Genomic DNA, 144,179 nt, shown 5'->3' with positions numbered 1-144,179 from the left:
ATGCTGTCTACTGAAGATAGTACACGCAAAATTTTAAAACTATTTTAATGATGACGAAATAGCGTGAAGTTTAAGTATTAGACCTAATAATAATAATAGCAAGGATCAGAAGAGGAAAATTATAATCATAGAAAAGTCATCAGAGGGATTCGAACCCCTGATCTCACTGATCTATAGATTTCAAGGCGGCGACTTAACCGCTGAGCCAAGAAGAAGTCGTTGAATTCGTGAGCATTTCTAATGTATTAATGTTAATTTAAAATTATGCAATGCGTATATGTACAGTAAAGCAGGTGATTTAATTCTCATTCACCTACAATTTCAATTGTTATGCCGTTCTGGTTGGTTTAACCTAATACAGAGATGTTATAACCTCATAGTAGAATTAACATGTCATACAAATGCATTTAAGATCAGTAACCCATTGCACATATGGAGATGAGGTTGATGATTTAACGGTCGACGGTCGACACAAACAAATTAAAAGAAATTTAGATTATTTTCTTTTATTTAAGATTTGTCCATCGTGGAGAAAGGTGGTGAATCGAAATTCCAACTTTATTTTTATAACCCTAAATACATTGCCAACATATACAATCGTTGTAAATCGATGAAATTATGTGTATTGGAGACGTTTCAGGTCAATTTGATACCATATGCATTGCATAATTTTAAACTAACATTAATATATTAGATATGGCTTGGAATTCATTCACTTCTCCGTGGCTCGGCGGTAAAGGCGCCGACTTCTAAACTACAGGCCACGGGTTCGAACCCCGCTGTTAGTTTTGTTAAAATTAATATTTTTCCTCTCTTAATCCTTCGTATTATTGTTGGTCTAATAGTTAAACTTCGCGCTATTTCATCATCATTCAAAAATGATGAAATTTTCGGTGTACTATATTCAGTAGACAGCATGTAATGGCAAATGAGAAGGTTTTTTTTTTTTTTTTGCATTATTTTGGCATCTTAATAATTAATAATATACATAGGCCGGTCCGCGTGAAAATGATATGAAAAAGTTATTTACGCTTAATTGTAACATGGATAAAACGGACAGTATCCACTAAAACCTGTGTGTAGCAGCAACTTGATACGATTTTCCGTTACTGATATTTAACAGAAAATCATGCAGTTTACAGCCCTAATTACGAAAAGTGTGTAATTTAGCATAAATGGTGATTTGAGGACCACTCCCTAAATAAACCAAGTACTTTGTCAAAATTTTATTATGATTCAAAAGAATATTATCTACTCCCAAATCGTGTGCAATATGAAGATCATACGACATTCCGTTTTTGAGTTATGAGACAAAAACGAAATTTAGATGAAATATTTTGCATTCGGCAGAGACAACCTTGGCGAAAAAGGTTGCCACACCTGAGCGTTAATTGGCCAACATCCTTCCCCGCTCCCCTATTGCAATGTTGATTTGGACAAAATCGTCATCATTTCTACATTACAGTCTCCCAACATTGGAAAATGGGGGGTGGGGAAGGGCAAGTGTAATCTGAATGTGCATTTGCAACTATTATACAAAATAATACGGAACTATCACATATTTAGCTTCGATTGCGTGCTTTTAACACCAGAACGTGCTGGTGTGGCAACGAATTTCCGCCAGAGTTGTCTCTAATAACATATAAAAAATCATCTGAAATTACGTTTTCGTTCATATCTTTAGAACGGAATGCCGGATTCACGTGCAATTTTCACAAAGTCTTAGCCTGTTTATGTACTCTGTACTAAATATAATTATTTTCATGTAATTTATACATGGCTTGGTCTATGTGTCCTATTATTTATAAAGATGCCAAAATAATGCAAAATATGTGAAAAACATCAATCGCCATTACATGCTGTCTACTGAAGATAGTACACGCAAAATTTTAAAACTATTTTAATGATGACGAAATAGCGTGAAGTTTAAGTATTAGACCTAATAATAATAATAGCAAGGATCAGAAGAGGAAAATTATAATCATAGAAAAGTCATCAGAGGGATTCGAACCCCTGATCTCACTGATCTATAGATTTCAAGGCGGCGACTTAACCGCTGAGCCAAGAAGAAGTCGTTGAATTCGTGAGCATTTCTAATGTATTAATGTTAATTTAAAATTATGCAATGCGTATATGTACAGTAAAGCAGGTGATTTAATTCTCATTCACCTACAATTTCAATTGTTATGCCGTTCTGGTTGGTTTAACCTAATACAGAGATGTTATAACCTCATAGTAGAATTAACATGTCATACAAATGCATTTAAGATCAGTAACCCATTGCACATATGGAGATGAGGTTGATGATTTAACGGTCGACGGTCGACACAAACAAATTAAAAGAAATTTAGATTATTTTCTTTTATTTAAGATTTGTCCATCGTGGAGAAAGGTGGTGAATCGAAATTCCAACTTTATTTTTATAACCCTAAATACATTGCCAACATATACAATCGTTGTAAATCGATGAAATTATGTGTATTGGAGACGTTTCAGGTCAATTTGATACCATATGCATTGCATAATTTTAAACTAACATTAATATATTAGATATGGCTTGGAATTCATTCACTTCTCCGTGGCTCGGCGGTAAAGGCGCCGACTTCTAAACTACAGGCCACGGGTTCGAACCCCGCTGTTAGTTTTGTTAAAATTAATATTTTTCCTCTCTTAATCCTTCGTATTATTGTTGGTCTAATAGTTAAACTTCGCGCTATTTCATCATCATTCAAAAATGATGAAATTTTCGGTGTACTATATTCAGTAGACAGCATGTAATGGCAAATGAGAAGGTTTTTGACACATTTTGCATTATTTTGGCATCTTAATAATTAATAATATACATAGGCCGGTCCGCGTGAAAATGATATGAAAAAAGTTATTTACGCTTAATTGTAACATGGATAAAACGGACAGTATCCACTAAAACCTGTGTGTAGCAGCAACTTGATACGATTTTCCGTTACTGATATTTAACAGAAAATCATGCAGTTTAGAGCCCTAATTACGAAATGTGTGTAATTTAGCATAAATGGTGATTTGAGGACCACTCCCTAAATAAACCAAGTACTTTGTCAAAAATTTTATTATGATTCAAAAGAATATTATCTACTCCCAAATCGTGTGCAATATGAAGATCATACGACATTCCGTTTTTGAGTTATGAGACAAAAACGAAATTTAGATGAAATATTTTGCATTCGGCAGAGACAACCTTGGCGAAAAAGGTTGCCACACCTGAGCGTTAATTGGCCAACATCCTTCCCTGCTCCCCTATTGCAATGTTGATTTGGACAAAATCGTCATCATTTCTACATTACAGTCTCCCAACATTGGAAAATGGGGGGGTGGGGAAGGGGCAAGTGTAATCTGAATGTGCATTTGCAACTATTATACAAAATAATACGGAACTATCACATATTTAGCTTCGATTGCGTGCTTTTAACACCAGAACGTGCTGGTGTGGCAACGAATTTCCGCCAGAGTTGTCTCTAATAACATATAAAAAAATCATCTGAAATTACGTTTTCGTTCATATCTTTAGAACGGAATGCCGGATTCACGTGCAATTTTCACAAAGTCTTAGCCTGTTTATGTACTCTGTACTAAATATAATTATTTTCATGTAATTTATACATGGCTTGGTCTATGTGTCCTATTATTTATAAAGATGCCAAAATAATGCAAAATATGTGAAAAACATCAATCGCCATTACATGCTGTCTACTGAAGATAGTACACGCAAAATTTTAAAACTATTTTAATGATGACGAAATAGCGTGAAGTTTAAGTATTAGACCTAATAATAATAATAGCAAGGATCAGAAGAGGAAAATTATAATCATAGAAAAGTCATCAGAGGGATTCGAACCCCTGATCTCACTGATCTATAGATTTCAAGGCGGCGACTTAACCGCTGAGCCAAGAAGAAGTCGTTGAATTCGTGAGCATTTCTAATGTATTAATGTTAATTTAAAATTATGCAATGCGTATATGTACAGTAAAGCAGGTGATTTAATTCTCATTCACCTACAATTTCAATTGTTATGCCGTTCTGGTTGGTTTAACCTAATACAGAGATGTTATAACCTCATAGTAGAATTAACATGTCATACAAATGCATTTAAGATCAGTAACCCATTGCACATATGGAGATGAGGTTGATGATTTAACGGTCGACGGTCGACACAAACAAATTAAAAGAAATTTAGATTATTTTCTTTTATTTAAGATTTGTCCATCGTGGAGAAAGGTGGTGAATCGAAATTCCAACTTTATTTTTATAACCCTAAATACATTGCCAACATATACAATCGTTGTAAATCGATGAAATTATGTGTATTGGAGACGTTTCAGGTCAATTTGATACCATATGCATTGCATAATTTTAAACTAACATTAATATATTAGATATGGCTTGGAATTCATTCACTTCTCCGTGGCTCGGCGGTAAAGGCGCCGACTTCTAAACTACAGGCCACGGGTTCGAACCCCGCTGTTAGTTTTGTTAAAATTAATATTTTTCCTCTCTTAATCCTTCGTATTATTGTTGGTCTAATAGTTAAACTTCGCGCTATTTCATCATCATTCAAAAAATGATGAAATTTTCGGTGTACTATATTCAGTAGACAGCATGTAATGGCAAATGAGAAGGTTTTTTGACACATTTTGCATTATTTTGGCATCTTAATAATTAATAATATACATAGGCCGGTCCGCGTGAAAATGATATGAAAAAAGTTATTTACGCTTAATTGTAACATGGATAAAACGGACAGTATCCACTAAAACCTGTGTGTAGCAGCAACTTGATACGATTTTCCGTTACTGATATTTAACAGAAAATCATGCAGTTTAGAGCCCTAATTACGAAATGTGTGTAATTTAGCATAAATGGTGATTTGAGGGACCACTCCCTAAATAAACCAAGTACTTTGTCAAAAATTTTATTATGATTCAAAAGAATATTATCTACTCCCAAATCGTGTGCAATATGAAGATCATACGACATTCCGTTTTTGAGTTATGAGACAAAAACGAAATTTAGATGAAATATTTTGCATTCGGCAGAGACAACCTTGGCGAAAAAGGTTGCCACACCTGAGCGTTAATTGGCCAACATCCTTCCCCGCTCCCCTATTGCAATGTTGATTTGGACAAAATCGTCATCATTTCTACATTACAGTCTCCCAACATTGGAAAATGGGGGGTGGGGAAGGGTCATGTGTAATCTGAATGTGCATTTGCAACTATTATACAAAATAATACGGAACTATCACATATTTAGCTTCGATTGCGTGCTTTTAACACCAGAACGTGCTGGTGTGGCAACGAATTTCCGCCAGAGTTGTCTCTAATAACATATAAAAAAATCATCTGAAATTACGTTTTCGTTCATATCTTTAGAACGGAATGCCGGATTCACGTGCAATTTTCACAAAGTCTTAGCCTGTTTATGTACTCTGTACTAAATATAATTATTTTCATGTAATTTATACATGGCTTGGTCTATGTGTCCTATTATTTATAAAGATGCCAAAATAATGCAAAATATGTGAAAAACATCAATCGCCATTACATGCTGTCTACTGAAGATAGTACACGCAAAATTTTAAAACTATTTTAATGATGACGAAATAGCGTGAAGTTTAAGTATTAGACCTAATAATAATAATAGCAAGGATCAGAAGAGGAAAATTATAATCATAGAAAAGTCATCAGAGGGATTCGAACCCCTGATCTCACTGATCTATAGATTTCAAGGCGGCGACTTAACCGCTGAGCCAAGAAGAAGTCGTTGAATTCGTGAGCATTTCTAATGTATTAATGTTAATTTAAAATTATGCAATGCGTATATGTACAGTAAAGCAGGTGATTTAATTCTCATTCACCTACAATTTCAATTGTTATGCCGTTCTGGTTGGTTTAACCTAATACAGAGATGTTATAACCTCATAGTAGAATTAACATGTCATACAAATGCATTTAAGATCAGTAACCCATTGCACATATGGAGATGAGGTTGATGATTTAACGGTCGACGGTCGACACAAACAAATTAAAAGAAATTTAGATTATTTTCTTTTATTTAAGATTTGTCCATCGTGGAGAAAGGTGGTGAATCGAAATTCCAACTTTATTTTTATAACCCTAAATACATTGCCAACATATACAATCGTTGTAAATCGATGAAATTATGTGTATTGGAGACGTTTCAGGTCAATTTGATACCATATGCATTGCATAATTTTAAACTAACATTAATATATTAGATATGGCTTGGAATTCATTCACTTCTCCGTGGCTCGGCGGTAAAGGCGCCGACTTCTAAACTACAGGCCACGGGTTCGAACCCCGCTGTTAGTTTTGTTAAAATTAATATTTTTCCTCTCTTAATCCTTCGTATTATTGTTGGTCTAATAGTTAAACTTCGCGCTATTTCATCATCATTCAAAAATGATGAAATTTTCGGTGTACTATATTCAGTAGACAGCATGTAATGGCAAATGAGAAGGTTTTTGACACATTTTGCATTATTTTGGCATCTTAATAATTAATAATATACATAGGCCGGTCCGCGTGAAAATGATATGAAAAAAGTTATTTACGCTTAATTGTAACATGGATAAAACGGACAGTATCCACTAAAAACCTGTGTGTAGCAGCAACTTGATACGATTTTCCGTTACTGATATTTAACAGAAAATCATGCAGTTTAGAGCCCTAATTACGAAATGTGTGTAATTTAGCATAAATGGTGATTTGAGGGACCACTCCCTAAATAAACCAAGTACTTTGTCAAAATTTTATTATGATTCAAAAGAATATTATCTACTCCCAAATCGTGTGCAATATGAAGATCATACGACATTCCGTTTTTGAGTTATGAGACAAAAACGAAATTTAGATGAAATATTTTGCATTCGGCAGAGACAACCTTGGCGAAAAAGGTTGCCACACCTGAGCGTTAATTGGCCAACATCCTTCCCCGCTCCCCTATTGCAATGTTGATTTGGACAAAATCGTCATCATTTCTACATTACAGTCTCCCAACATTGGAAAATGGGGGGTGGGGAAGGGCAAGTGTAATCTGAATGTGCATTTGCAACTATTATACAAAATAATACGGAACTATCACATATTTAGCTTCGATTGCGTGCTTTTAACACCAGAACGTGCTGGTGTGGCAACGAATTTCCGCCAGAGTTGTAGCTACATAATGTTTGTGTACAAAATATTTCTTGCAGATTAATTCATTCCGCAAAATTATCGTCAAATTTGAATTTCGTGCTGGTATGCTGACATTTTGGGAATAAGCTTTTTTCGTGGATATCTACTGAAAAATGTCATAAAAAGAGGATGCTAGGATAACGAAATACTCCTTTAAGTGTCAATGCAGCAATTAATTACGTATTGTTTTATTAAATTCTGGTGCACTCATTCGGATTCATGCGTTCGGCATTTTCCCATTAATTTATTATATAGTAAGATAAGATACTAAGATGGCCTTCATCCGTGATATTGCCTTTTTAAAAACAGTTCTTGTCTATTTATTCAATTGAACTAGTAAATCAGCTGAGTTTCCGACTGTCAGTGATCAGGCAACTTGATCCAATCACAGGCCTTCAAACACAGCCTATTGAGATGCTTATTACCTGACTTGGTAAATTCAGCCAATAGGTGGACACAATTTTCGACTGGGGTGGTTAATCAAAGTTTGGAACCAATAAAAAACAACATGAACAAAGCAATGCCGGAATTTATGTCATGGGCCTAGAACTGGAATGCATAACAAATGAGCTAAAATATGTTATATATACCAGATACCGTATCCAAGAACTATCATTGGGTCCTTGCCTCAGCATAGCAGTAGTAGGTTCGGCTACTTGGTCTCCGACTCAAATACTTTGCATCTGACTCAAGTTTGACTGCCGTTAGGCCTGCAGGTGCATCGCTGTAATCAATTTTCTGTCCAGGTAAGTAGGCCTATTTCGGCCTATTTATTGTTTAATTAACCGGCCCCAGTTCGCTTTCAGGTCCTGCATGTTAGCAAATAATGCACGAATAGTTTGTACGGTGAGTTTTATAGAGGTATCATACACTTACCCAGGCCCGTACGCAGGATTTTGTTTGGGGGGGGGTGCTGATTTTGAAAAAGTGGACCTTTTTTCCAAGGGGGGGTGTGAATTTGTAAAAAGTGGACTTTTCCGCAAAAATTTGGACCTTTTTTGGCCCAAAAAGCGTAAAAACCCTGATTTTTTTTGCTCGCTACGCTCCCAAATTGTCATATTATGGGACTTTTTGTATACTTTTGCACATTTGGGGGTGACCGCACCCCCGCACCCCCTCCCCCTGCGTACGGGCCTGCTGACTTACCCCGGGCACTTGTGAACATTTGTACCTAAGTATTCCTCATCAGTAGGGTTCCAGTGATTAACTGATGGAGCTGAATGTCCTACTCTCGACCTTTGACAGTCAGAACGGCGGTCACCAGTTCTTTTGATATGCATAGTCGCGCTAAAAGTCGATCGATACATGTTAAAATCAGCACAGTTCAGAGATACAGATATTTTCTCGGTCAAATATTACGGTGTACCATCTCCGCCAATTTCCTTTTTAATTTCCCTTTTTTTTTAATTTCCTTTTTTTTTTTTAATTTCCCCCCTTTTTTTTTTTTTAATTTCACTTTTTTTTTAATTCCCCTTTTTTTTAATTTCCCTTTTTTTTTTTTTTCCCCTTTTTTTTTAATTTCCTTTTTTTTTGAATTTTCCTTTTTTTTTAATTTCCTTTTTTTTTTTTGAATTTCCCTTTTTTTTTGAATTTCACCTTTTTTTTTTTTTGAATTTCACCTTTTTTTTTTTAATTTCCCCAAGTAAAATAAAGTTTGGCAGAGGCGGGGTTCGAACTCACGGCGCAGGGCTTTGGATACTCTGTGGGCCTAGCGCCTTAGACCAGTCGGCCACTTGTCATATTGTTATGCTTTTGAAAATTATTTGAACATATGGTCGCAACTTCAACATAGGCCTACCACGTGACAAGCAAAGGCAGAAAATGCGGGAGAAAATGTACCATATTTTGGAATTTTATTTGTTAAAAACATTAATGTGTATTAATAGCGCTCAATTGTTGAGAAATCCGACAATAATAAACATGATAAATGGGCAATTATTATACATGCATTATCGATTTGAACTCGCTAGGCCGTATGGCCGCACCGGCTGCACGTGCTATAATACTCCTATAATAATCTACCGGGCCCGGGATACCGGGTATATACATGTGGTTCACATTATAGAACCTGCCATTTTTCGTGCATACACGGTCTGGATTTTCGCAATTTATAGGATAATTACACGTAGGTCCCCCAAAGTTTCTTCCAGTTATTGAAGTGCTTATATAATGACATGATGTTGCATTCAATAATATAAGCCTACGTATACTTTTATACTTTACCTTTACTGTCACTATTATAATTATATAAACTTTTTCATAACCATTTTATTCTAGTATTTTGATGTAATAAATATCAGTATAATTTCGAGTTCAACTGAATGCTTTCATCATGATTAATAACATGTTTTATTTATCAAAAATCGACTATGGCATAGTCTAGGACCTACGTAAAATTTTCATAAAATTTTTACCATCAATAGAGTGTTAATTTTGACTAAATTCAGAAAATATTTTGGCGTATATAATTATAAAATTGAAATAAAATTCTCTGCCTTGATTTATTTGTTTGTTTATGTATTTATTTAACAATTACCGGTAATTGATTATTTGCTTATTTATGTGTTTATTTATCAATCAATGAATTCTTTTATTTAGGCTATTAATTTATTGATCAATTAATGATTTATTTTATTTATATTTATTTCTTTATTTAATCGTTTTCATTTAATAAATTAATTGATAACAACCGTATTCATTCCAATAAGCGCCCATGCCCCAATATAAAGCGCCCACCCAGGGAAGCTTAGGGATTAAGTTTAAAATGTAGCTCCTGGATGACCTTTGACCTCGGATGACCTCGATTTTAAGTTTTACGTGTTCCCCTCATATCAAGGATTCCACCCACCAAGTTTGAGCCCGATCGGACAAAGTTTGAAATTTGACCCCTCCATAATGACCTTTGACCTCGCTTGACCTCAATTTTATTTCGGGAATATATTTCCCTCGTATCAAGGATTCCACCCACCAAATTTGAGCCCGATCGGACAAAGTTTGAAATTTGACCCCTCCGTAATGACCTTTGACCTTGGTTGACCTCGATTTTATTTCGCGCATTATATTCCCCTTGTATCAAGTTCAAGTTATTTTATTGACATCACCAAACAAATAGGTACAGTCAAGTTATACAAAAGATACACATATAGAAAATATAAAAGAGAATAAGTAAATTATAAAACTAAACTATTAAACATCTAGGTTACTACGTGCTTCAAAAGCAGAGTTTACAAAAAGTAAGAACAGGTTTTATACTATCAAAATCTGTGACACTCATTATTTTTATAAATTTAACATCGTCAGTCAGATTATCAAAGTTATCATACATATCAGTTAAAATTTTCAACATATCTCTACGCAAAGTATCATAAAATGGGCATTTAATAATAACATGAAATTCATCCTCAATCATATTTAAAGTACATAGATGACAAATTCTCTTATGAGGATCTAGTTTAGGTATTAAATGACGCCCTTTTCAATCATCAAAGAGTGAGCACTGAGTCTTAATCTACTGAAATTTGATCTAAATGCGCGATGAAACATAAGAACATAATTCTCACAATGAAAATTTGTTTTGAACAAACAATAAGAACGAAGTTTAGGCTGATGTTGACACATAAAATCTAAACATTGAACTTCATAATTGGATTGAAGATTGGAAAGAATATTAACATGAAAATTGTGCTTAGTTAATATGTTTGGTTTATCCCAAATATCTAATCTATCTATACTAGCAAGAATTTTCTTAATACCAGAAGACCAAGAGAATAAACCAGTATCACATAATATTCTATTGTCCAAAAGAGCATCAATGGCTAGGGAATTATTCCCATGTAAACAATGATTATTTAAAGACCACCAATATTTAACAGATAAATTCATCATAAAAAGTAACATTGGAAAGCAACCTAATTCACTTCTTACTGCATTGTTAGTGGTTCTTTTATTAACACCAAGAATTAATTTACCAACCTTCACATGTAAAGATTCACCAGGCAATTTATCACAAATAGATGTAATATTAGAATCATTTAAATTCTTAAGCAAATAGGGCATCCAAACCTCAGAACAATAATTCAAAATGGGCTGAATAAGAGTAGTGAACAATTTTAGGCTACAAGCAACAGATGAACTATACAAATTATCTCTTATTTTGAAATACGCCTTATTGGCCTTATCTTTCAACTGGTTCATAGCTTTAGTGAAAGAGCCAGATGGAACAAAAATGATACCTAGATAACAATATTCATTCGTTAAGTCTAATGTAACATCACCATATTTAAAAGTATAATTCTTCAGCATGCGACCACTCTTATTAAAGATCATAACATTTGATTTACGAATATTGACTATCAACTTCCACTTATTACAATAATCATACAATTTATCAATAGCACATTGTAATCCTTTAGCACTTTCAGAAATAAGAATTAAATCATCAGCATACATAAGACAGCTCAAGAAAGAATTATTTAAAGTAACTGGATCACAGCTTGTATCAAAAATATGCGGAAGATCATGAAGAAATATATTAAAAAATACCGGGCTAAGAACACAACCTTGTTTTACACCAACACTAGTTTGAAATGAATCTGTAATCTTATCATCACACTTAATGGCAAAAGATACTGAATTATACATATCTTTAATGATATTTAAGAATTTGCCACCAATTCCAACATGGACTAATTTATATAAAAGTGCATTTCTCCATACTGTATCAAACGCTTTAGAAAAGTCAATGAAGCAAACATAAAGATAAGACTTACCAGCACGATTAATATATTTATCAATCAGAGACTTAAGAACTAAAATATGATCACTTGTACGTGAGCCTCTTTGAAAACCAATTTGCTGTTTTGGAATAACAGAGTTGTTAGTAACAAAGGTATATAAACGATTATAAAGTACAATACAAAATAATTTACACAGATTACTAGAAACAGCAATACCACGATAATTACTAGGAGTATTTTTATCTCCCTTTTTATGAATAACAGTGAGCGAACTAGTTCTCCATTGGGAAGGAAAGTTCCTTCCTGGAAGATTAAATTAAACAAATTTGCTAAAGCAGGAGCAAATATATCAATTCCTTCTTTGATCATATCAGGTCTAATGCCATCGATACCAGCAGCCTTACCACTTTTTAAGTGTTTAGCCGCCTGAATGATCTCAGATGGAGAGATTACAAAATCAAGTGAATTAATTTCATTAACATTTAAATTGGACACAAAATCATCAATGTGCTTCTCAAAATTAACATCATTATGCGAAATATTCCTATTCATTAGAGTAAGAAAATGGTCCCACCATTTTTAGGTGAAATAGGATTGGACATGTTTTTCTTAGAGACGCATAGATCATTATAAATGTTCCAGAAAGCTTGAGGATTGTTGCTTTGAAGATCATCCAACTTCTGAAAAATCTTTCTCCGAAAAGCAGATTTCTTGCTAGATAACAACTTAAAGTAAGTCTTGCGAATCTTGCGATAACTATGAATTAGAGTTAAATTAGTAGGCTGTTGTTTAATACTACGAGAAAGAGATTTAAGTTTCCGGTAAATCAACTTACAATCATGATCATACCAAGATTGTTTCTTATTGGTTTTAACACGTTTACCTCTAGAATTAATCCGTCGTAAGCCAGCTTTACAACTGATCGTACGTAACAACTCATAGTACTTATCAAGACAAGTATTAACAGAAATATCAGCATTAACAAATTCTGACAAAAACAAATCAATATCACGTTTTATATCATCACGATTTAAAGCAAGTTTCCATAAAGAAGCAACTTTGGAGGACCAATTAAATTGGGTGGGTAAATCATGAAGTTGCATGGAATCCTGTGTGGAAGGAATCTCATAATTCTTCCAACCCGCTCGTAACTTACAAGTAATCAAACAATGAATGGAAACTGGATTTAAATCATGAACTTGAAAAAATTCAACATCATCAAAGATGTCAGTATCACATAACATATAATCAATCAAACTAGGATTACCTCGGTGGCTAAAACAAGTAAAATTGCCACATATATCACCCAATTTACGTCCATTGACAATGCGAAGACCACTGCCTTTACATAAATCCAAAAGTTTCTTACCATGAGAATCAGGTTCTTTTCTGTCTAAATTACGTCTGATAAGAGGAATATCATTTACATAATTAGGATGTACAGTAATATGCTTATCGTTATCATTAACAATGAAATCAGGTTCAGTACATGTTCTGGCATTAAAATCACCCATCAACACACAATTACCAACTGAGGTGAATTTTGCAATGTCAGTTTCAATGAGGGAGAATATATCATCTCTACGTTGACTATAGCTAGAAGTAGAAGGACTAATGTAAACATTACACAGATAAATATCATTGGTAAGTCCAAAAAAGTTCTTACACAATTTAATCCACATAAACTCTGAATTAGAATGAGGTAGAACCTTGATACCTTTCATTAAATTCAATTTAATCCCAATTGCTAGTCCACCAAATGCATGTGGAGCTTTATGTGAACGTGGTCTATGATTCTGAAAAATACTATACCCATCAAGTTCAACAATATCATTTACCTCACAGTGAGTTTCTGATAAACAGAAAATATCATAATTATTGAGAATGTTTTGAATGGGAGCAAGATCTAGTTTAGAGGTACGAGTATTGCCAATTCGTGAGAAAAGACCATCGATGTTCCAAGCTCCAAGAGAAATAGATTTATTTGGAAAAGTGAATTTTAAGTTATTTTCTGAAATAACCTCTTCTATTCAGAGATAACACCTGTTGTACCTTACACCTGATGTTGCTATACAATAAGCAGCTACCCTCCTCTGACAAATGATACCAATCAGAGGCGCTAAGCAGATGACGCAACGGAGTACCATTCTTAACAAAGTTACTATTATCACAGAAACTCATATTGTTGTTGCTAGATTTAAGCACAGAGCATTTGATGAAGGCATTGGTAACATCCGTCATGGTGTTATAGAACAAATTATCAAGACGAGGCACACCTAAGGATATGACAAATTTAGTATGTGAAAATCTTGTACCGTGATAGTCAACGATGGACTGTAAATAAGATGCACACTTATCAGGTGGGCATGCCGTAATGTCATTTGTTATTTCGTGGATAACCACACAATCCGGAACAAAATTCAGTTGATTCAACTGGTTATTCGCCTCATCGATTGTATATGCACGAATAGAGGTAACCTCAGCGCCTGGAATGAAACGGCTGGTGTCTAAGGAGGACATATGCGAGTTCCCAATTACCACAACGGATGGTTTGGGACGCCTGCGATTACCTGCGCGGGGACTAGATTGATGATCTTGACGTCTGTGATTACCTGAGCGGGGACTAGATTGTTGACCATGTCGAGCAGAGTTAGTAGGAGAAGAGTGAGAGCTATCATGAGCTTTAGTACCGGTAGCAGATGCATACGATTTGGAACGATGATTATCATGGTTAACTGGAAGCGATGAGGAACAAGTAGGCGTGTCCATCACAGGTGGAGAAGGTTGGAGGACCACACTTTGCGCAGATACAATTTGCTGAGGTGAGTCCATCCTAGGTGGAAGAGGTTGGGGGTTCACATGCGCAGATGTACTAGGCAGATCCGATGGTGGGACATGCTTAGGTGTCTGTGTTACTGCTTGAAACTCCTCAGGAGTGTACATAATGGGGGCACGCTTGGTCTCGTAAAGGTCATCCTTAGCCTGCGCTAACTTTGCTGTGGTATGTTTTAAATCAGCGTGAAGACTTGCAATCTGTTCATCTTTGGCCAAAAGCATTTGATCATTACGTTTAACCATAGCGTCAAAGGCCTTCAGCTTATCATGTAAAGAGTCAAAGGACTTCTGCCATTGTTGATGCCTGTTCTTAAGCTGCTGGTCAATGTCTTGCTTCATCTTGTGTAATTGGGTCGGGACAGAAGAACAAGAATCATTACCCGTATCGCGCTTCTTTCTTAGCGATTCGCATTCAGTCTTAAGTGAATCACATTGTGATTTTAGCGATGCGTTTTCCTTCTTCAATACTTCCATCTCTGAAGCAATTTTGTCAACCTTGAGATTATAACAGGTCTTTTCGGATTCCAACAGTTTTTGTACCAGAGTAGTTTCTAAATCTCTAATCGCAGTTAGGCACGATGAGGAACACAACGAATCCGGATTACCAGGTACAGATGATTGAACACCAAAGTCCACCATGGGAACAGATATGGACGCTTGTGTAGCACAGTTTACTGTAGGGATAATTTCAGTTTGACAGCTTATATGAGAGGAGCATGACGAATCCGGATCGCCAGGTACAGATGATTGAACACCAAAGTCCACCATGGGAACAGATGTGGAAGCTTGTGTTGCACAGTTTACCGTATGGATAATATCAGTTGTAGACCGTTGATCTAAATATGCAACTATGTTACTGTCAGCTATATAGCATTTAGCACAAGAATACCTCCTGGTGGTGTTGGAGTACATGGTAAGACTATATGCTGGGAGTTGAGTGCACTCATAATGAATCCAAGAATCGCAATTTGAACAACGGATCATGAACTCATCAGAATAAAGTTGTTGGCATATAGGGCATGATTTTGGCACATCCTTATCAGAAATATCAGATCTAGCAACAAGATTCACGTCCATGGCAACACAATGATCACCTGTAGCACAATTAACAGAGTCAGTACATGTAGTCGCAGGTAAATCTGTAGCACACGTATCAGTAATATCGGTATTCAAAGTAGAGTCGGGCTTATCTGTAGCACACGAATCAGTAGTATCAGTAATCAAAGTAGAGTCGGGCTTATCTGTAGCACACGAATCAGTAGTATCAGTAGTCAAAGTAGAGTCGGGCTTATCTGTAGCACACGAATCAGGAGTATCGGTAGATACGGTGGTCAAAGTAGAGTCAGGATTATCAGGCTGCATCATGATTGTAGCACACATGGACTTAGATTCAGTATCTATCGTGACAACAGGATCAGTTATGGTTAACGACGAAGAATCAAAATCAAGGAGAGCAGCTTTAATATCAAAGTCACATAAGTCTATTACATGAGTCTCATCATCATCAAGGTAAACCTTGATATCGTCACGCGCGATACCGAAACTTGCAAGGAAATCGATAGCCTCTGAGCAGGTATCAAAACGTTTGTGGCGATTTCCGGGGAACTTGTCCGTACTCTTCAAAGCCAGCGGCCACTGCAGGAAAATTTGAATTAGATTAGAATAATAATTGTTAATAATATATTAAATATTTAGACCCTTCCACTGTATAAGTCTTTATTCGGCCTATAGCTAAAGCCACAATTTCTCCGTGTTCATGGTGTTCCAAAATCTAAAATCCGTCTTGCAAATTGGACGATTCCGTGATTTTCCGTGTCCACTGTAAAGCACTAGGCCTATGGCCAGAATCTTGGATAGTAGGCCTAAAATTAATGCTAGAATTGATTGTTTAATGGTTGATTACTGCTAAATAATCACTTTTCTTTGTTTTATTTTACAAATCAACACAAAAGTTAGACATTTTATACAGTTTTTCACTATTTGGTGGCATTTTCAAATTTCCCTGAGCAAACCCCGACATAAGATGAGTTTTTAACATCTTTTAAACATAGTTACATTTTTAGCAGTTCTAAAATATATAGGCAATTCATTCCATGACGTGGAGCTGCAATTTCAAATGACTCATGTGCTCTTATTTTGTTTCTTGAAGAAGTTGCATGTTTCCAGATCGAAGAGTAGGCCTACGAGTGGGAACATAATTTGAAAGAAGTTCAGATAAATATGACGGAGCATAGGCCTATCATTATTACATTTATATACAATCAACATAAGTTAAACAACAATTCATTGGAACACAGGAAGCCAATGCAGTTCCTTACCAGTGTCTTATTAGTTTGTGAGAAAAATGCAAAAATAGTCACATAGGCCTAATAGTCATAAAATAGCTCTATTAAATAGTACGAATATGCCGTCCCTTTACATGGCAATTTTAATGGCAATTTTAAAACATTTGGCATGTGCAAAGGAGGGGGGGGGGCGAAGATTTTTTTGGTAGGTCGAGAAGGGAAGCAAGCAATTTTTTTGGCACGCCTTGGGAAAATTACACCCCCCCCTCACGGGCCGGGATAAAACCACTGCGATTTATATACTAGTATTCTTATGGTTTTCCCGTGACTTGAAATAAGTCTACGGCCCTAGCACACAGGCTCCGGCACAGGCTATATCAGTGGTGTAAATAATACACACACATGGTCTGACCACTGACTTCTACACAGTGGGTCTGTCCATATACTATATCCATGGTCTGTCACACGAGCAAATTCTTGGACCACTATTGAGTATGTGTCTCGGCCAAGATTCTGCTTTGTGAGAAAATAAAAGGGGGAATTAAAAAAAAAGAGGGAAATTAAAAAAAGAGAAATTAAAAAAAAAAGGGAAATAAAAGAAAAGGGGAAATTAAAAAAAAAGAGGAAATTAAAAAAAAAGTGGAAATTAAAAAAAAGTGGAAATTAAAAAAAAGGGAAATTAAAAAAGGGAAATTAAAAAAAGGGAAATTAAAAAAGGGGAAATTAAAAAAAGAGGAAATTAAAAAAAAGGGGAAATTAAAAAAAGGGGAATTAAAAAAAAAGTGAAATTAAAAAAAAAAGGGGAATTAAAAAGGAAATTGGCGGAGATGGTACACCGTAAAATATAAAGCAATATTTTTTTCCTTCAGAAATGTCAGTTAAAACATAGTGCTTGGATATACATTTTTTTAAATCAAAACTTTGCTCATTTCAGTTGTAGGCCTATCCTTCGTGTAAGAGAATACCAAACAAATCCCAACTCTAATCCTAATCCTAACCCTAACCATAACCTTTACCTTTACCCTAACACTCACCCTTACCCTAACCCTGAATCCTAACCGTAACCGTAACCCTAACTCTAATCCTATTAGTATTTCGTGCTCTCTTACACCATAACCCTGAATCCTAACCGTAACCCTAACCCTAACTCTAATCCTATTAGTATTTCGTGCTCTCTTACACCATGTACACTAAGGATAAACCTCATTTGAACACCAAATTCGATTGTCTGTATTGCCTTATTAAATGACTGAGTCAGTCTTTCCAAAAATAGATATCGGTTGACACGTCTTCTTCGTTTGGTTGTCACAAATCAAAGACACTAGGATCTACCCTAATTGCTCTGACCTGGGTGTGGCAGGCTATCTACTGATCAACTTTCCACCAATCACGGCGGGGTTAAGATCCCAGGGCCTAATTGCGCCCACCAACGTTAACTCCATGTGTTGTACACATCGAAATATTGAAGTAAATATCTCAATATGTGTTGAATAACATTTTAAGGGCTCGGATAGCGAGGTGTGAGACGTGTAAACACATCAGACATATAATTGCATTCTGAAACGAGAAATGTCCTTCTGATTTTTTTGAAATTCGCGATATTTTATGGCAAATGATTAAAAATCGATATCTTTGAAATTTAACCGACCTCGAAGTAAATTGAATAAATCTAATGATATGTACTTAAAGTGTATGTAGCTGGGATGAAAAGCCGTCCATCATATGAAAATTTTGACCTTTCGTATTGAAGATATAGATTTTCCCCCAAAACACCCAAAAAAATTAAGGTGTTTTGGGGAAAACAATGTATATCTTCAATATGAAAGGTCTAAATTTTCAATTGATGGTCGGCTTTTCAATCTACTCTTGATATAGCCTACCGTAAAACCCCGTTTACAAGCATATAGAGTACTTCTGATGAAAGCTACATCTATCCAGGCGCCATTATGGAGTTTGAGCAAATAAAATTACGGATCCAAGCATATACAAACAAGTATTATTTTAAGACCAATCTATTGTATTGGTATATTTACGCTTGCTTCGAATTAATTTAGCTTTCATAAAAAACACTACATGCTTGTAGACGGGGTTTTACGGTATGCTTGTTGATTGATATATCAATATAGGTAACTCATATATAACTCGTAACTATGCGTCAAACAACCCTAGCCCTAACCCTAACCCACTAATCCTAAGCGTAAGGTAACATTGGGGGACGGGGGTGCAGATTTCCAGGAGAATTAAGCCTACGAGTTATTATTGAGACAAAAAACAAATTAATGAAAATTAACACAAAATGTCCCAAACTCCCTTGCCCCCGGTACGTCCTTATGTAGTAATGGAACTGAGGTTAAATATATTTTATCCAAAGAAAATGCAACTCTGGTCCAATATACAGTAGCTTAAGGCCGCGAACAAAGTAGGGAACATAATGGGCTCTGATAATGGGCTATTCCAGTTGACATAGGCCTACACCTGTGGAGATGGGCGCGGATATCCCCTGGTATTATTGGTTAGCGCCCTCTCGCGATTGAGAGCCGCCGGGTTGAAGGTCAAAACATGGAGAAAATGAAGATTTGGATTTGGATGACCGAGTGATAAATTGGAAATAAATAAAGAATAAGGAACTATGAAATAATTAGTCAAGTCTCTACCTTTGAGCGAGTTCCCCCCAGCGAACCCTAAAAGGGCCCCCCAACCCACCCCCTAAGGGGGGGGGGGTAAAATTTTCCGCCAAAATCGCTTGCCCTCCCCCTCCTCGGCCTGACAAAAATCGCTTGCCCCACCCCCTCTTTGCCCCCCCCCCTTTTACATGCCAAATTTTTGGGATCCAAATTTACAAACCTTAAATGGTCTTGATATATATTGCGAGCCCAGCGCGCAGGAAAATGTGCATATTAAAACGTTTCCGTACTGTTTTCCTAAGCCTTTTAGAACATTTTATTCAAAACGCGACCCTTGGGTGCCAAAAATTGCTTGCCCCCTCCCCCCCCTCGGCTGGCCAAAAAAATTGCCCCCTCCAATTTTACCCTCCCCCACGGCTCATAATTATTGCACAACCCCTTAAGATAACCTTCCACACAGGGAATGGGAATGTCAGATGACGTTTTTTGTCGACGATAGGGGGTTTTGGATTTCAATTACAATATCCCAATTACAATTTTCACTCATCCAATTATTTTGATGTATTTAATCTTATTCTTCGTTTCAGATTTATTATTATCTGCTTTATTTACATTAAACACTTGTGCGACATCATCGTCCTGACAGTGTTAGGTAAGTTGATCAATATTAAATAAAGTGATCACAAAAAGTACCCGAACACTTAAAAATGAAAGAAATATCTTGACGACACTTAAGTACCACATCTTTGGAAGGATCTGGGTATTTTGATTGGCACGATGCGACTCATTTCCTCAGTGCAGGCTCCCCGCTTAGTAAAGCTGAGTTTATACTCCATCACTGAGCGACGAGCGATTTGTATTTGACCAATGAGGTGACGCGCTCTTTCCAACGCAGCAAAAAGCGCTCTACCTCATTGTTAAAAACCTAATCGTTATCGCATAGCGATGTAGTATAAATTCAGCTTAAACGGGCGATCACTAAAACGGGAGACTATCCCTGACCCATAGGATCACTCACGAGCCATGGCCGGTTCCATAGGTTCGTGGTCCTTTTTAGCGTGCATGTGGATTGATACACTTGATGACTTGAGTTCATTCTTCACCATGTTCACTGCATGGTTGTTCCTATTATTAACTTACGCCCCTCTGGAATCAAGCTGTGAAAAATCCATTGTATAACCTTAACGCATTGCATGACCTAAGTATCCACTCCTCTCTACGAAATCGCCCAGTCCAATTTCCCTTGAAATTAAAAAAAAATGGAATTTCAGTTCGGCAGAGGCGGGGCCTCTGCCCACGCCGTTGCTACATACAGAATACCCAAGTCCAGCGCGCTAATCCACTGGACCACATGACATTTAGGCGAGTTGAATTTTAACATATGAAGAGCTTAGTTTCAAAACCTCGTAACATCCACTTAAGCAATTTTGAGAACACATCAAAAATCATCAAAACAATCACTGATATAAGGGGGTTTTCAACAAAAGCAGTTTTTGGCGGGATGCTTGTGTAGGATGAGCATCTCGCTAAAAACTGCTTTTGTTGAAAACCCCTTATATCAATAATTTTTTGATGTGTTCTCAAAATTGCTCAAGTGGATGTAAGGGGTTTTGAAACTAAGTTCTTCATATAAGCTATAGGCAACTCCAACATTGATCGGGTATAGAATAGAAATACCACTATACATACACAATACATAATCGACTTTGATTATGTGTTGCTCTGTGTTCTCATCGCGTTGGTTTGCAAGGTAAAGGTAGTCGGCCTACTATTATTCTTGTAAGACGGTCTTGATTTTTGCAATTTATAGTGAAAGTCCACACATATAGGTCCCCAAAGTTTCTTTCAGATATTAAAAGATTATATACATTCCCATAAAGACGAAACAGTCATCTTTAGTGGGGACCTATGTAATTTTACATAGATTTTTCATGATCTTTTCGGCATTTATTGTTGCTAAATTCAGAAAATATTTTGGCGTATATGAAATTGAAATAAAATTCTCTGCCTTCTAAATGACACCAAATTCCTGTACCACAATTGGGTATCACGAATCGTTATATAGGGCTATGTTGTGCAGTTAATATTCATATAATGTTATTCCTTTATACATAGGATGCTTCAGTGCAGTTTTTACACACAAAATATTTCATCGAAAACCCTCCCACTCGGCTATTTCAAAATGATAATCAGACTTCCTCAGAATGTGCAATAATTAGCATTAAAATCAAGTTGTTTTTACGCATTTTAAAAACGCTTGGCCCGATGACGAATGCCGCCGTGAGATGTATCATATAGAAGTCCCTGATATTTAAATGAGGTTATACAGAGAGTAGACATCCTTGAGAGGGCACTCTATTCACGTGGTTTCTTTTATTAAACCTCAGGCCCATTCCATGTCAACTCCAGGGATGTGCACCGCAGCACCTCTTCAATTTTTTTCTTTTTCTGTGTGGTGGTAGATATTGATGAGAAAGTAAAATCCCGAAAATTTGAGCTTCATACTCCATTTCGTTTTCCCGTGGCATCAATTTGAAATTTAGAGGGGTCAGCGTAAAAAATGTGTCGCAACGCGAAAGACGATGTTTGGAGGTCCATAAATGTATAAAGGGAACCATTTACAACTTTGAAAAGTATGTATCCTGGGGTACCTATTTGTGTAGAATTCAAATCTGGCATCAGAAAACTTGTAACTCCTTTACTTTAAAAGATATAGGGCTCTCAAAATGCAACTTTGTCCATCCGGGACCAACTTTGGGGGTCAAAACTCCAAAAGTAAAAATAATTTTATTGTCCATTTTTTTGCTAGTCAGAGCCCTTTGGTAGGACATTACTCTTAACCAATATTGAGCCTATTAGAATATTTTTAGCTGAGATATTACCCATGCAAAACCCCAATTGTACATTTTTGTACATTTTGACCCCCCTGAAAACCAATGTCAGGCATTTTGATCCACCATCAACTTCAGGTATGTTGAAAATATGTCCTTGGACAACATTTCTGAGAGATATTGGCTTTGGGACTCGATGGCTTCAACACATCAGTAAGGTTTGCATTCTCCATAGAGTTGTACATAAGTCATTATACATGCGAAATCAAAAATGTGTAGAACTCTATGGAGAATGCAAACCTTACTGATGTGTTGAAGCCATCCCAACAATTGGGGTTTTGCATGGGTAATATCTCAGCTAAAAATATTCTAATAGGCTCAATATTGGTTAAGAGTAATGTCCTACCAAAGGGCTCTGACTAGCAAAAAAATGGACAATAAAATTATTTTTACTTTTGGAGTTTTGACCCCCCAAAGTTGGTCCCGGATGGACAAAGTTGCATTTTGAGGGCCCTATATCTTTTAAAGTAAAGGAGTTACAAGTTTTCTGATGCAGATTTGAATTCTACACAAATAGGTACCCCAGGATACATACTTTTCAAAGTTGTAAATGGTTCCCTTTATACATTCATGGACCTCCAAACATCGTCTTCGCGTTGCGACACATTTTTACGCTGACCCTCTAAATTTCAAATTGATGCCACGGGAAAACGAAATGGAGTATGAAGCTCAAATTTTCGGGATTTTACTTTCTCATCAATATCTACCACCACACAGAAAAAGAATAAAATTGAAGAGGTGCTGCGGTGCACATCCCTGGAGTTGACATGGAATGGGCCCTCATTTAAATACTTGGGCCAGCCGTAGCCAGCTTTTTTGGGGCCATAGACGAAACAAATTAAAGTTGCATCATAAAATACATAGAGACTGTATGTCTTCGAGCATACATCTAGCAATTATTCCGCTGCCATTAATATATGAGAATCATTTCCGCTTCACCAAGTCCGCAACTGCATTGCAGGTACTATCAGCTGACTTAGATTGTGATTACCCTTAACAGCTCCCCATTTAACACCTGGGTTGAGTGAAGCAATTGGGAACTATGCCATCTGGCTGAAGGACGCAACACACTGGCGGCGGGTGGCTCGAACACTCAACCTTTCATTTATGAAACTCGCGCTTTAACTCTCTTCACGCGGGTGTCGACTGCAGACGAAAAGTTTAAAAAAAAATTTTAAAAGTCAAAAATTTCAGAAATGTGAATTTGCATGACCATAGTTGGAATCAGCATGACAAATGCATTAAAATGAGTACAAACAAGCCTAGTATTGGTTCAGTGGTTCTTAAGATAGCTCTTGATATTTTGAGAAAATATTTCAAAACTTGAACGTTTTCCATGGAGGCGCATGGCTAGCACGCAGAGCATTAACCATTAGGCCACTGTGCTTTCATTTTAATCAGCATTTTAATAAAGTATTAAAATTCAATAGGAGTATTGAAAAATAAAATAAAATAATTATTATCTGATTCTAGATAGCGATTTTAGAAAGGAGGCAGACTTAAAACAAGAAACTGTTAACTTCAGTCAAAGATCAAGGGAACTTCAAATATTTAAATGTCAAGTAGCTAACTGGGTGGTTTTGTTTTGTTTTGTATAAACAGATAATGGCCGCGCCAGACAAGACCTGTTTTGTTTTTCTCATTTTGGTGTTTTCACCGTTGCTAACCATGGCCCTACCAGCTGAGGGTGACGAACTGAAGGGACGGGAAGATGAGGCTACTTTGATTTTACGCGAACTTCTCAGGCCAGAGGTCCGCCAAATGACCCCAGCGTCGGTGTCTTACCAATATCGTAAAATGACTACAAGAAATGGTAAAACGTGTAAATCGGGCAGTGGTTATGGGAAAGGAGGGTGTTATTACCACGGGGAGTCGTATATTTGGTGTTACACTACAGATGGAAGCTGGCAATCGTGCTGTAAATATCAATGTCATGAAGTTGCTAATATGCTCAAACGTATGTATGGATGTGCCAACGACGACGACGCTAACTATGAGGCATGCTATCAAAAGCAGAGTAAAACGCCATACGATTATGTAAACATGATGGGAAAATAAAACCAGAAAATGTAAGAAAAGGGTTTCTTTGCACAATAAATCACAGTGTCTAATAATGTAGCATGATACAATGGGCTTTTCTAGAAAATATATAAAAACCGCCTATTGAGGAGTTTGGATTTCCGGATTTTTTGTCCAGTCGTAATTGTTGGAAATCCAGACTTTTAGGGTGTTCAAAGGTTAAAAAAAGTCCAGAAGAATATATATATTTCTAGTAACTTTGGCGACTGACACTCCAGTCATTTGAATAAGGTAAACTTGGAAATACAGACATTTCTTTTATTGAAAAGTTACTCCTCTATAGATGAGTTGACCTATGATGTCACATGATTACATTCAGACCGCCCTCTGTTGTTTCAAGCCAGGCAAAATAACACAGGAGTGTCTATGACAGACCACATAAATCTCTTCAAAACCCAACTTTTAAAAACCTTTGAAGTTTTGTGTGATACTATGTATACAGCTTGATGCATTTGTAAACAAGTTTGATAACATTTTAATGGTATTTGCTTTGAAACCAAAGTTAATGAAGAAAAATCAACTTCTTCCATGTAAACTATAGTGTTTTTTGCCTGACAGTTTTGATCTCATACCAACAGAGGGCGTATCAAATGTAAACACATGTCAACTCATCTATAGGGGGTGTGACCTATTTTCTGGAATAGACCAATATTACAATCTGATCTTTGGAATTTTCCTATTTGTTATGAAGAGTTATTTGTTGTGAAGAGTTATTTCTTATGAAGGGTTATTTGTTATGAAGGGTTATTTGTTATGAAGGGTTATTTGTTATGAAGGGTTATTTGTAATGAAGAGTTATTTGTTGTGAAGGGTTATTTGTTATGAAGGGTTATTTGTTGTGAAGGGTTATTTGTTATGAAGGGTTATTTGTTGTGAAGGGTTATTTGTTATGAAGGGTTATTTGTTGTGAAGGGTTATTTGTTGTGAAGGGTTATTTGTTATGAAGGGTTATTTGTTATGAAGGGTTATTTGTTATGAAGGGTTATTTGTTATGAAGGGTTATTTCTTATGAAGGGTTATTTCTTATGAAGGGTTATTTGTTATGAAGGGTTATTTGTTATGAAGGGTTATTTCTTATGATGGGTTATTTCTTATGAAGGGTTATTTCTTATGAAGGGTTATTTGTTATGAAGGGTTATTTGTTGTGAAGAGTTATTTGTTGTGAAGGGTTATTTGTTATGAAGGGTTATTTCTTATGAAGGGTTATTTGTTATGAAGGGTTATTTGTTATGAAGGGTTATTTGTTATGAAGGGTTATTTGTTATGAATTTCTTATGAAGGGTTATTTGTTATGAAGGGTTATTTCTTATGAAGGGTTATTTGTTATGAAGGGTTATTTGTTATGAAGGGTTATTTGTTATGGAGGGTTATTTGTTATGAAGGGTTATTTGTTATGAAGGGTTATTTGTTATGAAGGGTTATTTGTTATGAAGGGTTATTTGTTGTGAAGTGTTATTTGTTAAGGGTTATTTGTTATGAAGGGTTATTTGTTATGAAGGGTTATTTGTTATGAAGGGTTATTTGTTATGAAGGGTTATATGTTATGAAGGGTTATTTGTTATGAAGGGTTATTTGTTGTGAAGGGTTATTTGTTATGAAGGGTTATTTGTTGTGAAGGGTTATTTGTTATGAAGGGTTATTTGTTATGAAGGGTTATTTGTTTTGAAGGGTTATTTGTTATGAAGGGTTATATGTTATGAAGGGTTATTTATTATTAAGGGTTATTTGTTATGAAGTGTTTTAGTATCAAAATGTTATTGATTTACTTTCAATTTTAGATAATGCCAAAAGTTGCTTAGAATAGGAAATTGCATTTTTAACATGTGTCTTAATTTTTGACTTCATCATTAATGTAAGTAACTTTACTGAATAAAACACTGAATAAAAATTTCTTCGTCTATTTGACAACTTTCAAATGACGGATTCAATTCATACACATGAAGACAGATTAGACTTCCATCACCCCCAAATGAATTATGTAACTCCTTGTACGTTAGTATAATTTGGTATTTGTTCAATAGAGGCCCTGAATCATTTTATCGATTGGCTCCAAACAAAGGATTTGAACCGGTGTCCTTCACCGTAGTTATGGCAGAGTGCAGTCCATTCAATCAAATGTTGTCATCAACCTATTTGATCGTAGTGCAGGGTTATGTGTGTAAGACGAACTGTCACGGTAGATTGCAATCATGCTTTTGTTGAATGCATTTAAGTAGTCCGCCATATTTACGCGATGATACGTCACATGCAAGGCCTCTATTGTAATATTTCAAAGTAGCTTTTGTTTTGCTGACACTCTAATTTCTTCTTTTTTTTTGAATATAATCCCTACTCATTTATTTGATCCTGTAACTATTCATTGTGATGAGATACTGTACCATTTTTATTAGGAATATCATCACTTCGAAAAAATAATTTCTGTTTTATTTAAACAAGCAACTATTCATATTCAAGAATATATTAATACTAGAGACTATCCGTGTACCCAAGCGAAGCTGACTAGAATAGTGTTTGTAACATGTTCACATTTACCATAATGTTGCATTCAATTGAGTTTAATCATTGATCGATACGAAGGGATAAGCATCCTAGACTGCTGCCCTCTTGTGAAATATGTATCCTAGGTCTAGACAATAGGCGGATTAGCGGCCATTTTGTCTTTTAGTCACGTGCCCTTATACTTTAGTACACAAATATATAAGTTAACAGGTTTACAATATTAAAATTATATTTTGAATAATCAATTATATTCTGTAGTAAATCGATCAAATGACGGTGATTGTTCAGGTATTATATGCTTGATAAAATTAAACTGTCTGACCAGCTAGTATTCTCCTCCGCCGTCAGTGTGATTCCAGACATTCCACGTACCGTGTTGAGAAGGTGGAGGAGACTAAAGCTGTATTAACGAACACGCATGCGTTAAAAATGATGTAGCCTAGGTCGAACAATAGAGTGACGTAGTTTCCGGCATTGTTCTTATGCACTTTCACCCTCCTGGTTTAATCTGGTGAATGACCTGGGTGAATGACCTCGACATGTCATTTTGATGAGTCATTTTGAAGTAAAATCCAATATGTGAAATTTGACAAGTTTCGATTAAAAATTAAGTAGATCGTTAAGAGTGATCTTTATTTCATATTATCGTTATTATTTTGTGTAATATGCATAATTTAATCAATATTATATTTCAAAAAGACACAATAAATGGCAACTTAAACAAAACCATGCACTGACATATTTGAGTTCTGTGGTGCTTTATTAATTAGTTTAATCTACCAGTGGTTTAATTGATCGCATTTCACAGTATGACTGAATCAATGCAATGCTCTCATTTGGATTTCGCCTATCGGAGTTAAACTTAAGTTTACTTTGGAATTAAAATTGTTTGTTATAGAAAATATTCTTGAATGTTGGTATTTGTATACAAAATAAAAAATGAACCACAGTTTAAGCCGGCAGAGTCATAAGTAAGAAACTGGTAAACTGTTAGGGTCAGTTTCTCGAAACATGAATATAGAGGTCAGCCATCAGTCTTAAGCCCAAATAGTCCCACACTGTAATCATAAGTTAGTTAAAAAGGTCTAATTCGACTAATATTCGACTAACTAAAATAAGTCATACAATATATAATGTTTTTATTCAAGGAAAATGACGCTGAAATTATGCATTTATAATGCTAAAAGAACAGTAATATCATTCTTGCATCATTTCAACATATTTTTCATGACTTATAATATTCAATTCAAAATAAGAAATTTTCTTGACTAACTTAGGGACTGTTGCGTTATTGACCCGAAAGACCTGCCCCCAGCAAACATTATACAATCGGCCCGATACTGGCTCTATAAAAGCTGCTATAATGGACCAAGAATGGCAGCCTGTATTGGTCCGGTACGGTCGTGCACACGGGCATTCGACTGGCCCAATAGATATTGCCAGCACTGGGCCAAAATGGGTTGAAATTGGCCCAGTACATGTCCAATTTATTCAATACTGTACTGGGCCAATATAATATTGCCAATATATTCCCATTATGAAACCGTAAGTAAACGGTAATGGTCCAATTTTTGTCCTTTTTTTTTTTATATTTTTTTTTGGTCCACGTCTAGCTGCGCAGTGTTCTTCTATTCCTCTTTTACCTGGTTCAGGCATTATTGGTCAGTTTCACCTGTTCAACCAGATATTTCCTTTGAAAATGAAACTTACTTGCACTCAGCATAATTGAATTTGTATTACCTGATGTGCAAAGTATTTAAGTTCGATAACAAACTAAGCTCACAAAACTGAGCCATTGATAAATGAAATATATATTCTATGGTGTCATCAGATAACAATTATGCCTTGCTCGCGTAGATTCTTTACAAGGCAGTAAATGAAATATTCGGAACAAGCGTAAACTCGCTGCCTTTTCTTTATAATAATAATAACATGTGGCCCTTCAGCTGTATAAACGTACTTTTATTTCATTGAAAAAGCTTTAATTTTGTTCCAAAATATGTGTATCCTTCATTTGCTTATTTATCTTAATTCATTAATTAACTTATCTTTGCCCCCCAACTTACCCATTTATTGATCTATCCGATTTATTTGCATGAATATCCATCTCAATATCTGACCATTTATATATTTATTTGCTTGTTTAACTCTTTATAATTATTTATTTGTTTATTTATTTATTAATTTAATATTCATCTATCATATCCATTTTTCATTTCAATATTTAAGCAGTTTCTTGTTTTTTTATTCATTAATTCATTTTTATTTTGACATATTTATTTATTTATCTTTAGGGTCATATTGAATTTTAATTTTGCTTTCGTTTAGGTCTAGTTTATCAGATAATAGACTCAGATGTATATGATATTTTAAACTTTAATTTATTGCATCGTTGAGCCCCGGGGTTGAGCCATGAGGAAAAATAATTTTATTTAAAAGTAGTATGCACTTTAACATGTTTAAGAAAATCGTGTTTTTATATTACTTGGTTGTGATTCGAGAGCCTGATTTGCAACAGTGTAGCCAGCCTTTTAGAGTGAAGTAGAACAACCAAATATTCGTCCCATTTGTCATTTTTCTCGTCCCGTTTTTAGTAACTTTAACGACATTTTCCTCTTTGCTTTTCCCATTTTATCCCTGACAAATTTCTTGGGGGGGGGGTATATATACCTCCGGCTCCCCCTGGCTACACCACTGCGGATTTGGCCCAGATCCAAAATATAGTGCGTGCTGCCAGTATACATTTTGAGTTATTAATTTGCGTGTAGGCCTACTAGTTTTTTAGCCAAAATTATAAATATATAGGCCTACTATTTTCCAAACAGATCGAATAGTTCTTAAGAAAAGTATGTCAATACTGCTGAAGGTTTTTTTTCTCTTCTTTTGACTTTTTGACTATAGAATTAATATTTTTTTTTTTTAGATTATGTAAAATTTAAAATAAATAACTTTCAAAAGCAAATTAATAATCCTTATTATTATTTTAAAAAAATATAATGCCATTATTCGCCATAATTATTATTTTATTATAATTTAATAGTCATAGACCCTGCAGCCTATTCAGCAATCATCGATCAGAATCAAACATTTGACAGCGAAATGCTATTACATGCGGTCAGCTTCCTTTTGTGTTGTGATAAGTGGTTTTGAGAAGTTATTACCAATTAATATACAATTATAACAATATCATCGAGTACCGGCAATTTACAAGATCGAATCTCACAACGGGCGGTCGTGACGCTCATCTCAATTATCAGGTTTATCAATGACCTTTTCATTCTTCAGTGATTCCAGGGGACGATGATGTAAAGACCACGGCCCGATTATGTATTCGCCTACCTTGATCGTACGACCCAGAAAATTCTGCGGGTCAATAACGCAACAGTCCCTTAAATTTAACAGTGTGTATACAAGTGGTTATTTGACGTCGTACATGACCTAGAAAGATAACTCAATAAAATGAATCAACTTGGTATGGCTAGCCTACCTGACCACTATATACAATGGACTATTCCATTTAAAATACATACTACCCCTGTGGAAGATTTTGAAACTATCTGCCACAGGGGGGAGTATGAATTGCAGATGCAATTAGCACATTTGGCAGCTCCATTTGAATTACATACACCCTCTGAGAAAGATTCCATCTGAATTTTCCACAGAGGAAAGGTGAGTTACAAATGGAGCTGCTAATGTGTTAATTGAAATTCATACTCCCCCTGTGGAAGATATTTCCAAAATCTTCCACATGGGAGTGTGCATTTTATATAGAATAGCGCAATTTAGGTAAAATTTTACATTTGTTATTCTTTACCAAATATATGAAATATATGGCACCTTTTAAACTCTTGAGACGGCCACTAAGGGACCAGTCACTATTTACGCTGGGGAATGGGGATACGCTGGGGAATGGACAAAAAATGTCACGTCTCATCTTCGCTTCCAAATTCCGCATCCTCCCTGTTTGAAGAAATTTCTCCATCTCCCCTTTTCCTGGCAAAGAAATTACATTCACCCATTTATATTCCTCATTCACGCGATGTAAATAATGACCGCTCCCTATTGAGGAGTAGGTGCCAGAATAGACTGCTGCCCTCATTCGTCAACATTCTACGAAGCATAACACATAGTACAGTGCATGCGCAGTGTAGACGACTGATTGGAATTGGTCTAGTGCGCATGTCAACTATCAAAGATAAGGCCTTCAAACACTAACCCTAAAATTCTAACCCTAACCAATCTAAAGTGACAAATTTACCACAGGCACCGAATATTGTTAAGTCATAAAACTTATTCCTGAATAAAAAAATGGGCTATTCCAGTTTAAATTCACACCCCCACTATGGAAGACATCCTAATTAATCTGCCACACCGGGAGTGTAGATTTTAAATGGAGTCACCCATTCAGGCAACCCTGTTTGAAATTCACATAGAGTAAACCTGCCCACATCAAGCAAATGAGCTATTCCAGTTTTTTTACCCCACTCAGAAATTTTACCCCCAAAGATATTGCTGCAATACACTGTGCCCCATACGAATGCTCGCACACCCCCACATACACACCCCCACACACCCCACCGCACACACACATACATACATACCCGCAAGAGTTACATTGTTGGGATGCCCCCATAGGGTTCGTGTATATTGTATGTTTATTGGTACAACATAACTTTGTGGGGGGTATAAATAGGTATGAACATACATTGTGGGGTATGAAATGTGTGTTGATACTCCCATAGTGGCTGATGGTGACTTGTACAGTGTGTTACTCTGGTGGTATATTAGGACTTACCCCTACCCCCTCCAGAGGCCATAAAATGTCATTTGCAGATGTCTTCATTGTGGGGGTACCCCCACAATGTCGAAATACGCCTACGCCTACGACCACCTATCCACCTCCCCAGGATGACACACCAGCAACGCCAAGTTTCATGTCTTGAACATGTAGACTGATACGCCCCGGTACGCTTGAGTTTATTCTCTGCATGCCTGTTTCTGTAATAAACTTACGCCCCTCTGGAATCAAGGCATGAAAAACCCATATGGTAACCTTAAAGCAGCATATCTATTGCAATAACAAGTTTAACTCCATTCGAAGAGAATTTTTACACTGCAAGTTGACACTCGTTGTCATTTTTTTTATTTATTTCTCCTGAAAAAAGACAAGTTGTGTTGATAAAATGCTGGCTCGTACGGCCCTTTCCGAAGCGAAATTGATTTCCAATACAGCAGACTGATGACGTACATTATATGAACAGTAGTCTCTTTCGCAGCCAGTTTGGTTACGCGTGACCAAACTGGCTGTGTAAGGCACTATAAGGCACAACAAAACGTTAGTTCCCGAGCCATGGAAATTGGTTATTTGCCAATATATATGTCATATGATATGTCATGCTCAAATTTGGCTCGTTCAGTGAAATTGATCTATTATATAGTATATATGTATTTCTCATCAAGTTGGTAACCATATGAATTGTAATATCACAATTTACAAATATATGATAAAGAAGCGGCCTGATTTTATCCATATGTGTAAAAACCATTAACTTTATAATACTTGATTCAGAGGGTTTTTTTTTTATATTAACATTATAAGTTTTTGTAAATTGCTCTTAAATCTGGCAATATTCATATCATGACATCATGGTAGTTTTTAGGTCAATCCTGTCTCGTTCGAAGGAACTCACCACTTACAGTCGATTTTTGCGGAATATCAATTTTAAACAACTTATTTTCTCAAAAAAGAAGTCATTTTCATTGTCCTCATACTATTAACATGATATGATGTTGTCCGAGCAATATAAACGTCCTTTAAAAGATGCCACCCTCACGATAGTAAGCTGTTTATTGCAAGTAATACGTGGAGCATCGTGGCAGAATACCATTGATGTAAACCTATGACGTGATGAGCGCTACCACTACCACACCCTACTACATACTAACGACATATTGAGCGCTATACCACTACCACACCCTACTACATACTAACGACGTGATGAGCGCTACACCAAACCAGGGGGATGACACTCACCTCATTTGCATGGCAAAATTACCCGTCTCCTCTGCAGCCAATTTGTTTTCGCTCCATCGAAATCAAGCTGGTCACGGAGGAGACTACCTTCCTTTGTGTTTGTTCATTTGTGTATGGAGAGCCTTTCTTGGAGTCCATGACTTAGGCTACTACGCTCTCAGCTAGAGTCCGACGCTGCATTGTACTAGAAATACCTTTTCTGTGAAATCGCTATAGAGCCAATCGGGAACACGTATTCAATTTATAAATATAGCATTAAATTAGTATCACATAGTGGCCTCCGTGCAGTGGAAAACCTTAATTCTTTCATCAAAAAGAAATGAAAATGACCAAAAAACCGGATCCACCTGTACGCCTATAAAATGGGCACAGAAATTTGTCTCAAATATGAATGAATTTTAAGAAACATACGGGATATGATGAACCAATGACCTGACGCCATGATAGCAGGATCTATTAGTTGTTTTATATACAATGCATATACCGTGTTGTCATAATACCAATATTTGGCATAATATATAACGACTAATATTTAGTATTGTAAATATGCAGTTCATATGCACAAACGAACACTGATCTTTATGATATTCAGGTTGTTGTACATCTCATATAACATGTCATATAGGAGGTCATTATGTGTTGACCTTCTCCTATTGTATTTGTTCATCTGTGTATGGAGAGGATTAGCGCCATTAAACGCCATTAAAACTCCATCAGTATTAGGGCGTAGTTCAGTGAACTCACCAGATTGCTATTCCAAGTACTTTGATAAATACAGATAATATGTATTGATGGGTCGAGGCGATTGCATTGAAAACCTAATACATTATTCATAACAGTTACGTAATCAATCGATAGTGCGGACACTTTTCATTTGCAAACCACCAAAATTCGTGATCTTTTAGCGTTGGAAAAGAAACCACGTGAATAGAGTGCCCTCTCAAGAATATCAACTCTCTGACCAAACCCTTACTAAACGACGTGATCGTGATGAGCGCTATACCACTAACACACCCTACTACATACTAACGACATATTGAGCGCTATACCACACCCTTACTAATAGGGATGCCCACTCTTAATACAGTTTCCACTAGAACGATTTTTCATTTACTGTGTGCGTGCACTCACACACGTATTGTCTATGGAGAAACTGATCGATACAAGAAATCCCAGGCATGTTAAATGGCGTACATACTTGTTTTGATCCAAATGTAGGCCTATATCAGGGTGTTTCAAGAAATTCCTGATTCCACCAGAAAACATTCACCAAACTTTTTCCTGTTTGGTCAGTAAATAGAGAGGACCTTCCTGCATGAAGAGATCAACTTTTTTTAATGAAAAATTTAATGAGATGAGAACTACAACAGGTTGAAGTGACACCATTCCGTGCATCAGGTCTTCAAACGCAATTATTTCCGAATTTGGAGTGAATCAGACAAGCAAACTTACATACTCATAAAATTTAACTATTTATGAAGACAAAATGTGTAGGATGTTAAGAAATTTAAGAATGTTTAAGCCTACTGCGGCCCATCTCAAATCATGCACTTCCCCGTGCACTTCTCACTACCATGTCCATTTCATAGGGAGTATAAAACCGGGGACCATCATGGCTTCCATGCACACAGTGTATTGCTCAATGTAGTAAAGATAACCTTTGAGTTGGAGCAAATTACTCAAAATTGGTAGTGATTAATGTTACCAAACTTATGCCATGATGAAATATAATAATTTTTGAAGATAAAATGTGCTGACCTTAAAAGATTGAACAATGTTTAAGACTACCGCTTTTCATTTGAAATAATGCACTTATTGTTCATCTCCTCTATGGAGATATTTTCCATGGCGGCCATCTATGATCATGCTTGAGGTTTCAACAAACAAACCATGGGTTTTGAGGTCTTATAGTTTTTGTTGTATGTCAACAAAATCGATTAAATTTTCAGGATGATCTTATGTTCATGTTGTTATAAGCAAATATAATGTTCCAGATAAGATAGTTAATAAATACATTAAGAAAAAGTACCTTAAAGTTGCACTTTCTGTTAGTATTCCTTTTTGGACTTTAACTTTTTAACATGTTCTAGCAGCCCTATATAAAACCGTGACACTCGAAAGGCCATATCTCTGGAATGAAACGTCCGATTAAGATTATTTAAACGCCAAAATGTTTCTTTCATCAATTCCCATCCAATAAGTTAGGTCTGAATCAATTTAAAAGTACTTCAATTTTTAGTGGACATGCCTATTACTAAACGACGTGATCGTCATGAGCGCTATACCACTACCACGCCCTACTACATACTAACGACATATTGAGCGCTATACCACTACCACGCCCTACTACATACTAACGACGTATTGAGCGCTATACCACACCCTTACTAAACGACGTGATCGTGATGAGCGCTTTACCACTACCACGCCCTACTACATACTAACGACGTATTGAGCGCTATACCACACCCTTACTAAACGACGTGATCGTGATAAGCGCTTTACCACTACCGCACCCTACTACTGCAATATTAACGTTTGTAGTCGTGTGATTTAGTAGCATCGTGTCAGCTTACTTTCAAACATCGCTGCTATCAGGCATCATCTCGGGAGGTAAACATTACAAAGTACAAATCTTGCGACATATTCAGCACTACTTCCTAATTCATTAGTGACCGTTATTTGGAGGATCGATACAGGACAAGTGGCATCAAAATATACCATGAACCTAACAATATTAGAACTTTATGGGACATCTTAGTTTAACAGAGATTCTTCTTCGGGAGATCCGAAAAGTTTGTCCACTATTACAAGCTTTAAGCTTGGTTTTAAACTCCTCACCCTTTCATCATTTGCTTTGAGTCCATATCCGTTTCTGTCGGCGGATCCAAACGACATGCAGTAATCTGCAGAAAAACGTTAAGAGTCCCACGTTACATCGCATGGTAAAAATTGTAAAGAAACTGAACAAAAGGTGTTGTTCAACGATGTATTTAATATAAAATAATTCACTGACGTTTCGTACAAAAGTACTTTATCAAAGTGATGAAATAGAGAATGTCTGCGAGCGCGGAAAACAAAAATGAGAAACGCTTACGCTCGCGCTGCTTTAATTTGCGTGTTGCGCCATTTCTAGTACGCACCTTTTAACATCGCGTTTCTCATAATTGTTTTCCGCGCTCGCAGACATTCTCTATTTCATCACTTTGATAAAGTACTTTTGTACGAAACGTCAGTGAATTATTTTATATTAAATACATCGTTGAACAACACCTTTTTGTTCAGTTTCTTTACAATGCAGTAATCTGGCTCTGCATCGAAGCCGGTAAGTACCCTTTCATTATTTTCATATCAAGATATGAATTCAACGAAAACAACGTTTTGCGTTATTTGTGTTGGTTTTTATTTTGAAAATCAGACGTTGGCTCTGTGATCGGAGCCTTGAAAGTATATTAAAACTAAACCATTAAGTTTTTGCGGACAAAATGCAAGCTGAATTTATATTACATTGCTGAGCGACAAGCGATTAATATTTAGCCAATGTCTTTCCGCGATGGCGTGTAAAGCCAACTTTAGAAGGACTGGTGCTTTAAGGGTAGACGAGGTATTGTTGGTCGAAGCAACCTATATATATTATTGAAAAATAACACCTTGATGTTTTGCAAAAGTTCATTCTACAAATCGTATACTTTGCAAACTTGCTTAATTTATTGTTGTTAATGAGTTATGTACGTTTTACAAAAGTGTTGTTGTTTCAGCCCTCTTTACAACGTAACTCAAGAACCGCAACACCTATAAAAGTATATCTGTGATATTTTAATTCTTCTACACACTCGCTATGAATTGAGCAATGCAGTTTTTGCCAAAGCTCACTACCATTCGTAAGATGCTGTGAACTACCAAATCACAACAGTTTAAAATAATTAATAACCTTAAGGTGTAGATTATATAACTTGGCCTTTGCTCTGGCCCGTCGCATTTTCCCCAGTTTTGCCCTGGTGCCACCAGTGGTGCCGACAGTGGTGCCGCCACTAGAAAAATTGAGTGTCCTTCCTTGAGCTAATAATCAGTCTGTAGCACAACGGCACGCCGTTGATCAACTGAGGGCAATATTTTTAGCAACGCCAGACCGTTGCAGTCAATAGATGGCATCATTTCTAGCAACGACAGACCGTTGCTAGCTTTTCAAGTATAGAGGGCTTATTTTTGTCAACGCTCGTCCGTTGCCCACTGACAACGTTTGCCCGTTGCCCGCTGAAAACGACTGCCTGTGCTGTGTGCACAGCGAGTCGCTATTGCGTGGTCGAGACAACAAAAATGGAGGGTAAATTTTCCCTCTCAAATATCAAAAAATAATTTGTTTTGATGCGAAATATTACTTATATATACTCCAAATAAATGATTGATTGTAAAAGTATGGCCTAACATATATTTTGGAAGATCGAACTAAAGGCTCGAAAAAAACTTTGATTCGCCGCAAATTTCGGTCAAGAAATTTCGTTATTTTCCACATATTGGGTCGTGGTCCAGAAAAAACACAATATTTTCAGAAGTTTGATATGTTTTCTACTTAAAACAAATATTCAATTTGCAAGAAATATTTCCGACCGGATAATAACAAGTAAAACATCTCTCAACTGTCGAAGTAAAAATATCCGGGAAAAATATCCATGTTTGAGAATACACGAGGAGACATGTTTATTAGGTCAGCAAAGGTCAACTTTTGCCAATACGCCATGTCAATAACCGATTGTGATTGGTCTGTTGATGTACCTAGCTCATGAATATTCACAAATAAACAAACAACGAAGTAAAAAGTAAACAACTTATTTCCCTACATACGAACTCTGAGCGAAATAAAAATTAATGTAGCCTACTGGTATGAATGGATTTATTAGATATTATGCAATTGGGGAACTTTTTGCGCCGTAAAACTAGCAGTTATGGTGCACGGCTACTTGCTAGCGTGCCCGGCTGGCTCAATTTATCTCGGACCAATTTAAGCTTACCATGTGAATTGGTAGCCAGTTGTACTATCGAACTGCCGACCAAACTATCACAATATTTTCTAAAAGACATCCGAAATAATCATTTATTTATTTCCTCAATTGTTCAGAATTCCCAACATTGCTTTAGTCAATATTAATGGCTCGTGCTTTATATGGAAGTAATTATTTAAACTAAATTGTAGCCCCTAGTTTAAATCATAATTGCACAGAAACAAATAAAAAAGATAGATGTTCATTCAGATTGAATACTACTTTTGCAGGGGCATTTCTTTGGACCGACACGTCGCTGGTTCGACATGATGCTAGTCCAACTCGTCACTATTCCGAACATGAAATAAACATCTTTGGTCCGACACGTCCTAGACCGAATATGTAATGCAGTAAACTTCATTGTTTTGATACCTTCAACATGTAGTAGGCCTACATAATGAAAAACTCTGCCCTAGTCGTTTCGCACATTTGGACTTGCGAAGTGATGTTCAGATTTTATTTTTGGACTTAAGGGATTACTTGTTTCAATGTTTTCGGATTGGTGAAGTGTTGGTCAATTTCACAGTTTTCCATTGTCGGACTAGCTCACCTAATTCAGTTTTCGAACCTTTCATGTATTGGGAATTTTACCGTTCCGACAAACGCCTGGATTATGGACCCCAATAATTCCCTTTTTGGCCGATTCCAAATCAAATTATTAATGTATTAATGATGCAACTACTTTGGTAATTATTATCATGAAACAGTCATACCATTTCTTGGGAGTGATTCAGTAGCCAGACATATTAAAGCGTGTCGGTAACTGTACAATGCAAGACTTGCTTGTGTCGATGGATAACATAGAGTTTGTCACTACTTGAAATAAAAATGAAGTAACATTAGTTATCAAAAGAGGACGCAGTGGGTAATCGAACCCGTGACGTCGGTATCACAAGTGCCGATCACTTCATAACCAAGACCATGGAGGCCGCAAGTGGACTGCCATTCTATCTATCAAACAAAGAGTTACGGAATTAAGGCGACGAAAAAAAGAAAACCTGTTCTACGGGCGGACGGACCTTTCAAGTAGGGTCGGTCGGGCTTTTTTTTTTTTTTAAATGACCCATAAAATCACCAAAATCTGTAAATATTTGCAATTTGAGAAAATACAAACAAAAAAATTGTTCCTGAAATTGTCGAAATTTGAGTCGGTATTCATTTGTACAAGAAATTTTTTTTCCCAATTTGTTCAAAATCTTGGTCGGTCGGGCCCGTAGAACAGGCTTTTCTTTTTTTCGTCACCAAAGCGTGATATTATCATTATCGTTAAATTCTCAACTTGGTCTGGGCTCATAAAACTCCCGGGCTGAATAGCCATACACGGTTACTTAATATTACTTAATAAATAGCCGTATAAGGCTACGGAAACATTTTATTAAAAAACAAGCACATCACAATTAATTTATTGTTGTTGCAAAAACAGTTCTCACTTCTGAAAGTTTTATTTCTTTTATGTTCTAGCAATACATTTGAAGAATCAAATACTATTTTGAAGAGACAATTTATACAGTAGTTTCTTGAAACTCCGGGCTTGAAACCATTTACAAAAACTATAATGCATGCACTGGCAGATCCAGGAATTCAAGAAAAACATGCCAATTTATCAGAAGATTACTGGGCTAAGAGCTTGGATAAAATAATGTTTTTAAATAGCTGATCCTGGATCCACCAATACAATGATAACAATTATGGCAAAATGTCATTTATAATTTTTCATATCACCATGATCACTAGGAGTAGGAATCTAAAACCAATTTTAATTGTAATTCAATAATGGGTGCACCAAGACAAAATTGGACACCAATGTTTTTGCTTGCTCGTGACTCTAAACCACCTGCTTGAACAACAAACATATATGCAAAAAGGTCAAAAAGAGAAGAGGGGGGATTCTAATTTGCATAAAACAAAAATGGTTAAATGGCCACAAATGCAGGGCTCAAATTTCAAAATTGAAATATGGATTAAAAAAACCCCATCTAATTGTATTCTTCTCATTATTGGGATTCAGAAATCAGAAAAAGTATATGAATCATAATACATGCAGTTTGATCCATCTCCGATACAGTTCTTGAGTTGCAGGCATATGGTGAAATGTTAAATTTTGGTCCCAAATGCTCCTATTGTGATCAGGTGGTCTCAAATTATTCCGCTGGGCGCTGGGAAAAATATTTTAATTAAAGAATAGTTTGCCATATCTCATCAGGTGTTTTGTTATCGGTAACAGGGCAAATAAATCAAAACCCATTGACCTATTTTGTAATGTTACAAGTTACAGGTATAGGAAGCAAAACACCTGAGATGTGGCAAACTATTCTTTGTTTAAGGGGGTACTACACCCCTGCCCAATTTTGTGCCTATTTTTGCATTTTTCTCAAAAATTATAGAGCATTGGTGACAAGTAAGATATGTATATTATAGGGGCAAGGACTACAACTGCTACACTGGAAATTTTATTTCAGCACAGACAACAGTTGTGGAGTTACAGTCAAAAATGAGGGAAAACCAATATTTGATCAATAAATCAATAACTACTTGCCTTGAGTTGCTGAATTTTCAGTGCAGTAGTTGTAGTCCTTACCCCTATAATATAAATATCTTAATTGTCACCAATGCGCTATAATTTTTGAGAAAAACGCAAAAATAAGCAAACAATTGGCTAGGGGTGTAGTACCCCCTTAAAATGTTCCAAGGGGATAATTTGACACCACTGTGATTAAAATCAAACATTTTTGATATTTTTACCCCTGTGGACAATGGTTGACATTTAAAACAATATGCCTCTAGTAAACCTTAAGGAGGCACACAGGATCACTAATTATCCATTATTATTCACCTCATAACTCGAAAACTATTTATGTAAAGTATATAAAAGTATACATTTTTTGAACGGAAATGAGCTCATAAATCCATTTAAAATGTCAGTTTTGGGTCAAAAAGTACAATTTTCGAGAAAATCCCAAAAAACGGCTTTTTTGACCAAAAATTTTTGGTCCGCCATAAAAAAATTATTTGAAAAGCAAAAACTGTGAAACATGAATTTTATTAATTTAGACAAATAAATCTAGAAAGTGTTTTTTTATTTTTTCGAAATTTTGCTTAGTTTTTAAAATATAGGCAAAAAATCAGTAAAAACGTGTGACCCGTGTTCAAATTTTTGAATCATGGGTGATAAAAAAAGTTCTAGGCCCTAATTTAAAAAAATAAAAAAACACTATCTAGATTTTGGCCATATCTAAACGTTTGACTTAAAAACTTACCTCAGTGATGCTTCATTTAGACGCTATGGCGGACCAAAAATGGTTAAAAGGGGTCAAAAGTGAACTTGCCGAAAATCGCGATTTAGAAAAATACAGCGGATTTTAGGTCCATTTTTGAAGATTATTCAATAAATATATAATCCGGTGACTTGTGACGTTTGGTCAAGTTAGAAAATGAGAAGGGGCGTCCTACTGCAGCAGATTGGCATTTTTTTGGTGATTTAGAAGGTAAAATATACAATATGACAAAATTATCCGTGCACATTCGGCAGATGTTTTATCCACATGGTGTAGCCAGTTTATTTACTGCAGTCTTGTTTCCATGGTGCAGCAGAGCTTCCGGCAAGGACGCGGCGTCGCGTCGGCGTTTGAGGAGCGACAGGGCGAGCGGACAGACAGACAGGTTACGCGAATAAGTTGCACAGTGCATGGTCGTGTTGCCGCGAACGAAACCATGATTATTTAAGCACAATTTTGTCCTGTTCCGTATAAAAAAAGATCATGCTCTGTATTAAAATTTGCGGACATCAGAACATTAAAATTAGCATAGAATAACTGACAAGCAATTATTTTAGCAGATAATCAGGAAGTTTTATGAAATGAAGAATAAATTGAGACATAATCATAATTGCGATTTCTGTTTTGTACTAATTTTCATAATTTTGCTTTAAAAATGCAATGTTTTTAATTTATCGTTTTGGGCTTCTTTTTTTTTTTTTTTTGGTGTTGACAAATATTGCATTTTATGTTCACTGTCCTTTTCTGAACCGCAAACATGATGTTGTTACTACTCGTTGCTTTTTCTTTTTAGTTGAGAGGCACCACAGCGGCCCGTCCGCGCCAAAGATAGGCATTTTAAAGCCCGTTATAGCTAGGCCTACACCACAGGAATCCCAAGTAAAATTTTAAAAGATTCTGATGTGTCGCATTACTCAATATTCCGTTTTTGTTATTGTAATTGTTTGTTGTTATCATATTTTATTTTTAACTTTTTACGGAATATCAAACACGTACAAAAGTCATAGGCCTATTATAGGCCTAAAGCCACAATAAAGTTGTAAAATATTTTGTACCGCATAAAAAGTGAATAAAATACAACAACAAAAATTTAAAAAAGTGTGTCTGTTGTTGTTTTCAATCAAATAAACGTGTAAAAAGTGGGGTAAAAGTTGTAATATGTCTTGAATAAACTTCTTGTAAAACGGACAAAAAGTAGGCCTAGGCTATATATATGTTAAACGGGCAAAACACGGAGAGGTCACAAGAAAACTGAAAAACACGGGAAATTTACATAGCCTAACAAAACCGAATTTGTAGAAAACGGAACACTTCTGGCTTTAAATTAGATTGTGGTTTATGCAGTAGGCCTACCGTATATAGGCATCATGCATGCTATATAAAGAGCGTTTTAAAACACTGCATGAAAACATTCACGAAAAATGCTTTAAAGCAGTTTACCTTTTAAAGTATGCAGAAAACATTATAAACGTGAAAGTTGAAAGCCAGACAAACATTGCAAATAAAAAGACATTCGGCCAAAACATTCGCAAAAGCTTTTATCGCAATCATGGTATATGGTAGACCTAATAGGCCTACTAATGGAAATGTAGTTAAAATTGGTTATGAAAAAAGCACGAATTTGCGTTTTCGATTATATTTCTCGTTTGAAATTATTATTTAGCATTAAAACATTCATGAAAATGCTTTCATAAACGCGTGCTCGCTATGCCGATTTCAAATATCGACATTTTTGACATAGAGTTGTAGGCCTATGCCTAGATGGTCGATATGATGTATTGAAATGTCAACGTCAATCAGGAGAACGTTTGAAAACGAATCTTAAATCCGTGTTTTAATAACACTTTGAAACATTATTCAGCGCCTTAGGTATCTAATATAGGCCTACCGGTAGTAACTGCTTGCCTATTTTTTATGGTCTTCAAAATGAAGAAGAGACTGAACGACCGCAGAGGCTCCCGAACCAAGGCTGCATGGACTGCATAAAATATAAGCTAATATAATAGGCCTATATTCTTGTCCAACTATACCAACTTGGTAAATCAAATAACAACAATGAAATGAATGAATGAATGAATGAATGAATGAATGAATGAATGAAATAAAACAAATTTTTAAACATAAATTAATAAGCCCAATGATGTACTATACGGGCTAAGTCTTGCCTACTAGCAAAATATTTAGGGCCTACGTTTTCTATCGTATCTACCAGATTGCGTCATCATTACAGGGCTTCTTACGGGTAACTACTTCTTACAGATAAATTTCATCTTTTCAAGTTCAGAATGAAACTTGAAAAACAAAACAAAAACAAACAAAAAATTCACTATTATGTTCATATAAAAAAACCTATAATTTATACCACTATATCAGCACTTTTTTGGCGAAATTTATCGAGTAGGCCTACTGATTCTGGGACGGGGACGGTGGTGGTCTGTCGGCCCGCAGTTTCGCAATGCAATGGTGCAAGCTTTACCTACCTTGGAAGAGATCAATACGATAAAATACGGTAGTGATCGCGATTGGCGACTCCATCAGCGTCTCAATCAGTAATCACATCGCCCATCCAATTTACCATGTGTGCGTGTCTTTGCTAGCTGTACGCCGCAGTACGCGTTACGAGAACGCGATCTATTGCGGGAAAACAATAATTTATTTGCTTTTGCATTTTGACGAATTTTTAATGAAAAAGGGTCTTTAAAATAGCTTTTCTTATGGTTCAAATTTTAAGATTTCTTTAAAATCTATTAATGACAAGATAACATACGGTTTGAAGATGACATTAGTGATGAAAACTCAATTTTGGCCATGTAACACTTCAGTGATCCTGTGTGCATCCTTAAAACGTGTACATTAGAGATATGTCAAACTATACTTTTTCTGAATCCCAATATTAATGAGAGGAATACATATATACATTGGTATATGTTCTAACCATGCTAACCAGAATCAAATAATTTTGAAATTTGAGCCCTGCATTTATTTATAGCAGCCACTGTTGTTTTATGCAAATTGGCATTATCCCCATATTCCCATTTTTGGATATATTGTTGGGGATGTCTTTTAGAGATCATTACTGTAACAAAAAACATTGATTTCCAATTTTGTCTAGCTCCAAACGTAAATTGACTCAAAAAGTGGAGCAGAAGTAAAAATTGTTCAATCATTATGCAAACAATTGATTTAAATAACAATACAATTTAATAATTACAACAAAAAAATTGAACAAATTTTAATCTTCACCCAGAGCAGCCAGCGCACATCAATGTAAAAAAACGTTGAAAAAAATGCATCGGGGGGGGACTGGCCTGATTAGAACTGGTGACCTTCGTATTACTAGCACGACGCTCTAGCCAATTAAGCCACAGATGCACACTGGAGAAGGGCGGAAGATTTAAATCTATATAAGTATTATGTTCAAATGATGTTCGTCGCATTCCTAGTGGAAGGAATCGGAACTGCAAAATTTAATATAAAATATGCAGTTCTGATGCATTAATATAAAATATGCAGTTCTAATGCCTTCCGCTAGGAATGCGACGAACATCATTCAACCTAATACCTTAGATTTAAATCTTCTGCAAGTTCCGCTCTTCTCCAGTGTGCCTCTGTGGCTCAATTAGCTAGGAGCCTAGAGCGTCATGCTAGTAATATGAAGGTCGCCGGTTCGAATCCAGCCACATGCACTGTTGGTTTGTTTTTTCAACATTTAGGTGCATTGGCTGCCCTGGGTAATGATTAAAATTTGTTCATCCAATCAACTCAGAGAACTAAGTATATAATTTTCATTTTAAAGATTGTCTTGGCATTTTCAAAACTTGTGTTAGGGGACGAAAAAAATCCCACAGACTTTTCAAGTAGGATCTTTTGGTCGTGATTTTGTCCTTTTTTTTTTTTTGGCAGCATTTTGATAATTGTTTGCAAAATTGTTTAGAAAAATTGTAAAAAATTTTCACGTCAAAATTTTTGTTAAAAAACGGCTGAATTTTACATGATTTATTTTTTTTAATCTCCCAAAATGCTAAATCTGGATTGCTCGAGTCGGTCCTATACAGGTTTTTTTTGCCTTCTCCTCAGAAAGTAACAGAAGTAGATTTTAAGAAAATGCTTAGTGATTTCAAGCTCGGTACCTGGCATTTTAAATCAAGCCACGGTGAAATAATTACAATCCATTGTATTCCTTATCAAATCAAGATCGTGTAAATATGCAAATTTCGTTCCATTCACTCTGCAGGCTTCGGTTCAAGGAATGATATCCACAATCCAACAAGAAGACGATGCATCTTTTGTCCGAGATTTACATTGTACTTCTCTAGAATTACTTTTACCCACAGTTACCAGTGACAGTCCAATGATCATGATGATGATCCCAATTGCAATTCAGAGTTCTTTAATAATTTGTAGTTCCTCATTAACCGCCGAAGTTCAGTCTTCATCTCGATCTCCGTCGTTTGCCTCTTCATCGTACAGTTTTTTGTGTCTTTGTCAAATAGCGTCCGAGGTGTACATTGTACTTCTATGGGCGGCCACATGGGTCAAAAAGGGTCTAAAACTAAGAAAGGGGTGTAAAATCCAAAAAGGGGTCTAAGACTCAGAAAGTGGTCTAAACGCAGAAAGGGGTGTAAAATCCAAAAAGTGGTCTAAAACGCAGAAAGGGGTATATACACATCAGAAAGGGGTCTAAAACTCAGAAAGGGGTGTGAATTCAAAAAGGGGTCTAAAACTCAGAAAGGGTTGTAAACACAGAAAGGGATGTAAACTAAGAAAAGGGGTCTATAACTCGGAGAGGGGGCTAAAAACAGAAAGGGATCTAAACACAGAAAGGGGTGTAATAAGAAAAGGGGTCTAAAACACAGAAAGGGGTCTAAACACAGAAAGGGATGTAAACTAAGAAAAGGGGTCTATAACTCAGAAAGGGGTCTAAACACAGAAAGGATGTAAAATAAGAAAAGGGGTCTATAACTCAGAAAGGGGTCTAAACACAGAAAGGGATGTAAAATAAGAAAAGGGGTCTATAACTCAGAAAGGGGTCTAAACACAGAAAGGGATGTAAAATAAGAAAAGGGGTCTATAACTCAGAAAGGGGTCTAAACACAGAAAGGGATGTAAACTAAGAAAAGGGGTCTATAACTCGGAGAGGGGGCTAAAAACAGAAAGGGATCTAAACACAGAAAGGGGTGTAAAATAAGAAAATGTGTCTAAAAACTCAGAAAGGGGTCTAAACACAGAAAGGGATGTAAACTAAGAAAAGGGGTCTATAACTCAGAAAGGGGTCTAAACACAGAAAGGATGTAAAATAAGAAAAGGGGTTTATAACTCAGAAAGGGGTCTAAACACAGAAAGGGATGTAAAATAAGAAAAGGGGTCTATAATTCAGAAAGGGGTCTAAACACAGAAAGGATGTAAAATAAGAAAAGGGGTCTAAAACTTAGAAAGGGGTCTAAACACAGAAAGGGATGTAAAATAAGAAAAGGGGTCTATAACTCGGAGAGGGGGCTAAAAACAGAATGGGATCTAAACACAGAAAGGGGTGTACAATAAGAAAAGGGGTCTAAAATTCAGAAAGGGGTCTAAACACAGAAAGGGATGTAAACTAAGAAAAGGGGTCTATAACTCAGAAAGGGGTCTAAACACAGAAAGGATGTAAAATAAGAAAAGGGGTCTATAACTCAGAAAGGGGTCTAAACACAGAAAGGGATGTAAAATAAGAAAAGGGGTCTATAACTCAGAAAGGGGTCTAAACACAGAAAGGATGTAAAATAAGAAAAGGGGTCTAAAACTTAGAAAGGGGTCTAAACACAGAAAGGGATGTAAAATAAGAAAAGGGGTCTATAACTCAGAAAGGGACTAAAAACAGAAAGGGGTGTAAAATAAGAAAAATGGTCTAAAACTTAGAAAGGGGTCTAAATACAGAAAGGGATTTAAACTAAGAAAAGGGGTCTAAAACTCAGTAAGGGGTCTAAACACAGAAAGGGATGTAAACTAAGAAAAGGGGTCTATAACTCAGAAAGGGGCTAAAAACAGAAAGGGATGTAAAAGAAGAAAAGGGGTCTAAAACTTAGAAAGGGGTCTAAACACAGAAAGGAAAAAAAACTCGGAACGGTGAAACTTGTAAACAAGGTATCTAATCGGAGTATAGTATTATAAAAACGGAAAGGTTAAAAATGAAAACAGGGTGTCTAATCAGAGTATTAAAAACTCGGAACGGTGAAAAATGAAAACAGGGTGTCTAATCGAGTATTAAAACTCGGAACGGTGAAAAATGAAAACAGGTGTATCTAATCGGAGTATTAAAACTCAGAACGGTGAAAAATGAAAACAGGGGTATCTCTTCGGAGTAAAGAAACTTGAATCTGTGAAAAAGCTAAACAGTGGTTTACTCTTCGGAGTATTAAAATTCGGGAACTGTGAAAAATGGAAACATGGGCATTTCAATACTGTATAAAAATATTATTAAGGGAGTGTTCATAAATACTTTGGTATACTTTTGTATTATATTTCACCAGTTTAGCTTCAATATGGCAATTTTTTTGCTCGCTTCGCGCGCATTTGTACCACAAACTTATGTTGGCGGCAAAAGGTGCTGGATTCAGTGGACTTCAAGAAATTTTCTCTAACCCCAATGTCAAAAAGAAATCTATGCCACTGTTAATGATGTATAATATATTTTTGGTTTCTTTTTAGGCATGAAGGGGGAATCAAAAACTATTTTAGACCATAATTAATGTTGAATATATCAAATATTTAATTAAGGGAACTGGAATGAGCGTTTTGAGCGTTTCGACAGCATTTTTGTGGGACATGAGAGCACATCAGACCTATCGAATTGCATTCCGAATACGAAGAATGTCTTTCTGATATCAAATTTTCATTTTATGAAATTCACGATATAATACAAATTTTATGACAAATTATTAAAATTTGATATTTTTCACATTTTGGAGATATAACAGTTCTCGAAGTAAATTTGATAAATTTAATGATATAGTCTTAAAGTGTATGTAGCTGGGAGAAAAAAGCCGACGATCAATTGAAAATTTTGACCTTTCATATTGAAGATATGGATTTTTTCCCCAAAAGACATAATTTTTTTTGGTGTTTTGGGAAAAAATCTTCAATACGAAAGGTCAAAATTTTCAATTGATCGTCGGCTTTTCATCCCACCTACATACACTTTAGGTAGAAATCATCAGATTTATAAAGTTTCCTTCGAGTACTGCTAAATATCAAAAATATCAATTTTTAATGAGTTGCCATAAAATGTGTACTAGGCCTACATTGCGAATTTCAAAAATCAAAATTATTTGATATCAGAAGGCCATTCTTCGTATTCAGAATGCAATTCGATATGTCTGATGTGCTCTAATGTCCCACAATAAATACTGTCCAAACGTTCATACCCCTTCCCTTAATATAAGCTTTTAATTAATATATATCCCAATTTAAAATGTAGTTTGCCCTATCTGTGCCGGACCTTTAGTTACGACGCTATGCATGCGCAGAAATGTAGCAAAGGTCAACGCACTTTCGGCTTGGTGCAATTTTACTAATAGGCCTACGCTTAGTTGTTGGTCTACCCTTCATACTCGTTCAAACCGTTGTTCCGGGGGAGGGGGGGACTCCTATAATATTGGTACGTGTCATGTGCCTGTCAATAGACCCCATTTTTCCAGTGAGGCAAATCTGCCACCCGATGACCCCCCCCTTTTTAAATCAGCTTAGGGGCTGTGCAATGAGCCCTGGGTAGGGTAAAATGGGGGGGGGGGGGGAGACTTTTTGGCAAGCCGAGAGGAGGGGGGGGGGCAAGCAATTTTGGGTACACATTCAAGGGGGCGCCTTTAAAGTAAAAGGAAAACAATACGGAAACGTTTATTCAAATTTTCCTACTCGCTGCACCCGCAACATGTATCATTTTTAGACCATTAAGGTTTGTAAATTGAGATCCCAAAAATTTGGCATGAGCAAGGTGAGAGGGGGGAAAGAATTTTTGGCAGGCTGAGAGTGGCATATAGTCTCCTCCTCCGCCGGTAATAATGGAGTGAGTAGGATCAAACCGGCCGCGGTGGAGACTATGAATTATTTTGCTGTCTACTGTAGATAGCCGATAACTTCGAGCGAAATAAACACTGAATAAAAAATAACACACAAAAAAAGAAACTTACCCGTATCGTGAGATAGGCCTATAATACTATGCTCTCGAAATAAATGCTCTTGAGATCAATATAGGCCCTGCACCTTTTTCTAAATGGTAAACGATCCTTTATGAGAAATTTAGCTAAAATAGAAACAAAATTTACAGGGTCGTCGTGAATCATGATCCATCCTTGCAGTAGAGGGGTGACCGTATTTGCCGGAATGTCAAATTTGACACCCATTGTTAGTGCAAGGGGTGAATGTGAAATATTTTAATAAAGCATCACAAAAGGAACCCATTAATTTTTGGAGGCAACTTATTAATTCAATTGTTTTAGCTCAAAAACATCGACATTTTTTGCTTAAAATTGTTTCCCCATAAATTTTTACAAACGTGTATATTTTTTTTTCATGTTCGATCACCCGTTCCATTAAAAAAAACTCACCCATTAATTTAGTCCAATATTGATCAGTCCTTACACCAGTTACCATGAATTGAAAACAAACACATATATTACATTTTAATTTGGTAATCGTCACTTAATTTTTCTAGTCACCAGTCACCACGAAAACAAACACATATTATGTAAATTTGTATTCTTATTCACTGTATTTTTATTTTTCTAACACATGATTGACATGGTGCCAAAACACACACAAAGTATTCCAACATGTGGTCAGCAATCAGCATATGATTCAAAAATACACCAAAGTTGAATGTAACAGTATAACACCTAAAACAAGTGAACATTTATTTGTTACCAATTTTACTGGCAGTGTATTATTCTGAAGATCAGGGACGTAGCCCATGGACTTCGTCCACCCGCTTGCTGCGCCCCAGTTGAATATGCATGCTTAACATTAAAAGGTGTTTTTGTCTTTCAATGTTTTTTGTTGATTTAGGACAGTTGAATATGCATGCTTAACATTAAAAGGTGTTTTTGTCTTTCAATGTTTTTGTTGATTTAGGACAGGGGTGTCTATTCTTCCAGAAAATATTCCTACACCCTACCGCGGTGTGTCACAGCCTCACAGGAATCAAAATGGACCCAAAATGGAAAATGTTATGCTGATTGCTATCTATCAGGGGTGTGAGAGGCCACAGACCAAAAACGTGGAAAAAGGAAAATCACTAAAAACAGCGTAAAATCAGGGTAAAAACGCCAAATATGGGCTGAAAATAAAAGAAAATTTTGGCAACGAAAAAAGAGGAAATCAGCTGAAAAGAGGAACTCTCACATCCCTGATCTATGTGTAGTTTTCTGTATTTTACTTGTTCCCTCCCTTCCCTGACTGAATATGTGAGTATTATTTTGTCAGCCCCAGAAACTCTTTATCAGTGGCGTAGATGGGGTTGGAAAATAAAATACGTTGGTGCACTTTTTTCGTTTAAAGCACAAATTCGTGCCGCAGTAGGGGGTATCAACATGGGGGATGATTGTATGGACCATCCCCTGGCAAAATATTTATCCCCCCCACCCGGATCTACGCCCATCAACTGTTAGGTGTTGTACGTTAATTGTTCTGATTCTGTTTTCCTTCCTTAGATGGTACAGTCTGGACACTGAATACAGTAATTGCATCTAAGGAGTAACGGTTTAAAGGGGAGACAGACTCAGACTGTCAAACACCTCCAGGCTCTTATTTTCAGAACTGTGATTTATTATTTTCAGGATGTGTGAAAGTTCAGTTTTTTTGGTTTTGATTTTCAACTTTTTTGTACCTGGTACACTAACTTGCTCATACAAAAGTATAGGATCTTCCCAAATTACAGATTTTTGCTGGCTGATTTCAGCTTTTTGCTAGCTGTTTTCAGCTTTTTTTTAGCTCTTTAGAATTAAAATTCTTCTGTAGCAGAGTTTCGAGATTGCCACTCATCTAGGGAAGGATAATCAATGGTTTGGATCTGAAGCTTAAAGGGAAGACAAACTTGGACAAGTTAATATTCATCATGTTCATAGAGCTGTTAAGAAATATAACACCCTGCCCAATTTTGTGCCCATTTTTGCATTTTTTTTTAAAATGATAGCGCATTGGGGACAAGTAAGATAATATTATAGGGGCAAGGACTACAACTACTGCACTGGACATTTTATTTCTGCACAGACAACAGTTGTGGAGTTACAATAAAAAATGAGGGAAAACAAATCAATAACTACTTGCTTTGAAATGCTGAATTTTCAGTACAGTAGTTGTATTCCTGGCCCCTATAATATAAATATCTTACTTGTCACCAATGGGTATAATTTTTGAGAAAAATGCAAAAATAGGCACAAAATTGGACAGGGTGTAGTACCCCTTAAGGCCAGAGTAATGGGAGAGAACATGGACCTTTTCGAGCATCATTATTTCTGAATTGTATGTCCAAAGTATATAAAACTATACATTTTTAGAAAGGAAATGAGTCAAGGAATCCATGGTGACGTCAGATTTGTTCAAAAATCTCGAGTTTTTGAAAAAATCACAAAAATTCACTTTTTTACCCCAATTATTTTGTGACAATTTAGAAAAAAATCCGTTCGCTTTTTATGAAGAGACATGAACTAAGGGAAGGTTTTTGTTATATATTTTTGAAATTTGTCTCTTTTTTCGAAAAATTGAAAAAAGCAATTTTGTTACTCTATTAAGCTAAAAATTGCACATAATGGTGTATATTTTGTTTAAAACAAATATTTTGAAAAATGAGAAAACCTTCCCTAGACTTTGATGTACTCTAAACGATAGTGCAAAAGTTTACCTTTTGCTTGTATATTTTTTGAGTTATCTTGTCACAAAATTGTGCAATATTGTCAAAAGTGAACTCTGAGAAATCGACGTTTTAGTAAAAAATGTCACAATTATGCACAAAACGTCCTTATATTTTTAAACGGTAAGACTTTCACGCTTGTAAAAGCTGTATCTGGTGCACGGTCTAAATATGCATCTTTTTGCACCAATGAATCTATAATGTCTGCTTTCAAAATTCAAAATAATTAAAAAATCTAAACAGCATTTTGACTGAAAATTTTTGGTTTTGTTTACACACATTTGCTGGCATTAACGCGTCACGCAACGCGATTCGCGCGCGTAATCACAATATTTTGCATTCGCGCATTTCTGACTCATTATTTCCCGCCAATTTACTAAGCTGCCTTGAGCCATGTGACTTTTTAGAGTTGAAAAGAGTGAAATAAATCAAGCAAAAATACGAGTAAATATTAGCAAGTTGTATTTGAACAGATCAAGTGAAAGAATATATCTTAGTATTGATAAATATTACAAATCGATGAATTCGGGCGTGGACGAATATGTCTTCCATTACTCTGGCCCAGTTCTATCTTCACTTAGAATCCCAAATGCTTCCCTAGAAAGTTAGGTGTCCAAACTGAAAAGAAAATATGCGAAGCAGGAATCAGCTCCCTTTAATCTTTGTGTGCATTATTACCTTTCCTATAGTATGACCGCAAGTCACTATATTGCCCAGGCAGGGAAGAATTACTCGTCCATTTTTATGCTAAAGCATCCCTGGTTTCCCTCAAAATAATTATTTTTGGGATGGGGATGGGTAAAAGCCAAGAGACCACTCTGCTACATGTATAATGCTATTGAACCCATTATAATTCTTCCCTAAATGACACTTGATTCAGGTACCTTGTAGAGCAGTTACTGCCAGACAGTGACTATCTATTTCACCAAATTAGTTCATTTTATTTGAATCTTCTTTGAATCCTGTTGATTTTTTTCTTCTCTTTTTTACAATCAATAACACAACATTCCCCCAGCCCCCCCAAAGAGGTAAAATTATTCCTCCCTTTGGGGGTGAATAATGGAAGAAAACTCCCTGTTTAAGGGAAGGGGTATGAACGTTTGGACAGTATTTATTGTGGGACATTAGAGCACATTAGACATATCGAATTGCATTCTGAATACGAAGAATGTCCTTCTGATATCAAATAATTTTGATTTTTTGAAATTCGCAATGTAATACACATTTTATGGCAAATCATTAAAATTGATATTTTGATATCGTATTGAAGATATGGATTTTTTTTTTCCAAAACACAAAAAAATTAGGGCTTTTTGGGAAAAAAGTCCATATCTTCAATATAAAAGGTCAAAATTTTCAATTGATCGTCGGTTTTTCCTCCCAGCTACATACACTTTAAGAATATATCATTAGATTTATAAAATTTACTTCGAGGACAGTTATATATCAAAAATTTGAAAAGACCTATTTTTTGTGTTTTGGGGAAAAAAATCCATATCTTCAATACAAATTTACGAACGGTCAAAATTTTCAATGGATCGTCGGCTTTTCATCCCAGCTACATATACTTTAAGTACATATCATTAGATTTAGAAAGTTTACTTCGAGGACTGTTGTATATCAATTTTTAATCATTTGCCATAAAATGTGTATTATATTGCAAATTTTAAAAGCACCTAATTTAGGCAAATTTTGGTGTGTTTTTTTAAATGTCAGCATTCATTAGTCTGTGTGGCAGTGGCACATCATTGCACAAAATGTTTTGAAGAACCCTGTCGGTCAAATTCATCAGGTGATGTCTACTAGTGCCTAATTGATAGGTAGGCCTACATTTAGGCCCTACCTGCAATGTTGTTGACAAGTTGTCTTTTTCTGTCAATTGTTTTTCCCTCAAATTTAAATTTGATTTACACCACAGATCCTGGAAGTTTACACATATCATCATCTCGATCTTTCTCTTGCTTTAGCTTGCTGCTGTGTTGCTGCAGGTGGTTCCTTCCAGTTCCAGTACAAATATTATCTGTAAAATAAACCAAAATATCAATTAAAAATGTTTAAATTTAATACATGTTTCTCACCAATATTAAATTGAACAACCTACTGAGTCCACAAAGTAGTTTTGGCCTCAAATTAGTAGTTTGGGCCCAGACTTAGTAACTTAGGGCCCGACTTAGTAACTAGGGGCCCTGAGTTACTAAGTTGGGGCCCTTTGTCACTAAGTTTGGGCCTTGAGTTACTAAGTCAGTGACCCAAATTACTAAGTCGGGCCCAAGTTACTAAGTTACTATCACAGGGCCCTAACTTTCTATCTCCAGGCCCCAAATTGCTAAGTTAGAAAAAGAATGATTCTATGAAATTTGAATGCTTTTATGATACTCAATTTATTATCCAGTAAAGTTGAAATAATATGACTACTGTATGTTGAATTTCGCACATTTGATTTGTGCATATTTATACAGAGCTAAGTACAATTCAGCTGCAAGTAGGTAGCTGCAACAGGGGCTATTTTAGGCGAAAAAAGTCACTGCACGTTGGTAAGCAGTGGTGGCGGAAGTATTAGAATTTAGAGATGCAAGCATATTTTGTGCCGGTTTGATTTTAGCCCCCATTGAAGGTGTGAAGTTTGGCATTGTGGGGCCAATGCGTGCGAATACTGTGTTTTGATCCAAAACACAGTATTTTTCGGACTAGAAGGGAAGATTCACAGGGCAAATATTGCTTTAATTTTTCTTTTATTAGAATGTTTAGGTGGAAGTCCCCTCCCCCCGCTTCCGCTGCCTGTGCTCGAGATTTTTTAAAAATCACGCGTTAAAGTCTCTCATCTTGACCAGCCAGGTGGGGAGCGGCAACATTTTGAAATTGACCCGCTAATACGCCACTACCATTAGTTTACCGGGACTAATGCGAGCGAAGCGCGAAAATTTGCAATTTTAATGTTAAAATGAGCCAAATGTGGATAATTATTGTGGCATAAAACCTGGCCAAAAAAAGATGCACATTACAGCTTTTGGTTAATTTTGTCCTGGTATTAGGAGCCCCGGGGATGTCTACAATCCATCAACACATGTGGTGGAGGCTCATACCCTACAATTTATGACGCGATTAGCGCTCGAAACTTCCCTCCCTCATTATAATACTAAATTTTAATATGGCAATAATGAGGGTAAATTTTGCGCATTGACAAAATCTTTCAATTTTTTAATTATTATATATGGTCTTAAAAGGGGATTCCTCGAGCATAGGTTTAGAAAAGGCGCATTTGCCATTGTTACATGTGTAAGCCTGTTTTTCACACCAAGTTTTCCATAATTATGGTGAATATTTAAAAGAAGAGGTCCAGATCCACTGTACTGTATGTTTGATCGATTTTGTCCCGATATTGAGCCGGAGGGGTTATCAATTTGCCTCATTATCGCCTACATGCCATTCCAGGCTACCTCCTTGCTATTGGGCCAAGGGGAGCACAATAATATTTCCAAGTCGACCCAATGGCCTACTTCATGGCCTACAATTACTTTACCGGAACAAATGCACGCAAAGCACGACGCGAAAGTGGCCAATTTTGATACTAGGTAGCGCACTATAATAAATAATTAATCACCCCATTGAAATACACGTAAAATGTCAATTTTCACTCGTTTGGAGGCCTTTTGGGCAATATCTCAGATATTTGATAATATGAACCAGTCAATTACAAATCGATGAATGTTTTACATTATCGTTTTCCCGGTACAAGCCCGTAAACGAATTCAAAAATAGCATTATAAGGTATTTAAAATCTAATTAATACCTCTCATAATCTCATAATTTCTTGTTTTTGCCGACTCTGTACACAATTCACCATAATGTATTATCAAACACTGCTAAATTATTTGTTGCTTTAATTTGCATTTTTATAACTTAAGATGGGTTCTTAGTATGTTTTTATGTTTTTGTGTATAATTAATGTTTTGATTATTTAATGTACAATTACAATTATATGTTATAAGGTGGTACATCGTTTTCAGGCCTCTTGGCCTTGTGATGTACCTGCCTTCATCAATACTTGTTAATGTGCAATAATTTAATTTACCTCTGTTGTTACATTATTTGCTTTATGAGATTGATGAAAAATAAAAGATTGATTGATTGATTGATTGTAACCAACACCCTCACTGTTTTTGGCTTGAACTCGAGGCTGGAAACCTGTTTCTGCCCACTTTTTAATTCGCGGACCGATTTTCTCGATAATTGTACAAATGCGACTTTGGCAATGGCGATTCAAATTCATGCATAGGCTTTACACTTTTATTTAAGCAATAACACGCCACTCCCTCTTTGGTTATCTTAGTCCAAAGAGCAGCCCAAAATACCTCAAAAGTTTTTGTATTTTTAATCACTAGGGTTACACGAATGACGCGTTGATTTAGCGGTGTGCTCTTTAAAATGGGTTTAAAAGTTTGAACAATTGTCATGATTTTGGCCTCAAACCGGAACATAAGATGTTGAAGCATTAACGAGGACAAGCATAATTTGTGCCGATGCTACTGGGACATTTTCGCGCGAAGCACACGAAAAATGTTCAATTTTATACTATTTTTGCTCAAAATGAAGGTGACGACTGGTATTTGATGGACCAGCAGTGTGCGCAAAGCGTGCAAAAGTTAGCAAGTAATATTTTGGCCCAAAACACAGTGTTGAATCTTAATGGCGTATATATATTTTTAATCTCACTGCACGAAAGTGCCAGGAGGCACGTTAAAATAGCCCCTGAGCTGCAAGTGCAACTTGTGAAAACCTAGACAGGGATCAATGACTAAGTATTCTGGACCTTCAATAGACCATTTAAAGTGAGGTATACATTCATTTACATTAGACCTTTGTGGCCTAATCCTTTTATTAGCCAATAAAAAGATTACTAAACTCATTGTACATACCAGATTTTTGATGTTTCAGTCAGGTTCACAGTTAATAAGTTGAGTTCTCTATACACCATGATTTGAAGTCACAATGAACATCTCCTGAAAGTGGTAACTGTACAGTTCACTTCAAGTTGACATCACTGAAACCTAGTTGTGAAAAAAAAAAAAATAAGATCTTAAAATGTGGCAACATTTTACAAGAACAAACATGTTTTTTAGGTTTCTGAAATTGGGCTGCACTTACCATAATCATGATAATATGTAAGAATCCTACCCCAATATTACATGGGAGGCCTAGCCTAAAGTACTATAAACATGATAAATGATTAGTATACAAGCATTGAATGTTTACAAGTTCAAAGGTATGAATATCTTCATGAAGTGAAATATGGAATGTTCCATTCAACAAGGCTTTTACCGAGTTGAATAAAACAGTTCACATTTCACAGAATGCAAATATTTTTCCATTGAACAAATAAAACATTCAAAATTTGTTTTAACTCATTATCTTAAGTTCTTGCTTCCACTTAATTTTATAAATCACCAGGAACACAAAATAAATCAAAAGATATCTAAATGCGATATTTATTTTAGAAGCAACACCCGCACCTATAATTAGCAAGTCGAAGTGGAAACTTCACGCTATACGCTCTAACGTCTGACAGCGTTGCTATGGCAACTCAGCGTCTGTGCAATGGAAAAATGACTATTGCACAGATGCGGAGTGCAAGAGCTGGCCGTTAAAAATAGCAGAAATTTCATTAGTAGTTGGCCAATCAAATGACAAGAAACTTTGTATTCATGAGTTATATAATACAAAATACAAAATGTCTTTGAACAAATTTGGCTATTTAGCTTCTAGAGAGGTACAGCACTCCCACTGGGAGGGGGGGTCTTTGATAAAATGTGTACTTTTTATAGCTGTTTTACCACCCACCAATATTAAATAATAATAATGTGAATTTCTAATGCGCACATCTCCACCAAATCAATGGCGCTCAAGGCGCGATACAGAGATTAACTTAAACTACATAATAAAAATTAATTTACATTATGAACAACAATCAATAGTTGAACAAAATATGGTGATGCACATCAGTAAAATGCTTCTTTCATTAAATGAGCTTTTAAAGAACTTTTAAACTGTGCTAAAGATGTACTTAGTTTAATGTGGGTTGGCAGAGTATTCCAGATCATTTTAGGGGCAGTTTTGACCATATGCACCCAATTGGGCGCATTGGTCAGTTGGTCTCCACTCATTGATATACCAAAATCGCTGAAAAGGTACCCCCAAACCATGGCACATCCCTGTATACTAGATTACTAGTACCTTCAACCAGGAAGAATCTCCCTGCACTCCCTTGCTTTGGTTGATGCACACGCCCTTTACAAGGCCAAAAAAAAAAGTTGTTTGTTTGTCCTCCACCGCCCGCTCCTCAGATTAAGGCCTGACCAATTTTTTTTTTTTTTAAAAATAAGTAAAATTCAATTTTTTTTTTCAGATTTGGAGTATCTCTGGACCTAGCTAGAGCTAAATGCTAAGATCTTTCATGGTTGAAAATAAAAGCCCCTAAAACATTTTGTGTCTTCATTATGCAAAGTTATAACTTGTGTTCATGTCATAGTCTATTATTTTAGTGACTTCAAAATACATTGGATTTGAAATCATTAAAAGACTATGACATGAACATAAATTATAACTGCATATTAAAAAAACAAAATGTTGTTTAAAAAAAAAAAAGTCAACATGAATGATTGTAGCATTAATAGCTCTAAAGCTAGGTCCAGGAATACGCCAAATACACCAAATAGCATTTCTTCAAAGAAGAGGTAATTCTTTGCAAGTACTGAAAAAATTAGCTTGGGATCTCTTGATCTTCATATTTTTCTGAGTTTTTGAAAATGGACTTAGCCTCACACACCGACATCGCCTGGCTAATAATTATTTGGTGCAGCAGAGACATTAAAATGAATACACGGGATCCATACACGTGAATTGCTATGCACGATTTTGATATCAGACGAAAATCTTCGGATACTGGGTTACAAAATGATGAATATCTCCCGTATAAATGAATTTTTCTCAAGAAACCAGATGTGGTCTCATACACTTGAAAATACGTGTTGAACAGATATTATAGTCGTTAGCGTGCGCTTTGAAAATTGGCCGTGCGCTTTGAAGTCAAAATTTGACCAAAACTCTCAATTTTATATTGCGTTGGTCCTATATGGACTACAGCTATAGCGGCACTCACTCAAGTGGAGAGAGTATAACCATTGACCGCAATGTCGTATACAAGCTTGCTCACAGAGCGAGAAATCAATTACCCCGTCTATACAGTAGCCTTAGTCAAGTCACTTCGCTAATAATATGCATCTCATAAGGTCCGAATAAAATGGTCATAGGTGGCTGTGGATTCAACCTACCATGGCGATTTCTACTATGAAGATATCGGGGCGATGTCACTGTGCCTCATTGTAGAGGTCAATAACTGCCCTTTTTTCCCCTCATTAATGACGCGTAGCACAATGTGGGCTTTTTACTGCATCAATAAAAGATGTGCCAACAAGATCCCAATTTTATTTTTCATTGTCTAGCTTCTTTGGCAACTGGTAGACAAAAAAAAAAAGTAACAGGTATTTGGGATCAAGTGGGCGCACTAATATAAAAGAGGTCAAAGGTCAAGCTTTGTGCTAAAGTGATGCATATTTGCCTATGTGCAGCATAAAAGCCCGGCATAAAAGTGGAACTTTGACCCATAATAAAAATGTGCACCAACATGATTCCATCTTATATTTTGGATGATGGCTAAAGGGGCTTATGTATAACTGATTGCAAGTAAAAAAAAAGTGGGATCATGTGGGCGCACTTATTCTATAGGGCCTGTTTAAAAATGGGTCATCAACTTGCTCAATTTTGAAACTTCCTTCTAAATGAAGTTACAGTACATTTTATGTAAGATTCATATCTATCCTTTCATAAAATAATATTTTTCTTGTGAAAACTACAAAATTTAGTCTTAATTATTTTGATGTTTATACAAAAACGCAAGCATGTCGGACGGAATTTTTGGAAACAAATAACAGGGGCTCCTTGAGCACTTATAATTCAATTGTTTTATTTCTTTGTACTTGCACAATAAATATACACCTTACTAAGTTGATAAATATAAAAATTAAAACCATATGTCATCAACTTGCAATTTTAGAAATGTAAACACTAAATTTTCCGTCCGACATGCATGCATTTTCCTAGAAGTTTTTCCTGTAAAAAACTACTCAAAATTGTATTTATTTATTCCTGTGAAGTATCCATGAATTTAATGTAGCAAAATGAATCAATAGTTGTTTTAGTCAATTACCTTTTGGACAAATTAAGGGCAACATTTTTTTCCGTCCGACATGAAAACCAGTATGTCGGACGGAATTGTTTACAAGGGCACATTTTGCATTGCCCCCATGCAGGATAATGGCATATTTCCCACTTAAAAATGACCAGTTTCATCACATATACTTTCCTGCAGTCTGATTTTCGCTCAGGTACACCTGAGTGAATATATACATCCAGTTTAGACCTTGGAATAAAATTCGACCTTTGAACCTAAGTAGCTCCAAGTCGAGCTTCTTTTGCAAATGCTTTTGCTTTGTAATCACTAAAAATATCTTGTAGAATAATGCAAGGTATCTCAGTAATTAGACTGCGCTGCATTCCTTTCTTTCTTTTTTTTTGATAAACAATTCATACGTTTCCATGCATGAAACCATTTATCTATGACGAAACACATCGGGAGTATATAAAACGGGGACCCCGAAAACGGGGACCCCAAAAACGGGGACCCCGAAAACGGGGACCCCCTAAAATCACCCCATAAAGCTACTGACGGGGTGGTCGTGGGACTCCGAAATACAACTTTGGGGTCCCCGTTTTACAGATTGACCCAGGGTAATCTGTAAAACGGGGACCCCAAAACGGGGACCCCTATTTTTCACTCTATTTTAGGACTGATGAGTCTCCAAATCTCGACAAAATATTCACCATAGATATACTAATATTACAAATGTAATTTATGAAAGTAGTAAGCACTTCTTATATAATTGTCCAATATACACAATTTTGGGGTCCCCGTTTTAGGGTCCCCGTTTTACAGATTGACCTAGGGTAATCTGTAAAACGGGGACCCCAAAAACGGGGACCCCTTAAAATCACCCCATAAAGCTTCTGACAAATTTTTAGGGGGTCCCCGTTTTTTGGGGTCCCCGTTTTACAGATTGACCCAGGGTAATCTGTAAAACGGGGACCCCAAAAACGGGGACCCCTATTTTTTCACTCTATTTTAGGACTGATGAGTCTCCAAATCTCGACAAAATATTCACCATGGATATACTAATATTACAAATGTAATTTATGAAAGTAGTAAGCACTTCTTATATAATTGTCCAATATACACAATTTTGGGGTCCCCGTTTTTAGGGTCCCCGTTTTACAGATTGACCTAGGGTAATCTGTAAAACGGGGACCCCAAAACGGGGACCCCTTAAAATCACCCCATAAAGCTTCTGACAAATTTTTAGGGGTCCCCGTTTTTGGGGTCCCCGTTTTACAGATTGACCCAGGGTAATCTGTAAAACGGGGACCCCAAAACGGGGACCCCTATTTTTCACTCTATTTTAGGACTGATGAGTCTCCAAATCTCGACAAAATATTCACCATGGATATACTAATATTACAAATGTAATTTATGAAAGTAGTAAGCACTTCTTATATAATTGTCCAATATACACAATTTTGGGGTCCCCGTTTTTAGGGTCCCCGTTTTACAGATTGACCTAGGGTAATCTGTAAAACGGGGACCCCAAAAACGGGGACCCCTTAAAATCACCCCATTAAGCTTCTGACAAATTTTTAGGGGTCCCCGTTTTGGGGTCCCCGTTTTACAGATTGACCCAGGGTAATCTGTAAAACGGGGACCCCAAAAACGGGGACCCCTATTTTCACTCTATTTTAGGACTGATGAGTCTCCAAATCTCGACAAAATATTCACCATGGATATACTAATATTACAAATGTAATTTATGAAAGTAGTAAGCACTTCTTATATAATTGTCCAATATACACAATTTTAGGGGTCCCCGTTTTTAGGGACCCCGATTTACACATCGACATAGAATAATCTGTAAAACGAGGACCCCAAAAACGGGGACCCCTTAAAATCACCCCATAAAGCTTCTGACAAATTTTTGAGGGGTCCCCGTTTTTGGGGTCCCCGTTTTACAGATTGACCCAGGGTAATCTGTAAAACGGGGACCCCAAAACGGGGACCCCATTTTTCACTCTATTTTAGGATTGATGAGTCTCCAAATCTCGACAAAATATTCACCATGGATATACTAATATTACAAATGTAATTTATGAAAGTAGGCTCAGTCCATGTCAAAACAGACTGAGTGTACACCCACCCTCTTGGATTATGCTCTCCTTTGGCTCAGGGGTACCTTTCATGGACCCCTAGGTGAGGTCACAAGAAAAAATTCAAATTCAATTTCGTTTCCGAATGGCGGGCCATCAAAGTTTGGCGACCTTGACCAAAATTGGGAATTTAAGGTGTCCAAATGACAAAGCGCTTTCTTTGAGAGGCATTTTCTTCTTAATTAAATCAGTTGTGACCCTCTTTTTGAATGTGGTCACTCACTGGCTGTGTCTGAAATGCCTAATGCCAAAAAGATTGATTTCGGAATTTCGTTGGGATTTCAGAGGGGTCAAAATCAGCACTTCATACTGTTCAATCAAATTATCTTTGATTTTGAAGGACCCATGATAATGCCACAGTGCACTTATAGGTCCTAATTATGTTAAGAATGGATTGACCATGTGCCAATGTCTATGAGCAATGCAAAAAAATATAAATTTCTAGACCCCCTACAGAATTTTAGGCCCCCCGAAAGTGGTTCAACCACAAAGGGCGCTTAAAATCGGCAAATGTTGACACCTAATAACTTTAGGTGTACACCAGATATGAATTTCTAGTCTTTTGCATCTGAAAGAATGTAGTCTTATGTTACTTGGAACATAAGATTTGTTTTGTATTTTTTGTGTGTTGATACTTTCAAAAGGTCGTTGACCTATGAACATTTTTCGTCATAGCGCCCTCCTGAAAGGTCTGACACATAACAAACTATACATTTTTGGTATCCTCATGACCATACGAGTAATTTGATATATTACTTGACATAATTGGGAGCATTCTGAAAATTTGACCCCCATAACCTGTACTTTGCATGTGCATCGTCGCCAGGAAGTGCATTTTTGACCCCCTTAAAAATCCATACAGAGGATTAGAAAGTAGTTTTTTCTTATTACTTGACTCAAGAGCAACTTGAAATATCAGGATAAATAATACAAATGGCTATAAAGTGATCAAAATATAAAAAAATATCATACTAAAATTGGCATTTTGTACCGTATCCTGTATGCATGGTATGTTAGGCAAAAATGACTATTTTTGAAAGCGTCAACTTAATACTAAAACACAAAAAATACAAAACAAATCTTATGTTCCTAGTAACATTAAACTACGTTCTTTCAGATGCAAAAGACTAGAAATTCATATCTGGTGTACACCTAAAGTTATTAGGGGTCAAAATTTGCCGACTTTAAGTGCCATTTGTGGCTGGACCACTTTAGGGGTGGCCTAAAATTCTGTAGGGGTCTAGAAATTTCTCTTTTTTTTTAATTGCTCATAGACATTGGCATATGGTTAATCCATTCTGAACATAATTAGGACCTATAAGTGCACTGTGACATTATCATGGGTCCTTCAAAATCAAGATAATTTGATTGAACAGTACGAAGTGCTGATTTTGACCCCTCTGAAATCCCAACGAAATTCCGAAATCTATCTTTTTGGCATTAGGTATTTCAGACACAGCCAGTGAGTGACCACATTCAAAAGAGGATCACAACTGATTAAATTAAGAAGAAAGTGCCCTCAAAGAGAGCACTTTGTCATTTGGACCCTTAAATTCACAATTTTGGTCGAGGTCGCCAAACTTTGATTGCCCGCCATTCGCAAACGAAATTTTTTTCTTGTGACCTCACCTAGGGATCCATGAAAGGTACCCCTGAGCCAAAGGAGAGCAAAATCCAAGAGGGTGGGTGTACACTCAATCTGTTTCGACATGGACTGACCCAGTAGTAAGCACTTCTTATATAATTGTCCAATATACACAATTTTGGGGTCCCCGTTTTTAGGGTCCCCGTTTTACAGATTGACCTAGGGTAATCTGTAAAACGGGGACCCCAAAACGGGGACCCCTAAAATCACCCCATTAAGCTTCTGACAAATTTTAGGGGTCCTTGTTTTTGGGGTCCCCGTTTTACAGATTGACCCAGGGTAATCTGTAAACGGGGACCCCGGAAAACGGGGACCCTGTTTTTTCTCTCTATTTTAGGACTGATGAGTCTCCAAATGTCGCCAATATATTCACCATGGATATACTAATACTACAAATGTGAGTTGGGGATCGGAAGACCCTGGCGGCCGACACATCCACGTGGCCACACCCACAATTAATTCACACAAGGCCCGTGACCTCACCACGTACATATTGCACCACTTTGAATTAGATCTACGTCATGATTAGATCAATTTTGATTTATTAAAGTAGTAAGGACTTCATATATTTTTGTCCAACATACAAAACTTTGGGGTCCTTGCTTTTTAGGGTCCCCGTTTTACAGATCGACCTAGGGTAATCTGTAAAACGGGGACCCCAAAAACGGGGACCCTTAAAATCACCCATAAAGCTTTTGACAAATTTCTAGGGGTCCCCGTTTTTGGGGTCCCCGTTTTACAGATTGACCCAGGGTAATCTGTAAACGGGGACCCCTGGAAAACGGGGACCCCTATTTTTCTCTCTATTTTAGGACTGATGAGTCTCCAAATGTCGCCATTATATTCACCATGGATATACTAATATTACAAACGTGAGTTGGGGATCGGAAGACCCTGGCGCCCCACACATCCACGTGGCCACACCCACAATTAATTCACACAATGCCCGTGACCTCACCACGTACATATTGCACCACTTTGAATTAGATCTACGTCATGATTAGATCAATTTTGATTTATTAAAGTAGTAAGGACTTCATATGTTTTTGTCCAACATACAAAACTTTGGGGTCCCCGTTTTTAGGGTCCCCGTTTTACAGATCGACCTAGGGTAATCTGTAAAACGGGGACCCCAAAAACGGGGACCCCTTAAAATCACCCCATAAAGCTTTTGACAAATTTCTAGGGGGTCCCCGTTTTTTGGGGTCCCCGTTTTACAGATTGACCCAGGGTAATCTGTAAAACGGGACCCCAGCTGAAAACGGGGACCCCTATTTTTCTCTATTTTAGGACTGATGAGTCTCCAAATGTCGCCAATATATTCACCATGGATATACTAATACTACAAATGTGAGTTGGGGATCGGAAGACCCTGGCGGCCGACACATCCACGTGGCCACACCCACAATTAATTCACACAAGGCCCGTGACCTCACCACGTACATATTGCACCACTTTGAATTAGATCTACGTCATGATTAGATCAATTTTGATTTATTAAAGTAGTAAGGACTTCATATATTTTTGTCCAACATACAAAACTTTGGGGTCCCCGTTTTTAGGGTCCCCGTTTTACAGATCGACCTAGGGTAATCTGTAAAACGGGGACCCCAAAAACGGGGACCCCTTAAAATCACCCCATAAAGCTTTTGACAAATTTCTAGGGGTCCCCGTTTTTGGGGTCCCCGTTTTACAGATTGACCCAGGGTAATCTGTAAAACGGGGACCCCAAAACGGGGACCCCTATTTTTCTCTCTATTTTAGGACTGATGAGTCTCCAAATGTCGCCATTATATTCACCATGGATATACTAATATTACAAATGTGAGTTGGGGATCGGAAGACCCTGGCGCTCCACACATCCACGTGGCCACACCCACAATTAATTCACACAAGGCCCGTGACCTCACCACGTACATATTGCACCACTTTAAATTAGATCTACGTCATGATTAGATCAATTTTGATTTATTACAGTAGTAAGGATTTCATATATTTTTGTCCAACATACAAAACTTTGGGGTCCCCGTTTTTAGGGTCCCCGTTTTACAGATCGACCTAGGGTAATCTGTAAAACGGGGACCCCAAAAACGGGGACCCCTTAAAATCACCCCATAAAGCTTCTGACAAATTTCTAGGGGTCCCCGTTTTTGGGGTCCCCGTTTTACAGATTGACCCAGGGTAATCTGTAAAACGGGACCCCAAAAGGGGACCCCTATTTTTTCTCTCTTTTTAGGACTGATGAGTCTCCAAATGTCGCCAATATATTCACCATGGATATACTAATATTACAAATGTGAGTTGGGGATCGGAAGACCCTGGCGGCCGACACATCCCCGTGGCCACACCCACAATTAATTCACACAAGGCCCGTGACCTCACCACGTACATATTGCACCACTTTGAATTAGATCTACGTCATGATTAGATCAATTTTGATTTATTAAAGTAGTAAGGACTTCATATATTTTTGTCCAACATACAAAACTTTGGGGTCCCCGTTTTTAGGGTCCCCGTTTTACAGATCGACCTAGGGTAATCTGTAAAACGGGGACCCCAAAAACGGGGACCCCTTAAAATCACCCCATAAAGCTTTTGACAAATTTCTAGGGGGTCCCCGTTTTTGGGGTCCCCGTTTTACAGATTGACCCAGGGTAATCTGTAAAACGGGGACCCCGAAAACGGGGACCCCTATTTTTTCTCTCTATTTTAGGACTGATGAGTCTCCAAATGTCGCCATTATATTCACCATGGATATACTAATATTACAAACGTGAGTTGGGGATCGGAAGACCCTGGCGCCCCACACATCCACGTGGCCACACCCACAATTAATTCACACAATGCCCGTGACCTCACCACGTACATATTGCACCACTTTGAATTAGATCTACGTCATGATTAGATCAATTTTGATTTATTAAAGTAGTAAGGACTTCATATGTTTTTGTCCAACATACAAAACTTTGGGGTCCCCGTTTTTAGGGTCCCCGTTTTACAGATCGACCTAGGGTAATCTGTAAAACGGGGACCCCAAAACTGGGACCCCTTAAAATCACCCATAAAGCTTTTGACAAATTTCTAGGGGGTCCCCGTTTTTGGGGTCCCCGTTTTACAGATTGACCCAGGGTAATCTGTAAAACGGGGACCCCGAAAACGGGGACCCCTGTTTTTTCTCTATTTTAGGACTGATGAGTCTCCAAATGTCGCCAATATATTCACCATGGATATACTAATACTACAAATGTGAGTTGGGGATCGGAAGACCCTGGCGGCCGACACATCCACGTGGCCACACCCACAATTAATTCACACAAGGCCCGTGACCTCACCACGTACATATTGCACCACTTTGAATTAGATCTACGTCATGATTAGATCAATTTTGATTTATTAAAGTAGTAAGGACTTCATATATTTTTGTCCAACATACAAAACTTTGGGGTCCCCGTTTTTAGGGTCCCCGTTTTACAGATCGACCTAGGGTAATCTGTAAAACGGGGACCCCAAAAACGGGGACCCCTTAAAATCACCCCATAAAGCTTTTGACAAATTTCTAGGGGTCCCCGTTTTTGGGGTCCCCGTGTTACAGATTGACCCAGGGTAAGCTGTAAAACGGGGACCCCGCAAACGGGGACCCCTATTTTTCTCTCTATTTTAGGACTGATGAGTCTCCAAATGTCGCCATTATATTCACCATGGATATACTAATATTACAAATGTGAGTTGGGGATCGGAAGACCCTGGCGCTCCACACATCCACGTGGGCCACACCCACAATTAATTCACACAAGGCCCGTGACCTCACCACGTACACATTGCACCACTTTAAATTAGATCTACGTCATGATTAGATCAATTTTGATTTATTACAGTAGTAAGGATTTCATATATTTTTGTCCAACATACAAAACTTTGGGGTCCCCGTTTTTAGGGTCCCCGTTTTACAGATCGACCTAGGGTAATCTGTAAAACGGGGACCCCAAAAACGGGGACCCCTAAAATCACCCATAAAGCTTCTGACAAATTTCTAGGGGTCCCCGTTTTTGGGGTCCCCGTTTTACAGATTGACCCAGGGTAATCTGTAAAACGGGGACCCCAGCTGGGACCCCTGTTTTTCTCTTTTTTAGGACTGATGAGTCTCCAAATGTCGCCAATATATTCACCATGGATATACTAATATTACAAATGTGAGTTGGGGATCGGAAGACCCTGGCGCCCCACACATCCCCGTGGCCACACCCACAATTAATTCACACAAGGCCCGTGACCTCACCACGTACATATTGCACCACTTTAAATTAGATCTACGTCATGACTAGATCAATTTTGATTTATTACAGTAGTAAGGATTTCATATATTTTTGTCCAACATACAAAACTTTGGGGTCCCCGTTTTTAGGGTCCCCGTTTTACAGATCGACCTAGGGTAATCTGTAAAACGGGGACCCCAAAAACGGGGACCCCTTAAAATCACACCATAAAGCTTCTGACAAATTTCTAGGGGTCCCCGTTTTTGGGGTCCCCGTTTTACAGATTGACCCAGGGTAATCTGTAAAACGGGGACCCCAAAACGGGGACCCCTATTTTTAATTCACACAAGGCCCGTGACCTCACCACAGTAACATGCAATCTTGCTCATGGTGAGCTGCACGGTCGCGGTCTGCGCCTGGAAATTTGTTTCATTCATAAAGTTGCTCAACAATGTAAACAAACATGCAGACATGACACACGCGGCAAACTTGAAAGGGAGATGTAGAAATATTCACCAAGACGTGTGTAATCTTATGGTGTAATCACTGTGTGGTGTAATCAAACCATGTTGCAACAGGCAATCGCGTAATCAAATTAATTTTGAGCAAAATGTTTGCAGATTGAACTAATGACCTTTCGTGAAATCGCCCTATCATCATCTTCATCATCATCATCATCATCATCATCATCATCATCATCATCATCATCATCATCATCACCCCCCCCCCCCCTCAGGTAACCATGATTGGCTGGGCTAAATAAAAAATCTCAAAAACAAGCGGAAGAACTAACATTTATATTTATAGGCCAATATATCCATGTCATCATCGTCGCCATCATCATGATGATCATCATCATCCCCCTCCTTTTCCTGTAGGCCTGTCTGTCACTCCTCCTCCTCATTATCATCACCATTATTATCCGGAGGTCATATTTAGGTATTATGGTCTCAGGTTCGATGTTTTATAAGGTCATAAGCAACATTAGACCTACCAATTGCATTATGTACCCACCACTGATCTTTTAATTGGTAGAATTCAGTCTAAACTATTATTAACATCGATCTAATTGTTTCTATTTATTAATAAGATATTAAGGTATATATTTCAGCCAAAAAAACAAAAACAAAATTCTTAATTAGCTGTTTAATTAGCACTTAATTTCTTAACGAAGCGCTCCTATGGGCCTGTAATGCGTAACAACCGAGCTCATGCCCGGGGGGGGGGCACTGCCATTACAAGGTGGACACCATGCTCGTGTACAAAAACGCGTAAAAAGGGTAGTTTTTCACGAACGGGCGTTGTACGCGCGTACAGTGCAAAGGATGCCAGAATTGCCAAAATCGGGAAAAAGGGTATACTTTTCCATGCAAAATACTTGGCTTTTTTAGGGTACTAAAGTTTAATGGCAAAATAAAAAAAAGGGTGAAATAGGCTATGTTTGGCTTCTATCAGAACAAATCGTAGGGTAAAACATTAAGGAACATCAAACTACTTATATTAAACAAAAGTATGAACATGAATTTTTACTTTATAGTGTTAAAAAATGGCAAAATACTTGTTTAGGGTATGTTTTGCACGCGCTGAGTAATACTCGTTTAGGGTGCGTTTCGAGAGTCCATACTGTCATGAGCATGGTGTCCATCACATAATGTAAGTGGCCCCTCCGGGAGCTCATGCAGCCTCACCTATTTTAAATTTTCTAAGAGAATTTGAAGATAATTCCAACAAATAGGGTATCACAGAAAAGCCGAGACTCTAAGCAATGTCGCTGAGGCATCGATTAAGTTGTGTAAGGATCTATTTTTTGTGAATCAAGTTTTTGTTGTTGAGTAATGTTATGTATAATGGTTTCCTATGAGAGTGAGTGAAAGTTTGTTAAACGCACGCCTGGATGTGAAAAGTGTGAAAAAAATCGGCCAAAACGCTATCATATGAAATGAACAAATGATAAAGTTCAAAATAAACATCTCTAGGATGACAAAAAATGCACCAGGAGTTCAGAGTGAGATGATTTCCATGATCAGTCCACTACTCAAGGTTGACTTCAACAGTGATTACAAGCCAAGTTTCTGCTTAAATTGCCCCTGTAGTAACAGTATTTTGGCACTGTTGTTTTTAAACACTTTTACATATTAATGAACATGGGATTGGCAGTAAGTGCTGAAAAAACAAAGTGGATAGCTCTTTCAAAATTTTTGAGACCATTTTTACCAGATCAGTCCATTTTCCAAGATGCTTGTTCAGAGATATTTAACAATGGACCAATAGACAAAGCATGTAATACACTTTGATTTCTATAGTTAACATGTATAGTATTATAGGCCTACATTATATTTCATCAGATTTATTCCGGGGATTTATTATGTTAAATGTTGTCATTATGAATCTTTTAAATGACATTTAAGTTTCAATGTCGATTCTAGGGTTTCATGATAGCAAAAATATAGATTTCTTCATAATAGATATAGATGGAAAAGCTGAAATTGCAGTGTCTTAACTCTAGCCGGATTTCTTCAACGCAAATTCAACCTTGTCTTAGGCTTAACGCTTGACAACCTCGTCCCTTTCAACCAGCGACTTAATTGTATAGGCTGTTGGAGGTAGATGTACATAAGCTGTGGTCCTCACGGTTTACCGTACTAACAAGGTTGCCGTCTCATTATCGCAATGTTCCCGGCGCAAAGACTAGCCTGGACCCGCGGTCTTGTGCTTGGGCTTATACCGTATACACAACTTGATGCAAGAATATTGTGTCTGTTTTGTGTCTTTTATGTATTATTTTATTTCCACTTGACTTTTTATGAGTCCAACTTGTATGAATGATACGTCTATGCTTTATACTCGTGATTTTTTTCTTTGCATGCCAAAAAGGGTAAAACTGTAAGCCTATGGAAAGGAATCTGTGATTCCCCTAAAAAGGAAAGCAACCAACGTGATATCTACTGCTGATATCAGTAGTCTTCTCAGATCTCACATGAAGTTATCTGTTGGTACAATATTTATAATTATTTAAGTAGAAGATATAGCAATATTATATGCATCTTATCCGTAAATTCAGTTTTAATACTGCATGCATTATTGTTTCGTGTCAAATATTTACTATATCTTTACCAATTTTGTCATTCATCTTCTATTGTATTAAATTGATGTCCAACCTGGTATAATATAGGCACTCCAAAATAATATTGTAATAGGCCTACTTATGAAAAGTACGAGTATCAAACTATTAAGGCTTGGATAGGGACAGGTGGTATCATATAGGTCTTCATGATGATGATGATGATGATGATGATGATGATGATGATGATGATGATGATGATGATGATGATGATGATGATGATGATGATGATGATGATGATGATGATGATGATGATGATGATGATGATTATCATGATGATCATGATGATCATGATGATGATGAAAGAATTTTTTAATTATATTCGTTGTTAAAAATTTTTCGCGTTCCCCTTGTTTTCCCAATTTTCTCCATTTAAAATTTAACAATCCCCCTCCTGGTTCAACTAAAATGTCAGGTTCCCCCTCAAGACCACAAATTTACCCATTCCCCCTGCCATAAATAACGATCGCTCCCTTACTTACCCACAGTGGCGTAACTAGACATTTTCATTTGGAGTGGGGTGGGGAAAGCGGGGCAAAACATAATAAATGAGGGGCAGGCATCGTTCATGCTGTTTGGGTTTGTAAGGGGTGAAGTGGGTCTGAGGAGTTATGGGATCTGCTTGGAATGTGTCCCCGGAACATTGGCGTAGATTTCTTTTTGACATGGAGGGGGGGGATTGAAAAAAAAATGGTACAATGCCATATTTTAGCTATTAAAGCTGGTGACATATGGACCAATGGTACAAAAGTGGGATAAATGCAATTTATTTAACCTTATAAATTGAGTTTTTAAGGTTAAAATGACCAAATATGAGCTTAATTAATAACTCTCAGAAGTAGGCCTAATTTACCTTTTCATTGGGGGGTGCAAGAGCTCCTCCGCTCCCCCCCAGTTACGCGACTGCTTACTCATGGTAATTGAAAGACCGTCAAAAATATGAAAGATAAACTTTTCGTTACAATTTAAATAATTTGTAAATTGAAATAGACCAAGGCCTAAGACCTGCTCTGGGGCAGGGCCAAGAAAAGCCGCTGTAAGCCTGGTCTAACAGGCTTGCGTAGACTACGGCTACAGAAGACTGATTTCGAGAAATGCAAATTTTACTGAAGCCTGGGGCTAATCCTACAAGCCTGGCCCACGGGCTAACCATTGCTAACGAAGCCTCGAGGCTATGGTAGCCGTGCTTCGGGAAATAGGTTTTCAGTTAAGCCTGGTCTTACGACCTCTTAAGCCTTGAGGCTAGACAAGCCAATTGCTAAGCCACCCGTCGAGAAATTCGCCCTTAGTGTATCTGCACACAAGGTCACGCTTGCACAATCACAATAGGCATATACATAAGAATTTGACCACTTTTGTGCTTACCTACACACAGCAGTGTGTGCTATTTCTTAATTATTTCTTAATTACTTCTGGTTGTTACACATTTGGTAGGTCTGATCTTGCTTATGACCATAATTTATATTAAAAAATCTACACTATAAAACCCCAAAGTTTATTTCAGGAAAAGATTAGATTAGATTAGATATGAAACAGTAATCTTTGGCGGGGTCTAATGTAATTTTTAATAGAATTTTCGTCATCTTTTCAATCTTTATTTTCACTAAAATTCAACAAAAATTTTGGCGTATATAAAATAATAAAAAATAATCTGAATCTGAACGACATCAACTGTACCACAATTGGGTATCACGAATCGTTATATATGATGTGCAGTTAATATTCATATATTCTTTTATAGGCCTACATAGGAAGCTTCAGATTTTACACCAAAAATATTTCATTGAAAACCCGCCCATTGGGTTATTTCAAAAAGGTAATCAGACTTCCTCATCATGGGCAATAAATTAGCATTAAAATCAAGTTGTTTTTTACGCATTTTAAAAACACTTGGCCTATGGCGTATGCTGTTGTATTGAATATTCGCCGGCCCCCGAGAACGACACTCTCACACTACCCGTCGCTCTTCCGATGTCACAGAAACCATGCCGCAGCGATAGGCCTACCGCTAGGAAGCTTCAGATTTTACACCAAAAATATTTCATTGAAAACCCGCCCATTGGGTTATTTCAAAAAGGTAATCAGACTTCCTCATCATGTGCAATAAATTAGCATTAAAATCAAGTTGTTTTTTACGCATTTTAAAAACACTTGGCCTATGGCGTATGCTGTTGTAGTGAATGCTAGCTGGTGCTTAATAAGGAGTGTTCATAAATACTTTGGTGGGGGGGGCTGGAGCAACATGCCCCGGCGCTACCGCTAGGGGCGCCAAATTGACCAATTCAGCCAGGGCCAGCATCGATTCTGCGCCCCTCCAAGTGATGAAAGTCAAAATTTTCAACACAAAATCAATTGAAAGAACACTTTAAGACCGATATTCAACTTCTAGTAACCCAAATTAATTAGCGGTAGGCCTTATTTGTCCAAATTCTTTCAAGAATTAACTGAAATTCTCAAGGGGTAGGGGCGCCAATTTTGTTTTTGCCTCGTGCGCTACCGACCCTAGTTACGCCACCGTGCTTTCCCCCATGCCCAGTGGCTATACTACTGCCGAAATGGTGTTTTTTATTTTTTTATTTCAAGTTCGCATGATCGCGAAGCGCAAATTTGTGCAATTTTGACCTATTTGGGCCCAGAACACAATGCTTTTCGATGTGCTAAAAAGTTGCATAGGGCAATTATTGCTTCTTTTTTTTTATCCTAATAGGATTTTTAGGGGGATGTCCCCATTGGAAAAAGTAGGGGGTGGAAACGTGTAGGCCTACCCCTGTTCTCCAAGCTTCCTCAGTCTATAATTGTAATGCAACATGATTTAGTTGTACATGTATATATTAGTGATAATATTTTTTTATTCCCTGTGCTTGGAACTGATGGAAGGAGAAAAAACATACATAATGAGGCATCAGTTCCCAACAATCATGAACAATTACATATAATCATAAAATCTTTTTGAGCAACAGGTACAAAGAGAGACGAGACAAAGACTATTGACGAAGACAACGATCACTCTCACTCATACAAAACATACAAAAGACAGAAGACAAACAAGAAAAACGATTCATATTATACTCACACACACTTACACAATCTAGCCATGATATAGGCTATACATAATATAAGAGGCAATCAAATTACTGTCGAAAGAAAAGAAAAGTGCTTGCCAAGATTGCCATTTTTCTCAGCAATTTTGTACTCAATGTTGTTAAGTTTAACAAAATTGCGGGAATTCTGAAGAGAAGGATCCACCTGTTGAAATTCACATCTATGAATATAAAATTTAAGAAAGAGAAATAGAATAGTGATAATAAATTAATAATCTGTACTGCATGAAACATTATTGTAAAAATTGTCAACACTAAAGAATTAGAGCAAAGATATTGCAGCTTTTTAGATATTTAAATAGCAGACCAGAAGGAACTGACACAAACCTCAAAATTAAGTTATAGACAACAAGACAATTGTTAACACTTCATACTTTATATGACTTATCAAAATAAAGCACCTGACATGCCTGATCAAATACCCTTATCTGGAATGTACTTTTGTTATGGTTTTATCGGAACATTTGCGCGCGTAGCGTTCGAAAAAATTTCAGGCTATTTGGTATTTTTTTGCTTCAGGACTAATGTTGCTTAAGATTTTACACCCCCTTGGCCCTCTACGTGCCCAAAACTACCCCCCACCTGTTCATACACCCAAAACTTGTTTACCCCCCCCCCATCATTCAGAACTCCTAAAATTTTATGACCCACTACATATTTTCCAGCCCCCCTACAAAAGTATTTATGAACACTCCCTAAGAAAGAAACATTCATAGGCGTTGCCCGGTTGGCGTTGCTGGTTTTATCGAAAATTTCTAGTCCACAATTAGATACATTTAGGCCTACATCGAGAATGTACAATGCATAAGAATTGATTGTGTTGTTGATTTGTGGAATCATTTCTTACAATCTCCTAGAAACTGTGAACTAACTTTGTTTGTTTTAAACTCTTTCGTATACTGGCCATGATCTTCAGTGGTGCACCTTTCGTAAGGCGGGCTTTCCTTCTACTAACCTAGACTGTAAGCAATGTCCGCGTATTGTGAATGTAATTCAATCGGGAATTCATTAATTAATTTTAAAGTGATGATGTGTTCTCACGGCTTTGATACTCGCTAGATCACCTCTTCATCACCTTTTTCTGAGGAGTACAACATACTCATTAGAAGACCCCGTCACTGTACACACCCTTGTCGAAGGTATGCCCTACATGCATGGTCCTTTGACTCTTATAAAGTGCTGAAATGACACCATGGAATAAATATTTCTTAAATAGAGCATACTAAAAGACCGTAAAGGTTTGGGGAGGGTTCGGTACTATATCTGTAAAACGGGGACCCCAAAAACGGGGACCCCCTAGAAATTTGTCAGAAGCTTTATGGGGTGATTTTAGGGGTCCCCGTTTTGGGGTCCCCGTTTTACAGATTACCCTAGGTCGATCTGTAAAACGGGGACCCCAAAAACGGGGACCCCTAGAAATTTGTCAGAAGCTTTATAGGGTGATTTTAAGGGGTCCCCGTTTTCAGGGTCCCCGTTTTACAGATTCCTCGGTCGATCTGTAAAACGGGGACCCTAAAAACGGGGACCCCAAAGTTTTGTATGTATGGACAAATTTCTAGGGGGTCCCCGTTTTTGGGGTCCCCGTTTTACAGATTACCCTAGGTCAATCTGTAAAACGGGGACCCTAAAAACGGGGACCCCAAAGTTTTGTATGTTGGACAATTATATAAGAAGTGCTTACTACTTTCATAAATTACATTTGTAATATTAGTATATCCATGGTGAATATTTTGTCGAGATTTGGAGACTCATCAGTCCTAAAATAGAGTGAAAAAATAGGGGTCCCCGTTTTTGGGGTCCCCGTTTTACAGATTACCCTGGGTCAATCTGTAAAACGGGGACCCCAAAAACGGGGACCCCTAAAATTTGTCAGAAGCTTTATGGGGTGATTTTAGGGGTCCCCAGTTTTTGGGGTCCCCCTGTTTTACAGATTACCCTAGGTCAATCTGTAAAACGGGGACCCTAAAACGGGGACCCCAAAATTGTGTATATATTGGACAATTATATAAGAAGTGCTTACTACTTTCATAAATTACATTTGTAATATTAGTATATCCATGGTGAATATTTTGTCGAGATTTGGAGACTCATCAGTCCTAAAATAGAGTGAAAAAATAGGGGGTCCCCGTTTTTGGGGTCCCCGTTTTACAGATTACCCTGGGTCAATCTGTAAAACGGGGACCCCAAAAACGGGGACCCCTAAAATTTGTCAGAAGCTTTATGGGTGATTTTAAGGGGTCCCCGTTTTGGGGTCCCCGTTTTACAGATTACCCTAGGTCGATCTGTAAAACGGGGACCCTAAAAAACGGGGACCCCAAAGTTTTGTATGTCGGACAATAATATATGAAGGCCTTACTACTTTAATAAATCAAAATTGATCTAATCATGACGTAGATCTAATTCAAAGTGGTGCAATATGTACGTGGTGAGGTCACGGGCATTGTGTGAATTAATTGTGGGTGTGGCCACGTGGATGTGTGGGGCGCCAGGGTCTTCCGATCCCCAACTCACGTTTGTAATATTAGTATATCCATGGTGAATATAATGGCGACATTTGGAGACTCATCAGTCCTAAAATAGAGAGAAAATAGGGGTCCCCGTTTTCCAGGGGTCCCCGTTTTACAGATTACCCTGGGTCAATCTGTAAAACGGGGACCCCAAAAACGGGGACCCCTAAAATTTGTCAGAAGCTTTATGGGGTGATTTAAGGGTCCCCAGTTTGGGGTCCCCGTTTTACAGATTACCCTAGGTCAATCTGTAAAACGGGGACCCTAAAAACGGGGACCCCAAAATTGTGTATATTGGACAATTATATAAGAAGTGCTTACTACTTTCATAAATTACATTTGTAATATTAGTATATCCATGGTGAATATTTTGTCGAGATTTGGAGACTCATCAGTCCTAAAATAGAGTGAAAAAATAGGGGTCCCCGTTTTGGGGTCCCCGTTTTACAGATTACCCTGGGTCAATCTGTAAAACGGGGACCCCAAAAACGGGGACCCCCTAGAAATTTGTCAAAAGCTTTATGGGGTGATTTTAAGGGGTCCCCGTTTTTAGGGTCCCTGTTTTACAGATTACCCTAGGTCGATCTGTAAAACGGGACCCTAAAAACGGGGACCCCAAAGTTTTGTATGTTGGACAAAATATATGAAGTCCTTACTACTTTAATAAATCAAAATTGATCTAATCATGACGTAGATCTAATTCAAAGTGGTGCAATATGTACGTGGTGAGGTCACGGGCATTGTGTGAATTAATTGTGGGTGTGGCCACGTGGATGTGTGGGGCGCCAGGGTCTTCCGATCCCCAACTAACGTTTGTAATATTAGTATATCCATGGTGAATATAATGGCGACATTTGGAGACTCATCAGTCCTAAAATAGAGAGAAAAATAGGGGTCCTTGTTTTGGGGTCCCCGTTTTACAGATTACCCTGGGTCAATCTGTAAAACGGGGACCCCAAAAACGGGGACCCCTAAAATTTGTCAGAAGCTTTATGGGGTGATTTTAGGTCCCCGTTTTAGGGTCCCCGTTTTACAGATTACCCTAGGTCAATCTGTAAAACGGGGACCCTAAAAACGGGGACCCCAAAATTGTGTATATTGGACAATTATATAAGAAGTGCTTACTACTTTCATAAATTACATTTGTAATATTAATATATCCATGGTGAATATTTTGTCGAGATTTGGAGACTCATCAGTCCTAAAATAGAGTGAAAAAATAGGGGTCCCCGTTTTTGGGGTCCCCGTTTTACAGATTACCCTGGGTCAATCTGTAAAACGGGGACCCTAAAAACGGGGACCCCTAAAATTTGTCAGAAGCTTTATGGGGTGATTTTAGGGGTCCTTTTTTGGGGTCCCCGTTTTACAGATTACCCTAGGTCAATCTGTAAAACGGGGACCCTAAAAACGGGGACCCCAAAGTTTTGTATGTTGGACAATTATATAAGAAGTGCTTACTACTTTCATAAATTACATTTGTAATATTAGTATATCCATGGTGAATATTTTGTCGAGATTTGGAGACTCATCAGTCCTAAAATAGAGTGAAAAAATAGGGGTCCCCGTTTTTGGGGTCCCCGTTTTACAGATTACCCTGGGTCAATCTGTAAAACGGGGACCCCAAAAACGGGGACCCCTAAAATTTGTCAGAAGCTTTATGGGGTGATTTTAGGGGTCCCCGTTTTTGGGGTCCCCGTTTTACAGATTACCCTAGGTCAATCTGTAAAACGGGGACCCTAAAAACGGGGACCCCAAAATTGTGTATATTGGACAATTATATAAGAAGTGCTTACTACTTTCATAAATTACATTTGTAATATTAGTATATCTATGGTGAATATTTTGTCGAGATTTGGAGACTCATCAGTCCTAAAATAGAGTGAAAAAATAGGGGTCCCCGTTTTTGGGGTCCCCGTTTTACAGATTACCCTGGGTCAATCTGTAAAACGGGGACCCCAAAAACGGGGACCCCTAGAAATTTGTCAAAAGCTTTATGGGTGATTTTAAGGGTCCCCGTTTTGGGGTCCCCGTTTTACAGATTACCCTAGGTCGATCTGTAAAACGGGGACCCTAAAAAAAGGGACCCCAAAGTTTTGTATGTTGGACAAAAATATATGAAGTCCTTACTACTTTAATAAATCAAAATTGATCTAATCATGACGTAGATCTAATTCAAAGTGGTGCAATATGTACGTGGTGAGGTCACGGGCATTGTGTGAATTAATTGTGGGTGTGGCCACGTGGATGTGTGGGGCGCCAGGGTCTTCCGATCCCCAACTAACGTTTGTAATATTAGTATATCCATGGTGAATATAATGGCGACATTTGGAGACTCATCAGTCCTAAAATAGAGAAAAAATAGGGGTCCCCGTTTTCCAGGGTCCCCGTTTTACAGATTACCCTGGGTCAATCTGTAAAACGGGGACCCCAAAAACGGGGACCCCTAAAATTTGTCAGAAGCTTTATGGGGTGATTTTAAGGGGTCCCAGTTTTTGGGGTCCCCGTTTTACAGATTACCCTAGGTCAATCTGTAAAACGGGGACCCTAAAACGGGGACCCCAAAATTGTGTATATTGGACAATTATATAAGAAGTGCTTACTACTTTCATAAATTACATTTGTAATATTAATATATCCATGGTGAATATTTTGTCGAGATTTGGAGACTCATCAGTCCTAAAATAGAGTGAAAAAATAGGGGTCCCCGTTTTTGGGGTCCCCGTTTTACAGATTACCCTGGGTCAATCTGTAAAACGGGGACCCCAAAACGGGGACCCCTAAAATTTGTCAGAAGCTTTATGGGGTGATTTTAGGGGTCCCCGTTTTTGGGGTCCCCGTTTTACAGATTACCCTAGGTCAATCTGTAAAACGGGGACCCTAAAAACGGGGACCCCAAAGTTTTGTATGTTGGACAAAAATATATGAAGTCCTTACTACTTTCATAAATTACATTTGTAATATTAGTATATCCATGGTGAATATTTTGTCGAGATTTGGAGACTCATCAGTCCTAAAATAGAGTGAAAAATAGGGTCCCCGTTTTGGGGTCCCCGTTTTACAGATTACCCTGGGTCAATCTGTAAAACGGGGACCCCAAAAACGGGGACCCCTAAAAATTTGTCAGAAGCTTTATGGGGTGATTTAGGGGTCCTTGTTTTTGGGGTCCCCGTTTTACAGATTACCCTAGGTCAATCTGTAAAACGGGGACCCTAAAACGGGGACCCCAAAATTGTGTATATTGGACAATTATATAAGAAGTGCTTACTACTTTCATAAATTACATTTGTAATATTAGTATAGCTATGTGAATATTTTGTCGAGATTTGGAGACTCATCAGTCCTAAAATAGAGTGAAAAATAGGGGTCCCCGTTTTTGGGGTCCCTGTTTTACAGATTACCCTGGGTCAATCTGTAAAACGGGGACCCCAAAGTTGAAAAACGGGGACCCCTAGAAATTTGTCAGTAGCTTTATGGGGTGATTTTAGGGGGTCCCCGTTTTCGGGGTCCCCGTTTTTGGGGTCCCCGTTTTCGGGGTCCCCGTTTTATATACTCCCGAAACACATCACATCTTTAGTGACTGCCCTGCCCAGAGAAAAAAGTTTTCTCATGGATATCTGAGCTGTTGAATCAGAACAGGAATGATGACTTTTCCATGGTCAGGTCAGAGAGATTAATTTAGGGAATGATAAATTAAACTGGTCTACTACAGTAGACTACTCAGTAATAGAAATGCTCTAATGCAGACTAATGCCAGCTCCTAAAATAACCTCACTCCTCATGACATAGTTCATAAATATATGCAGCAGTGAGATTTCTAGTTTGAGGTGGGGATAGGATATTAGCCTCATTCCACATGAAATTATGTATAAGACTGTGTTCTGCAGCCCATAGTGGAGGGTTTTGTTACCTGGGAATGATAATCAGTTTCAATATTATGAGTGTTGACAGATTCATAGTGTAGTGGTCTGGAAGTTGAAGTTGAAGTTAACAAGTTACAAACTGTCCATGAACAGATTTTGTTTTATGGACAAAGCTAGCTAGTTCAGTGTGCATGGTCAATTATACCAAGTTACCAAATGTCCATGAACTTCTTAAATTTGCATTGAGAGATAAGTAATGTGTTCTGACTGTTCTGGATTTGCCAGAAGTTCACAGTGGTCATCTCATCCACACTATATACACAGTAATCATCTCATTCACACTCTACACAACAGCCTTCCACAGCATCATCTTCAAGAATCAAGACCCACAGAAAAATGGAATTTTCCGCAGATATCCAGCATCATCTTCAACGCCAACAGATTGGAATATCCCACAAACACAAATTTATCAAGTTTAAACCATTTTGGGTAAAATGGCATCTGAAATAGAACAGAGCACATGGAGCTAAGGGCTTAAATTATTTTTTTGTAAAAATGATGCATTGGTGATAAAGTGGTGTAATATTTAAATTGAATTGTATTATTTAGATCGTTAACATGTACAACTTAAAATTTACTTTTTATTTTCATGGGTAACATTCAAGTGCATAGGCCTACATTTACATGTCTGTTCCGAATCACTTATGTGTTATAATAAAGGAGTATTTCACAATCCTAGCATCCACTTTTTATGACATTTGTCAGTAGGCTAGATATCCAGGAGCAAAAGCTTAAATCTCACAACTTCATTTGATCAGACTGTTTGTTTGCAAGAATAAAATAAGCATGTACGCTTATCAATCAACATCAAAATTGATGAGTACTGGTATCATTTTGATACAGCCTCTATGTGTATTTATATGCCCCATATGCCACTTGCTGTGTTGTAATTGGCGAACAAGTTTGACGATATGCTTGCTAAACAAATTTTAAGGGGTACTACACCCATTGCATTTTTTTGCATTTTTTTGCATTTTGTGAAGAAATTGGACAAAGTGGTATGCAAAATGAAGGGGCAAATCTTCTCGTTCAATTGGTGGTATCAGTATCAATGACGCGTACATGCTTCTAATGGTATAAGAAAAAAAGTGGTACATCACTGATGTTTTAAATTCACTTCATTTTGGAAAGCTTACTATCAACAGATTTCGTTAAAATTTTGGATATGTGTTGCTAACACATTAGGGAAATAAAGTTGATATGTAAAATGGGAATAAGTGCATGGTCTCTGATTTCTTTTATGACTTCATGAACTTGGTGCTCCACAACTATCAAAAAACGAACCGGTTAAAATGCTTCTATTTTCAATGTTGAGCTATATTTTGTATTTTGAACTTGCGACACTATGTCACTGAAACTTAATTAAGCCATAGGTAACAGGTTACCACAACCACACTACAGCCATGTTGAAAAAGATTGTATTTTTTGTCACCTATACCACCATATTAGGTAGTTTTCCGTAAGCTTCATTTTTGTGATTTTGGTAACTATTTTATATTTATTTGCCCAATCCATCTCAACTAGGCAATCTAAATTGTACTCACCATTTACATCCCAAGGTATTTTAGTATATCCACCTCACACATTTCCATTATATATCCAGTAACAGACAAAATATCAAAATTGATGCCTCATTATGACATATGTATGATATCACAGACTATCACATGTATTCAAAATTGATGCCTGAATTTGACCTGAACCAATTGACCTATAACCTGACCTTTGATGACCTTATAGCCGTTTTAATCTCTTTTCCTAACAACACATTATAGAAGATACATACATGGTGTAGTATTAGACTCGGACACCAAAAGACTCGGCTCTGCTCGCACTTGGACACAAATGGACTCGGACTCGAAGCCGAGTCTGGTCCGAGTCCAGTCCAATTAAATCCATGTAAAATGTGAAATGATTATCTAAAAATGTCAAAATAGATCTCAAATTTGTTGACTTTACTTATTTGGCCATTTTACAAATTAATTGGGGCTGTCAAATCTGTGATCTGTCATATATAGGCTATCTTTTAGAATACCCTACCATTTTTTACATTCACAGTGTATGTGTATGGGTCGTTCATAAAAGACCCCCATTGAAAATCTACAGTGGTAGGGTATTCTAAAAGAAATCCGTCATATATCCTGCATATCCACCAAATTATTTAGATTTATCTGTCACTTATTATAATCATATATTATTGTTATCATTAATGAAATAATTGATAATTAAATGCAAATTTGATTTTTATTTGGACTACATAAAAATATCTAAAAGTTCTTTCATGGAACTTTCCAATCCAATCTTGAAAGGGAGAAACATGCACACTGGACCATACATCTCAGCTCAGTAAATTGAAATATGGCTGTAGGGTGCACATTTGTGTGGGACAATTTTGAAAAATGTTTAGAATTATAGGTGAATTTATGTTAGTATTATTATTATTATGACGACGATGATGATAACGATGATGATAACGAGAATGATAAACGATGATGATGATGATGATGATGATGATGATGATGATGATGATGATGTATTTTCTATAATATATATTTGAATACATTGCAATTCATTTACATGTATGCTGCATGCAGCCTAGTGACACTTCTCTAGTCCCTGGGTGCAAGTTCACTGTGCGTTTACATGTAGTGTGCCACACACACACAGATAGCCCCACATGTCTGATACAGGTGGTCTAGACATGTAGTAGTTTTTGCCATCAGGAGTTACCTGTTCATGGGTATGGAACTTTGAAGGGGTGTGTGTACGCGCGGTTGGTTGGTTGGTTGAGTTGTGTTGAGTCTTTGATCTGTTAAAAGTGTAGGGTGGGGTGGGTTGGGGTTTGGTGGGGTGCGTACGTGTTTGCTGGCAAACGAGGACACGCACAAGATTTTTCACCCTAAACTGCGGACTTACTTCCAACCGAGGACAGTCCGCAATCTCAAACTGCTGCAAAAGACCTCAAATGCATGCTAAATGCTTTATAACGCTATTTGCCTGAAACCGAGGACCACACATGTAAAAACTACTGTCCGTACATGTAGGTGATGGCTAAAATTCCGTTTCGTATTATACACAAAACAAATCTGCCATTTTAGTCCACGGTTAGGCGATGAAAACATCATACACACGTCCTCGGCTAGATAGCAAAGCACAATGTCCTCGGTTGGCGACAAACACACACAGGGGTGGGTGTGTATAGGGAGAGCGGTGTGTGGTGTAGTGTACAAAACAAATGTAGTGAGTGACTTATGGCCAATGACCTTCTTTTTCTACAATTTTATCATCAAAAACTTATTTAGAAACAAAATGATATAAAATTTTGCTCCATTTTTGGGATAAAATGACACATTTTTTCAAAATGTTATACCAAATGACCCCAGAATTTTATACCCTTGAAATTATCCCTTTTTCATTTTGTTATACCCAAATGACCCATTTTTATAACTCATACTAAGCAATGCCAGTTGGCAGACACATGACACATCATAAGTTGAATGACCCCCCCCCCTCACACACACACAAAGCAAAACCTAAGTGATGTTGACAGGGGTAGCGTTTTAAGGGGTCTTGGGGTCCAGGACTCCTTGATTTGGCAGGTCCCTGTGATTTGGACCCCTTAATTTTGTATGTCTGTGTAGAATTAGATGCCTGGACCCCTTTATTTGCCAATTTGGACCCCTGGACTCAGCAGGTCACCGCTAACCCTGGATGTTGACTTATGTTGGTACTGGCATGATACTGGATTCATAAACTATCACATAGTGCAATCCATTTTCCACCAAGTCGACACTCGATTTAGCTCAAAAGCAATTTGTGTGTAAATCAAGACCATCCAAAACAGCTTTCTTACAGTAAAGAATAGGAGGTCATCTGGGGTCACATACAGTAGTGTGCATTGTACATGTGCCTGCTGTCACAATTTCACACACAAAATTTTGGGCAATTTGATGACACTATTTTTGTCTGTAACTTCAAAAGTATATGCACTAGAAACATGATTGACCCCTTATTGTTTAGGTAATTTAATTCTCTTTCAAATGAAAGAACTTTCAGCTAAAAATATTGTTCTACAAAATTTTATGAACATCCCTAACAGAGATATTTCTTGCCAAAATGTGACCATTTCTAGGTAGCTTGGCCCTACTTTGTCTGCGTTATATATGAAAAAAGGACAGTCTTAAGTAAGTAAATGTGCAACGCTTTTGATATTTTGATGTTTTGGGAGACTGGGAGGGATCAGAACAAAAAATGATGGAGCCTATTCTTGACTGTGTAATATTCCTTCACCACATTGCCTTACGGGGACAGTCTTATACGATGGACAGATAGTATCAGTTTGTGAATGAGGACATCGTATAAGTTCCTTGTACTAGCCTGCCCTGGTCCTAGTTCAGTAACTGTAACTCGTCGTACCTAGAGTTACAGGGCACTATATTCTTATCTTTTGCACAAATAAGAAACATCACAATATGTGGGCTCCTTTTGGGCTCTCAGGATGTAACTGAGGAACTCTCTCAAGGACAGTTTGAGCATGCACTGATGATTTTAATCCCATTGTACCAGGGTTTGGGTGTGCCTGGATGATTTTAATCCAACTGTACTAGTCTATACTCACAAAGTTGAGGTGATTGATCTACATTGATCTCATCTTTTGGGTGAATTCAAAGTTGGCAATCTTCATGGGATGATGGGAGTAATTTACTTAGTGCAAAAGTGGTCAAAATATTGCTCTGAAAAATGTCTTGATTTTCATGATTTGGATTTATCATATTGAGCAGCATTCTACTTGTGATGTTTCTACACTGTGTAGCCTAGAGAGGGTCTACAGCATCTCTGAGGTAAAACTGACAAATACAAGGTATATTTCTTGATGCTTGAAGTTTGCATTTCTTAAACGTACAGTGCATGTACCGCTGCAAGACTTCAGGTCCGGGACCGTATACACAGCCGTTTCGCGCATCCGGATGCCCACCAGATGTCACGACATCCGGTGGGCAACTAGGTGCACCACTAGTTGCCCACCGGTTGCGGCGACATCTGGTGGGCATCTGGATGCAGCTGCACCAGGTGGACATGAGGATGTGGCGACATCTGGTGGTCTACCTGATGTTGACCACAGGTATGCTGATAGATGCACACACGTAGTTGGAATGCAGATGTAGACATCAGTTTGCCTTCTGATTGCACACATGCGATTGCACTGCAGATGTAAACATGAAGTGGACATATATATGCAATAAATATTTTTTTTGGACATGATCTGTATTTTTTGTGTTTTGGGCTCATTTTGGATGCTTCTTGTGGTGGTTCCCATTATTTGTTTTTAATTGTGTTATAGTTGTTTGAATGTTAATTAGGCTAAGATGGATAGATTTATATTTATTTGCATGTTTTTTTTTTACTATTTGATTAAAATATAAATTGTGAAAAAATGCTCTTTTTGATGATTTTCAATTTTTATCGGTGGTTCCCGTCGTTATTGGCTCCATGTTATTTTAAAGCAGGTATCAATACCGTTGCTTTGTTTTTCTTTTAATGGATTTTGTTATTTTGAATGTTGCAAAATTAAATTATTTTTTGAACAAAAAATCTACTTTTTGATGGTTTCCACTGTTTAGTGGTGGTTCCTGGTGTTATTGGCTCCATGTTATTTAACTTGTATAATGCATTGTTTGATCTTTTTTTCATAGATTTTAATGCTGCAAATTAATTTTTAAACAAACAAATCTACTTTTTGATGGTTTGCATTAGTCAGCGGTGGTGCCCAGTGTTGTTGGCTCCATGTTGTTTTGCTGGTATTGTTAGCCTATCAATGCATTGATTGATATTTCTTTCATGGATTTTGTTGATGCACAATTTATTTTTAAAAATAGGCTCTTTTTAAGAATCTAGGCTAATTTTTGATGCTTTCCACCGGAGAGTTTGTAATGATTTTGTTACATAGTGATATTACAGTTTGGAATAGAAATCTATTTTTGTTGCTTTCCATTGTTCAGTACCGGTAGTTGTTCCCGGTGTTATTAGTTCCATGTTGTTTTGCTGGTATTAACGCATTGCTACTCCCCATTCCAGAATGCTAGTATTAAAAGCTATTAAATACCACAATAATTATTATTCTTCTTTAGTTACTCTGCAACATTCCTGGTGGAACAAGACGCATATAAGACCCCTTTGGGATTAGAAAAATATTATCAAGTTCTGCTAAATGAAACATAGCTCAATCCTAATCATTCATTTAGTCCTAACTTGAGATAAAAGAAAAGTTCGCTACCGGTATTTTACTAATATCTTGAAAAAAGAGCCACAAACATTCATTTCGGCATGTTTTCTGACAATCGAGTCACAAAACTCAAAGATTTAGAACAAGTCTACTAAAGGACCGTCCACAAACACTTGTTAAGGGCCTGATGCAAAAAAAAAAAAGGGGGGGGCTGAATTTTTGACCCTCCTAGGGGGGGTGCCTTAAGAAATGACCAAAAAATTCCTGGGAAAAATGAGTTTATATTCTTTTCTATGGGATTGACCCATAATTTTCCTGTCAAAATTGGGTGGGTGGGCCTGAAATTTTGATATCAGAAAAGGGGCCCGAAAGTTTTTTGCATCAGCACCCCCCCCCCGTGTTTGTGAACGGTCCCTAAGCATTCAAAATCTTGAATATATCACGAAATTTTGCTCTAATTTTCACTTGTTTTTAAGGGGGAATGAACGTTTGGACAGTATTTTATTGTGGGACAATTAGAGCACATCAGAAAAGCTCAGACATATCGAATCGCATTCTGAATACGAAGAATGTCCTTCTAATATCAAATAATTTTGATTTTTTTGAAATTCGCAATGTAATACACATTTTATGTCAAATCATTCAAAATTGATATTTTTGATATTTAACAGTACTCGAAGTAAACTTTATAAATCTGATGATTTATACTTAACGTGTATGTAGGTGGGATGAAAAGCCGACGATCAATTGAAAATTTTGACATTTCGTATTGAAGATATGGATTTTTTTCCAAAACACCAAAAAAAATTAGGTATTTTTGGAAAAAAAATCCATATCTTCAATATGAAAGGTCCTCCAAGCTACATAGGCCTACACTTTAAGAATATATCATTAGATTTATAAAATTTATTTCGAGGACTGTTATATATCAAAAATGTGAAAAATATCATATTTTTATAATTCGTCATAAAATTTGTATTAGGCCTATATCGTGATTTTCAAAAAATGAAAATTATTTGATATCAGAAAGACATTATTCGTATTCAGAATGCAATTCGATACGTCTGTGGTGCTCTCATGTCCCATAAAAAATACTGTCGAAACGCTCTAAACGCTCATTTCAGATCACTTAATGCAGCCCCAAAAATATTGTTCACGGCGAGTATCGTTTAGAAAAATTATATAATTTAATATAAAGCATGGGTGTGAGAGTTCAGTTGATTTCCTTTTATTTTATTTATATTTTGTCAAATTTTACATGTTTTCTTTTATTTTCAGCCCATATTTGACATTTTTACCCTGATTTTACCTGTTTTTCAGCGTCTTTTAGCAATTTTCCTATTTTTTTTGGTCTGTGGCCTGTCATACCCCATGTAAGTTAATTTAATTTGATAAAAAAAGTTTCATTTTACAAGTGTTCATTTATTATTACTTTTGTTATACACTCCCGACATCTCTCTCCACACATCACAAATGAGACAAGGAACAAATTTGTTTTCAATACCGTTAATTTATTTCACCGCAAAATCCGCTCTCTTCAAACTGCATGAAGTCATAGTCTACTAAATCATCAATTTTCAAATGAAATATTCGTGTTCACTCATTATCAAAGAATGATATTTTAATTGGCGAGAGATAATTCGTATAGCATTCATTGCACTCGTTTTTCATTAAAGTTAATACGAACAGTTAGACCCATGTCTTAATTGATTATATCACAAGTATACGCACACATATATAGATAATAGATTTACTACATTGTGTTTGAACATGGTAAATAAATGAATAAATATTAATGTTGTTTCTTTTTTCTAACATCGATGTTTTCTTTCATTTTTTATCACAGGTACTAGGTTCAGTCACAGATCCTGGATCTGTGCTCCAGTGCAACATCTAGAGACTGTTTCAATTGGCGTCTAGAAAATGGTATGGCCTCATCCCGAACTTGTGTTGGAAAATGCAGGAGCAAATGTGTCTCCTCATTTAACAGAGGTGTCATCATACAGCCTATCGATGACACGAGTAACTGGTCTGTGCGTAGCAGTTGTGGCCTATACTGTGCAGCGATTCGTAAATTCAATTTTTGATAGAAAATTTTGATTTTCTATAGACCCGGTAGGCCTTACGAATACATGTTGAATAAATTTTGAGGGACTATCTGGTTGTTTACCAAATAAATTTTGTTACCATTACCTCCTGTCTCAAGAAGCTACTGGATATTCCCCTTATTTGTAGTACATAAAACGTCAATGACATAACACCGACCATAGATTATTAAAATGTCGAGTATTAAATATGGTCATTATTTCATTCATTTCAAGACTCTCTAGATGTGAATAATTAATCCAAACTATATTGTTTTGTAATCTTTCTGTCGATTGCAGTCATAGACAAATCGTGTTCGATTTCTCAATCAAATGATTTGAATTTTTCTACACAATCAGGAATAAGTTTGTTTGAATATTCTGTTGAAAAGGTTGATTTACATGGTTGCTCAATCTTGCAGGTAATCTGTATTGTCAATACTGTCCAATTGAAAAATAATTGAAAATATAAATTAGAAAAAAGTTTGTTGAAGATCTCAAAAAAACATAAAACATGCTAAATATATAGGCCAAAACCACGTTTGACATTTGGCAGTATAGCCTATACCATGTATACGAGTAGACCATAACACTTGTTCGGATGGTTGGAAAAAGTGGATCCATTAATATTTCAAAATATTTTTCAGTTTATTTAGATTGATTCCTATCGCCAACCGTTAAAAGATAAATATATTTCAATCGGTAAACTTTAGAGAGTGTCGAAGGTACATTCAAGTTTAACTTAAAATAAAAAATGCTCATATGTGATGCGATCAAGCACAATCAACCGGAACTCGGAAATATTAAATTGTCACCTTATAGGATTGTAAAAAGCATTTGCAAAGCTGCATTTTGCAGAAAACCTCTTTTTAATTTAACCACTAGCAACAGGAAGCAAAAGAAAATATTTCCTTTATTTGGCTATAGGCCTATCTCAAAATCGATATTTCCGGGTTTTATGACTGATTTTGCTTGATCCAGAGAAGGTGAGTCCATTCTCATCTTCTCTGATCGCTTCACATAGGCCTACAGATACAATTGACGTTGCGTTTCAAATAATCTCAACAATTTTGGATTACCTCAACAATTGCTTACAACTTTTCTGATTTTACCAACTTAAATAATTTAAGTTGTTACATTAATTAACAGTTCATGGAAATTAAATAACTTACTTGATAAAACTGTAGTGTTTATATATAGGCCTATACGTATATTTGCAACTCCGCCAAATTCAGCTAGAAAAGAGACAAAGTAAAGTTTATCTCTTTACCATAATCCCTTTTATTTTTTCTGAAGTAATTTTTAAGATAAATAGTGGAAAAGCAATAATAGTGATAAGGTAAATATACTAATACAATAAAAACAGTGGAGTGACATCACATCACAGTAGAGTGACATACAAATTAAATAGTAACATTTAGTGGCATTTGCGTGCGTCGTGCGTCGTTAATGGTGAAAACATATCATAATTATGGCTATTAAGTAAACCGAAATAGATTATTGGATGACTTTGGTCAAGTTAAATTTTTTTAATATAGGTCTACACTGCTAAAATTGTGTTAAATATAAAAATTCAACACTTTTCTTGTACCACGTTTCTAAACATGTTTGTCTAGCTTCAGAGCTTTTCAGAAAACGAATAATAGTTGGTTAGTATGTCACACAGCAAAGAATTAAAAGATCTGTATTATGATTCAACAGGCTTTGTTTGTCAACTATATTCTGAATTTTACATAGCAGATATAAATGAGAACTATTCTTTTTCTGAATCCCGTGATCTTGATGAACAATTGCCTCCATTTTTACGAAAATCGGAGTGACTTTCATTTTTCACCCTTGCTTGTACAACATGCAAATTTACCTCAGGTATCCGAACTCTTAAAAACAAAAGCCATGTACAGACTTGACATTTATTTTTGGATATTTATTTACGAAGTGTCAAGACTATGGGTATATAAACCGCACCGGTTGAATATTTATTTGAGTGTGTTGGGGGGGGGTGTCGACTAATTTTGATGAAAAATGTTTACATTACGTTGCTCAAGTTAAATGTAAACTAATATAAAGCACACTGTCTATAAAACAATTATTTTACATCATCTCCCGATACACCCCAATTAACATTTACCTCAAGCGGTTTATGCAGACCCCTTTCAGACTAGTCTTGGTACTTCACGAAGAAACATTCCATACTTAATGTCAAGCCTGTTTAAAAGATATACAAAAGCCTGTAACTAAAATACAAAATAAAGTATAGATGGACAATTTTGTTCCGCGTTTTTGGTATAGCTCAATCGATACGATAATAGTATTCTATAAAGTGACAAGCAAATAGCAATAAATTTGGACTCTTCCAGAACAAAGCTAGCGGAGCTTGAACCGACATGAATTTTCTTGATCAACACTGCAGTTAACATGTTAGGGGTCGTGCAATATAAATTATGTGTACCCCCGGGGTGATCATTTTTGGCAGATCAAAAGGGTGGGTCGAGCAATTTTTGACAGGTCGGAAGGGGGGGCAAGCGATTTTTGGCACAGATATTTTGGGCACCGTTTCTATATTATGCCCTAAAAAGGTGTAGGAAAACGTTTGGGACACGTTCAAATTTGCAAAATTTCCTGCTCGCTGCGCTCGCATTATATGATAAGACAATTTCAGATTTTAAATTCAGGTTCACCAAAATCTGGATGTGTAAGGGGGGGGGCAAAGATATTTTGGCACATCAAAAGGGGGTGCAAAGGTTTTTTGGCACGTCAAAAGGGGGGGACAAAGATTTTTTGGCACGGTGGGGGGGCAAGCGATTTTTGGCAGACCATTTTGAGAATTCACCACCCCGGAGGTACACATATTTTTGCACCATCCCTTAAGTTTATAAACTATTCACACTAAACACGAATTAATAATACGCCTAAAAAGGAGTATGCGAATAGTTGAGTGCCGCCCACACCCCAATTATTTTAGATCAACCTTGTGTACATTTTACTAAAATTTTCAAGTACTAGTACTCTCCTGTGAAAACAAGTCTTGCGACTGCGATTCCCCTTCTTCTTCCCTTAGTCTGCTGGTTGCATCTATGTCTGCATTCATGATTACGTCCCATGTTGCCTCCTCGATGTTCTCCATATATCTGTTTTCCTTCAGCCATTGCTTGTACTCATAGAAAAATTTGGTCGTAGGCTTAACTTCTCTCGCGAATTTCCTCTGAAATGACAGAAAATATAGAAATGTTTAGCTTTTGAATCATTAAAAGATATAGCAAACTTTCCGGTTGAAATAGGACCCAAGACAAATATTAAATTTAAATTAAGTGTAAAATCAGGGTTAAAGATTTCACACCACCAAATAGAATTTACGGTTGTGCGGCCATAATTTAAATTCTCAGAAAGACGCCTAAATGAAGCATTTATGTGCAGAAATTTTCATAAATATTTGCGAAATTAGGATTAGTCATGATTGATTGGTAATGTAATGTTATAATACAAGTGTACCACAGACGTGAGAGATCGAATAATAGCCTAATTAATGATTAATGATTTTAAAAGAGCCTTTTCTTGCCAGAAACACTGCAAACACTGGAATGATTTTGCATGTAATTCCCACTGATGACCTCAATACATGGATATCGCACCTTTGTTCCATAAGGTACAGGATATCTTTTGTTTTTGTTATAGCACCAGAATGTAATGTATTTATTTATGTTTGTACTCACTAGCCGTGTGTTTGAATTTTACATCAGAACTTTTTCATTTGAGTGTCCAAAATGCCCAAAATGTTGGTTTTTCTATATTTCCGTCCATTTCTATCGTCACCCCATAGACCTTAAGATAATTAAATTCTTTTTATTCGTGGGCTCTGTTAAATTGTTCTTGTACAAACGACTAGCGACTCCTTGTAAAAAATCATTGCTGATTTTGTTTTACCAAGTAGTTTTCATTTCATATACGAGTTGTAGCTATTTGAACTATCAAACGAGAATCACCAAACAATAGTTTCATACAAGCAATATGAATTGATAGAGCCTTATAATACTTGAGCTACTTTTAACCAAGAACAAATACAGGATTCAATACCCCTCCCCTAAAATTACAAAACATTTCTTTTCATTATTTAAGGGCTTTGTCACTTATGTTGATTCAATGCATTGAAATCGAATTGAATTGGAATGAATTTTGTGCGATTTTCATTTCAATGCATTGGAATTGAATTGGAATCGAATTGAGTGGGCTTGGGCATGAATTGAATTCGATTGGAATTGAAATCATCGTGAGTAATGAAGATTTGAATTGTATTGGAATTGAAATCATGGTGAGTGATGAAGAATGAAGTTGAAATGAAATTCAGCATTGATTTCAATTCAGCATTTCAATTCACAAGCAGATGTCTGTGATTCCAGATCATTCCACCTGTAAAATGTGCCCTTCCCCGTTCTGAATTCTGATACACTTCCAGGTCTATTCACACAAGAGACACATATAAAAAATTTAGCATCATATAAATTATATCACATAAAATGTGAAGTTCTGCTCCGTTTAAACAAACAAACTGTTTTCCCTAAACATGATAAATAAAACGAAACATTGGTCACCATAAACTGGTACAAAACATAAACATAAAAAAAGTGTTACAATACATATTGTAACTAAGTATTCTGAAAAGCTTTCATTTAAAAATGATAGCATAAAATACACATTGAAGAAAATTAAAAGTATATGATTATATGATACCATTTCTCATACACAGGTATAGTTAAGATTTTTGAGAGTTGTTTTTTTGGAGTTCTTCTTAATCTTTCTTTAGAAGAATATCTACTGTCTCTCTTGTCATGTGGAAAATTATAGGTTCTATGTTCATAAAGACACTAATCTTCTAATAATGATGCAAATTGATTCTTAGCATCTCAATGTTTTAAATTGCTTTAAATGTTTTAAATTGCATTTCCAATGTTTTAAATTGCTTGATATGATTGGTAATGTGAGTATGAGATCCCCCCAACTTGCCAAAGATTTCAAACTTATGGCACTAATCATAAAGCCCCATTTTTCTCAAGCTTCTAATTTTATGCTCAAAATTCATTGTACATTTGAACAAATTGTGAGGAAAACAATGAAAGAAAATGACAGTTTTTTACACAATTTTTCAAAAGCACAAGGATTTTGGGTGTAAAATCTTAGGATGAGCAGGAGACAAGTAGGGGCTATCTAAGTATAAAAACCTTGATTTTTGACATCTTTGAGGTCAGTGTTGGGACAGGGTCCCATTATCAATGTACCACCCACCTTAAGTTTACAAAATAATGTGCAATTGTGCATGGTGGACAAGAAGTTAAGACAAATATTAGGAAGTCAGTCACCTGTAGAACTAAAAAGTTTCAAAATTGCATAACATAGGACTCATGTCACTCGCATTGTTTGAATGTTAAAAGTGAGATAAGGTAACAATTAACGTATCTTTTGTTGAAATGCTTTTGTGACAAGTAGTGTAATTGATTTTGACTTTGTGTTGCTGACTCAAGTGTTATATAATTGGTAGAAAAATTTAAAACAAAAAAAAAAAAAACAGTGTCTAGATATTAAACACCATTCTAGACACCATTTTGTCCTCGATTTGTAAACATGTCTAAATGCTAACATGTTTAGTAATTTGATGCCTTGTGTTTAGATATTAAACACTTGATGTTTTGAAGTTTGCCATTTGTGTTTAGATTTTACATGTGGTTACAAATCGAGGACAAAAAAGTGTTCAATCTCTAGACACGGTTTTTGTAGTGTGCCTTTGGTCAATTAACACAAACTGCAACTGTATTGGAATTGGAATTGAATAGCAAGACTCAAGGTGTAGAACGAATTGAATTTGAATAGAATTGAAAATGAAATCAATTTTCTGGAGTGAAATAACAATATTTGTCACTCACTTTTGCTCAGTATTTTCGTTCAACTTGAGAGCACATCAAACATATCGAATTTTATCCTGTATTATGCCTACGAAGAATGTCCTTCTTATATAAAATTATGTGATATCAGAAAACAGATATCCATGTAGGCCCTATCTGTGTTCTGATATCACATTATTTTTTTTAATTTATGATATCATACAAATTTTGTGGCAAATTATTAAAATTGACATTTTATAGTTCTCAAAGTAAAATTGGTAAATCTAATGATATGTACTTAGACTGCTGGGAGGAAAAGCCGATGATCATTTAAAAATTTTGACCTTTAGTTTTAAATTATACGTTTTTTCCCAAGAAGGCCTAAATACCTTTGGTTTTTTTTTTAAAAAATGTATATCTTCAACCCGGAAACTTCAATATGAAAGGTCAAATTTTTCAAATGATCATCGGCCTTTCCCCACCAGCTATACACATTAAGTAAATATCATTAGAACTATAATTTTCATTTCGAGGACTATTAAAAATAAACTAGTAACATACACTGATAATAGGCTGATACTATTTCATGGTTCATCAGAAATAAATAAAATATCAATTTTAATAATTTGCCATAAGGACATTTATCGTATTATTCATATTTCGATTTGTCTCATGTGTTCTCATGTCCCACAAAAATATTGTGCAAACGTTGCTATCTGATTCCTTAACATAAATTTTGAAGAAATATTAAAAAAATATGTGAATAGAAGAATAGTTTTGCTACCCAATTTCTTTTTAGTCAAAAATAATCACATTTTGCACAAAAATAATGCTTTCCGAAAAGTTGCACTTTATTTTATCAACATCCCTAAAATATAGTCGAAGCCCCGGGTTGAAGCCCACAGATTGAAATTGTCTTGTGTTATAAAGAAAAACTTGTTAGGTAGGCCTGATGCAAAAAAAATATTGCGAACATTTTTCAGCCCCCTTCCCATTTACAGATCTCAAAAATGTCAGGGCCCAAGATTTCCTTCCAATTTTAAATTTGTTATTTCATGTATTTCAGCATTTTTGATGATACTAGCAAATGTTGTCATTTTGAGCTTGAATAACAAGGAAAGTGAAAGAAACCCACTGGTTATTTTGGCCGTTTAACATGCAGTTCTATGGGATAACATAAAGTCATAATCATATGAATGACTTTATTATGTTGAACTTTGACCAATAAACACAACAAATTTGGCCGATTCCATTTAGGTGCAAGTTGGGACACGTGTAAACATTACATAGATCGAAAGATGCCAAATAAAAAAACAGGTTTGAAAAAAAAATTAACCAATCTCATAAGATCGTACATCATGGCTTTAACCAGTGGTGTCATTATTGTGTTGATTGCAACTCACAGTGATTGCAACCTGTCTGCTGTCTTGGGAGACATATTGACATGCCTCAGGGTTTCTCGAATACTAGTATTTATGCTTACCACCAATATCATGGCTCTCAGACCTTTGTTTCTTACAGCTGGGTCAGTCCCTCTCACCTTCCTGGCGGCACAAAAGGCATCAAAGATGTCCACGGTAGACTTGGTGCGCCATTTCAGGAATTTTCCTTGTGCCTGCAACTATATGAAAATTAATGTAGCGGGAGATTAGATCAGTTTTTTAATAAAAATGAAAAATGGAGTATCATTCATGCCATTGCCTGAAAGCGGCCCAAGCTAGTGCTTTTCTTCTTTTTAGGTCTCCAACACTAGAGCCCATCTTGGAACCCAAGTATTTGAAATCTGGGACATGGTTGATGGTGAAGCCATATCAAGTGCTGGCCGGTACACGGAAGGCGTTGGTGTAAAAAAAAAGCTATTTTTACCTAGGGGTAGTTGTAAATTTAGTAATGTATCGAAACGTATGGAAATGGATGGAAAAGGATGGAAATGGGTGGAAATGGATGGGAAAAGGATAGGAACGGATCGAAAAGGATGAAAATGGGTCGGAATGAATCAAAATATGACTCGAACATCTCGAAATGAGTACAATAAGAGCTAAAATTCATCAAAATATGTTTTCTTATCATGTGTCTTCATTTGTTTTCCTGTCTTCCCTATTTTTGCATTTCTTTCTTTCTTGCTTTTTCTTTTCATGCAAATAAAATTCAAATACTAGTAATCATGGTAATGGAAGGAAGAAAGAACAATTAGGCCTCGATTTTCTTTTAATTAATCAATTAACGCAAGAAAAAAAGAAAGAAAGAAAGAAAGCACAATTCTTCTTTAATTTTAGATTAATATTAAAAGATATTAATTAATTAAATAAATAGTTGTACTTTATTTTTATCAATGACATTATTTATTAGCATTAAATAAAAACTCCATGATTTCAATTAGGTGTAAGTTGGGACATATGACTTGACAAGCAATTACAAAAATTAAAATGCCAAAAAATCAGGTTTGAAAAAAAAATGACCTAATTAAAAGATCGTATATTTATGGCTTTAACTTTTGATTTATATACATTTTTATAGGTCTATTCCTGCATGTAGGAGGATATCGCTAGTATGGGTTTTCAATTCCCCTGTCAAATAGACCTTAAAATGTGTTTAAACTTAATCTGAGCATAAAATTCTAGAATTTGATTTAATATGATTTAGATATCATATCTATAGACCAATTTGGTGAATGAATTGTGGAAAAATAAACAATTTTTATCAAGACAATTTTCACCAAACTTTTTATGATGCAGTTCTTCTCCAGGATTGTTACTTTCTATTTATAGTACTTTATAATAGCTGATGAACTACTTAAAAAAGGATTTTAAAAGATTTATATTTCAATAATTATCTTTAAAAGTTTGCAACTGGTGTATGTATGATCCCGGGGGGGCACTTCAATTTGAAATGGATATAGGTGTAGGGCTGGCGCTTTCGCACTAAGGGGCATTCGGTGAGAGCAACATGTAAAAAATATGGGGTCATTGGGTGAGAGCATGATTTTTGGCATTCGGTGAGAGCAAAATGTCAAAAATATGGGGTCATTGGGTGAGAACATGACCTTTTTTTTAATGGAATCTTTGGGTGAGAACCAAAACAGCGTCACAAAAACCTCGAAAATCGAATTTCTAGTTCTAAATGGCTTCAAATTTCTTTATTTTTTCAAAATAAGTAACAAAATCAGTGATAAATGAAAGTTGCTGTTCAAATTGAACTTGTAAGGGTCTTTGGGTGACAGATCAAATGGAAAAATAGGGGGTCTTTGGGTGACAGAGCGCGGAGCGAGCATGTGTTCGTAAAAAAATATGGGGTCTTTGGGTGACAGCGATGCTGAAAAAGGGGGTCTTAACAGCCCTACATACGCGTCACCTCCAAAGTTGGAGTGCCCCCCGGGTGTATGATGCCATGAACATTTAATTACACAAATTATGTTGAAAATTTGTATTATGTGGTAATATTACATTATGGCCTTGACCTATTGAGATCTGCCAATGTTTCATCACATATATTGGAATGTTATCATAGTATATGTGGTTTCATGCTGCTGTGGCGGCTTTTATTTATTGGCCACACTGTCCTGTGATTTGAGCATTTTGACCGACGGGTGAAACACGTTTTGACGAATTTTAGCTCTTATTGTACTCATTTCGAGATATTTGAGTCATATTTTGATTCATTTCGACCCATTTTCATCCTTTTCGATCCATTCCTATCCTTTTCCCATCCATTTCCATCCTTTTCCATCCATTTCCATGCGTTTCGATACGTTACTAAATTTACAACTACCCTTTTACCTAGAGTGGCCGAAAAAAGGGTAGAATTGTAAAAAAAAAATGACCAAAAGATGAAAAATTGTGAATTATACATAAAAAATTTGTGTTTTTGGTTGGTATATTTTTTTTGCTCTTCACTTTTTCAAACCATGCAAAAAAGTTTGGGGTCAACAAATCACAACATCCGTTGGCAAAAATTATTCCGTCGGTACATTTGTTGTGCCCCCCCCCCCCCTGCTCCGCAGCCGACTGATGATGATGATGCCCGGTGATGATGATATACACATTAATTATGGCAAATGATTAGAAAATCATATTTTTGATATTTAACATCCTCGAAGTAACCTTTATAAATCTAATGATATGTTCTTATAATGTATGTAGCTGGGATGAAAAGACGACGATTATTGAAGATATGATTTTTTTACTAAAATGTATATCATCAATAAGAAATTTCAAAATTTATTAGATTTATAAAGTTAACTACTTTACTTCGAGGACTGATACATATCAAAAAATAGCGAATTAAAAAAAAATTGCCCTATACTATTTATTAAATCGCGAATTCAAAAAATCATTTGATTTTATTTGATTATCAGAAGGACATTCTTCGTATTCAGAAAACAATTCGATATGTCTGATGTGCTCTCGATCTCATGTTCCACCAGACCACATTAATCATGTTAATGCATTCATGTCTCACCATAAAGCAAATTTGACAAAATGTTTTTAGATATATTAATGATCTTACGTATTTTCTCTCCTCTTGTTGGAAGGTTTTCAACATCTTTTTCACCGCTTCTTCATAAGCCATCATCCTCCCATCCTTCAGATGATTTGGATTGATCACCTTCTTTATCCCTCTATCTATGGCCTCTATCGACAAAGTCCGTCGATAGCTCTTGATGTAGAGTTGAGCAAATTCTCCATACAGGGCATTCTAATATAGGAGAAAATTAAACATAACATTATATGCATATTTTAGCTCTATGTGATGGATGACGTGGATGTACCAAAGCCGCATTGATCCCCATTTTTCAACATCCCATCAACTCCCGCATTCATCGACTCTCATTATTTGTTTTACTGAATGTCCTTTCACCCATTGACCATGTTGACCCCGTTTTTTGTTTTCCTGTCACCAAATGCTGAATTTGAGGTTTGTTCAAGTTTGCTAAAATTTCGTCCAACATGTTATTATCAAATTTATTGGGGTTTGAGATGACATTTACTAAACTTTGTCTTGCATTTGGTATTCATCAGAGCTGAATGCACCTGGAGTGTACTTAAAGATAGGTAGTCAAAAATGACCCTAAGGCAAAAAAGGAGTGGGTCGGTACAGACTCTGGGGTCGGTAGGTCGATTTCCTTTTTTGTTTTTTTTGTTTTTGATCTGTACACGTGTTGCAGCAAGTGGGGTAAGAGAAAATATATGACGTTCATCTGCCTTACATTTTGTACTTGTGTCAAACTTTAATGTATTTCAACCTTACCATATAAAGTTTAAACTCTTTGGCAACAAAATCTTGATAAAAATTCAGTATAAATACATGCTTGTTGCAAGGGTGACAGGCTGGAAGCCTGTCCTGTAGTAAAAAATTGAAGTTTAAGTCCACTTTGAAGTACGAAGTAAAACACGCAGTATTAAATGTCAAAAAGAACTAACACACTGCTAGGCGCACACACTAATGCATGGGCGTTTTAATACACAACGTACTATTCGCTTACGCAAAATTTTACCTTACTTCGTACTCCAAAGTGGACAAACTTTACTTATCATGCTTGGTTCTCTATGTTGATTGATGGTAAAATAGTATTGGGTAGTGTTAAATGGGAAAAATGAAAGCTGTGATCATGCGCGTATTTGGGGGGCTTTGGGGCCAGCCCCCTGCGGTAAAAAGCATGGGGCGGCCAAAATGAAGGGGCGGCAAAAACGAAGGGGCGGCAAAAAGAATTAGTAAATAAAAAAGGGCGGAAAAATTTGATAAGCATAAAACATTTTGAAAAAATGGTACTATACATCAAAATGTGCTTCTTTTAGAGCGCTAGCGCCTGAAACCTTTTTTTTTTTTGTGCTCTTCATTTTTTCAAACGACCGAAAAAAAATTGGGTCAACCTTTTCGGGCTGTTGAGGAAGGGGGCGGCAAAATTGAATTTTCTTCAGCCCCCGGGGTTGGGGCGGCCACGGTACGCCACTGGTGATTGCCAGGAATATTAACTTTCAAGTGTCATTTTGCATTTTTATAGGAAAAAACATTATTTTCTTTATTCTTGAATCATTATTAAAAAAAAAAAAAGTGTGTGATGTTTTTTGAATATTTGGGTCGGTCGTTTCTGGGCAAACAAACACCTTTTTTTTTGGCCTTAAATCATGTAGTCATTTTGACCCCATTTTCAGGGTCAACTATATACACCGAAACCAGAAGTGTCAAATTTCACCACGGTGATCAAGTGAAAAATTTGATCCAAATTGTAGTTTAAAATGACTAAATTTCCGGGCTACATCAGAAAAATAAAACTCAAATTCATGGGAAGCACATTTTCTGTCAAAAAATATTTGACACCATCTCCCCACACACCTCAATAAATATTTAACTCGTGTGGCTTATGCAGAGCCCATTCAGATTAGTCTTGACACTTCGTATAAAGAAAATATTCCATACTTTATCTCAAATTTGTAATTTGATGACTTCAAGGTCGACCCCCAAAGAAAAACCCCTTACTTTGGAAAAAACTATAAGAAAATTAGCCAGTTTTTTTTTTGGGGGGTGAGGTGGAGACTAATAATTTGTCGATGCGGTTTTTTTATTCTATTTTCAGGTTTTGTCAACTATGGCCGTCAAAGAGGCTAATATCGTATTTGTTCTCGATGAGGTTTTTTTTAATTCCTCGATTAGCTTTTTAAATTTCCCGATGAATTTTTTTGTTTTTGTTTTTTGTTTTTAGTTTTTGTTTTTTCTTTTTTCGGTTTTTTCTCAATGTAGGTCTATTTTTTTTCGCTCAATTACTGTGGCGTGATAATTTATCTTGCCATGTTGACTTACATGTTTTGTCAAGTTGTCTGGACGAGATAAGTTATATCATCATGTTGACGTAATGCGGATAAAAGTCGACATGGCAAGATAATTATCTCGCCAAGTCATGGCACTTACACGCTTCCGTACTCAATGGCTTTTTTAAGGTGTTGTCCACTCTGGCGTGCCATATATCAGAGAGTATATTTTGGGAGAGGACCCAGTGAACGGAAAGTCAACCTTACTAATAACATTGCATGTTCAACGCTATTTATTCGTACACAGAATGCGTGGTGCATGGTTGAAGTAAATGGTGTTATCACGATGGCTATGCGATAATATGCATTGGGTGTTTTGGGTTGTGGTGGAAGTAGTCTGGGATTGAGAGGTGGGGTGCGTGTGACCATTCAATCAAAAAATTAATCAGTCATAAAAAGTGTTATTATTTGACAAAATTTAGAGATTTAGAGATGATATATTATATTAATAAAAATAAAGTTTTAACAAGCCTGATATAGCAAGACAATATCATGATGCAATTATGCAGATTGATATAAAACAGAGAAATCCCTGATAAAAAAAAAAAAAGCATAAGTATTTACTATGGTATGTAGGCCTACCCTGCACTTACACTTTAAATTACAAAGATTTGAAAATAAATCCTTAGAATTGTAGGGCCTACTTTGGAACCAATAATTTTTGGATTTAAAATTAATCATATAGATATATTTTAATTTTAAAGATAATCATTTTAAAGTGGTAAGATTCAAATATATATCTAATGCAATTTTAAATCCTTCAAATTTATAGTGTACCGTATATACCATGCACACAATAATATCACTTGCGGGTGGGACAGTTGTTCTTGAAATGAATGTTTGATATTAAAATTAACAACATTTAATAAGTTAAATAATAGAATACCGGTACCGTATGTAATGTTGGCAATATGATCAAACCTATATAATTATAAGACCGAACCACATAGACCATATTTGAAAATGAAATTTATATGATATCATGATATGACTGAACAGGAACAGTGACTGACTTGAATATTGTTTTAGTTCCTGAAAATCGCAAATCGTTGGGGTTTTTTGTTCCCCATAACCAAGAAAATATTGGAAAAAAATTGGCTCATTTATATACTAATAAACAGTATAATACCGTTTTTAATACGGTATTATTATTATTTTTCAGATTTAAGTACCGGTATGTTTTAACATATTGATATAATTATTAAAATAATTCCAAAATCCTAAAATATAGATAGGCCCTATAGGCCTATGCATCGTTCTAATTTAAAGGCAATTTCTATTGTGCACTGTTGGAAAAGACCGAAAACTACTGACAATGGTCATTTTATATTGATTGGAAACAAATATCCCTCCCTCATTCATTCATGAAAATCATTTGGACGAGAACAACAACATTTTTATACGGCCTAAGAAATAATACCGGCAGTCGCCCATGTCCAATTTCCTCGAAATTTAGACCTACGGAAAAAATCGGGATTTTTTACCAAAAATGAGCATTTTTTACATTTTTAAAATAAAAATAAAAATCGATATTTGTGAGCAATGATGTGTGCTTGATTAATTTTGCAATGGGTCAAATGTCACAAAAACAACAACTTGGGCTATTTTTAACCCCTGGGATACCATTACAAAATTATTTACAAATCTTTTTCATGCAACTTCAAGGTGTAGAAGGGAACCCTAACATGCCTAATGTCATAAAAAAAAAGAGCTAATTAGAAATATAATTGGTTTTGTTTGGAAGAAGTGGTTTGAAAATCCTGAAAAGTGCCCAAAGTTACCCAATTTTACGGTATGTAGGCCTAGGCCTTCTGGCCTTGGCCTATGTGATCATTGTAAACCAACATGACCAATGGGTCCAATCCCTTATTGTGGCACACGGCCGTGTGGGGTAAAATTGAGACGAACCATTTTCGCCGAAAAATCTTATCATGTACCGGGGGTATCAATTAAATCAAAATAAAATATGAGACACCATTGAAGGCATAGGGCCTAGGCCTATAGGTCACATGTAGGCCCCCTATGCCTACTATTAATTATAAAAGGTAGGCCTACTACCGGTATCCCAATCAAATCTAAAAACGACATCTGGGTACGGGTATGACCTACATAGCGTAATGCCTCCTGTGTTTAAATTAAGACTACAATATTTACCCAATGCTTCCCTCCAGATTTTACTTCAAAATGTTCCACATTTTGCAGTTTAATGCTAGCTTTTAAATATTTCTGCACTGCCAGAATCTCGTCCACTTTCCCTGCCATTTCATCAACTTTACGCTTCAAACTGTCAACTTTGGCTTCCACTTTAACGATTAAAGCTCTTGAGCTTTCCGCTCCCGGTGTGTTTCCTTGCGCTGACATCTTGTTTTAATACATGCAAACCCGTACACGGTAATTTATGCGAATCAAAACAATCCAAAATGATTAAAAATGGTTAAAATTGGCTATTTGCGCCAAAATGCACTGACCGGGGGAGCACGCTATGTACTGGACATGTCCAACCATCAGCCGGGCATTTAGGTCCCTAAGTTTTTCCAGGAGGATAATGGCGATAATAACTTGATGGAACAAAATGTTTTATGTTTTTGAACTTTCATTTCTTTAAAAAATAATGAAAAGCATGAATAAATCTTTCATTTTCTTAATGACAAAACAGCTCTACGTTCATGACGTTGGTTAAAAACGAGACCCCCCTGTAAGATCTGGGTTCCTCGATTTGCCTGTCACTCAGATGGTTCGGACATTGACCCATCTGTGACATCGCGGATCGTTGCGGGTAGCTCTTTCTAATATCTTAGTTTGCAAAAAACCAGCTCAAAATGATATTCATATGCAAAACTTGCAAAACCTCTTTTGCAAGTTCACGTAATTTGAAAAGACATTTAGAGACTCCAAAGCACAATGAAGAAGAAAAAAGGAAGAAATTCGACTTGGACTCTTTGGAGCAAGAAGAGACAATTCCGGTGAGTCGAATTATTATTGGTCATGTTGGTCCGATTGTTGATGGTACCCACCGCGTAATAATAAGTGCCAGAAAAAAACTTTGATTAAATAGCTTTTGGTCGCGCTTTTGGCACAGACCCATGTACTTTTAGTTTTACACAAATCCTATGATTCTTGCATAATTAAGATATCAAAACCAACATCCCTGGCCAACATCCTAAACCAACATGCCCCGACGCGATGGTGACCGTCGTCGACAAATGGTCGACGCGAGTCTTTCATTTTTTTTTTCAAGTGTCCTGGAATACGCGTGAATGTATCCCGGGGAATTTATTTCGGATATGTAAAGTTATATTCTTTTGTCATAATTGTTTGTGCTTTCTCCTGGTTTCTTTAGAATATAATTGCTTTAAATAAACCTGATGCGAAGTAAGGACATGACCCGCCCGCCCGCAAAGACAACAACACAACCCGGTTCCAGCAACAACTCAAATTCAAATAACATGAATATCCACCGTCGTAAACATTAATTTTGTTTTTCATGTTTTTTGTGTTAGCGTATGAAAGCAAACTTGAAAAAAGCGCTTAAAAAGTTTCACTTCCTGCGTGTCAAATTCTCACGCACGAATGAAATGTCACGCAATATTTTAATGCATGTTGAGTCATCTTCTACCGAGTGATGTTTTGCTCTTCTGCTCTGTAGAACCTATTCTGTGTGTAATGTTATTAATTTATGCACTTATTTATGGTTACAATGCAGGATTTTCGTTGCTGGCAATTTTGTTAGCTTGCATTCACCCAGTTGTCATCAAATCCACCATTTTAAGTTGAGACAGAGTCACACGATCTTCGCCACTCGCAACACACACGGTTGTCACATTCACGACACCGCCATTTAATAATACTGCTATCATGTACTCGACTTGTCATGCTTGTTGTACATGTAGTTCCTTCTATTTTGAATTTATTCATATTTTATATGAATCGAGGTTTTATGTAAAAACCTCATAAATTAATACCGTGTACGGGCATGGCGGGTTTGCATGTATAAAAACAAGATGTCGGTTCAAGGATCTCTGTGATTTTTAGAGATCTTATTCATTGCATTGGAATTGCATATCATGGATGGCAATATTGGAAGAGGAGAACGTACATCGTACACACCACCAAGTCCAAGGTTAGTTTTGTTTATCTTTACTTTAAGCTTAAACCTTTGTCTTTATATACTTTTTATAGTTTCAGCTTCATGCTGAATATTAAAACATTTGCTTGAAATTTTGAACGTGTGCTTGACTGTGGACACACGGACATGGTCATGATGAAGACATGATGTTGGTTGAAGTAGATCATAAGTTAACATGGGTCAGTCCATGCCAAAACAGACTGAGTCTTGGATTTTGCTCTCCTCTGACTCAAAAGTACTTTTCATGGATCCCTATAGAGTACCGAAGTCCCGACCGAAGTGATGACATCACAGAAAACTTTTTTTTGCATTTCAGCGTCTAAATACCATGTATCGGTGCAGACATAGACTGTAAGGTACTAATTTCGAGGAGCATAACAAACACCAAATTGGTGTCGTGTGTCGTGTGGTCTTTCAATTTGTGCCGAGTGTCCTTGGCAGACTTGACTATGTTTCAGTGGTCATGAAAGGATTCAATAGATAACCTGGGGGGATGAACCGGGGAATGAACGCAGCTTTCAGCAGCTGCACTCGATCCAACCGCAATCGTATCTCGTATTTCAAATTACAACACGAATGCACAACCTTGGATACAATGCTAACCAGTCACAAGTGGTGCGTTGGCATGGTTGGATTCACCTCCGCGTTACTCACGCACAGTCGCACACGCTGGCGTACATCGCGCAGTGTACGTAAAAATATCGTCACGCTATTGAAATTAGGCGAGGTCACAAGAAAAAATAAAGTTTGGCGACCTTGACCAAAATTTGAAATTTAAGGGGTCCACATGACAAAGTGCTCCCTTGAGGGGCATTTTATTTCGAGAATAAATGATAGGAATTTTTATTTTGACAATCCTCTACCATGTGATAGACGACAGTGTTGTAGTGTCGTCTATCATAGGTAGAGGATAGTCAAAATAAAAATAAAAATTACTATTACTATCGTTTATAGTGCAAGTTTTCAGCACTGGGTCTACGCATACAACGCGATACACGCGCGCACCTCTATGAGTGTGTTACACGTTATCAACACTCATGATGATGTGGGGTCGTCTACAGTACAGCCTGATATAGACGACACCCAGCCAAAATCATGCTATTGTCCAATCTGACTAAGAATCTTAATTGAATCAGTTTTGACCCTATTGGTGAATGTTGTCACTCACTGGTTGTGTCTGAAATGGCTATATCATATGCCAAAAAAGGTGGAATTTTGAATTTTGTTGGAATTTCGGGGGGGTAGGTCAAAATCAGCACTTTGTACTGTTCAGTGTTCAATCAAATTATTTTTGATTTTGATAGACCCATGATATGTGACAGTGCCCTGTAGGTCCTATTTATATTCAGAATGGATTAGGGGTGGTGCAATAATTATGTGTACCCCGGGGTGGTGAATTCTCATAATGGTCTGCCAAAAATTGCTTGCCCCCCCCCCTTTGGCCATGCCAAGAAATCTTTTCCCTTCTTTTGACGTACCAAAAACGTTTGCCCCCCCACCCTTTTGATGTGCCAAAAAATCTTTGTCCCCCCTTACACATGCAAGATAAACCATGTGCCAATGTCTATGAGCAATACAAAAGAAGATAAATTTCTACAGAATTATAGGCCCGCTTGGTCCAAATAGCGAGTATGTGTGTCGCGTCAACGCACACACGCTGTCCCGTGTGATATTGTGTCATATTACACGGGTAAAGCTGGGTAAGAACCAATAAGATTGCAGGAACGTTCTCAAGTGTTTAAGAATGGTTAATAAGTCTAAGGTCACATGTTCGCATTGTAGTGGACTAGTTTGAAAAATTAGTGAAGATTAATTATTTTCAATATTTCTCGATCTATCTCATGCAGGTTGCTGAAGATAATTCATCTGGAATAAAGGTGTACTGTGTGGCGTGTTCATGATGACTTCCTCCTAGCAACAATACAACATGTATGTACATGTAAGGGCATTCCTGATAATGTTGAGTACATACAAATGTAGGTGTGTTGAACCTGCAGACACTGATGACTCCTGAGGATACCCTGTACTACAATGATCACAACATTTATAGAGACCTGTAACGTAAGTAATTTAGAGATCACAGATGAAGCATGTAAATAAATGAGCACTAGCAGTGTTATTTTAGTAAAACGCTCTCCAACAGTTCATTTGTAGAAATTTAGAGGAATTTGTTGGACAAATGGTCTCTCAGAAAAAAAACAAGAACTAGCACATCCCCATTAGGACCCTTAAATTGGGGCAAAGCAGGGGTAGCGTTAACCCAGAACGGGGGTGAATGACCCCCTAAATTTTAAAAATATTAGTTTTTCACCCTCTATATTGAGAATATGTGTAAGCTCAGTGAACTCTGACCCTCTACTTTTGGACCTTACTCCTACCCCTGACTACACTGCAAAATATTTTAATTTTCACCCCATGTATTTGGATTTTCTGCAAGCTCTGGAGTGAATAACACGGGAAAACAACCCCGACTTTCGGGCCTTAATGCTACCCCTGGGGCAAAGCCCCGGATGAAGCTCTTAGCATTTACACAACCGGAGATGCAAAAAAGGTGCCAAAATGTGACTCATTCTGTGATATATTAAACTCAATAAATGAAGAGCTTTGTTTCAAAACCCCTTACATCCACTTCAGCAATTTTGAGAACACATCAAAAATCATCAAAAAATCACTGATATAAGGGGGTTTTCAACAAAAGCAGTTTTTTATCAGATGCTCATCCTACCCAAGCATCCTGCCAAAAACTGCTTTTGTTGAAAATCCCCTTATATCAGTGATTTTTTGATGATTTTTTGACGTGTTCTCAAAATTGCCCAAGTGGATGTAAGGGGTTTTGAAACAAAGCTCTTCAAATACAACATAATTATATAGGTAAATATAATTTTTATAAACAAGCATTTCAATATTAGCTATAAAATTTTTAAAATATTTATAAATTCAGCAGTTTGAATTTTTGCTTGAAAATATGCTGAGGGGAAGGGATATTTTCTGCTCTTTGAGGTTTTTAAAACCTCAGCCTACATGTAGGTTAGAATGCTGAGCAGTGAGCACAATATTATGACTTTACCATTATTTATTTACAGATTGTTTTTCTTCTTTTGTTCATAATTTCATAATATTCCATCAGGTTACCAGTCACAAACGGTGGTATGTGCTGTCAGTATGATCAGGCACATGGCAGCCAGCAACAACATGGCAGTGATGACTCCACAACCATAAGGTGATTTGCATTAATTTTCAAGCAGTATTATAAACCAACACATATTATTGATTCCTGTAATCAGATTTGTTAAAATGTACCTGGAAGGAGCTTCCTTGGTCAAAATTTGATATTTAACAGTACTTGAAGTAAACTTTATAAATCTGATGATTTATACTTAAAGTGTATGTAGGTGGGATGAAAAGCCGACGATCAATTGAAAATTTTGACCTTTCGTATTGAAGATATGGACTTTTTTTTCCCAAAACACCAAAAAAATTTGGTCTTTTTGGGAAAAAAATCCATATCTTCAATATGAAAGGTCAAAATTTTCAATTGACCATCGGCTTTTACTCCCTGCTACATACACTTTAAGAATATGTCATTAGATTTATATAATTTACTTCGAGGACTGTTATATATCAAAAATTTGAAAAATATCAAATTTTTATAATTTGTCATAAAATTTGTATCATATTGTGATTGTCAAAAAATGAAAATTATTTGATATCAGAAAGACATGCTTCGTATTCAGAATGCAATTCGATAGGTCTGAGGTGCTCTCATGTCCCACAAAAAATACTGTCGAAACGCAATTAAACGCTCATTTTAGATCCCTTAAGGCAGCTGTGTACTCTAGACATTGTTTCTTTCGCAAAATTGAGTTTTTTTTGATATTTTTGTACTTTGTTATGTTTTTTATAAATACAAGGAATGAAAATCCAGATTTGTAAACTCCAATTGCAATATTTTAAGGATTTTATTTCACTATTCCACTCGTGTTAAAATTGAAAAGGAAAGAAAATCTTTGATGTACCAGCAGGGTACACGCGCGCAACAACGCATCGCGCAATTTGTTAAAGCACAAATACGCTACAGCTCGCTACGCTTATCTGCATGCGCGGCGCATCTTATGGAAACACCACGGAAGCACAAAAACCTAGTGGTCAAATGGCTCCGTTTTAGCTGGAACTCATGTAATATTTTAGCAAGAAAATTTAATTGGAAGTAAAAAGCAGATTTCATGGATGAACAAAATTTCTCTTTAACCCTATATTTTTGGAAGAAGGGCCCAACTCCATGGTGATTTTGGCTCATCTGTCACACACAAGGAAGAACAGTCTGCTGGCAATAAAATGCTGGGTCTAACCCTTTTTTGTAAAAAATTGGAGTTGGGCCCTTCTTCCACTCAGGTATTCATTTGGTTTTTATGATAAGAAGTTTATTGAGGACTCATTAGGGCTCAGAGGCTCTAAGGAACCTAAAAATCATCAGAGTATATAATAGTCCATCAACTCAGAAGTACAAACTAAATCTGTGGCATCTGGAGTCAATGCTCTGCGTCACACGCACTGCATGGCAAAAAATGTGATGCATAAAGTGTGTGGTGCGCTTGGCAAGTACAAATCGCACCGCAGTTGGTGTGCCAAGGAATCATTTACATACGCATTGCACTGAAATAATTATATTCATACCTCCAGTTACCAAGCTTTATTTACTTATGAGTTGACAGACTATATCCCATCCCTATTATTACATAGCTTTTATTTTTAAATGTGGATATGATCATTATTAACACATGTTTCTCTATTCTCTCTTTTAGGAAGCACCTAAACATTGGTGATTACTTGGAGAGTGGATGTGAAAAGCCCATCGTACATCAGACGTGAACAATGAAGATATGGCGTAGGACTTCTAGAAATCATGGACAATTGAATTGAAAAGCAAATGTTGATATAAGGCTAATGAAATGAAATGATTAGTTTCACGTCACATATTTAATTATAATTATTTGTAATATTTCTCTGTAATTTGGCCCATGGCCACGATTGTGAAATAAATATATATGAAATGAAATGAATTAGCCAATTTTAACAATTTTTAATCATTTTGGATTGTTTTGATTCTCATAAATTACCGTCTACGACTGTACGGGTTTGCATGTATTTTGACGCAATTAGCCAATTTTACAATTTTTATTCATTTTGGATAGATTTGATTCTCGTAAAATACTGTGTTAATATATTTTAAGCTCAAGTTTGAATAATTAATTAGTTAATTAATAATGACCCACACATTTCAATTAATTTAGTTTACATTTTAGTAATCATGCAAAATTTAAGCCATTTTGTGAATGTTGATGGAAGATTTCGTGGTCCAAGCATCCTCCTTTTATGACATTTTTCAATAGATATACACGAAAAAAGCTTATTCTCAAAATTTGAGCTGATTCCGATTTTGCGAGTTATGCATGATTATGTGTATTACACTGCTCCATAGGCCACTGTTGTAAACTAAATTAAATGACGATACATATATCAAGCCTTGAAATAAGCAAACTGGAACCAGGAGCAATTTGTTTATGAACATTGCTCCTGGTTCACTGGGATTCTACCAGAACCAGGAGCAATTTCTGAAGAAACAGGAGCAATTTAAAAAAAGTAATCCTTTTCTGCATATACAATAACAGCACTACTGCATCAAGTGCAAAACTGGAACCAGGAGCAATTTGTTTTAGAACATTGCTCCTGGTTTATGTGAATTTTATAAGGACCAGGAGCAATTGGTGGCTTTACGAGAGCGAATTTGCTCCCCGCACCTGCTTATTTCAAGGCTTGACATATATATATGTATTCAACTGTGATTTTTGTAATTTGTTGATGTAAAATATAACACAATGAAATAAATATTTGAAAGTTTTCACATTTAAATTTGTCTCAATTTATTACATCCTCTTCCTATAAATGCCTGTATTCCAAATTCCAAAAATCGTTCAAATAGTAATACCGCCATCATCACGTCTCTGTTATCTTAGTGCCAAGAAATTGAAACTACCCATGGTCTTAAAATCTTGGCTACAAAAGTTATTTTTGGATAAAAAGACTAGTAAATACAATTTATTTTGTGGGACATGGAGAGCGCATCAGAAATAGAGGTTGTACGTGAAATTATTGATTGGCTCCAAACAAAGGATTTGAAATTTTTATTTCGCCAATTTTTTCATTAAATTAAAAAAATAAATCAAAAGTATTTGATATCATCAGGACATTCTTCGTTTATTTGATGTGTCTGATGTGCTCCCAGGTCCCACAAAATATAATGTGCAAACGCACATACCCCAGCCTGTAAAAAGTGTTCGTTCGGCCGTATAAAATTAATATTTTGGTTCTCGTCCAGAGGATTTTCATGAATTGATGAGGGAGGGAGGAGTTTTTTTTTTTTTATTGTAAAATCAGCATTGTCTGTAGTTTTCAGTCTTTTCCAACAGTGCTCAACAGGAAACGATGAGGCACTTTTTTTTTCAAATGTGAGATTCTGAGGGATAAACCCCCTAGAGTACCACAAAAAGACTTGGAAGTGGTCCTTGTTCTCTAATAAACTTATTTATATGTATGAAAAATTCATAAGGCTAAAATAATTGAAAAATCTAAAAAAAAAAAAATCTGACAAATCCCAGAAATTGAGGAGGGAGGGGACGAGAACCAAAACATTAATTTTATACGGCCTTAAAGTCGTATACAGACTCCGAGTATTGTACGTACAATATTGTATGTACAATATGTACGTTATTTAATCTATTGCCATTCTATTTCCAGTAATGTTTAAGTTCTAACGAATGTTTGATGACGAAAAATCGATAATATGTTACATACAATATCTAGCAGAAATATATCGATTTTCATAGAATGGCAATAGATTAAATAAAATAACGTACATATTGTACATACAATATTGTACGTACAATAAAAAGTCTGTATACTGCTTAACCAATAGATTTGGGTAATTGGGGGGCAACTAAAGTGGGTGCTACAATATCAAAAATAATGCTGATATGATATTATGCGCTGTACAGCAGCACCCAAGGTGCAGTGAACTTATTCTGATGATTCACCAGTGTCTGCAACACTTTGAATCCTCTGGGAAAAGGCACTTAACATATCCAATTCTAATTCAGTTGGTGCATTTTGTCAAGAATACACACAATTTATCGTAGCCGATACCGGCTGCGCTGGCATCCACTACTCAAAATATTGGCCAGCCCATGCATTATGACACTATATATAAATAATAGACAACCACAAATCAGTAAACATAACTTACAGCATCCTGAAATTCATAATAAGATGCAAAAATGTTAGAAATGTATGCTGAAATTGCTGCGTTTCATTTTCATTTGACGCAGGCATTCAGCTACACGATGTAACACACTATGCTATTTTATGCATATGTCATAGTAAATGACAACAATTGGCATCAACCAGATTTAAAAAAATCTTAAACCAGACTCAACAAGTAATAATGTCACAAGAATGCATGATGCTAGCCGTACTGGAATCAGTTCATTTTCTACATTTTTTATAGAAATTGTCAATTCACATTTTCATTATAGGAATGAGTCATACATGAAATATATCAGGGAGCGGCATGGACATTCTAACAGACACAATGCTAGCCGTGACATCGCAACTGGATTTGCTCGATTGCAGCATTTAAGATTCTTATTCAGAGGGGGTTGTGTTCAAGTAGATGGCAATTACAGGTAAGTTGTGTGTCATCTATAAAGGTAAAATCAATGACATTTGGGATAATTATTAAGTACAACTTATTCAAGATGCTAATTGTTAATATAATATTATTAATTGTAAATGTATTGTGTTACCAATAGATGTTGTGGTGAAGGCGTGTTGACGATGGCAAGCACCCCACTCTTCCACCGTTACCTTTTTCAAACTCAAGAACGTCTGCGCTCTCATCAACCAGGACAGCCACGTATTAAGGTAAATTTGTCATAGATTTATGTTAATGTTAATTTTTTTGTTCTACAGACTAATATTATATGGCAAATGACTGTGTGATATCAGGTGTTTCTAAGAGCAAATTTATTACTTCCCCCCTCTTTAATGAATTAAAACAAAATAAACCCAATGCAGACCACATGAGGCCAAATATCACCTAGAATAGACAAGCTAAAAAAAGATGCACCAAACACTAAATAAGCAAATTTGTCCATTGGTAGATAGTATAAGATAATTCAATCAATCCATTTAGGAGAACTAATAAAATGATTCCATAGTTAACATTTTTGCTCCATCCACACAAACCACATGTTTGTGTTACATCTAATGCATTACTTTTGAACAAAATATTATAATGTTTTTCTTCTGATCAATTTCAACAGTCAGAATCGCATCCCACGAGCCCAGGAGAGTTCTACACTGCCATGGAATTACTTCAAGTAACAAGGTAACTTTAACAAAAACAATTTGATTTACAAATTGAGACCTTTTACAAACCTGGTATGCCTGACCACACCAGTTAGTTTTGCCAATGAATTGATTCAAACCAGAGCTGCATACATCACAAGGCCAAAAAACACATTTAATTTGTCAGTAATTTGGTAATGCTTCTAAATAAACAAAAACTTTATGCATGATATGACACTCCATCTCAGCTATATATTTCTAAGTGAAGAAAATTTGACTACAATCTTAATCAGCATTGTTAATCTTTTCTTTCTGTTCTAAGACTCATTGGGGAAGAAGTCACCCAAGTGAAGAGCTTTGATGGAGTGAATGACAAGTCTGGAAATCTGTGCCGATTGCATTCACAAGTTAAATGCCGTGTCAAAGGAAAGGTATGAAATACAAAATCGATCATAAATAAACGGAAATTCAGCTTCTGCACAAAATTGCAATATCATGTGTTTTGGACGTGGTATCTAAATGGTAGTATTATGAACACATGAACACGAAGATCGAAGATCATTTGTACCCACAAGATGGCGAATGTAAAATGTGATACAATGAAATATTATATAATTGTCGTGTAAAAATGAAACCTGTATTATAACTTCTTAACAATTTAAAAGAAAGTAAAATGTGACTAAAGTGACAAAGAGCATTAATTGTCATTGAGCCAATGATATAATTTGAATTTCACAGGTTAATATACTTACTTGGTCTCGGGTATCGTTTGGTAGCATTTTGGTTCTTACAGACTTGCCTTTCCTTTTTATGTATGAAGCTAGCTACATGTACATCTTAAACAATATATCTAGGCCAACAGAAGCAGTTCAAACACTAGACCAAATACCTGAAAACTGCTATGAGGTCATGGACAACATATCTGTATCAATACAAGTTTTCATCAGATCAATATTTATAATGTATCTGAAAACAACATTCATATTGATCTATAAATAAAAGCTTCATTCTACAATAATATGTTTCCCCTCTTTATTCATGCAGGATATGTATGGAACTCTAATCAAAACAGCCATGGTAAACCAGGACAAAATAATATGCCACATCCTACCCATGAGAGAGAATGGCACATACTTCAACAATCCAATGTACAAACAATCAACAAGCTGTGTAGCCATCAAGTCACATCATGTTGTAGAAATGGCTGCTTTCACCCACCTATGTACAAGTGATTGTAAAATAGACAAGCATGACATTATTGAATCAGATATTTTCATTTATAATTCTTTCTTTCTTGGTCAATAGATATATTTTCACAGATATTTTTGCCCCTACACATATATGGGACTTATGTAATCGCTAAGATGGTTCTTTGCTTGTTTGTTTGGCTGTCCGGTTGTTTGTTTGGTAGGTTGTTTGTTAATTAAACTATTATTCAACAACTCTTCCTATACCTTTGTACAGGAGCCAAGCGTTGTTAATCCACATGATGAATCCACACTTTTCCAGTAGCGTATACGTGAACGCAAGGTTACGCTACACGTTACGCATAAGCGTGTAAAATTCACCATGCCTTGAACTTATGTGTAAACACTTTCTTAATATTATGTTATTAAAGTAACAGCTAAATATCACCACTTTATTCTTTAGTTTTATTGCTGATATCAAGTTACAGAGAAATCACCAATCTTCTTGCAAGGTTGAGTGGCAATGACAAAAAATCTTCTTGCAAGGTTGAGTGGCAATGACAAAACGGATAGACCTATTCCGAATGAAAAATTCATGTGAATTAAAATATATTTAGCTTGTTATCGTTGTTGAAAGGGATTCAATCTTGTTTCACCGTTGTTCATCACCGATTAACAACTCGCGTCCGCCGTGTCTGCATGGTTTACTTCACTCGCACAGCTAAAGCTGCCCTCGCGAAATAAATCACACAGACGACGGGGACGCATTGTTGTTAATCGGTGATGCACAAGGACGGTGATATACATGATTGAATCCCTAAATCCATTGTGCTATATGATCAATTTCAAACTTGGTTTCGTTAATTCATATAGCGGCCTGGGTGCCTGCTTGTAGTTTGGTGTCATGTTACTTGAAAATATATGCCTTAATTACGAACCACGTAATTCTAGTTATTATATGAATCATGTATATAGTTCTTGTGTTTTCAGTATATAAGATTGTAACAGCAGGCATATTTGATTGTGTTTTATTTCAATAATTGTGAAACGAAGGGCAGATGCGATTAATCAATCTGTGTTCTATCCAATTTACAGTTGTTGTTTGATGATGGCATCCTATTTTGTGTAAAGAAATGCCATGGTATACCCCACTACTTTTGGATAGTTGATATACCATATATCCTCGAATAGTCACTCCCCTTCAAATAAACGCCCACAGCAATTTTTGAATGAAAATAACCCTCAAACTAAATTCCCCAACTGAACAAAGGGCCCAATTTTTGCCTGCAATATTTGAAATTTCACCTGAAATAAAAAAACCAGAGTAAGATCGTAAACTCGGAATCGAACCGGAGGTCATTGATCACAAGTTCAGCGTAAGTTTGAAGCTTACCAAATGATTTTAACGGGATATATCTTTCTAAAAGTGACCTATAACAAACAGCCACCTTTTTGAAAATGGAACGCCCCCAGGGGCGTCTAATTGAGGAAGTACGGTAATCAATTTATAAAGTGTGAATGTTTTAGAATTGCTATAACTTAGGTATAGTGTCTGCTGTATTAATTGGGTATGTACGAATCCTTCCAGTATGCACATCAATATTCGCAATTATTTACAATGTATTAGGATGTTTCAACTTATATTTTTGATGGTTGAAAATGCATGAACTATAACGATATAATTGTAAGAGTAATGGGAGTATTCTTTAAAATATTGTTCGTCTAAAGAGCCACTATTCTCATTCATATAATACAGCAAGTTACTTGATTATTATGCAATTGAACTCAGAGACCACAACCAGGTGATATTCGACTTCATCAGGGCAGGAACCTCAGTACTTTGTTGCAGTACTTTGTCTACAGATGCACCGCCTTTAGATGTACATGTAAACACACTAGTTCAAAATGTATACGACTACGTCCACTAAAGCACACACTGATGTCACTGTCTCAATGAAGTCAAATGGTGAAAGATTTGGATACAAATTATATTGCAAGTCTGGTATGATTGTTCATTTGAGTATAACTTTCTACAATGCCCTAGGATAAGAACATTTTCCCAAAAGTTCATAAACTTTTATACAGTTAATTAACCATGCATGTTACAAGTACAATCACGCATGAATTCAATCATTTCAAGAACACTACTAGCTGGCGACTTTGATTATTGTGCACTTTAACTCCTAAGACTGTAAACCATGTAAATAGTTAAGATATTACACAAAATTGGTAAGCCTGCTAATAGTCTTACTTTAGTGTATTAATCTTCTTATACAATGCTAAGTTCATAAACTTTTAAACAATAATTGAACCATGCATGTTACATGTACAATCACGCATGAATTCAATCATTTCAAGAACACTACTAGCAAGCTCTTTGATTAGTATGCACTTTAACTCCTAAGACTGTAAACCATGTAAATAGTTGGTAAGCCTGCTAATAGTCTTGGTAAGCCTGCTAATAGTCTTACTTTAGTGTATTAATCTTATACAATGCTAAGTTCATAAACTTTTAAACAATAATTGAACCATGCATGTTACATGTACAATCAAGCATGAATTCAATCATTTAATAACATTATAATAGTGTCTTGCCTCATGTTGAGAGTAACACCATGTTGGAACTCGCATAAGATTTGAATCAGCGTGTTTACTCAGTTGTGTCACTACCATAAAGACAAATCACACTTCTATGTGTGAGTATACGCCCTGCACGATTAGCTTAGCGCACACGGTTCTAATCAACCATTGCAAAATCCAACATGGCATTACTCTCAATTTGAAACGAGACTCTTTGAATGTTGTGCACTTGGCACCCTGAGACTGCAACCATGTAAACATCCATTAATATAACACAAACTTGATAAGCCTGCTAAGTATCATAATTTTGTGTATCCATTTTCTACAATGCTCTAGGATATGAACTCTTATTTTTAAAGTTTATATACTTTAATACAATAATTGAACCATGCAGGGCAAGCATAAAATATTGCACCAATAATTAAATAAAACTTTTAATTTAAGATTAAGTTATTTATCTAATCTTGAACTGACTAAATATGAGAATAAACAATTGGAATTTTTTTTTTTATTATGCTCTACCATATTGATTGATTACAAGCAGATCCAATATCTTAATATTTGCATCCACTAATAAAAATATTGGACCTGCCTGTCATCTATCACATAGCTCCTAACTAAATCCCTCAAGATTTTGACATAAGTCCAGCTCCGTTCAAGTCTAGTGATAAGATGACAATCCATGCACTAACCAACTGATCACTGAAGTGCTTAGACTGCCCCTTCCCTAGACTGTGAAATATTTAGTGACCGCTACCAGCATATTCACTGGCTTATGTACACATAGTACACCTCTGAGAGGGTATTTCATGGTTTTAAGATTTCTACTTTATTTAGGACTAATCGTTGCTCAGACCTACTCTGACCTACTATTACACGGTAGAGGATAGTAAAAACAAAAATTGTATATTCTCTGCATTTTGTAGTCCTAAAGGTTATTGATGGAGAAAGTACGGCCATGTTTGATCTGGCTTCATTTTTGCTCAATACTTGTGTAGATTCCTTTGGAGTGTTTACAATAAAGATGTGAACTAATTTATTCCTGAATACAGAGACAAATTCAGAACTATTCATGCTGCTCTGCCTAATTACAAACTGGTTCAATATGTCAGCAGATTTTAAATTTTGTATTGCTAGTTGCTACATTACACTTCAGTAGGCCTTGCAACGGTTGATTGATAAAAAAAATGTGCACACCGCTATTGATTTTCATCTGTTTGTCCAAATCTATACATTGATTTGAGTATGACTAACACACCTAATTCTGACATCAAACATAGAAGATCAGTGTGTTGATATTTGTGTAAATAAACAAATCATGAAAAAAACTTTTGTTGATAAATCTCTGAATGGATTTTACCATTATTGTGTACACATTTCTCCATGTACCATGTTGTATGTAAGGTTTGACATCAGTGTCTTTTGAAAATATCTGTATTCAGCTTCAACAAATGAAACATATCAAAAGACTGATTCAAGTCAGATGACATGACAAATTTATTCATAAGTAATCTGGATAAATGGTAAATACTACCAAGGGTTGCAGGGCAACTGCTAACCCAAAATGAGCTTGATAGCTTATTTTTGCTTAGCAAGATTAAGATTTGCCTGAAGCTATATTTATAGCGTAGAGAGGTACATTGTAGCTAGCTAGTATCATTCACAACTCATTGTTGAAAAAAAATCCATTAAAACAAATCACGATATGAAAGATATATTATATGGTTCTCACTTGTGTGTGCACATTCCTTTTAAGACAAGGCGGTTATCGAACACAAGTCATCTCCTGCTTTAATAACCGCCTGCTTATGTGATGAACTTGATCAGAAAACATTGTTACTATTTTTGCCTCACAGCAGCTGAAGGGGTATCCCATCATGCATTGCAGTCTATCTGCTTGCTCCATAGCAATACATATAAAACATAAGTAAAAGTCATGAGCACTATAGATAGTTACAAAATAATTTAGAGATCATATTTTTCAAGTTTACCAAAGTCTAAGCTCTCCTGATATAAGCGAGTAATAGAAAGTTTAGTGTATTTTTCATGGCTATGGTACGACATAGCATGGTAGCATTCACCTATCACCTGCTGTGGGAAAGACCTTGTCAAATCAAAGTACCTAGTTTCATAAAAATCAATGACCAACCCCACTTCCGTCTTTACCATACCACCTAATCTGACCCAATTTGAACTAATCATCGAAATTAATTGAACACTTAGTATTCACTTTTCTTATACATTTATGGAGTAAATTACAAAGATGGAAGCACCATTGTCTTGAAATCAAGTTTTTCTCGCAAATCAACACCACATCATCTAATTTTGGGCAGAAATAAATCAACCGAGGAGTACATCATTTACAATTAACACAAGTCCTCTCCGGACGTCTATAGAACACCCGGTGGGTAGATACTGGCTATTACTGCACATCTAATTTTTCCTTGGGTGTTTCCTGAAAAAAAACAGACACATATCGAAATTACTGTAAAACCCGGTTCCTGCACTCTGTATATTCACAGAAACTCATAAACGAAATTAGGGGATATTTACAGATAAAAAAAACATAATTGGCAAAATACAATAAAAAGGGGTAATTTTTCTTACACTTGTTTGCAAAATTAAAAAAAGGGTGCTCTTTATTCACCAATCATATGTATAAATTATTGTACTTTCATAGTTTCATTTAATATTCAGATCATTAAAAAATCCAAGTTTGATTTTATAGTTTTGCGCACATACATTAGATCACATAAATTATAAATTTGGATAGACGGAGTGCCGGAACCGGGCAGTAAAATCTGTGGCATCACCTGGACTCCTCATTCTGAATGCACATTCAGATACAAAGGGTTTATAAAGGGTCTAACCAAATAAATTAGAACAACATTCAATCGGATACATGAATAGTTTAATTTGGCTTCATGTGTTAAATCCAATCACGTTTTATTATTTGTAAAAACACAAACGCAAAGCAAGGTCATTAATTAGAGGTTATTTGGAGGGCATTGTGAAAAATCTTTACATTTTCCCCGAGGGAAATTATGAGGTCTAAAGCAAAATGTTTAGATTTTTCACAATACCAGACATGATATTACCAATGCAAAGTTCAGAACCTCATTCATAACTGTCATTTTCAATCTCTTCACTTTACAAAATAAAATACAATATTCCTCAAATTAAACCATTTTTACATTTTGCCTTTCTTAAAATCCATCAGGTTAAAACAGAACGACCAATCACAGAATTGCGAATGACAATCTGTGCAAATGTGGTAGCAACCTCTGTTCAAGCCGTATTGTGTGGCGAACAAACTGCGCGCACACAGGCTGCCATATTTTTGATTGCGTGTTTGAAAAGATTGGGATAGTTTGTAGTGTGTACATCATAATCCTGCACATGTCAACCACAGAATAGAAAATTCAGAATGCTATTTCCAACCTTTAACTGTCAGATGAAATCTCAGGTTACCTACATGGTTTACATAAATGAAGTTCATCACCAACACCCAACTTGAAAGGCACCTTCATTACATATTTCAGATGTTTATCCTCCAGGGGTCTCAGATATTGCTCGATTGGAAAGTAGCATCAATATTATCACTCTAATAGTAAGCCATTTATATCTGGAAGAAAATTCAAAAAGAACTGTCAAAATGCAATTAGAAAATCTATGCAAAGTTAGGTTCAGAGTATAAGGAGGGGGCAATTACAGGGTTAGCACATACGGTTAGAGCTGCCTTAGACTTAGCTTAGGGCCATGTCTTGGGGTTAAGCCCAGGATAACATAAGATTATTTGGTGAGGGAAGCCCTTATTATTTATAAATTTATCAAGAAGTTTTCTATTAATTTGTGTGTAATATTGCATCTGCAAAGGCTAATGGACGGCCCTGAATAGAGCAAATAAGAAAAATAAGACAAATATTTGAATATCTAAAAAAATGGTGATTAACCATAATTTCCTTCAATTTTTAATTGGGTTAACCTTTACCCAAAACATTGTAGTAGTGGACATTTTTGCGGATCATTAAATTTTGCACTTCCAGCACCCGTAAAGCGGTACCGCTTTATAAACACATAATGTATACAAATGACATAAACACACTTTTTGACCTTAGCAGCAGACATCTTGCAGATTGCAAGTATTTTAGGCTTTGTTTGTAGTATTTTTGTTGTAAAGCATACCGTAATTAATTGGGATTTTAAGGTCCTGTGTTCAGTCTATGAGTCTATAATATCGAATTGATTAATTCGAATTAAACAATTCATTGATGTTAGCAATGGGTAGTAGCCATTACTGCCAGTAGACAGGAAGTCTAGAAAGTTGACCTCAACGCTGTAGGTGGTCTTCCTGTGCTTTTGAATGGGATAGCAGAACATTGCCCTCAGCAAATTTTTAGACCAAATTTTTGGATTGTTCAGATTTTTTTCTAAGTTTGTGAGAGCATAACAAGACTATCCGTCGATGGATTGTAATTTGTAAATATTTTTGAAATTAAGTTTGTCATAACATATGAAAAAGGCAGAGACCCCTGCTGTATAATAAATTAGCTAGGTAAGTTTTGAGTAATCTTGGTGAAAATTATCAAAAAAGTGCCTATTCTTTTGTGTGTATGGTCCATCACCTGTCACTTGGTACATGTAGTCTTGTAACATGTCTAATGGCGCTGCCCATGGCCACTCGATGAATTGTTTAATTCAAATTAATCAATTAGATATTATAGACTGGTGTTGTTCTAGATTATTCCAATGGATTTCTAGACCCTGTAAACATGGGTATAGACACCAGAATTATACTTCTAGGACTTTATGAACCCGAGATATAGCCAAATTAATTTTCACTGGCAGCCATTTTCAAATTTTGGCAGCCATCTTGGAATGATAGGTCCCAGGCTGTTGTAAATGACTCTATTGGATTCCCCCTCTCATTTTATTCAGCGTCCTCAAATCTATAAAAAACACATTCAAAACTTCTTGTATTCAAACCGAGTTCGGGATTTCCATTCTGGACCCTACTATAGTAGCAGTTGCTAAAAGAATTGAATCTTGCTGTAATTTAGTATCCTAAATAATCCTAAAATGATCTGTTATTTAGAGAATAAAGGTATTGGTTTTAGCCCTGGAGTGCATCTATCGTCTCATATAACACCGGCGACATCATTATTTTAAGTAAAACAACGAGGCGAAGCCGAGTTGTTTTACGTCAAAAATAATAATGATGTCGCCTGCGTTATATATGAGACGATAGATGCACGACAGCTGCTAAAAACAATACCTTTATTCTCATTCTTAAACACTTCAATTCAAATAGAAATATCATAAGTATATTACAAATTTTAATCAAATTAAATCCTACATTTTATAAGGAACTACCTAGGGCTTAAAATCGATCAGTCCCGTTGTTGCTATGCACCTCCCGATTGGTTCAAAGAGCGAGCACACATATCACGTTGATGCACACACGCTGACCCGTGTGATATCGTGTCATATCACACGGATAAGAACCAATGAGATTGCAGGAACGTTCTCAAGTGTTTAAGAATAAAAGATCATCCTTACCTGATTGTTGACCAAGTCCAAGGAATAAGAAGGATGACTAACACAGATGCAGACAAATCTCTATTCAATATTGGGTGGAAATGATGTCTTCCCAGCAGTGTTGTAGGTCTCGAGCCCAGGTTTTGCAGGTCTTAGTTTTGATGTAAGATATCTAGGTCTCGGTTTCGATTCTCAAAAGTCTTGGTCTCTCTATTATTATTAAATGTTTTTAAGTTTGAGACCTGTCCAGACCTGAAGAAAAAAAAGTCTGTTGTTCATTACAAATTTCATTACTAAATTTCAATGAATGTTGAAACTCACAATCATATATGAAGAGCTTGATTCAAAACCATGTTCTAAACCAAAGTCCACAAACACATGTTTCTGATTTACCTATGCGATATTGCAATGGGTTGTGATGCTATAGGTAAAGTATTTAAATTTCAGTTGGATGCACCTTTATACAAAGCAAGCAGACTGAGAGGATAGATGCATAGTAACAATAATGTGTGAGGCCTTTGGTTCCCAAATGAGAACAAAGTCTGCATATTGTTAAGTTTGGTACAACTCATTGTTCCTAATGTCAAACTTGTCTACTTGTCTAAGTGATTGTGATTGTATCACACAAGTAAATGAGAAACATGTGGTTGTTGACTTAACATGGTTTGAAAACAAGCTGTTCATATGTACGTAGATAATCGAAATATGCATTAATTATAGGTTAATACATGCGTACCACTTGTTGGGAGTGAAATTCTACACAATAATGCACACATACCGAGATGTTGATGCGTCTAATGCACGAGCCACGAAGGAGGGGAGTGCATTAGACGCATCAACATCTCGGTACAAGTGCATTATTTTGTACAATTTCTCATGCAACAAGTGATACGCATTTATTAACCTATTTCATACACAAGAAAAAATCCTGTGATTTTTACATTTTTATAACAAAATTGTCAATAAAAATTTGGAAAATGCAGGCAAATATAAAAATGAACGCGTCCGAAAGCACTGCGAGTACTATACGCGGAGTGCGCGCCCGTGCAATTGTACAACATTTATGCACGGTTAGTAATTTACTAACGGAGGCTCTGATTGGTTCTCACTATCTAGGAGTGTATGAAACTTGAATGTGAACCGAACTGCCCATTTTTTATTTTTTGACTGCATAAAAAATTAAAATGGCTTGATTTATTTTAATGAGTAATCCTATGCAGAGGTTTGCCCTAAATAATATATGAAATGGCAAAAGTAATGCAGTATTATCAATCACTAAAAATATCAAAATATTTAAAACACAATTTTATTTTGTTAAAAAATATCACAAGAGCATGTGATCCAGTGACCCTCCGGATGCTGGGGTCATGCGATGAATGAAAAAGATATTTATATTTGCCTGTATTCATCAAATATTAGGGAGTTTCTAAAATAGATTTTGCAGTTATTAATGATATTCAGATATGAGCTTCCAAATCCAGTTCAACCCCAGGGACACATTATAACACAACTGGAAGGACCCCTGCTTTGAATCGTGCAGATGTGATAGATCACTGAATTTTGCTAGAACAGCGCTGAAAACCCTCCGATTTTGATGATTTCAGCTCTAAAAGACTCATAAATTGATCATTTCTCACATTTCAGGTGATTTTCAACCAGAAAGCCAAGAAATACCCTTGATTTTGACAGTTTGCAAGTCCAAAAGTAAAGACCCACCATATCCAAATTCCAGGGACCATACTTGGCATACCACCAAACATTGACAAATAAAAGAGAATTATTGTGTGCCCCTGATTAGACCGAGATTTCGGTCTCTGAACTTACAGGTCTCGCATAGATGGTCTTGGTCTCGGAAGGTTTGGTCCTGTTTTGGTATCGATCACGGATGGGCAGGTCTCGGTCTCGGAACCTAAAGATCTTGACTACAACACTGCTTCCCAGGATGTCCACTCCAGTAAACCTAGTATGGCAGGATAAAATGAGTAATTGTGAAATCAAACTACCAAATTTGTTCCATTAAGCGCCCAGGGCATTTAACAGAATCATTTTGGTTGGGCGGTTATTTTATACATTGTTTAGGCCAACAAAGACTATAAAAAGCCCCAAAATATTCATCTATAATCATCAGTTTGTCATATGTTTCAGACCATGATTCAGATTTGCATGTTGTAAAGTCACTAGGTGGGCGGTTTTAGGGGCATGGGCGGTTAATGGAACAACTACTGGGTACACCTGCAAATAAGATAATCTGTGTTCCTTAAGGGGGTACTACACCTCTCGATAAATTTGTTTCTATTTTTGCATTTTTCTCAAAAACTAATAACACACTGGTAACAAAATTTATGTATATTATAGGGGCAAAGAATCCGATTACTATACTGGAATTTCAGTGATCCAAGACCAGCGGTTCGTTATTTATGATAAGAAACAAGGTACCGCAAAGATGTACCTCATTTCCTATCATATATACTGAATCGCTTGTCTGAAGTCACTGAAATTTCAGTGAAGTAATTGAATTCCTTGCCTCAATAATATACATAACTTTTGTTACCAGTGTGTTATTATTTTTGAGAAAATGCAAAAATAGTCAAAATTTATCATAGGGTGTAGTACCCCTTAAAGCAGTCACCAACTCAATTACAGACTGTGGTATGCATAAATGGCCATGGCAACATCACAACTCAATAACATTACATTTATTCCTTATTATCCTGAAAAGAGAACAGCACGTAACTTAATTTTTTTAACCAATAAATTAATTAATAAACCAGCAACAAGTCAGTCTGTTAATCATTCAGTTGTGATTATAAACAACCAACTGACCAAATCTAATGGAATCAGAATCTGTAACATTCTTCATTTCATTTGTTTGAAACATACAAACATGTAGAATTTTGTAAAAAATATTATTTACCCTTGTTCCAGTTGCATCATTTTTCTCCTCTTCTTCAACCTCCTCTTCCAGTATAATTGGATGATGGTGGTAAGAATGTAGAACCTTAGATGGATAAACTACTTCTGTCCAACCTGGATGCAGAAAATAGATAATATTATCTGAGGTATACAACAAACAGGAATACAGAGATTTTACCATTGCTGTCAATCAGGGAAGTATAATGGAGACTTATTAATTTAACAGTTACAGGTCTGTCTTTTTTTTTTCATGGGCTCTTCTTCCATTTGTTCCTTCATTTTGAAAAGGATAGTACCGGTATTGACAAATTTGCTCATGAAAAATTGCATAAGTTAAATTATATTTCTTTTTTAAATTTCAATTTGGTAGTAAACAACACCGAAAACACAGTAAACAACTGAAAAAGTTGCTCAAATGAAATTGGGTTGAGTAAAAAAATATTAATAGTTATAATTCCACGGCACGCTATATCTTTATTGAGCTATCCACACAGTATTAAACTATCGTGTAGTCGTGGATATTATTAGTATCATAGAACTCTCGATCAACCAATGAACCATGGGCATCGCGTACATAGGCGAACAACAACATGCGCATGCATATATATGATAAGATCTAATAATGGAAAATAATATCATGATGTGCTGGATGATTGTTCAGTTCAGCAGTATGCTTAAAAAGGAATTCTGCAAAAAAATTATACCCCTTATAAATGTTACAATGATATACATGTATACATCATGTAGGCCTACTTAAAGCAATAATGTGTGATTTGCATTTAGAATAGATTTCTATTTAAATGTTTGTTTTCACAATATCCTCTTTTAATTTCGAGCCAAAGAAATGAGGTATAACAAAGAAAATAGTGATTTCATTCCAGCGCCTACAACGCGTGTACTATGCTCGCCGATCGTAAGGCCCTTCGCAGTTGATTATTAGTTTCCTGTTAAAGATTTTGAAAAAGCGACAAGGTGACTTTTAATTATTAATTATCTTTTATTTTCTTTGAACTATTACAAGCAACTACATTGCCTCGTTTTGACTAGAGTGGGCATTTAATTATTTCACAACAATATTTGATTTTATAAATAAGTGAAGGTGGAGTTGTACTCTTTGTTCATTCATCATTATTGTTGATATTGTTAAAGTCAGAAAATGGCAAGTAGAAGTAGTTTGAAAGTTATTTTAAAGGAGAAAATTAGAAATAAAAATAAAATAATTAATTATTTTGAGATTCAATTTTGGACGCGGGCGGTAAACAGGAAACTAATAATCAAGTGCAAAGGGCCTAACATGTAATACTGCACGGAGCATCGACAGGAGAGCATGGCCTAGCGGTTAAGGCATAGGACTGTGAACCCAAGGGTCAAGGGTTCAAATCCCAGATCCGGCTCTTTGTGTCCTTGAGCAAGACACTTCACTCTACTTGCTTAGTACTTCGGAGGGCACTTTAAGCTGTCGGTCCCATGTGTACATGCATAGTTTCTCACATTAATGTAGTGTGCACGTTAAAGAACGTCACAGGCTATTCAAAAAGAGCAGGGTCATGTTCATGATGTTGAGTGTACTTCAAAATACACTCATTTATTCTAGGTTCCAGAGTAAAAAAAAAAAGTACAGCTTGTCTGTACACAGTGCGATAATACTCATACATATGAGGGAGGCACTTATAAGGAAGAAGAAGAAGACAAGCAGTCGATCGATGAACTCCGAATAAAACCGGGTATGGGTTGACCCGTTTTTTTAATAAAAAGTTAAAATTTTACTGTTATTATAGCCCAGGGTTCGGTTTTTGCCGGCAGGTTTTTGCCGAGAAAGTGGCAAAAACTGGTTTAAACCGGCAAAAATGGCAAAATCTGGCAAAAACTCACAAATAGTCACTCAAATATTTAAAAGTAACACAGAAAGCTCATAAACAGTAACACACAAGTTTTAATGAATCATTCAACATATTTTTTGTCTCATCAAGTCCTTAAAATGAAAAAGTTTTGAATTTGATATATGCCACATTTCGGTTAAATGCACTTGAGCAATGAAAATGCATGCCTTTAATTTCTTAATATGTTACTTATAATTACAAAATTTGGCCTTGTTACACTCAGGAAATTATTTTTGTAACTTAATCATTTGTTTTGAGATGAAAAATCTGGACAATAAATCACTTTTTTAGTTTTTGCCATTTTTGCCGGCAAAAACTGGCAAAAACTGTTTTTGCCAAGCGGTTAAAACCCTGGTTTTTTCCACCAGCGGCAAAAACCTGCAAACCCTGTTATAGCCTATAAGGCTGTCAAGGCTTAGTCTTTTACGAGCTATTTTAGTACTGGCACTGGGCATTATAATAATACAAAAAGTAGAAATCCTAGTAAAATTGAGGGCGTCGCTGAGCCTGTGAAGCAAATCACACATTATTATGGCTTTAGTTTAAGCTTACCTAGTGTAGTGAACACCCCAACGTCGCTCTTTTATTATCATGATTATTGGGTGTCTATTTGTGGAAATCAGTATATGAAATGTCGTAAGAGTCAATGTGCTGACGAAACAAATTTGGACGTAGGCAACTACTGCTACTAGTGAGTCTAGTCTAAATAAGCTTACCAGTTAGTGCATGATGGAAGCCCTGTACAAAATAATTTTGCATGTTGAACATGTGTGTACATGCTGATGGCTCGTGCATGACGAAATTTTTTAATTTATCACTCACGCCCGGGACTCACGCAAGCACGTGCATGTACACCTCAACTTCCAAATTCTGCACAAAAATCCACAAGTCAACTGAATGTCAACACCGATCAGTCCACCGTATGCATATAAACAGCAGACAACACGATGCATACCTCCGATGGTCCATCAGATTTCTAATACTGGCAGTCCATCACATGTTGACATCCAGTGTGACACCAGATGTCAGCATCCGGTTGTAAACAGGAAGTGCCTAAACCGGAGTGACACCGGATGTCACATCCAGTGGACCACCAGTTGGCATCCAGTGGGCATCCGGATGCGCGAAACGCCTGTGTATGTCATTATGTTTATGATAAAGACTGAAGTCTTGCTGGCAGGACTAGCCCTGGTCCATGACTACCGGTACTGAGTTTGACGCAACTTTGAAATCTAAAGCTGCTTGCCTAGCCCGTTGCCTAGCATAATAATTATAACATCTGCATCTCGCATGCATCATGTATAATAGGCCCCGTACGCGTACAAACTTTATCCCTGGACTCTATCCTACAGGCTACAGGCTACAACACATATACAATGTACACAATGATAAGTAACAAGTATTTTTAAGCTTACCTACGGTAGACGTCCGTCCTACCTGATTCATTCTGAATGATAAGACCCGTAAATTGACGGGATTAACACGAACTTGCAGTTTCTGGACAGTTTCCACAGTCGTAGACGATAATAAATCGGACACACGGCCATTAAATCCCACCGTTTTTCTATGATGAACGACTTTTTCTCATAATCATGATAATCTCGGATGACATCGCGCGGCCTTCCTGTTAGCCTGTATCTGAAACGGGGTGAACGTGCACTTCGGCAAAATCGCCAAACGGGATGTATTATACGGTATACCATGAGGGCCAATATTTTCCCAGAAAAAAAAATCCCACAAAAAAAATTATCCCACAAAAAATATTTATCCCAGAAAAAATATTTATCCCAGAAAAAAATATTTATCCTAGAAAAACTATTTATCCCACAAAATACAGTTTTCCCAGAAAAAAAATAGTTTTCCCAGAAAAAAATTTATCCCAGAAAAAATATTTATCCCAGAAAATATTTATCTAAAAAATTATCCCAGAAAATTGCTTTTTCCTTTAATAAATCCGGCCTATAGGCGGGCCTATAGGCCTATCCGGACTTTTTACGTCACTAACACTATAAACATGAAAATGTTGTCTGGTGGGGAAAAAACACATTAGGGGCCTACAAAGATATAAGCCACGAAAAACTCCTGTGAAAAGCATGAAAATGCCCGGAGATAGAACCAAGCCAAAACAAACCCAGGAGATTTCCCGACAACTTACATCCTCTGGTACAAAGATAATATAAACCACCAGTCAACTACTGTTCATACAATCAAATCACACATCATGGAAGTTATTTTAAAATAAAAATACATGGAGATTGGAGATGATCTGTGTCCAGTAAAGAGAATGCACAAGGCAAGAAGCACAAAACATGAAGAGGATTCATTATTCATAAGAAAACAACATATAATTAATTGTACACAGAAGTTGTAAAAAAAGGCGAAATCTCTATTAGGGAAAGACGACAAACCAAACCTACCCACCCCAACACACCCACTCCAAAAATTTGACAGATGTTCCAAAATGTTTGTAATTTGTCAAAATTGGAAACAATAAAATAAGTGACTAAAACAATGAGCCCTTCTTAATACCATGGTTATTTACTAATTTATTTATTTACTTCTTTTTCTTTCTTTTTCTCTTTTTCTCTTTTCTTTTTTCTTTCTTTCTTTTTTCTTTCTTTCTTTCTTTCTTTCTTTCTTTCTTTCTTTCTTTCTTTCTTTCTTTCTTTCTTTCTTTCTTACTTTCTTTCCTTTCTTTGTTTCTTTTTCCTTTTTTTCATTTCTTTCTTTTTTCTTTTTCATTCTTTCCTTCTTTTTTCTTTTCTTTTCTTTCTTTCTTTCTTTCTTTCTTTCTTTCTTTCTTTCTTTCTTTCTTTCTTTCTTTCTTTCTTTAATTAATTAAAATTAATTAATTAATTAATTAATTAATTGTATTTATTTATTTATTTATTTATTTATTTATTTATTTATTTATTTATTTATTTATTCTATTTTATTTATTATTTGTCTGTTTTATTCATTTAATCATGTATTTATTTATTTTCATATTTTTTCCTCTCCCGTGTAAACTTTAAAGTACGACGGTGCTCATTTTAACATGGGGGGACATTTCGTCAGCCTGCTACGCGAATTGCCTAATACTAGTAGTAGTAAAAAATATGGTTCAAGCATGCATTTAAACATATTTATTCACCAATCTTTGCACAGGAACAAATGATAATGATACAAATGAAAGGGAATAATCCGAAATAATTAGGGTGATGACGTAACTGATGCATGCTTGAAACCACATTTTTTTAATCCATGGCTTTTGTTTACTAAGTGCATAAGCAAATAACATTTATAGTTTTAAAAAAAAGATATGATAGATAGACGGATACTACGTTGCTCATGCTCAGGAATTCTATAATTTGCCTGCTTGGGATCATAAGCTGTTTACGCTGACAGCAGTGTGACTCAGTATTTAGCCTGAGTCCCTCGGCCTCTCACTCGCCAAATATCTAATATGGCGGCTAAACATGCCGTAGTATTCAAGACTGGAGGATTTAGCCTAACTCAGTACTTTTGAGTGTCGTCTCTCATAGTTTAAGTTCTCTAGACCCCTATCGCAGTTTGAGACCCCTTTCGCAGTTTTAGAGCCCTATCGCAGTTTTAGAGCCCTATTCGGATGTTACACCCTTTTGAGCTTTGGACGCCTTTTATGGTTTTTCACCCGTTTCTGAATTTTTATACACCGATTAGACGCACACCTTTCTCGGCCGGTTTTACATCCCGTTACTGCGTTTAGACCCCTTTCCGAGTTCTAGAGCCATTATGGAAATTTACACCCTTTCTGTGTTTAGACCCCTTTCTGAGTTTTAGATCCCTTTTCTTAGTTTAAATCCCTTTCTGTGTATAGACCCCTTTCTAAGTTTTAGACTCCTTTTCTTCTTTTACACTCCTTTCTGTGTTTAGACCCTTAGTGAGTTTTAGATCCCTTTTCTTAGTTTAAATCCTTTCTGTGTTTAGACCCCTTTCTAAGTTTTAGACCCATTTTCTTCTTTTACACCCCTTTCTGTTTTTAGCCCCTTTCTGAGTTATAGACCCTTTTCTTATTTTACATCCCTTTCTGTGTTTAGACCCCTTTCTGTTTTTAGCCCCCTTTCCGAGTTATAGACCCCTTTTCTTTTTTTATGTCCTTTCTGTTTTTAGACGCCTTTCGGCGTTCTAGTCCACTTTTCTTATTTTACACCCCTTTCTGTGTTTAGACCCCTTTCTGAGTTATAGACCCCTTTTCTTATTTTACATCCCTTTCTGTGTTTAGACCCCTTTTGTTTTTAGCCCCCTTTCCGAGTTATAGACCCTTTTCTTATTTTACATCCCTTTCTGTGTTTAGACCCTTTCTAAGTTTTAGACCCTTTTCTTAGTTTAAATCCTTTCTATGTTTAGACCCCTTTCTAAGTTTTAGACCCATTTTCTTCTTTTACACCCCTTTCTGTTTTTAGCCCCTTTCTGAGTTATAGACCCTTTTCTTATTTTACATCCCTTTCTGTGTTTAGACCCCTTTCTGTTTTTAGTTTTTATAGACCCCATTTCTTAGTTTACATCCCTTTCTGTGTTTAGACCCCTTTCTGAGTTTTAGACCCCTTTTCTTATTTTATATCCTTTCTGTGTTTAGACCCCTTTCTGAGTTATAGACCACTTTTCTTCTTTTACACCCCTTTCTGTTTTAGCCCCCTTTCTGAGTTATAGACCCATTTTCTTATTTTACACCCCTTTCTGTGTTTAGACCCCTTTCTGAGTCTTAGACCCTATTTTGTATCTTACAACCCTTTCTGAGTTTTAGACCCTTTTGACCCCTTTTGAGTTTTAGACCCTTTCTGATTGTATAGACCCCTTTCTGCGTTTTAGACTACTTTTGGATTTTACACCCCTTTCATGCGTTTAGACCCCTTTCTGAGTCTTAGACCCTTTTTGGATTTTACATCCCTTTCTTAGTCTTAGACCCTTTTTGACCCATGTGGCCGCCCATATACTTCCCTATAATTACTTTCGCCTACATTCGCAGTGACAGTCCAATGATCATGATGACGTTAATCCCAATTGCAATTCAGAGTTCTTTTTAATTTAATTTGTAGTTCCTCATTAACCGCTGAAGTTCAGTCTTCATCTCCGCCGCTTGCCTCTTCATCGTACAGTTTTTGTGTTTTACTGAGTTCTGTGATTAAATCAAATGGAAAATAAAATAAAAAGATAATTATTTAACAAAGCTAGACATGCTGATCAATTAATCAAAACAATGATTTAATTATTGAATTTACACGTAAAATGCAAGATAGCTTCACAGTTTGACAACCCTTGATCTATTTTGAAATTAATGTTACACTATCACTAAGTATCAGACAGTCAAACTTGACATAGGGTCAAAGTTAAATAACGATCATACACAAAAAATATTTATGGCGAGTGGCGAATGTTTTACGGGCCCGACCAACCCAGATTTTGTGTTTTGGGAGAATTTTTTGTTTTTAAGAGCTCAGATACTCAGATAGCGACGTTTTATGTAATTTTTTGTGGGACATGAGAGCACATCGGACATATATCGAATTACATTTTGAAAACGAGGAATGTCCTTCTGATATCAAATATCAATCAATTGAAAATTTTGACCTTTCATATTGAAGATATAGATTTTTCCCCAAAAGATCTTTTCAAAAAACTAAATTATTTGATATCAATATTATCACGATTCATCAGGAGCACATTCCTCGTTTAAAAAATATGCAATTCGATATGTCTGATGTGCTCTCAGGTCACACACAAAAAAATGTGAAAAAGTCGCTATCCGAGCCCTTACGTTTTACTAAATCATGTAAAATCAGCCATTTTTGTTTTTGGCCAAAATGTTTTGATTTTGACTGAATTTTAAAAAAATTCAGAATATTTTCACACAAAAAAATCCTGACCAACCGACCCTACTTGAAAAGTCTGCCCCCCCCCGGCGTAAAACAGTGCTTTTATTCGTCGTCTAATCCTATATAAAATATGTTTGATACATGGAGGATTGAAATTCAAGTAATTTAGTTTAATTTGCCGTCGGTGGTTCTTCAAATTCTGTTCCATATATTTCAGAGTGCACATTCCCAACCAAAGTTCCCCCTACGAGAATTCTATTGCTGTTATCAAAATTATGATGGGTGGGCCAAAAGAATGGATTGCCCTTAGAGCTCCAAAGTCAGGGTTGGTCGGTCGGTTTATTTTTTTCCTTACTTTCTTCTTTTCTTTTTTTTTTTTTGCCACATACAATTTAAATATCAAGAAATGTAAGTTCACCTCAAAATACCATGGTAAACAATAGTGTAAACAATTGAACTTCCAAACACGGAGGCATGCTTCAGCTAATCTGACTCTAGTTTTACATGTGAAGCCATCGCCGGTGAGCAAATTCGTGGCGACACTTCTCGAGCAAGGGGCACAGTGGCATGTGGTCATCAGTTGCGGCACTGACCAGGAGTGGGGGCACCGGGTCTGATTGGGGGCACAAGCCGGTTTCTGGCATTTTTCCAATGGGATTTTTTTTAAATAATTTTTCAATCAATTGGGGGGGGGGTACATACCCCCCATGCCACTGAAGGGGCAACTGGAGGCAAAAGAGCTCTGACGTGACTGGGGTAAATTTGCCCCATTCGTGCACTGCCACTGTCTCACGTATACAGTTGACATGCATTCCCATTCCATTATACCCCGGTGTATACCAAGCGCGTGTCGTGTACTGACCGTGCATGATCACATTCACAATATGACTATTTTCTAAAAACATGTTTAAACAGGAACTAAGAGAGCATACAAAACATGAAAGATATGATGGTGAACGTGATAATGGGCACTTATCATATTATCATTATGAATTAGTTAAAATAGATCAGTAAGGGGGCTGGCATTTTCTTCGAAAGGGGGGGTCCCAAATATGTCGGTGACCGGAGCCAATTTTTTTATGACCCCCCCTATCACGGGCAAAATTTTTGTACGACCCCCCTATCGCTGGTCGAAAAATTTTATGACCCCCCCCTTCCAACTACACAGACTCAAGAAAAATTATTCATTGCCGAACTAAAGGCGCGTAGTCGTCAAAACTTAAAAGTGAAGAAAGTGTGTGGAGCGCGGTAAAATTTTTATTGTAAGTGTAAAGAAGGCGCATGAGCGTGTAAAAATTTTGCATAGATTGTACGCACATTTCGACTGCGAAGTTAAAGAATGCATGGCAAGCAGCGCATGAAAATTTTAAGTCACCAGCCCTAAATAATTCTATAACCCCCTATTTTGGGTGTTAAAAAAATTATAACCCACCTATTTTTGGTCTGAAAATTCGATGACCCCCCAGTATTTTTGGGACCCCCCCCCCCTTCCGAAGAAAATTCCAGCCCCCTAAGCTTTAATTTGTCATGTTGTGTACATATTACATATGCATACTGACAATGTGACATACACATGATACGTGTACGTGAATGTCATGTACAATGAAAACATAGTGAAAGGTTGTCGAATTCTGCATATTGTCGTGCAACAATGTTCAAACTAAAAACGACAAACAGGTCAGCATGATCAGATTGTTTCAGCAATCTACGTTTATCACAGACCAACGCCGTTCCGTTGATTTGTCAACGGACAGTCGTTGTTTACAACGCAATCACGTTGATAATTCTGGCAACAACGATACGGCGTTGATATGTGGTCAACGTGTACTCGTTGGTGGATGCAATTTTGTTGGAAAAAGCCAATTTCCCAAACGATTTACCTCCATGAAAAAATGATTTACCCAGCAATATTTTTGCGGAGTCATGCACATCGAACATCATTTTAGTACAAAAATATTCCAACTCACCAAATTATTCCGGTAAAGCACCGTAATTGGCCCATGAAGTTGCCGTTTCTGACCATAAACATGACAATATCGTCGCCATTTTCATGATTATCTCGACTGTGGCAGGGTCGGAGTTGAAGTCCATGACGTCATGTGATCGTTGGGCGGAAAAAGTAGTGTTGCCAGCATTAAAATATGCATACAATTCCCTAATAGTGAGCACAAATTAGGAAAAGAGAGCCCAAATCCGATTTCCCGAATTGGCAACGGGCAGCCGTTGTTGACAACTGCCAGCCGTTGTATTTTACTGTAAACGGCTTGCCGTTGTGCTACAGACTGATAATTACATTTCGGTTTTATACGAAATACGTTATTTATGTAGCCAAATGAAATTAAAAAATGCTTCAATGGCAAGCGACTATAGGTTATACTTAACTTCAAGAAATTTCTTCCAACCCCCCCATGTCAAGAAGACATTTGTGCTGCGTATGTGTTTACCGACAAACGAGGACCCACACATGACATTTCACATTTAAACCGTGGACAATTTTGCAAAGGGGGCCGTCCTCGGTTTCGGGATCTGCAAAAGACCACAGTTGAATGTATAATGCATTTACGAGATACGCCCTCTACTGTGGATTAAATATACCGTCCGCAGTTGCTAGGTAAACTTGCATCTCAAACACATACACACACGGTTTGTCGATTGAATGCGGTTTCAGACGTCTGCGTTTGCATAGTCCTAAACTGTGTCCACGTTTGGAGGCGAACGCCCGCAGGGGTGTATTTGAGTGGGTGTGGAAGATTGTGTAAAATATGTGAAGCCATGGAGCTTATTTCGCTCCCAGAATAACTTTTCTGGAACAACTGCGCGCAAACAGTACCACCAACAAAATGAACTAAATGGAACTCTTTAGCAAGGATTTTAGGGAAGGCCGAGAAGGAAAGCAGTTTTGGCACGCCGAAATTTCCCGACTTTGCGCAACCCCTCATCCACTGAAATTGAATTTCCCTGGAATTTCAATAAAAAGAACAACTTTTGTAACTCAGAAAATGACGTGAAAAAAAAAAAAAAGGCGCCGCAGTGACGATAAGGTCTACTACAAAATAATGTAGTGCAGAACCTTCATATTGCGGCACCATGAATGTTTCCTTTGGAAGCAACGTGGGTGAGAGGGAAATCTAGGGGACCAAAATGCCTAAAACAACTTTTGGCCCCCAAATAGTGCGATTTCCAGAGATTTTTGAGACAGGGGTAGACAAGTCAGGACCCCCCGGGTGTTCATATTACCAGACGAGGGTTCTTAGAGGTTGATTTGGTAGGACCGGAGCCTTCACATTACCAGGAAACCTCATTTTCATATTTGATATCGTTACATGTCTGTGTATCATTAGCGTTTGTGCAAATTAAGCATAGAATTTTCACATTACCACTTTCACATTAATACAAGCTCTTAAGCTGAATAAATATCACATCGCTGAGCGACAAGCAATTGATGTTTAGCCAATGAGGTACAGCGTTACTTCATTAGTCAAATACCAATCGCTTGATTATATCAATTGATTGGCGGATTCAAGGTGTAGATTATATAACGTAAGGTTACATTTATTTCAATATCAAACTTAGGTCCATTAGCATTGGATGAGAATTTTGACAATATGGCTATACAAAAAAATTAAAGAATTTATATGAGATGTTTGACAATTTTTTAACAACTATTATTTTATTAAAAATAATAATTATTTTTAAAAAAATCTACAATTACTGCACCATAGCTTTATTTTAACAGAAATGTACAATACATTACATTACGATCGCGTTTAAACTTGGACGTCATGTGGATGCCACGTCGATTTGGGCTTTGCCCTTAACCGTCACATTTTTCAAAGTTTTGCCTTGCTGCCGCCAGTGGTGCCGCCAGTGGTTCCGTCAGTGATGCCCCCACTGAAAAAATTCAGGGTTCTTCCTTGAGCAAATCTTACATTTTTGGCTTTATACGAAATACATGTATTAACGTTATTTATGTGCTCGAGTCATTAAAAATTTAAAGCCAAGAAACATTTACCCCATTTTGTAAAAACAATTATATTTGAAGCTTTTGAGAAATATTTCTGACAATGTTGCCAAGGTCGCTGACGACTATAGCTGCAGAATCCATTAGACGAAAATGTAATTACGAACATGTAATATTTGCCAATATTTTGCTGAAATCAATGTATATATATGTTCATTACATTTTAATTTAATAGAATATTGGTTTCAAACTTGGTCAAAGGGTTCCTAATGACTTCCAAATAATTGCATAATTAAATAGCTAGCCACCCTAATTTGCATTATTAATTAGCTAATGATGCAAAATAGCTCAATAATTATGCAAACATGCAAAATAGATGGCGGCTAGACTATACAATACATAAGAACATATTGGGAACACTTTGACAAAGTTTCAAGGCAAAAGTCTGCACAATAAAAGTATAATGAACATTTATGCATTGGTTTTTAACAAAAAAATACATATAAATGAGGTTTTCTCTGATTTTAGTTCATTAACTATATTGATTATTGAGAAAAAAACACACAATATAATACAAAGAAAATATAAATGAATGTATAATGGAAACAAAAGGCATATGGGTCAGTGTACTTTACCCTACTCAATCAATCTATTTAAAACATGCTCAGAGCATTTACTAATTTCTAGACTATACCTCAAATACCACCTTAAACTGGTAAAAAACAAACAGATTAGGCCTTCTATATGGCTAAAAATAATTGCCTTCTTTTTTATGTGATTATCTATTCTATTTTGTTGTTCTTTATGTTGTTGTTGTAATTTATGTTGTTTAACCACGACTTTATTATAAGTAAATAACCTGTCATATTTCTGACGAAGTTGGCAAAGTTTTTTGTTTAAACTATATTTCAAGAAGAAAAATAAGCTCACTGAATTATGTCGACCGGCAAATTAGCTTTAGAATTTCATATACACATCAGCGAATGACAAATTTATAAAGTTTACATAGAGATTACTATAACTTTTCTGGTTTATTAACAAGTGTAAAAGGAGGTATGTTATATTAAATCATTTGCTGTCGCATGGCACGTATAAGACTCAGCTAAATATGTCGATTCTTTTGTGCAATTATCATCATAGGAAAGATAAAACCTTTAGAAGCTGCCTTCAATCGTCACATTTTTACTGGTTCCGCCAGTGCTGCGCCACTGAAAAAATGGAGGCTTCTTCCTTGACCAAATCTTTTATGTGCTCGAGTCATGAAAAGTTTACAACCAAGAAACATTTACCCCATTTGTAAAATCAAGTATATTTGAAGCTTTTGGGAAATATTACTATTAATGTTGCCAAGGTTGCTGAGGACTTTGGCTACAGAATCCATTTTACATTGGTAGACTATACTATAGTTTGTATTAAAAGACGTTGTCATATCGTTATGAATTCGGCAGAGTGACGAATCGAGCATTTTGAGCAAATTGAGTTATTGTTTGCTTGTGATTATGTTTCAGGCGATCTTTCATTTTCACCAAAATTTATGATAAATCTTACTTCCCGACGTAGATATTGAAATTGTGAGTTGGACGAATCGCACCTAAGTGCGATTAATGAATTTGACGAATCGTACATGTATATTTAGCTGTATAAATCAGGTTGATCTATTGTATAGTATAGCTGCAAACTCCAATTTTTCTTTATTACATGTCCTATACTGTTATATTTGATAGGTATCTTCTATCCAGTGATACCAAAGTAAGTACAAACATTCCCCACATGATATCGATATGGCGTAATTATGTCAGAGCGCCGTCGCAAAATTGGGAAGTCACAGAAAATTATACACAAAATAAAGGCCAATATTGTTATTTCTACCCTAAAATCCTTGATATCAACCGGAGTTTTCACTAACTATTACGGGGATGGTTAATTAAAACTTATATTCCAAGTTTAGAATCTAGAGCTTTAGGACAACTAGTAATTTTACATAAAAGCCCCAAATCAAGGATGAGTGCTATACATGTATGTTTACACGTAGTTGAATGCGGATTCGTCCCCAAAAGTAACTCTTTGCGCAGCGGTTGACACTTTTTGGATTTAGCATAAAGCCGAATAGCTGTAAATACATGTTTTGAGGGATATATCGATTGTTTCAGAAGTATTGCAAATAATTGGTGCACATTAACTTCTATAATATACATATCAAATAAGTGCTCACGAATGTTCTAAATTTTTAGAATGACCAATGGAATGGTACCAAGATTTTCAAACGCCGTTTACTCAGAACAGCAATTTTGCATATTGGCACTCTGCCGTGTTCATAACGATAATTTTATAAAAAGCCTTAAACAAAAACCTGACCATAATGATATGTTGAATTTTAACGAGAATGAAAAGAATTGAATTTTCGTGTAATACTTAATTCTTCACAGCATCAACCGACGCCAACAGACGTGTATTATCATTTATCTTTCATGAGTTAATGTAGATCGGTTTCAAGAGGTCCTGCGTTCGAACCCAAGGTAGCCCTTGATTTAACTAAATTTGTACAGTTTCTTTTAAATCATATTAAAATGGAAACAAGTATTTCATTATCTTTTCAATTTGTGTTTTATTTCGCTAGATTTTAAAATTGGACCTCTTTCCATATTCCTTTCCATTATTATCTGGTTAACATCGTTGTCTTATAGCTGCAATAGATTGCAATTCATAGGGCCAAGAGATCGACTCGCAAGTGAATTATTTATTTATTTATTTATTTATTTATTTATTTATTTATTTATTTATTTATTTATTTATTTATTTATTTATTTATTTTCCTTTTTTGTTTAACCACACTAATTTCATTCATATCTGGTAGAAAAACAGATTAGGCATACTCTAAAAATTATTGCCTTCTTTTTTATGTGATTATCTATTCGACTGTATTGTTCTCTTATGTTGTTGTTGTTGTTGTTGTTGTTGTTGTTGTTGTTGTTGTTGTTGTTATTGTTATTTAACCACGCCTTTATATACGTAAGTAAGCTGTCATATTTTTGACGATGTTGGCAAATAGTTTTGTTTAAAAAAATAAGCACACTGAATTAGATCGACCGGCAAATTAGCTTTAGAATTACATATACACATCAGCGAATGACACATTTATAAAGTTTACATAAAGATTACTCTAACTTTTCTGGTTTATTTACAAGTGTAAAAGGAGGTATTTTATATTAAATTAATTGCTGTTGTATGGCACGTATTTTAAGTCTTGTATAGCTAAATCTGTCGATTCTTTTGTATAATTATCATCATAGGAAAGATAAAACCTTTAGAATTTGACTCTAAATAGTGGAAAGCTACAACTTGTAAACATCCATTAACGCCTTAACGACGTGATCGGCGCTATACCACTAACACACCCCACTATATACTAACGTCATAAATGTTTTATCACTACCACCCCCTACTTGCTGACATCTTGTCAGCTTACTTTCAATCATCTCTGCTATCGCGCATAAAAGTTACGAATCTTGCAAACTATTTAGAACTAAGTTCCGAATTCATTCGTGGCAGTTATTTGGAGGATCGTGACAGGACGACTTATTCAGTTTATACCTGTGGAGCAAGTGTTGATTCATCAACCTTGTGGCAACAAACTATACCATTAATCTAACCCTTGTTTGATAGAGACCCTACCTAAAGTATCCGAAATGTTTGTCCGCGATTAAAAGCTATAAAATTGGTTTTAAACCCCGAAACCTTTCTTCATTTGCTTTCAGTCCCTGTCCGTTTCTGTTGGAGGATCCAAAGGACATGCAGTAATATATCTAGCGCTGGATCCAATCCGGTAAGTACCCTTTTACTATTTCATATTAAGATATGGAATCAACGAAAGCAACTTTTGGCGTGTTTTGTATTTGTTTTTATTTTAAAAATTATTTGATGAATTTGAATAAGACAATGTTAATTTACTATTTTTTCTATTAAGGGCTCAAACAACGACGTTTACATAGAACTAGCCTCGTTCACAAATCGTGACGCCTCTCGAATAGCGAGCGAAGCGAGCACCGAACGTATAATTATGGTATCAGAGTACATCACAGAGCCTGTGCTATGTTTGCACAGTATTTTTGTGAGACCTTAATGCAATATGTAAATGCATTTGTGCTGTATTATTATGATACGCAGTGGTGTAGATTTCTTTTTGACATTGACTAGGGCTGGAGGACGGTGTAAAATGTGTGAGTTGTTCGCTCCAGAATAACCTTTCTGGAATAAATTCGCGCAAACATTTGCCATTTTGAAGCTAAAAATTGTCCAATGTGACTATAAACCGGAACAAACTGTGCAAATGGAAATGAACTGAAGTAGAACTGTACAAAGGTGGGAGCAATGATTTTGGGGAAGGCCGAAAGGGTTTTTTGGAACGCTGTTTGGAAATCTCATGGCTCATAATTATTGCACAGCCCCTCATCCACCGACATTGAATTTCTCTGGAATTTCCACTATTCTAATCAACTATTTAGTACAAAACGATAAAAACAAAAACTTTTTCTACTCACTAATGACGGGAAATCAGAAACCACGAAACATAAACATTCCCCTTCGATATAAAAATGACGCAGTGGGTAAATACATGTTTATACTATAAAACAATTGAGTTCAGAACCTTCATATTCCGTGACGACACCATGACAGTTTTCGTTTGGAGCAAGGTAGGGGAGAGGGAAGTCTAGAGGTCCAAAATGGCTGTTTTGTTTATCTTTTTAATATTATTTGTTTCAATCATCTACATCTATTAAATGTTTTTCTTGTTTGTTAATCACTAATTTGATATCACTTGTTTGTTAACCACTAATTTGATATCACTTGATGTGTTTTTAAATCATATCAAACTGGTAAAAAAGAGATTGGCCCTACGTATTAAAAGAATTATGTTATTATCTATTCTATTTTGTTGTTATTTATGTTGTTGTTGTTTATATTGTTTCATCACAACTTTATATACGTAAATAGCCATATGTCTTACGATGTTCGCAAAGTTTTTTGTATATACTATCTTTCAAGAAGAAAAATAGACTCACTGAATTAGGTCGACCGGCAAATTAGCTTTAGAATTTCATATACACATCAGCGAATGAAACATTTATAGAGGTTACACAGAGATTACTCTAACTTTTCTGGTTTATTAACAAAGGTAAAAGATGTAATTTTATATTAAATTAATTGCTGTCGTATGGCACGTATTTTAAGACCCGTAAAGCTAAATCTGTCGAATCCTTTGTATAAATATCATCATAGGAATGATAAATCCTTTAGAATTTGACTCCAAATAGTGAAAAGTTACAACTTGTAAACATCCATTAACGCCTTACTCATTCTTTAATCATAGTCATGTGATGGAATAAGCGAAAAAGTTCAATAAATAGCTGCCGCGAAAGAGTTTATAGCTGTCATCTGTACAATCATTTTTTTAC

At 36.3% G+C, this 144,179-nt stretch overlaps 2 protein-coding genes and 4 long non-coding RNA genes across 7 annotated transcripts; 2 read left to right on the top strand and 4 right to left on the bottom strand.

The window, feature by feature from the left end:
- Positions 1–53,702: 53,702 nt before the first annotated feature.
- LOC140167883 (uncharacterized) lies at positions 53,703–130,720 on the bottom strand. Of its 2 annotated transcripts, none has more exons than XR_011861086.1 (3): positions 130,369–130,720; positions 57,323–57,454; positions 53,703–54,426 (listed from the first exon to the last, which is right to left on the bottom strand). It is a non-coding gene; the product is annotated as an uncharacterized lncRNA (long non-coding RNA). The 2 variants fall into 2 exon arrangements; XR_011861085.1 differs by having other exon boundaries at positions 130,347–130,719.
- On the bottom strand, positions 92,420–100,255 carry LOC140167879 (uncharacterized). The gene is made up of 3 exons (XM_072191168.1): positions 100,005–100,255; positions 96,982–97,119; positions 92,420–92,830 (listed from the first exon to the last, which is right to left on the bottom strand). The coding sequence occupies exons 1-3, from the start codon at positions 100,068–100,070 to the stop codon at positions 92,621–92,623; spliced, it is 414 nt and encodes a 137-aa protein (XP_072047269.1). The 5' UTR covers positions 100,071–100,255; the 3' UTR covers positions 92,420–92,620.
- On the top strand, positions 105,907–112,334 carry LOC140167877 (uncharacterized). Its single transcript, XR_011861082.1, has 4 exons — positions 105,907–106,424; positions 108,278–108,491; positions 109,558–109,650; positions 111,233–112,334. It is a non-coding gene; the product is annotated as an uncharacterized lncRNA (long non-coding RNA).
- Positions 113,870–116,138, top strand: LOC140167878 (uncharacterized). Its single transcript, XM_072191167.1, has 5 exons — positions 113,870–114,169; positions 114,296–114,407; positions 114,809–114,873; positions 115,156–115,264; positions 115,878–116,138. Exons 1-5 carry the CDS (start codon positions 113,940–113,942, stop codon positions 116,136–116,138), a joined length of 777 nt encoding a protein of 258 aa, XP_072047268.1. The 5' UTR covers positions 113,870–113,939.
- Positions 114,401–124,399, bottom strand: LOC140167881 (uncharacterized). The gene is made up of 3 exons (XR_011861083.1): positions 124,160–124,399; positions 122,076–122,225; positions 114,401–121,055 (listed from the first exon to the last, which is right to left on the bottom strand). It is a non-coding gene; the product is annotated as an uncharacterized lncRNA (long non-coding RNA).
- On the bottom strand, positions 125,969–130,023 carry LOC140167882 (uncharacterized). The gene is made up of 3 exons (XR_011861084.1): positions 129,648–130,023; positions 127,053–127,165; positions 125,969–126,098 (listed from the first exon to the last, which is right to left on the bottom strand). It is a non-coding gene; the product is annotated as an uncharacterized lncRNA (long non-coding RNA).
- Positions 130,721–144,179: the final 13,459 nt, after the last annotated feature.

The sequence above is a fragment of the Amphiura filiformis genome, chromosome 13 (assembly GCF_039555335.1).
Source record: "Amphiura filiformis chromosome 13, Afil_fr2py, whole genome shotgun sequence".
NCBI lineage: Eukaryota > Metazoa > Echinodermata > Ophiuroidea > Amphilepidida > Amphiuridae > Amphiura > Amphiura filiformis.
This window is presented reverse-complemented; position numbering and strand designations above follow the sequence as displayed.

What these genes read in the sequence shown, in the direction of transcription:
- LOC140167879 (XM_072191168.1), bottom strand. Translation starts at nt 100,070, where the DNA reads ATGATGGCTTATGAAGAAGCGGTGAAAAAGATGTTGAAAACCTTCCAA. An exon ending in AACAAGAGGAGAGAAAATAC is followed by an intron (nt 97,120 to 100,004) that starts GTAAGATCATTA and finishes ATTTTCATATAG; the next exon opens with TTGCAGGCACAAGGAAAATT. An exon ending in TGAGAGCCATGATATTGGTG is followed by an intron (nt 92,831 to 96,981) that starts GTAAGCATAAAT and finishes CTGTCATTTCAG; the next exon opens with AGGAAATTCGCGAGAGAAGT.
- LOC140167878 (XM_072191167.1), top strand. Translation starts at nt 113,940, where the DNA reads ATGCATGATGCTAGCCGTACTGGAATCAGTTCATTTTCTACATTTTTT. An exon ending in CAGGACAGCCACGTATTAAG is followed by an intron (nt 114,408 to 114,808) that starts GTAAATTTGTCA and finishes CAATTTCAACAG; the next exon opens with TCAGAATCGCATCCCACGAG. An exon ending in AATGCCGTGTCAAAGGAAAG is followed by an intron (nt 115,265 to 115,877) that starts GTATGAAATACA and finishes TTATTCATGCAG; the next exon opens with GATATGTATGGAACTCTAAT.